The sequence below is a fragment of the Heterodontus francisci genome, chromosome 17 (genome assembly GCF_036365525.1).
Source record: "Heterodontus francisci isolate sHetFra1 chromosome 17, sHetFra1.hap1, whole genome shotgun sequence".
Taxonomy (NCBI): Eukaryota; Metazoa; Chordata; class Chondrichthyes; order Heterodontiformes; family Heterodontidae; genus Heterodontus; species Heterodontus francisci.
The window spans coordinates 65,193,839-65,320,494 of NC_090387.1; the positions used below are offsets into that span (position 1 = coordinate 65,193,839).

Consider the following 126,656-nt stretch of genomic DNA (forward strand, 5'->3'; position numbering starts at 1 on the left):
CACCAAACACCCACTTGCCACTGCTGACCCACCCATGTCAAAACTTTTAATTTCATGCTTTTTCTGAGCAGCAACCAACCCCGTTCCCATTGTTCTCATAATGAAGGATCTGCCTCCCATTATTCCCATACCAAGAAAATCTATCCAGTTCTCCCACAATCTATCAGCACCATTACACACCAAGGTTATTCTTCCAATGCTACCAGCATCCATTCTAGTGCTAACAAAGGTCCCCCCAACACCTTCCAGATCCTGGTATCCCTTTCCCAGTGCTCACAAATCTCGCATTTTCCATTCCGGTTTTCCCAGATCCTTGCACCAACACTCTGACAACCAACCTCTTCACTCCCCTTCAGGGTCCCCTTGTTAGTAATCCCAGATTTCAACATTGTACCTCAGCACCATCTTCCGAACACAACCACTACTTTGAAACCCATCCCACCATTGCCATAACCTAAAGCAGTCACTACATATCTTAGAACTTCTGCCCGATCCCACCCCACCCACTCAGTGCTTCAACACTGAAGGATCCACTTTTCCAAATATTATAGACTCCAACAACTCTACACTCTTGTCACACATTGATAGCCCCTTATTACTGCAATACCTCATTTCCCAGGTAGCTGGACCTATTATCTATCTGCAACCTGGAGTGTTTTCTCTTATATCATCTTCCATATCCTGGGCTTTAAAAAGGGTAAGATATAAATAAACGAACATTAACAATATACAATAATCAAGGTTTACAGTTTCCACATAAGCGTAATCATGAAACTCAATCTGAAAATCCCATAAAACTCCCATAATACTTTATTAAAAGGATAAGTTATCTTAATTCAATCCCCAGAAATTAGTCACTCAAATTGTATATTGGATAACACAGCATAGAATTACTTAGAGTTGTATAGAATTTACAGCACAAAAATAGGCCATTCAGCCAAACTGGTCTATGCCATGTTTATACTCCACATGAGCTATATGCTCTGATTCACTGTGCACAATAATAGATTGATAGATCGATAACGATAAAGGTACTAGCCAGCTTTGGGCTGCTCTGCGGATTTAGAATAATGACCATTGATTACTATCCCTTGTTTTCTACTAATGATGTAATTTAAAATTTGATTGATCACTTCTTCCTTTCTCCACAGAGTTATTCACAAGTCTCATACTCAGGGCACTTTGTCAAATAGCTCCTGAAACATCCAGCACACCGTCATCATACACGATGAGGCTCAGGTGTGAAGCACTGCATGGTTGAGTAGCCTATTAACACTTATTGTCAAGGCTCAGAGTTCAAAAATGCCTATTTCAACAATGTTTTGGAGCCATCATATTGCTTTTGGTGCCATGCCTGATGTGAATCAGAATCTTCAAAATGAGAAGGGGAGAAAAAATGAATGAACAAAATTATGGTTTTAGGCACAGACTAGGAATATAATACAATATAAATATAAATCGCACTGTATCTTACTGAATTCATGGGGATAAGGGAAAACCTTGTTTAGTAATTCAGCCATAGAATATTTTGTTTCTGCAGCTTTGCATCATAGATGGTTGGCATGTCAGCAATAATACAGTAGTTTCATGAAAAGATAATCATTATAGATGGTTGGCATGTCAACACCAAATTAATAGTTCAAGAAAATACGTTTCCTGACATTTTGTATAATTAAGCTTAAATGTATAGTGTACACTGAGTCCTTGAAGCAACAAATTATTTTGACCTTCTTCCCTAATTGACTGTAGATGGAAGACTCGAATTTGTAAATATAACAGAATAAAACTCAAGAATGAATGGCGATTTCCTGCTCTTATTTATTGCAAAAGACTAAACATGTTACCATTATAAACCAATATTAGGGTGTGCTCTAGTTGCTGATTTGCACAGGAAATGAAAGAAAGCAATCTTGCACTGCATTTGAGAGATAATGAAAGAGTAAATTTCCCTGATTTACCAAACTGTTTTTATAAAGAAAGTAAAACTAATGGAACCAAAGTCATTCAATTAAGTAAGCCATATCTTATTTGGACATCTGTCCATCATGTTTGATTTGGTCCAGGTTCATTGCAACGCACACTGCCCAGATCTAAAATTACTTGCTGTATTTGTAAGAGATCGTTCAACAAAAGCAGTGAAATCCATTTGCACCCAAACATGGACTGGTTTATACATTTTAGAAATGTATTTTTTTTCAGAGTGATTGTGTTGAATGTGTGTGGTTCAGGCTATAACATACTTTTGAGCATATAGTAACAGAGTCAAGCATATATTAGATACAGAATCATAGAATGATACAGCACAGAAGGAGGCCACTTGGTCAATCGTGCCTGTGTTGGCTCTTTGGTAGAGCTATTCAATTAGTCCCACTCCTCTCTTCTTCCCCCATAACCCTGAAAATTTTCCCACTTCAAGTATTTATCCAATTCCCTTTTGGAAGTTATTATTGAATCTGCTGAGAACACCCTTTCAAGCAGTACAATCCAGATAATTATTTAGCATGTACGCCATTTCCTTATTTTCATTGACAATATCACTGTTATCCATTTTTAAGGGCCCCACATTGCTCCTGATCAACCTCTTTTTCCTAATATAATGTTAAAATATTTTTATTCGATTTTGATATCCCTTGCAAATTTCTTGTCATACTTCCTTTTTGTAGCTTTGACTATCTGTTTTGTCACCCTTTGCTATTCTTTGTATCTTTATGTATAACATAAACTATACTTAGAATAAAGTTCCCCCCAATTCTACCCTAACAATGCATCTCAATCCTATGCTCAGATGAGCACCTCGTATTGGACCACTGCAATTTTTTTATTGCCCACATCAGCTCTGTTATGGGGTTTCTGAGTTTTGTGTTGCAGATTTGACCCAAACAGGAACACGGTTGAGACTGCCCAAGTTCATTTCACTTCAGATATTTATAGCCAACAGGATGAAGAGGCATTCCTCTCCTTTGTCCCGAATAGATTCAAATCCATTTCTGAAATGTATAAACCAGGCATCAGCAGGTTAAACAGAAAGAACATTGATAGATTAAGTGCTTAAGTGAATCAGATGTAGTTCAATGTAAGAGTGAGTTAGTACACTTTGGAAATAAGAATGGTTGGCATCCTTCCATCTGCGAAAGATGATGGACACACAGCGAACAATCCATTTAGGTGGGGTGTCTTCTTTTGGTGCACCTTTGCTGATGGCTGTGAAGGCCAATCCTTGAGAGGCAGGTTCTACCACAAGTGCTGCATGTGAAGCTGCCAACTAATGCTGTGAATTGTTGTTTTTGATGTTGGCGCCTGTTGCCAAGCTGTTGTAGCAACTGGTAGTCGTGGTAGTGCAAACCAGTCCATAGGATGTGTTGCCATCTTCCTCTTTCACCAACTAGTGACTCCCAGGTGTCAACATTTAGACCCATCATGTCATGCTTGCAAGCATCCTTGAAGTGGAGCTTTGGGCATCCCAATAGTCATCTAGCCCCGGCTACCTCACTATACAGAAGAAGGTCCTTGGGTATGTAACCATCTTCCATCCTGCGCACATGTACACCAGAGCCATCACTGATTAGTGCCAATAATAAAAATGGGAAGCTTGTCGTGGTAGATCATTTAAGGGTCTAGGTAATCAAGAATCAACTCATATGTTCAAAAGCAGTATATGGTGTAGAATATCAAAGCAAGGAATTACTACTGCAATCATACAAAGCAGTGCTCAGATTTCATTTGGACTATTGCATCCCCATTGCTGGGAATTTCCTCTTTGAATTCCAGATTGGCTAGGTTAGCTTCAGTGGAAAGTTGTAAAAATCCAGTCTCTAACAGAAATCTCCACCGATCTTCTGCTGAAGTTACTGACGCTGATCAGGAGAAACCCTGAGGAAATTCCACTGCCTATCTGATAAAGGATACAATTGCTTTGGAGAGAGTTCAATGATACATGTGGTAAAAGGACTGGGTAAACTCGAGTTATATTCCCTCCAGGTGAGGCAGTTAATGAAGAGATTTGACAGAATGACTGTCTTGTCTTGTAGAGGACTCCAGAACAGGATATATTCTATGAATATACGCTCCTGGGATGAATCTTAGTAAGATAAGGCATGAGCTGGCTGAAGTGAGGTGGGAAGAGAAGTTGGTAAATCAACAATGAAAAGTAGGTTGCAAAGGTGTAAAATACATACCATTAAAAAGGGAAAGTACATGACGTTTCAGGATGCCATGGAGAAATAAAGAAGTTAGAAATCAAAGTCGGGGAGTAAAGTACATGGGGCCTATAGGTGTGATAAAAAGAGAAAATATGAGGAAATAATAAAGTTAAGAAAGGGATGAGGAAAGAGGAAATTTAAGGCAGAAAGCAAGAAATCAGGGGGAAAACTCTCTGCTGGTTGGAGTCATACCTAGCACGACGGAAGATGGTTCTGGTTGTTGGAGGTCAATCATCAGAGCTCCAGGACATCACTGCAGGAATTCCTCAGGGTAATGACCTAGGCCCAACTACCTTCATCAATGACCTTCCTTCAGGTATAAGGTCAGAAGTGGGGATGTTTGCTGATGTTTGCACAATGTTCAGCACCATTCGTGACTCCTCTGATACTGAAGCAGTCCGTGTAGAAATGCAGCAAGACCTGGATTACTGTTATGATCCTGTAGTTTTTTTTTCTTTTCCAGCAAGTATGCGGTGTGCCTTTAAGGCTGTAAAAGAATACTGCTTTAAGGCAACAAGCTCTAGGTACTGTAAGCCAAATTGTATTCTGGTTACCCGGCAACGACCATACAAATCGAGAAGAGACGAGATACAAAGTTGCCAATTGTCTTTTCAAAAACTGGCTAACTGGTTTGTACAGATATAGACAGACTGCCAGCATATACTGAAGGAAATAAGAGCTCTCCGTCTGTCTGTTTAAACCCTATTTAGTATAGTCTCAGAATTCTGAAAAGTCAAGCCAGATTAATTTCTTAAAAGAAAATAACCAATTACTTTAACTACTGAACTGTAATTATTGAATTCATCGCTGAAAAAGAAGAGCGTCACTTCGACTGCTGAACTGGACTGTTGGGTTTCCTATGGTTGAGGAACTTGTTTTTTTCCCATCGGACAGCTGTGAGGACTTCAAGCAACCTTGGACAGTTCCACATTAGAAGATTCCACGTCAGCAGGAGTGTAAATCTGCATGGACTTTATTGTATTTACTATTTTTAAAATGTTGTTTATATCTTAATAGTGTTTAAGAATTTATTTTTTCCAATTAAACAGTTAATTTATCGATCTAAAGACACCTCATTCGGGGGTTAATCTATAGATGAATCAATTTGGCTGTGATTTTCTTTTGTCTGGAAAGTTTAAAGAGATATGTACTGTATGTGTGTAGACTAGAGTCCTGGTAGTAATAATTTTATATTTTTATATAAATACTGTATATTTTATAATAATTAATCACTCAGGACCTTCCTCATCTCTGCATCTCAGCTGCTCACTGGATAAACTTGCAGCAAGTATTTCAACCTGTAAAGCAGGAGTCTAGGTAATGTACAACGATATTTTCTGAGCCTTCGGGCAATTGCTGTGTTTATTTTAAGCAATGCAGATACTGGTACAGTGTGGCACAACCTGCCTGGGCACAACTCCATGGGTTTCTGTTTAACTCGTGACCAAACAATCACTGATTTTGTGGCTCCAATCTTCATCATTTTAAACAATCTTTCAAGTTCAATTACAGTTTTTGTTGCTTATCTGCACAAACTGAAAAAGTGAAAAATGGATTCAGAATCAGAAGGTAGGTAAAGTGAACATTCCGGTGGTCAGGTCGGGCTCAGGTCGGGCCGGGCTCTGGTCGGGTGGGACGCGGGTCGGGTCAGACACGGAAAAAAATGGAAGGACTCGGGCCGGGTCGGGCTCGGGTCCGATGTGGTTCTGTCGGGTTTGGGTCGGGTTTTTTTTCCAGACCCGAGCAGGCCTTTAAGGGACGGGACTGAATTGACAGTGCGTTTCTCCCACTGCAATCAGAATCATATATTTTGATTGGGGGTTTTGTCTTGAGCGGTTGGTCGTAACAGTTACCATTGGCCAGAAACTGAACTGGAGTAGCCATTTAAATACCATGGCTACAAGAGCAGGTCAGAAGCTAGGAATCCTGCGGCAAGTAACTCACCTCCTGACTCCCCAAAGCATGTCCACCATCTCCAAGGCACAAGTCAGGAGTGTGATGGAATACTGTAAGGGTTTTGTGTGTTAAGGTGGGGTGTTGATTAGCTTTTGACTCACAAGGTACAATCTCTGGCTTCTTAATCAAGATAGAGAGTTTATTAAGTACAGCAAGAATATACCAGCAATTCTTAAACAACAGCAGTAGTTATACAGCAGGATATAGGGTGTCCTCGGTCCTTGACTTCTGAGTTGCTGTGGCGTTGTCTTCTTTCTTGAGGTGTTCTGTTGACTGTGGTTTCTTCCTGAATCGGTGCACCCTGAGTTGTCCCAGCACCTGCCACTTACGGCCCACTCTGAGGATTCCTTCCTTCCATATTAGGTTACAGTCCACCTTAACCCTTGGATTGGTCAGGTATGACCTCACCTTCTGTACATTGTCCCTTTTTGATTAGTTTATAGTGTTCAGATTACAGCAAATATGACTCTACCCTCTGTACATTGACCCTGCAGACAGCTTGATGGCCCAAGTCATTGTTACACAAAGGGGAATGTTTGCTGTCCCCATCAATATTCTAGCACTAAAATGGTCTCTGAATATCTTTATTTGCATTATCATCCTTCGTGAGGCCTACATGTCTATCCCTTATTGTGACTGAGTCTGTCTTAGTTGAAATGCAGAATGGGCATTTGGTCTCACAGCAATGCTACTTCTGCTATTGTTGTTACAGTGAACACCTTCTCCCACCATCTCCCCACTACAGTATACCAATATACATTTCAAATTTAACAACAAGATTCTAATCTAATACATTGATATATATATATATATATAGATATACATACACAAAGTATAACTATTCCCGAGCATATCTGCAACATCACTTAAAATTATTTTAATTTAATACATAGCATCTCATGTGAGTTTTATCAGACCATAATTTATAGATTCATCCAACAGATAAAACATGGCAGAGGTTAACCCTTTAGTTCCTACAATACTCTCCACTTGCCTGGATGGGTGCAGCTCCAACAATACTCAAGAAGCTCGACACCATCCAGGACAAAGTAGCCTGCTTGATTGGCACCCCATCCACAAACATTCACTCTCACCACCACCAACGCACAGTGGCAGCAGTGTGTACCATCCACAAGATGCACTGCAGCAATGCACCAAGGCTCCTTCGACAGCACCTTCTAAACCCGTGACCTCTACCACATAGAAGGACATGGGCAGCAGATGCATGGGAACACCACCGGCTGCAAGTTCCCCTCCAAGCTACACACTATCCTGACTTGGATCTATATTGCCATTCCTTCACTGTCACTGGGTCAAAATCCTGGAACTCCCTTCCTAACAGCACTGTGGGTGTACCTACCCCACATGGACTACAGCGGTTCAAGAGGCAGCTCACCACCATCTTCTCAAGGCCAGTTAGATGCCCACATTCTATGAACTAATAAAAAAAGAGACTTAATATTACACAGATGGTTGTGCGGCTGTGGAATGCAATACTGAAGTTTGCAATGAAAGCGGAAATCTTTGTCAACATTAAACAGTGAATTAGAGAGGTGGAGGAAGGAAAGGTGGGATAAATGGATATGGCATGTGGGAGTAGGGCTGTGGCAATTATGGAGGATAAACACCAACATGGACTGGTTAGTCCAGAAGTCCGGCTTCCGTCTTGTAATTTCTAATTCCATGTAACTTATTGAAAGCTTGGGCATAGAGATCAACAAAAGCCCGTGAAATGTTCTGTTCTTGTATAGAAAAGTCTCAGAAATCTGTTGACTCTTTGCCTAAATTCCCAATTTGTGCTCTCGGCAGTTGCAGCTCTGTACTGAGAGGGCACATTTTGCAAAACATGCCCAGGGTATATGAACTTAAAATTAGAACTAAGCCAGTTAAAGACAAATCGTGGAAAAAATTCTTCACATACCAAGTTGTAACAATGTGGAATACATTTGTTTTTATGGCTACATGATGTCCAATGACGTGAGTGATATTTGCAAAAACCCAGGACTGACTCTTGCCTTTTAAAACTGGGTATGATTTAGGCACGTTCCAATTGCTTTTTATCATGCTCAGTGCAAGCTTTCGCTGCTATAGATAAGTAAACCCTTATTCCTAATGGACCAAAATGCGGCCTCATGCATGATATTATCTACGATAGTAGGCCACAGGATGAACAATTAATCTTTTTACTGTTAATAATTGCACTGGAAATAGTTATTGGATCTAAATTACAGTATATTTTTGACTTTACTGATTGATAGACGGCATGTTTCAAGCTGAAAACTATGAGTGAAAGGGCTGATTTCTAATGGAAGATCAGGGGCTGTGGAGCCTATGATTTCCTGACCAGTGGTTCTTATGGGAAGCACTTCACCCTTAGAGTCCTTGTAGCTAATTTAAAAATATAGCATATTACTGATGTACTGTGAAGTCAAGGCACAACGTATGTTAGGTAAGTTTGGTCTAGTAACTAATTTGTAGTTACTGTAATATCTACTTTCTGTCTTGTGCCATGCAATTTTATAGAATCATAGAATGATTACAGCACAGGAGGGGGCCATTCGTGTCCGGGAAGGCTCTCTGCAAGAGCAACTTACCTAGTCCCACTCCTCCACCTTCTCTTCGTAGCCCTGCAATTCCTTTTCTCTTCAGATAATTATCCAATTCTCTTTTGAAGGCCTCAATTGAATCTATCTCCACCACACTCTGAGGCAGTGCATTCCAGATTCTAACCACTCATTGCGTAAAAAGTTTTTCCTCATGTCACTTTTGATTCTTTTGCCATTCACCTTAAATTGCTGTCCTTTGATTCTCGACCCTTCCGCCATTGGGAAGAGTTTCTTCCTGTTTACTCTGTTCAGACCCCTTATGATTTTGAACACCTCTATCTCAAATCTCCTCTCAAACTTCTCTTCACTAAGGAGAACAGCCTCCGCTTGTCCAATCTATCCATGTAATTGAAGTCCCTCATTCCACGGACCATTCTCTTAAATCTTCTCTGCATCCTCTTTAATGACTTCTCATCCTTACTAAAGTGTGGTGCCCAGAATTGGACACCATACTCCAGTTAAAGCCGAACCAGTGCTTTTAAAAGTTTCCCATACCTTCCTTGCTTTTATTCTCTATGCCTCTATTTATAAAGCCCAGGATCCCATATGCTTTATTAACTGCTTTCTCAACCTTCCCTGTCACCTTCAATAATTTGTGCACATATACCCCCAGGTCCCTCTGCCACTGCACCTCCCTTAGAATGGTATCCTCTTTTTACGTTGCCTCTTCTCGTTCTTCCTACCAAAATGTATCGCTTCACAATTCTGTGCATTAAATTTCATCTGCCATGTGTCTGCCCAGCCTGCTTATGTCCTCTTGAAGTCTATTACTATCCTCTTCACAGTTCACATTACTTCTAAGTTTTATGTCATCCACAAATTTTGAAATTGTGCTCTGCACACCCAACTCTAAGTCATTAATATAGATCAAGAAAAGCTGTGGGGCCTCAACTTTTTACAATTTATATAAATGACTTAGATGAAGGGACCAAAGGTATGGTTGCTAAATTTGCTGATGACACAAAGATAGGTAGGAAAGTAACTTGTGAAGAGGTCATAAGGAGGCTACAAAGGGATATACATAGGTTAAGTGAGTGGGCAAAGTCCTGGCAAATGGAGTATAATATGGGAAAGTGTGAAATTGTCCACTTTGGCAGGAAGAATAAAAAAAAAGCATATTATCTAAATGGTGAGAAATTGCAGAGCTCTGAGATGCAGAGGGATCTGGGTGTCCTAGTACATGAATTGCAAAAAATTAGTATGCAGGTACAGCACATAATTAGGAAAGCTAATAGAATGTTATCATTTATCGTGAGGAGAATTGAATACAAAGGTAGGGAGGTTATGCTTCAGCTATACATGGCATTGGTGCGATCACGTCTGGAGTATTGTGTACAGTACTGGTCTCCTTATTTAACAAAGGATGTAAATGCATTGGAGGCAAGAACAGAGAAGGTTTACTAGACTAATACCTGGAATGGGTGAACTGTCTTACGAGGAATAATTGGTCACACTAGGCTTGTATCCACAGGAATTTAGAAGAGTAAGAGGCAACTTAGAGAGTCATAGAGAGATACAGCACTGAAACAGGCCCTTCAGCCCACCGAGTCCGTGCCGACCAACAACCACCCATTTATACTAATACTACATTAATCCCATATTCCCTTCCACATCCCAACCATTCTCCTACCACCTACCTACACTAGGGGCAATTTATAATGGCCAATTTACCTATCAACCTGAAAGTCTTTGGCTATGGGAGGAAACTGGAGCACCCAGCAGAAATCCACGCGGTCACAGGGAGAACTTGCAAACTCCACACAGGCAGTACCCAGAACTGAACCCGGGTCACTGGAGCTGTGAGGCTGCGGTGCTAACCACTGCACCACTGTGCCAGCCCAAACTTGTTTGAAACGTGTAAGATCCTGAGGGGTCTTGACAGGGTGGATGTGGAAAGGATGTTTCCCCTTGTGGGAGAATCTCAAACTAGGGGTCACTGTTTAAAAATAGGGGTCGCCCATTTAAGACAGAGATGAGGAGAAATCTTTTCTCTCAGAGGTTCGTGAGTCTTTGGAATTCTCTTCCTCAAAAGGCGGTGGAAGCAGAGTCTTTGAATATTTTTAAGGCAGAGGTAGATAGATTCTTGATAAGCAAGGGGGTGGAAGGTTATCGGGGGTAGGTGGCAATGTGGACTAATCAGTTCAGCCATGATCATATTGAATGGCTGAGCAGGCTCGAGGGGTCGAGTGACCTACTCCTGCTCTAAATTCGTATGTTTGTATGTAATACTGACCCTTGGGGAACCCCACTATATACCTTTCTCCAGTCCAAAAAATGACTGTTTACCAATACTATGTGTTTTCTGTCACTTAGCCAACTTCATATCCATGCTGCCACTGTGCCTTTTATTCCATGGGCTTTAACTTTGCTGACAAGCCTGTCTTGTGTCACTTTATCAAACGCCTTTTGGAAATCCATGTACACCACATCAACTGTATTAAACTTATCAGCCAAAAAGCTGACCTCACCAAAAAGCTCAATCAAGTTAGTTAAACATGATTTACCCTTAACAAATCCATGCTGGCTTTTCTTAAGTAATCCATATTTGTCCAAGTGACTGTTAATTTTGTCCTGAATTATTGTTTCTAAAAGCTTTTCCACTACTAAGGTTAAACTGACTGGTCTGTAGTTGCTGGGCTTATCCTGCACCCTTTTTTGATCAAGGGTGTTACATTTGCAATTCTCCAGTGCTCTGGCACCACAACTGTATCTAAGGAGGATTCAAAGATTATGGCCATTGCCTCTGCAATTTTCACACTTACTTCCCTGTCCTCGGATGCATTGGATCCGGTCCTGGTGACTTATCAACTTTAAGTACAGTTAGCCTTTCTAATACCTCCTCTTTATCAATTTTTAGCTGACCCATTTTGTTTGCTAAATACATGGGTGAGAGGGCAATTCAAATTTAAGTAAACAGACCAAACCTGCAGCCCCACAATAGGTTGAGTTATTTTAATGTGATTTTATAACATTAATGGCACCTGAGTGAGGAATTAGGAATCAAGTGTAAACTGAAAAGATGAAGCTCAAGTAATTATTTTCAATCATTTTACGTGAGGTGGGCTGCTCACCATTCTGCTCACAGGGAGTTCCCAATACCAGTTGTTTACTTCTAAGGGCTCAAACCAGTATTTTTTAATTGTCTAATGTCCAAGTATTGACTATCCTCCCTAGGTTGAATGGGGAGAGGAGATAAGTGTCATCTCTCAGGCATCAGGTTAGCTCCAAGATGACACGTCTGGCCATGTTGATCCTGTGTGGCAGACTTCATAATCTGATATCTACTTCAAAGGTGTACAGGTCTTCAGGGCACTGTTGATGGTGAACCAGACATTGATGGGATGCGTAGGGTAGCTATGACACTGGAGTCTAGGATTGTTTTCTCTTAATTGCAGGCAACTCTGCAAATCAATGTCCTAACAGGTAAAATTCTCCTAGCTGGTCAAGCAATGAACATTCACCAGTGTTTATGCTGATAAGCAGTGTCTTTAAACAGGCAATCTCAGGCAGTACCTTTAAGGCAGTGGTTCTCAAACCTTTTTGGTTGAATAACCCTTTTTCAAATGGAATAGTAATATGAAAGTGTTGCATGTATTGAGTGTTTTAATAATGCTTTTAGAAAACAGTTATTTATTTACAGTTGGGTGGGTGCACCTCCTTCTCACTGCAGTGTCTGTCTGTCCTTGGTGTGATGTTTGACAATGACACTTGCAAATCAAAAATGGCACCCTGGGAAAAGTTGTGTTTTGGTGCCATTTCTTTGAGTTTAAGTATCTAGTAGCATGGTAGATATGGCTCAGTTGGAGCACTCTTGCCTCTGAATTACAAGGCTCTGGACCTTGAGCACAAAAATCAAAGCTGACACTCCAGTGCAGCACTGAGGGAGTGCTACACTGTTGAAGGTACCATCTTTTGGATGAGACGTTAAACTGAGACCCCCATCTGCCTGCTTGGGTAGATGTAAAAGATCCTGTGGTGCTATTTTGAAGAAGAGCAATGGAGTTATCCCTGGAGTCCTGCTTACTATTTATCCCTCAATCAACATCACAAAAGCAGATTATCAGGTCAATATCACATTTCTGTTTGTGGGTGTGCAAATTGGCTGCTGCGTTTCCTATATCACAACAGTGACCGCACTTCATTTCATTGACTGCAAAGCACTTTGAGACGTCCGTTGGTTGTGAAAGGCACTATATAAATGCATAACCCTCTCTTGAACAAGGCTGAACTCACTTGGTGCTCACAACCAGCCTTGGTAATCCTGCATCTACTTGGCAATCTTCATGCCACTCTCAGCACTCATCTATGCTCGCTCCCCTTCAAGGTGAGACAGGTAATCCACTCTATGCTGCACATGTGGCGGCCACAGTCCGCTCCCGCCTCCTGGCTTGCACCAAACCTGCCTCCACCTACCGATCATTCAGTTACTATTGATCATGATGCCCCCTGACCACGGCACCCTGGGTGGTCACCCACATCTCCCACCCACAAGGCTGACCCTGCTTGGTAAGCACCTTCACATTATTTGGCTGACCTTCTGGCAAGTCTGCACTGAGAGCTGGTGAATGTGGTGAGAGGGATTTTTAAGAGTTAATTTCTATCTAAAGTCTAGTTTTTTCCTTCAATTTAGCAATTAACTAAAAATTGCTCCTTAAGTTAAGCGAAATTAAGTTTTATTCCGGCCTTATAACGGGAGTATACAAGCTCTCTGGGAGCAGCTGCAGCATGTTACTTAGGTAGTTGGCTTAAACTGGTTTTCAGAAGCTTGAATCAGTTGTTTTTCAGAAAGCATAAAAGCAGGGCTTCCTCAGTGCTGCTTTGTCTGCACAGAGTGTAAAGTGGGAGTTCAGTGAGTGAGGGAGTTCAGTGAGGAAGGTGCTCCTGTCTTTTTCTTCCTAGCTGTCTCTTACTTTGGTACAGGGGAAGAAGCTGATTGGTGACTAACTGCTAAGTTATTCTACTTATTGTAATTTTAATGAATAGTTTTTAAAGTTATGTTATGGCAGGTCCGCTAGGCCAAGTGGAATGTACATCCTGCGGTATGTGGGAAGTCATGTATGCACCATGTGTTCTAGAAAAACACATCTGCAGGAAGTGTCACCAGCTGCAGAAGATTGAGCTCTGGGTTTTGGAACATTAGCAGTGGCTGGAGTCACTGTTGTGCATCCGCAAGACTGAGGACTGCGTGGAGAACACGTTTAGGGAGGTGATCACACCACAGGTCAGGAGCATGCAGGCAGAGAGGGAATTGGTGACCATCAAGCAGTCTAAGAGAACCAGGCAGGCAGTGCAGGAGTCCCCTGAGTCTATCTTTCTTACTAATTGGTTTTCAATTTTGGATACTCATGAGGGCAATGGTTCCTCAGTGGAATGTAGCCACAGCAACGTCTGTGGCACCATGGGTGGCTCAGCTGCACAGAAGGGGAGGAAGAAGAGTGGAAGAGAAATGGTGATAGGGAACTCGATAGTCAGGGGATCAGACAGGCGTTTCTGCGGCAGTAAATATGACTCCAGGATGATGTGTTGCCTCCCTAGTGCCAGGGTCAAGGATATCATGGAGCGGCTGTGGGACATCCTTCTGAGGGATGGTGAACAGCCAGAGGTCCTGGTCCACATTGGTACAATGACATAGGTTGGAAGAGGGATGAGGTCCTGAAAGCAGATTTTAGGGAGTTAGGAAGGAAATTAAAAAGCAGGACCTCAATAGCAGTAGCCTCAGGATTACTCCAAGTGCCATGTGCAAGGGAGCATAGGGATAGGAGGATTGATCAATTGAACATGTGACTGGAGAATAGATGTAGGAGGGAGGGCATCAGATTTCTGTGGCATTGGGACTGGTTCTTGGGCAGGTGGGACCTGTACAAGATAGACGGGCTACACCTTAATAGGACCAGGACTAATATCCTCGCAGGGAGATTTGCTAGTGCGGTTGGGGAGGATTTAAACTAACATGTCGGGGGATGGGAACCTGAGGGGTAGCTCAAATTGGAAGGAAGTAAAGCTGGTAACAGGAAGAAGAAAAGTAGCAAGCAAAATTAGAAGGCAGGCGAAACAAAGGCTGGCATCAATGAGGCTTGGAATGCAGAATAATGTCAAAAAGACAAAGTTAAGGGCATTCTAACTGAATTCACACAGCATTCACAACAAGGTAGATGATTTAAAGGCACAAATAGAGGTAAATGATTTTGATCGAATTGCCGTTATGGAAATGTGGTTACAGGGTGACCAGGACTAGGAACTGAATATTCAAGGATATTTAATATTTAGGAAGGATAAGCAAAAAGGAAAAGGAGGTGGTGTTGCGCTGATGATAAGGGATGGAATCAGTACATTAGTAAGGGAGGATCTCCAGTCGGAAGAACAAAATGTGGAATCTGTTTGGGTGCAGCTAAGAAACAGCAAGAGGCAGCAAACATTGGCAGGAGTTGTTTATAGACCACCAAACAGTGTTGGTAGTGTGGAGCATGGTATTAATCAGAAGATTAGAGAAGCATGTAGCATGAGTAATACAATAATCTTGGGTGAATTCAATTTGCATATAGACTGGGTAAACCTAATGAGCACCAATGCTGTGGAGGATGAGTTTCTGGAGTGTGTTAGGGATGGTTTTCTAGAGCAGTATGTTGAGGAATCAACTAGAGAACAGGCTATTTTAGATCTAGTTTCATGTAATGAGAAAGGGCTAATTAATAATCTTGTTATAAAATAACCTTTAGAGATCAGTGACCAGAATATGATAGAATTTTACATTATGTTTGAAGGTGAGGTTCAATCTGAAGCCAGTGTATTAAATGTGAACAAAGGAAATTATGAATGTATGAGGGGTAAATTTGCTGAGGTGGATTGGGAAAAATACATGAAAAGGTATGACAATACATAAGCAATGGATAGTCATCAAAGAATTATTACATAGTTTACAGCAACTATACATGCCTTCAAGGCACAAAAACCCAAAAAGAAAAGTCAGTCAACAGTGGCTTACAAAGGAAGTTAAGGATTGTATAAGGTTAAGGATTGTATAAGTTGCCAGAAATAGTAGTAAACCTGAGGATTTGGAGAATTTTAAAATATAGAAAAGGAGGACCAAGAAACTGATAAAGAAAGGGAGAATAGAATATGAATGTAAACCAGCAAGAAACATAAAAACAGACTTTAAAAGCTTCTATCGGAAACTTTTGACTAAGTGTGGATTGTCACGGACCTGTAATTATTTTTTCTCCTCAGATTAAAAACAATGTGTGTGCCTTTAAGACTTTGTTAAAAACAGTGCACCTTTAAGGGAGAAAGTGTCTCCAGAAATTCCAGATAATGCATTTTTGTTACCCTGGGCAACAGCAGGAGAGAGAGGTCACATGGTGCAATGTGTCCTCTTGACTGTGTGGAACTGGCTGAAACCAGTTAGTTCTGAGAGACTTTCCAGCAAGGCGAACTGAAGAGAAAGAAGCTGTCTAATTCTCTCTCAGCAAAAATTCTACAATGAGCTACAAGCCAAGTTAATTCCATGAGTAAAGAAAAGCCTTTTCTTTCAAGAAATTGGTGTATTACTGTGCTCATCACTCAAAGGACTATTTAATGCTTGCTGCAGCCGAAGAGTTGAATGCTTATCTTCTGAATTACTATTTTCATCAAATCCGGATGAAGACTGCGAGTGACCTTTATTTCCACATTAGAAGACTGCATCCATCAGGAATGTAACCTACAAAAACTTACTTTATTTATTCTTAAGAGACAGCTAAATTTTTTTTAAAATCTCCACTTTTAAAACCCGTTAACTGTTTATTTTTCTTTGAGTGTATGTGTGACAATGGGGAGTTAGATTAAAAATAAGAAGTTATAAGGTCTTTAGACATAGTTTTATCTTAATAGTGTTTAAAAATTTGTTTTTTAATAATTAGTTAATTTGTTGTCTTAAGATACCTGGTTTGGTCTGTTTTATTCTGGGGGTTACTAAAGTGTTTAATTTGGCTGTTTTCCATTTGGGTGTGAAAGCTTAATAATATGCTCTGACCTAGGGAGAATGAGGAATTGAAGAAAATTAGTATTAGTAAGACGGTTGTATTGGAGAAATAAATGGGGCTGAAGGTGGATAAGTCCCCGGGACCTGATATTCTACATCCTAGAATGTGGAAAGAGGTAGCTTTGGAGATAGTGGATGCATTGGTGATCATCTTCCGAAATTCTATAGATTCTGGAATGGTTCCTGCAGATTGGAAGGTAGCAAATGTCACCCAATATTTAAAATGGGAGGGAGAGAGAAAACAGGGAACTACAGACTTGTCAGCCTTACATCAATAGTAGGGAAAATGCTAGAATCTGTTCTAAATCGTAAAACGTTTATGGCACAGAAAGAGGCCACTTGGCCCATTGTGTCTAAAGGATGTGATAAATGGACACTTGGATAATAATGATTTGACTGGGCATAGTCAACATGGATTTATGAATGGGAAATCATGTTTGACGAACCTGTTGGGTGTTTTTGAGCATGTTACTAACAGAATTGATAAAGGGGAGTTGGTGGATGTAGTATACTTGGATTTTGAGCAGGCTTTTGCTAAAGTCCCCCACAGGAGGTTGGTCAGCAAAATTAAAGCACATGGGATAGGAGGCAATATACTGGCATGGATTAAGGATTGGTTAACAGGCAGAAAATAGAGTAGGAATATACGAGTCATTCCCTCATTGGCAGGCTGTGACTATTAGCGTACTGCAGGGATCAATGCTTGGGCCCCAGCTGTTCACAATATATTTCAATGATTTGGATTTGGGGACCAAATGTAATATTTGTAAGTTCGCGGATGACACAAAACTAGGTGGGAATGTGTGTTGTGAGGAAGATGCAAAGCAGCTTCAAGGGGACTTGGACAGACTTAGTGAGTGAGCAAGAACGTGGCAGATTATTTTTCTTCATTCATGGGATGTGGGCATTGCTGGCTAGGACAGCATTTATTGCCGATCTCTAATTGTCCTTGGTGGTGGTGAGCAGCTGCCTTGAACCGCTGCAGTGCATGTGGAATAGGTGCACCCACAGTGCTGTTGGGGAATTCCAGGATTTTGACGCAGTGATAGTGAAGGAATAGCAATATAGTTCCAAGACAGGATGCTGTGTGGCTTGGAGGGGAACTTGCAGGTGGTGGTGTTCCCACCCATCTGCTGCCCTTGTCCTTCTAGGTGGTGGAGATCATGGGTTTGGAAGGTGCTGCCTAAGAAGCCTTGGTACATTGCTGCAGTGTATCTTGTAGATGGTACATACTGCTGCCACTGTGCGCCAGTGGTGGAGGGATTGAATGTTTGTAGATGGGGTGCCAATCAAGCAGGCTGCTTTGTCCTTGATGGTGTAGAGCTTCTTGAGTGTTGTTGGAGCTGCCACATCCAGGCAAATGAAGAGTATTCCATCACACTCCTGACTTGTGCCTTGTAGATGGTGGACAGGCAATGGGGAGCCAGGTGGTGAGTTACTCGCCGCAAAATTCCCAGCCTCTGATCTGCTCTCGTAAACACAGTATTTATGTTCGAAGTCTATCCCATTTAGCATGGTGGTAGTGCCACACAACACAATGGAGGGTATCCTCAATGAGAAGATGGGACTTCGTCTCCACAAGGACCATGCGGTGGTCACTCCTACCAACACTGTCATGGACAGATGCATCTGCGACAGGCAGATTGGTAAGGACAAGGTCAAGTATGTTTTTCTTTCTTGTTGGTTCCCTAGCCACCTGCCGCAGACCCAGCTAGCAGATATGTCCTTTAGGACTCAGCCAGCTATGTCAGTAATGGTGCTACCGAGCCACTCTTGGTGATGGACATTGAAGTCCCCCACCCAGAGTGCCTTCTGCACTCTTGCCACCCTCAGTGCTTCCTCCAAGTGGTGTTCAACATGGAGGAGTACTGACTCATCAACTGAGGGGGGGCGGGGGGCACGGTGTTACAACCGACCGCTCCTGTCAAAGCCCCCAATCAAAATATATGATTCTGATTGTGGTGGGACCAACGCACTGTTAATTCAATCCTGTCATTCCACAGATCGGCTAACATATCATTTAAAACTTTCCAAATTAAAGAAAGACCAAGCCAAATTGTATCATCTATTAACCCCTGAGTGAGGCTAACCAAACCAGGTGTCTTTAAATCAACAAATTAACTCTTTAATTAAAAGAACTAAATTCTTAAACACTATGAAGATATAAACAACATTTAAAATAGAAAAAAATTAGAGTCCTTGCAAATTTACAGTCCAAGGTTGCTTGAAGTCCTCATAGTCATCCGATGTGGGCAAAAAGGTTCTTCCACAGTAGAGCAATCCGTAGTCTAACTTCAGTAGGTGATGCTTTCCTTTTACAGTGAATTTCAACAATTAACAACTTGCAAACACTTTCAATGGAATCAATCTGACTTTAGAATTTTTTAAGGGATAAAAGATTGTCACAGTCTAACTTCCCTTTCTTTAATTTAAATTGCCAGGGATCTCTGTCCTGATGTTATTAGAATTTTGAGAGATAATAATAATCAGACTAAAATCCTCTTCCTTCAGTTTAAATGGTAGAGAGCTCTTTTTCAGGTGTGCTCATCACAGCTGTGTCCTCTGTGACTTCTGTCTGTGCGTTCAAACTGTCTTACTAACTGCCAGTTCAAACTGAATTGTCATAAATGTATCGCATCAGGCTCACTCCCAGTGGCTGTTTCCATGGTAACGAGAATTCACCCTTTGAGTTGCAGTCTCCAAATGGCTGTTTCTAAGGCAACAAAAATGCACCTTCCTATAACTCCTAAGGCTTGCCGGCTCTTAAAGCAATACTGATCCCTTGCAAGCCTTAAAGGCAAACTGCATATTCCAAAAAAAAAACTACAGGACCATGACAGGCAGTATGTGGTAATCAGCATGAGCTTTCCATGCCCATGTTTGACCTGATGCTGTGAGACTTCATGGGGTCCAGAGTCGATGTTGAGGACTCCCAGGGCAAACCCCTCCCGACTGTATACCACTGTGCTGCCACCGCTGCTGGGTCTGTCCTGCTGGTGCGACAGGACATACCTGGGCATGGTGATGGCGGTGTCTGGGACATTGTCTGTAAAATATGATTCTGTCAGTATGATTATGTCAGGCTGCTGCTTGACTAGTCTGTGGGACAGCTCTCCCAACTTTGGCACAAGCCCTCAGATGTTAGTAAGGAGGACTTTGCAGAGTCGACAGGGCTGGGTTTGCCGTTGTCATTTTTAGTGCCTAGGTTGATGCCAGGTGGTCCGTCCATTTCATTCTTTATTGCCTTTGTAGTGGTTTGATACAACTGAGTGGCTTGTTAGGCCATCTCAGAAGGTATTAAGAGTCAACCACATTGCTGTGGGTCTGGTGTCACATGTAGAACAGATCAGGTATGGACAGCAAATTTCCTTCCATAAGGACATTAGTGAACCAGATGGAATATAACGAGGAAAGATGTGAAGTTATCTACTTCAGTAGGAGGAATAGATGTGCAGAGTATTTCTTAAATGGTGAGAGATTAGAAAGTGTAGATGTACAAAGTGACCTGGGTGTCCTTGTCAATAAGTCACTAAAAGCTAACATGCAGGTGCAGCAAGCAATTAAGAAGGCTAATGGTATGTTAGCCTTTATCGCAAGAGGATTTGAGCACAAGAGTAGTGAAGACTTACTTCAATTGTATAGAACCTTGGTTAGACCGCAACTGGAGTACTATGTACGGTTTTGGTCCCCTTATCTTAGGAAAGATATTATTGCCATAGGTTCACCAGACTTGTTCCTAGGATGGCAGGACTGTCCTATGGAGAGATTGGGGAAACTGGGGCTGTATTCTCTGGAGTTTCAAAGAATGAGAGATGATCTCATTGAAACCTACAAAATACTTAAAGGGATAGACATGGTAGATGCAGGTAAGATGCTTCCCCTGGTTGGGGAGTCTAGAACCAGGGGACACAATTTCAAAATAAGGGGGAAGTCACTTAGGTCCAAGATGAGGAGAAATTTCTTTACTCAGAGGGTTGTGAATCTTTGGAATTCTCTACCCCAGAGGGCTGTGGAAGCTCAGTCATTGAGTATGCTTAAATCAGAGATTGACAGATTTCTCAATACCAATGACATAAAAGAATATGGGGATAGTGTGGGAAAAAGGCATTGAAGGGGATGACCAGCTATGATTGTATGGATGGTGGAGCAGGCTCGAAGGGCTGAATGGCCTACTCCTGCTCCTATGTTCCTAAAGTCTCTGCGGACTCCAGTTTGAGAACCACTGCTCTAAGGTTACTTGGAGGTACTTAAACCTTGACTGTCATCAACCAATGCCTAAATTCTCTGGGTATAGACAAATGGGGCATATCTCTCCACAGAGAAATTGTGTCCCATGCCAGATAAACAAAATCAGTAGATGAATTCCTCAGTTATTTAGGTATATTAGATTCAGTTTGTGACTCAGACTAGAGGGGACCTTGTTTCAAAGTATATAGGTTTCCTATACATGTTAAAGGAACTACAACACGACATACATTAGTTAAAATACAAAGGTTATTTTCATCAAACAGTAAATGAGTTGTTGATATACAACCTGACTAAAACTACAAGGTTACAAGTCACAGGGGACTTTCTTCGAGAGTGTCCAATTCCACTCTGAGGGAAATCTAACACCTGATTTCCAAGTCCTGGCTTAATTACATGAACACACACCCTTGAAATGGCTTCCCATAAATAATGTTCTTTACGTCTTCCCTAGCAACCATCTGTTCTATTACTCCATCCAAGATAACACAGATGGTGCCTAACCTCCCAGTCCTCCCTAAAACCATTGCATATAAAAGCAAGAATGCTTCCTTTCCTTGGAACATTCCAAGGACCTGCTCGACTGGATAAAATTTCAATCTTTGGCCATATAATTAAACTACAATGTTTTCATAGAAAGACTTTTTTCCCAAGAGAAGCTTTAATCTTTAAACTAGAAGATTTATTCTAAAGTAGAATTTTTCTTCATGTATGAAAGCCTGCAAAAGCACTTTGCTTACATATTTGGAGAGCATTGTGATGAATTTCTGTGCCTGTCAGATGTTCAACTGACCGAAAACCTGATAAAGGGTCCTATCTAAAAAGATTGTAGTATTGTTCTCTTTCAGACACTAACTGATCTGCTCTTTGTTACCAGCATTTTCTGGTTTCAAGTTGATTTGCTGGATGCCAGGATGTAAGCGATTGGAGGATTGATTTTGTCCCCCATGGTATTTCTATTGCAAAAACTGAAAAACAATATGAATACACTATTAATAATAATAGAAGTAGGTTTCTTGACAATTTTCCATTAAGAAGTTGCCATTTAGCCTAATGAGAGGAAAACCCCAGGCTTATTTATTTGTACAAAGCAAAATACTGTGGATGCTGGAAATCTGAAGTAAAAATAGAAAATGCTGGAAAAATATTCAGCAGTTTCTGGCAGCATCTATGGAGAGAGAAACAGTTAACATTTCAGGCTGATGACCTTTTGTTCTGATGTAAGGTCATTGACTTGAAATGTTCACTCTGTTTCTGTCTCCATAGACACTGCCAGATCTTGAGTATTTCCAGCATTCTCTGTCTTTATTCCATTTATTTGACAATGGTTAGTCTGTAGATGGCAGTAAAATATCACAGTATTTGTAAGGAGAGAGAACAAAATCACAATCCTGTGTTGTCTAGAAAGCAAGAAATCATTCATAAATACAAAGGGGGAAATAAAATGGATAAATGCTGTATGTAAAATTACTACTTCAAACTCATTTTATGGACAGACGCCAACAATCTCAGTTCTTTTTTTGGGTGGCCTTCTTTGTTTTAAATGGCTGAAGCAGCTGGTGTCATCCTTTCTTAGTATAGACCTCGTTGCTTGTGTATTCTTGTTGATTTTGAGGTAGATATCCTGCTGAATTTCACAGCAGTTTATCTGGGAGGTGAAATTGGTGAGTTCAGCACCAGCCAACACTTGGAGGGCCTAATACCATTAGGATATTATGTCCAATGTATTAAAAGATATCAATCTGGGGTACAGGAGGAAAAGCTCTGTTGATTATTGATCAGCGTACAAACAGGCCAGCAGCAAAGGGCAGACATTGAAGTTCAGACTCAAAAGCACATGGGCACAAGTTGATGAACAATCAGCTAAAATCAAGGGATGGGGTTGGGGAGGGGCTCCAGTTCTTTTTTTAATGGGGTTGTGGGTGGGAAAGAGGAGAAAGCTCTAATGGGTCTAGAACTAGAGCCTGTTGAAGGGGTAATAAATGGGCACACCTTCTATCAGAGGATGCATTAAGAGCTGTGTGTGAGATTCATACTGGAGGAAAGAAAATAGCTCTGATAAACTGTTCTCAATGTGAAAGATTTTATTAGGAGGAATCATTAAAATTCATGTCAACTTTACTTTTCATCCTCAATTTGACATTCTGATGTGTCACCCAGTGACTATGAAGGAATCGTACATTGTTAGATGTTGACTATGTGGGGAAAAATACAGTTCCAGTGCTATTTATTATTTTATGGTTTCTGCTTTTTAACCATTTCCTTTTCTCCACCTAAGCACATCACATAGAATGGTTACAACACAGAAGGAGGCCATTTGGCCTGTCATTCTGTGCCAGCTCTCTGCAAGAGCAGCTCAGCTAGTCCCACTCCCGTCCTTTCCCCATAGACCTACACATTTTTTCCCTTTGGGTGCTTATCCAATTCCCTTTTGAAAGCCACGATTAAATCTGCCTCCATCACACTCTCAGCCAGTGCATTTCTGGGTAAAAAAAGTTTTCCCCTCTTGTTGGTTTTTTGCCAATCACTTTAAATCTATGACTTCTTGTTCTTGATCCCTCTACCAATGGGAACTGTTTACCTCCATCAAATCTCCTCTCAACCCTCTCTTCTCTATGGAGAACAACCTCAACTTCTCCAATCTATCCATGTAACTGAAGTCCCTCATTCCTGGAACCATTCTCGTAAATCTTTTCTATCTAAAGCCTTCACATCCTTCCTAAAGTGTTGTGCATGGGATTGGATGCAATACACCAGTTGAGACTGAGCCAGTGTTTTATAAAGGTTCATCATAACTTCCTTGCTTTTGTACTCTCAGCCTCTATATATAAAGGCAGGGATCCTATATGCGTTTTTAACCACTTTCTTAACCCGCCTTGCCACCTTCAACAAATAACCCCAGGTGTTTCTGTTCTTGCACTCCCTTTAGAATTGTATCCTTTATTTTATATTGCCTTTCCTCATTCTTCCTATCAAAATGTATCGCTTCACACTTCTCTATTAAATCACATCTGCCATGTGTCCACCCATGGCGAGAAACTATTAAATGTTGGAGTTCAGAGGGTATCCTTTTGCAAAATCATAAAGTTAGCATGCAGGTGCAATTAAGAATTCAAATGCTATGTTGGCTTTCAATGCAGGGATTGGCGTACAATGTTTTTCTTTTCCTCTGTGTGTTTGTGTAGAACCAGCTTTCTGGCCATTTTCATGAATCATATTTGAAATCTAAAACTCCAATAAAGAACTGTACTGTTTGGCAAGCTTGTGGGAGTGGTTTAGGGAATAGGATTGACTGGCAGGAGTTTCAAGCCAGGCTAACCTGACTAAGGTGCATTCACATGCAAAGGGACATTTCACACTGACAGGCTGGGTGAAAGGGAACCCAGGCCGATTGACATCATCACCATCTAACATGATTACTGGGAACAATACCCTGAGAATTAACTCAATAAAGCACAGACAAGACTCAGTCCCAACCGAAACTGGTGGAAGGCAGGAGATGACCGGGCCATTGTCTTCCAGGAGATAAGTCAGTTAAGCAAGATCGGTTTGAGATTGAAACCCATTCCCCGCTAATGGGGCCGTCAACTCAGGAAACGACAGACATTCAGTAATCAGCACTCATTGTCTCTCCAAGTGCCAGGCCTGGGAGCGGGAAAACAAAATCACAAAGATTTCAAAGGTTGAGTCACTCCATCTCACGGTGGGGGAAGGGGGGGTGGTCCACACAGATCACCTGAGTCAATACATCGATCAGTATTGACTGGAGAAAAGGTTTTGGATATATATGGAGCCGGTGCTGGCTCTTCTCCTCCTCGGCATCAATCTACAGCGAGTCTCTCGAGTGGGGCTTGGCTCGATTCAGTGGAACACTGCCAGAAGCTGAGCACTGCTCTTCATCCCTCATCAATGGACCTTGACTCAAACTGGAACTTGGATACTGCGTCGGCAGTACAGAACCAGGAGCGAGACGTACAGGAAGAAGCTGCAAGTAAGAAAACAGGCAATCGGGGTGAGCATATTGCCTGCACCTACACTTCCACAAAATCACTTAACTGTGTGAGGGGGTGATTGTAAGTCCCGACCAAACCTTAGAGAGGTTTAGTGCTGGGGGTCCTGTGTTAGTTTATTTCACAGGAGCGCTCTTTTATTAGGCCATGGTAATTTAGCACAGTTAGGCTTGTTGGACAAGCCAGGGTTGTACTATTTTGTAGTTTACGAGTGTTATTGTTAATCTTATTAAACACAATACGGTTGAGCCCAAAAGACATGGGTCCGAGTCTGATGTGTCCATATAATCCCTATCGTCCAGAACTTGCAGTAAGAGGTGTGTTTTCAGTATGCCGGAGAAAACCACTTACATTTGTGTGTTTTTTTCATCCTTCACATTATTTTGTCCTTTTATAAATCTTGTTCATCTGTCATAACTTCCCCTTCTGAGGAAGTGTTTATACCTAAAATGCTGACTTTTGTTCTTTCTACAGATGCTGCCTGACCTGAGTATTTCCAGCATTTTCTGTTTTAGTTTCAGATTTCCAGCATAGTCAATTATTTTGTTTTTATTGAAACAGCTTCATTTGATTCAAAGGGTTTGCTTGTCTTTTCAAAACCAAAATCGCCCATTATTGTGTTAAATTCTCAGAGTTGTAAGACGATGTCCCCTTTTAAAGGAAAAGTTTGCATTCGCACCACCAAAGAGAAATTAAATGGACGAGCATAAGATTTGTTATAAAAATAGACTGACTACAGTAGAAATTGAGACCCACTTCCTGCTCCCTTGACCCTATTTCTGCTAAACTGCTGACCACCCAACTTCCCCTCCTGGTCCCCATGTTAGCTGATATTGTTAACTGTTATAGAGTCATAGAGTGATAGAGTTACTTATAGCACAGAAGGAGGCCATTCAGTCCATCAAGTCCATGCTGGCTCTCTATGGAGCTATCCAGTCGCTTTCAATCCCTGTAGCCCTGCAGGTTTATTTTCCCCAAGTGGCCATCCAACTTCCTTTTGCAGTCATTGAAATTACTCCTTTGGTTCTCTACCCTTCTGCCATTGGGAACAGTTTCTCCCTATCTACTCTGTCCAGACCCCTCATGATTTGTCCATTGTCCATATTTGTCCAGGATTTTGAACATCTCTATCAAATCTCCTCTTAATCTTTTCTCCAAGGAAAACAGTCCAGCCTCTCCAATCTATTCATGTAACTGAGTTCCTCATCCCTAGAACCATTCTTTTAAATATTTTCTGTACTCTCTCTCTAATGCCTTCACATCTAAAATTCTCTAGATTCTAGAATTCGCCCAGTGGGTCAGAAGTTAGCCAATGTAACACTGCAATTCAAGAAAGGAGGAACAGAGAAAACACTATAATACAGGCCAGTTAGTCTGACATCAGTCATCGGGAAATGTTATCATCTATTATGAAGGAAGTCTTAAATAATGCACGGAAAATTATAGTGTGATCAGGCAAAGTCAACATGATTTTGTGAAAGGGACAAATTTATTAGAGTTTCTGAGGATGTAACTAGTAGAGCAGATAAAGGGGAACCAGTAGATGTAGTATACACTTGGATTTCCAAGAGGCATGTGATAAGGTGCCACACTAACGCTTGATGCACAAGATAAGGGCTCAAGAATTGGGGGTAATATATTGGCATGGATACAGAATTGGTTAATGGACGGGGTGCAGAGAGTAGGGATAAATGGGGCATTTTCAAGTTGGCAGGCTGTAACTAGTGGAGTGCTGCAAGGATCAGTGCTGGGGCCTCAGCTATTTACAATCTACATTAATGACTTAGATGAAGAGACTGAGAGTAATGTATCTAAGTTTTCTGATGATACAAAGGTAGGTGGGAATGTAAGCTGTGAGGAGGACACAGAGAGGCTGCAAAGAGATATGGACAGGCTAAGTGAGTGGACAACAGGGTGGCAGATGGAGTATAGTGGGGGGAAGTGTGAGATTATTCACTTTGGCCGTAAGAATAGAAAAGCAGAATATTTTTTAAAAGGCGTGAAACTTGTAAATGTTGGTCTTCAGAGGGACAAGCAACACAGAAAGTTAGCATGTAGGTACAATGAGCAATTAGGAAGGCAAATTACACATTGGCCTTTATTGCAAGGGGATTGGAGTACAAGAATAAGGAAGTCTTACTACAGTCTGGGTTTCTCCCTGTGCCACGGGCTAGTGAGTATAGGAATAGGAGGTTACAGCAGATGAATGCATGGCTGAAGAGATGATGCAGGGGGGAGGGCTTTAGTTTCCTGGATCTCTGGGCCTGTTTCTGGCGAAGGTGGGATCTGTACAATTTGGACGGGTTGCACCTGAACCGGAACGGGACCAACATCCTTGCTGGGAGGTTTGCTAGTGCTGTTGGGGGGAGGTTTAAACTAATTTGGCAGGGGGATGGGATACAGAGTGCAGGTACAGTACGGGGTGATGTACAATCAAATATAGAAGAGAAGCTAAGTCAGTCTGGAGGGCAGAGTAAATATAGACCTGTTAGGGCTCAAGCAAATAATGCAAGGCTGGATTGTATCTATTTTAATGCAAGGAGTCTTACTAGTAAGGCAGATGAATTGAGGGCATTGATTAACACATGGGAGTATGATATTATTGCTATCACCGAGACATGGGTGAGGGAAGGACAGGACTGGCAGCTCAGTATCCCAGGGTATAGAATCTTCAGACGTGATAGAGGAGGTGGCAATGCACTGTTGATTAAGGAGTCAATTACTGCAGTAAGGAGGGATGTTATCTTAGAAGGTTCCTCTAATGAGGCCATATGGGTAGAACTTTAAAATAAAAAGGGGGCAATCACTTGGCTGGGAGCATACTACAGGCCTCCAAACAGTCAGGGAGAGATAGAGGAGCAGATATGTAGGCAAATCTCAGAGAGGTGCAAAGATAATAGGGTAATAATAGTAGGGGATTTCAACTTCCACTATATTAGAGGGGATAGTATTAGCGCAAAAAGCTTAAAGGGGGTGGAATTCTTCAAGTGCATTCAGGAGAGCTTTTTGAGCCAGTACGTAGAGTCCTACAAGAGCAGGAGCGGTACTGGACTTAATCCTAGGGAATGAAGCCGGACAAGTGGTAGAAGTGGCAGTGGGGGAGCATTTCAGAGATAGTGACCATAACTCTGTAAGGTTTAAGGTTGTTATGGAAAAGTACATAGAGGGACCGGAAATAAGAGTACTGAAATGGGGGAAGGCAGATTTCAATATGATAAAACAGGATCTGACCAAAGTAGACTGGGAGCAGCTTCTTGTAGAAGAGTCTATATCAGACCAGTGGGAGTCATTCAGGTCCAACATGTTCCCATAAAGGTGAAGAGTAGGACCAATAAATCAAGGGAACCCTGGACATCAAGGGATATAGAGGATTGGATAAGGAAAAAAAGGAGGCTTATGGCAGATTCAGAGCGCTGAAAACAGCAGAGGCACTAGGGCAGTATAGAAAGTGTCGGGGAGTACTTAAAAAAGTAATTAGGAGAGCGAAGAGGGAGCATGAAAAAACACTGGCAGACAAGATAAAGGAAAATCCCAAGGCATTTTATAAGTATATTAAGGGCAAGAGGATAACCAGGGAAAGAGCGAGGACCATCAGGGATCAAAGAGGCAATCTGTGTGTGGAGATGGAGGACATAGGTGAGGTTTTGAATGATTACTTTTCATCTGTGTTCACTATGGAGAGGGACAATGTAGGTGTAGTGATTAGGGAGGGGGATTGTGATATACCTGAACAAATTAGCATTGAAAAGGAGGACATATTAATTGTTTTAGCGGGCTTAAAGGTGGATAAATCCCAGGCCCAGATGAGATGTATCCCAGGCTGCTATGTGAGGCAAGGGAGGAGATAACAAGGGCCCTGACACAAATTTTTAAATCCTCTCTGGCCACAGGACTGGAGGACAGTGAATGGGGTACCATTATTCAAGAAGGGTAGCAGGGATAAACCAGGAAATTATAGGCCTGTGAGTCTAACGTCAGTGGTAGGGAAATTATTGGAAAAAATTCTGAGACAGGATTAATCTCCACTTGGGGAGGCAGGGATTAATCAGGGATAGTCAGCATGGCTTTGTCAGGGGGAGATCGTGTCTAACAAATTTGATTGAATTTTTTGAGGAGGTGACTAGATGAGTAGATGAGGGTAAAGCAGTTAATGTAGTCTACATGGACTTCAGCAAGGTTTTTGATAAGGTCCCACATGGGAGATTGATTAAGAAGGTAAGAACCCATGGGATCCAGGGTAATTTGGCCAATTGGATCCAAAATTGGCTCAGTGGAAGGAGGCAGAGGGTGATGGTGGAGGGTTGTTTTTGTAAGTGGAGGTCTGTGACCAGTGGTGTACCGCAGAGATTGGTGCTGGGACCCTTGCTGTTTGTAGTGTACATTAATGATTTAGACGTGACTATAGGAGGTATGATCAGTAAGTTCGCAGATGACATGAAAATTGGTGGTGTCGTAAATAGTGGAGGAAAGCCTTAGATTGCAGGACGATATAGTTGGGCTGGTGAGATGAGTGGAGCAGTGGCAAATGGAATTTAATCCTGAGAAGTGTGAGGTGATGCACTTTGGGAGGACTAATAAGGCAAGGGAATATAAAATGGATAGTAGGACCCTAGGGAGTACAGAGGGTCCGAGGGACCTTGGTGTACTTGTTCATAGATCACTGAAGGGAGCAGCACAGGTAGACAAGGTGGTTAGGAAGGCACATTTGCCTTTATTAGTTGAGGCATTGAATATAAGCGTAGGGAGGTTATGTTAGAGCTGTATAAAACACTGGATAGGCTGGAGTACTGTGTACAGTTCTGGTCACCACACCATAGGAAGAATGTCATTCCACTGGAGAGGGTGTAGAGGGTATTCACCAGGATATTGCCTGGGCTGGAGCATTTCAGCTATGAAGAGAGACTGGATAGGATAGGGTTGTTTTCCTTGGAGCAGAGAAGGCTGAGGGGATACCTGATTGAGGTATACAAGATTATGAGGGGCATTGATAGGATAGATAGGAAGAAACTTTTTCCCTTAGCGGAGTGGTCAATAACCAGGGGGCATAGATTTAAGGTAAGGAGCGGAGGTTTAGAGGGGATTTGAGAAGAATTTTTTTCACCCAGAGGGTGGTTGGAACCTGGAACACTGCCTGAAGGGGTGGTAGAGGCAGGAACCCTCACAACATTTCAGAAGTATTTAGATGAGCATTGATTTTAAACAGTTCTTTGTGAAGAAAGAACTTGTTTTAAAAAACAATTGGAATTTGGCTGGAGAGAGACATTAGCATATCCACATACAGTACTTCAAAGAAGAAAGGGGTTATTCCCTGCTCCAATTTAATCCACAATGGATTTTTGATTACCAGACGTTGAAGGTGGAAAGGCTAGCCTTCTAGATTAACTGCTAAAATAGCCAAATACACAAACAGACTTGGTCTGACCGGTTTGATCTCATGACTGGCTGACTGTTGGAGTTGTTTGAATTTTGAACTTGCCACGGAGTGTTTGAAACTCAAAAAGCTGTTAGTTCCTGGACTGAGAACTCCTCTGTCTGCTCTCATCTAGCTCTCACCAGCTTCAGAAACCATTGAAGACATATGAACACCAAGAGAGTAAAGTCTCCTACAGTGAACAAGGTTTAAGAAGAATACTGGGCCCCAACGAAAAGTAAGAGCTGTCTACAATCAAGCACTCTACGGCAAGCTGGAAACGCAGAAACAGTAACAAGAAACCCCCTTTAGAGACTGCCTCAAACCTCTCCATTTTATTTTTCTTCCCTTTTCTGTCCCTATTTGCATGTGTGTATCACGTGTGCATGCTAGTGTCGGCTAGGCGTTAACCGTATTAGAGTTTAAGTTCAAGGTTTAATAAATTTCACTTTTCTTCTTTAAACATAAAGAAAACCTGGTGTGCTCATTTCTTTGCCTCATAATTAGAAAGTTGTGAACAAGGATGCACAATAGGGGAGCTCAAAACAGTGTGTTTAAAATTAAACCCTGTTTCAATAAGACCAGGTGAAGACAGTAAATAACCCCTAGACACCTTTCTCACCTGGTCGTAACAGATGAGGAGAGATGCCTACACTCAAAGGGTTATGAATCTTTGGAATTATCTACCCCTGCATTGTGGATGCTTCATCATTGAATATATTTAAGGCTAAGATAGACAGATTTTTGATCTCTAAGGGAGACTGGGCAGGAAAGTAGTTGAGTCTGAGGATCAGCAATAATCGTACAGGCTCGAGGGTGTATGGACTACTCCTGCTCCTATTTCGTATGTTCTTATCCTTTCTGAAGGGCGATGCCCAGAATTGAACACAATACTCCAGTTGCCCCACCACCGGTGACCATGCCTTCAGGTTTAAACTAGCTTGTCAGGAGGATGGGAACCTGAGGGGTAGCTCAAATTGGAGTAAAGCTGGTAACCGACGGTAGCAAAGTAGCAAGTGACATTAGAAGGCAGGCGAAATAAAGGTGAGCATCAACTGGGCTCAGAAAACAGAATAACGTCAAGAAGACAGGGTTAAGGGCACTCTACCTGAATGCACACATCATTCACAACAAGGTAGACGATTTATAGAGGTAAATGGGTATGATCTAATTACCATTAAGGATACAGGGTGACCAAGACTGGGAACTGAATATTCAAGGATACTCGGCATTTAGGAAGGACAGGCAAAAAGGAAAAGGAGGTGGTGATGCATTGAGAATAAGGGATAGGATCAGTACATTAGTAAGGTAGAATCTCAGATCGGAAGAACAAAATGTGGAATCTGTTTGTGTGGAGCTAAGAAACAGCAAGGGGCAGCAAACATTGGTAGGACAAAATAACAGCAAAATACTGCAGAAGTTGGAAATCTGAAATAAAAACAAAAAGTGCTGGAAATACTCAGCAGGTCTGGCAGCATCTGTGGAGAAAGAAGCAAAGTTAACATTTCAGGTCTGTGATCTTTCATCAGTTCTGAAATGTAAACATTGGCAGCAGTTGTTTATAGGCCACCTAACAGTAGTGGTAATGTGGGACATGATATTAATCAGGAGCATGTAGCATGGGTAATACAGTAATTATGGGTGACTTCAATCTACATAAAGACTGGGTGAACCTAATGAGCACCAATGCTTTGGTGGATAAGTTTCTGGAGTGTTAGGGGTGGTTTTCTAGAGCAGTATGTTGAGGAATCGACTAGAGAACAGGCTGTTTTATATCTAGTATTATGTACTGAGAACGGGCTAATTAATAATTTTGTCGTAAAAGAACCTTTAGGGATGAGTGACCATAATATGATAGAATTTTACATTATGTTTGAAAGTGAGGTAGTTCAATCTGAAGCCAGGGTGTTAAATTTGAACAAAGGAAATTATGAATGTATGAGGGGCAAATTGGCTGAGGTGGATTGGGAAAATACATTAAACAGTATGACAGTACATAGGCAATGGATAGTCTTCAAAGAATTATTATATAGTTTACAGCAACTATACATTCCTTCAAGGCACAAAACCCCAAAAGTAAAGGCAGTTAACCATGGATAACAAGGTAAGTTAAGGATTGTATAAGATTAAAAGAAAAGGCCGATAAAGTGGTCAGAAATAATAGAAAACCTGAGGATTGGAACGATTTTAGAAGGAGCAGCAAAGGAGAATGAAGAAACTGATAAAGGGAGAATCGAATATGAATGTAAGCTAGCAAAAAACATAAAAACGGACTGTAAAAGCTTCTATAGGTATGTAAAAAGGAAACATTTGGCTCAGACAAATGTGGGTCCATTACAGGCAGAGTCAGGAGAATTTATAATGGGGAATAGAGAAATGGCAGAGAAGCTAAATGATTTCTTTGTGCCCGTCTTCATTGAGGAAGATACAAGAAATCTCCTAGAATTAGAGATCCAAGGGATTAGGGGGCATAAGGAATTGAAGGAAATTAGTATTAGTAAGAAGATTGTATTGGAGAAATTGATGGGGCTGAAGATGGATAAATTCCTGGGACCTGATATTCTACATTCCAAGGTGTCAGAAGAGGTAGCTATGAAGATAGTGGATGCATTGGTGATCATCTTCCAAAATTCTATAGATTCTGGAATGGCTCCTGTAGATTGGAAGGTCACAAATGTCACCTCACTATTTAAGAAGGGAGGGAGAGAAAACAGGGAATTACAGACTTGTTAGCCTTACATGAGTCATTGGGAAAATGCTAGAATTTATTCTAAAGGATGTGATAAATGGACACTTGGAGAATAATGATCTGATTGGGCACAGTCAACATGGATTTATGAATGGCAATTCATGTTTGACGAACCTGTTGGAGTTTTTGAGCATGTTACTAACAGAATTGATAAAGGAGAGTTGATGAAGTGGTATACTTGGATTTTCAGAAGGCTTTTGATAAAGTCCTCCACAGGAGTTTGGTTAGCAAAATTAAAGCACATGGGATAGGAGGTAATATACTGGCATGGATTATGAATCACAGAAAACCAGTATGCAGGTGCAGCAGGTAATAAGGAAGGCAAATTGAATTTTGGCATTTATTGCTAAAGGAAGAGAGTATAAAAGTAGGGAAGTGTTGCTGCAACTGTACAAGGTATTGGTGAGACCCCACCAGGAGTATTGTGTACAGTTTTGGTCCCCTTACTTGAGGAGGGATGTAGTTGCATTGGAGGCAGTTCAGAGGAGGTTCACTAGATTGATTCCAGAGATGAGGGTTTGTCTTATGAAGAGAGATTGAGCAGTTTAGGCATTTACTCTCTAGAGTTTAGAAAAATGAGAGGAGATCTAATTGAGATATATAAGCTGATTAAGGGGATTGACAAAGTAGATGTAGAGAGGATGTTTCCTCTGGTGGGGCAATCTAGAATGATAGGTCATAGTTTTAGGATAAGGGGTAGCAGATTTAAAACAGAGATGAGGAGAAATTTCTTCTCTGAAAGGGTCGTGAGTCTGTGGAATTCACTACCCCAGAGTGTGGTGAATGCCGGGACATTGAGTAAATTTAAGGAGGAGATAGACAGATTTTTAATTAGTAATGGGTTGAAGGGTGATGGAGAACGGGCAGGAAAGTGGAGTTGAGGCCAAGATGAGATCAGCCATGATCGTATTGAATGGCGGAGCAGGCTCAAGGGGCTGAATTGCCTACTCCTGCTCCAGCAAATGAAGTGAAAGAATTTGAGAGCCAGATTCTGCATGTTGATGAGGTATACTGTTTTGTACAAACTGCAATGTTTCGTTGGATCACACACAGGGGGCAACAGTTCAGCGCCACTTAGAGTCCGAAAGCCAATCGCAGCAGAAAGAGCATCCGACACTGCACTGCTGGAAAACGAACATGCAAACAAAAAGCAACAATTTCATCTCTTTTTAAGATGTCGACAGAGAGCTCAGAAAATCATCAGTTGGTTACAATAATGGAACTTGTGGATGCTTTTGCAAGCACCAATATACCATTGGAAAAACTTGATTACCCAAAGCTGCGGGCATTCATTCAACATAATGTGCAAAATGGTGGCTGCTTGCCAAGTGCAAATAAACTACAACAGGACTACCTAGTGAGAGCTTTTGCTACACATTGTAAGGACAATTCCAACAAACTCTATGGACAAGGAGAGAGCTGTGTCTAAACACGGGCAGGTGTTCACAGCGCTGAGACAGGTAATGAAGAAAGGAACAGTTGCAGGTTGCTTCATTGTCACATTCAACCACTGACTTCAGTAAGTAAAGAATGTGACCTGTTTTTGGTCAGCTTTTTACAATAGTTTTTGTGTATACAATAAATGCCATTTGAAGCCAGAAGCCTCCTTTGTTTTTTCTGTTTTAAAAAGGTGATTTTCATGAACAAAAAAGCTGTGGTTACATTGCTTGGTGTTGTCTATAGGCCACCAGCTACTAGGAAGGACGTGGAGGAACAAATTTGCAAGGAAGTTATAGAGAGGTGTAAAAATGATAAGGTAGTTATAATGGGGGACTTTAATTATCCATAGACTGGGATAATAGTAGTGTAAAGGGCAGTGAGGGGCGAGTTCTTACAGTGTGTTCAGGAAAATTTTATACAACAGTATGTTGCTTGTCCAATGAGAAAGGAGGCAGTGCTAGACCTGGTTCTTGATAATGAGGTGGGCCAAGTGGATCAAGTGTCAGTAGGAGATCATTTAGGGGATAGTGATCATTGTACCATAGGCTTAGGCTCACTATGGAAAAGGACAAAGCGCAATCCAGGGTAAGAATAATTTACTGGGGGAAGGCCAACTTCAATGGGGTAAGAATGGAGCTGGGGTAAATAAATTGGAGTCAAAACCTGGTAGGAAAACTGGTAGATGAACAATAGGCTGCCTTCAAAGAAGAGATAGTTTGGGCACAGTCAAGGTATGTTCCCTCGAAGGGGAAAATTACGGCAAACAAACCCAGATCTCCCTAGATGACAAAAGAGGTAGAGATTAAGATAAAGAAGAAAAAGTGTGCTTATGACAGATGTCAGGTAGAAAAAACTACTGAGAACCAAGCTGAAGTGAAAAAGCAAATAAGAGAAGCAAAGAGAGAGCATGAAAAGGGACTGGCAGCTAACATTAAAGGAAATTCCAAAAGTTTTCTATGAGCGTATAAATAGTGAATGGGTGGTAAAGGAGGAGTGGGGCCGATTAGAGACCAGAAAGGGAATTTCCACATGGAGGCAGAGGGCATAGCTGAGGCATTAAATGAATACTCTGCATCTGTCTTTACCAAGGAAGAAGATGCAACCCAGGCAAAGAGGAGGTAAGTCAGACACTTGAGGGGTTTAACATTGATTAAAGAGGAAGTAGATAGACTGTCTGAACTTAAACTGGATAAAGACCCAGGACCAGATGAGATGCATCCAAGGATACTGAGGGAAGTGAAGGTGGAAATCGCAGAAGCACTGGCCATAATTTTGCAGTCTTCCCTAGACTTGGGGGTGGTGCCAGAGGACTGGAGAATTGCAAATGTTATGCCCTTGTTCAAAAATGGGTGGAAAGATAAGCCCAGCAACTACAGGCCAATCAGTTTAACTTAGATGGTGGGGAAACTTCCAGAAAAAATAATTTGGGACAAAATCAATAGTCACATGGCAAATGCAAGTTAATTAAGGAAAGCCAGCATGAATATCTTAAGGGAAAATCATGTTTAACTAACTTGCTGGAGTTTTTTGAGAAGGGAGCAGAGAGGTTTGATGAGACCAATGCTGTTGATGTAGTTTACATGGACTTTCAAAAGGCGTTTGATGCAGTGCCACACAACAGACTTGTGAGTAAACCTGCAGCTCATGAAATAAAAGGGACGGTAGCAACATGGATACAAAATTGGCTGAGTGACAGGAAACAAAGAGTAGTGGTTAATAGATGTTTTTCAGGCTGGAGGAAGGTTTGTATTCGAGTTCCCCAGGGATCAGTGTTGGGACCCTTGCTTTTTCTGATATATATATTAATGACCTAGACCTTGGTGTACAGGGCACAATTTCAAAGTTTGCAGATGATACAAAACTTGGAAGCATTGTGAACTCTGAGGAGAATAGTGAAGAACTTCAAAAGGACATAGACAAGTTGGTGGAATGGGCAGACAGGTGGCAGATGAAGTTCAATGCAGAGAAATGTGAAATGATTCATTTTGGTAGGAAGAACATGCAGAGACAATATAGAATAAAGGGTACAATTCTAAAGGAGGTGCAGGAGCAGAGGGACCTAGGTGTATATGTTCATAAGTCATTGAAGGTGGCAGGACAGTTTGAGAGAAAGGTTAATAAAGCATACAGTATCCTGCATTTTATTATTAAGGGCATAGAGTACAAGAGCAAGGAAGTTATGTTATGGGCAGGACCGGGACCAATTTCTTCGTTGGGGGGAGTGGGGAGTGGGGGGTGGAGCGGGTGGTGGTGGTGTTTGCTAGTGCTGTCAGGGAGGGTTTAAACCAGAATGGCAGGGGGATGGGAATCTGAGCAGGGAGACAGAGGAGGGGGAAGCAAGGATAGAAATGAAAGACAGAAACGTAAGAAGCAAAAGTGGAAGGCAGAGAAAACGGGTGAGAAACAAATGGGGCCACAGTGCACAATAAAGCTAAAATGACTAATAATGTTAAAAAGACAAGACTGAAGGCATTGTGTCTTAATGCGTGGAGCATTCGCAATAAGGTAGATGAATTAACAGCACAAATAGATATAAACAGTTATGATATAGTTGTGATTACGGAGACATGGCTGCAGGATGACCAAGGATGGGAACTGAACATCCAGGGATATTCAATATTTAGGAAGGACAGGCAAAAAGGGAAAGGAGGTGGGGTAGTGTTGTTAGTGAAGGAGGAAATCAATGCAATAATGAGGAAAGATATTGGCTCGGAAAATCATGATGTGGAATCTGTATAGGTGGAGCTAAGGAACACTAAGGGGCAGAAAACATTGGTGGGGGTTGACTATAGGCCCCCAAACAGTCATGAAGATGCAAGGGATGGCATTAAACAGAAGATCAGAGACGCATTCAATAAGGGTACAACTGTAATCATGGGTGATTTTAATCTACATATAGATTAGTCAAACCAAATTAGCAATAATACTATGGAGAAGGATTTCCTGGAGTGTGTACATGATGGTTTTTTAGGCCAATACGTTGAGGAACCAACTGGAGAACAGGCTATCCTAGACTGGGTATTGTGCAATGAGAAAGTATTAATTTACAATCTTCTTGTGCAGGATCCCTTGGGGAGGTGCAACCATAACATGATAGAATTCTTCATTAAGATGGAGAGTGAAGTAGTTGAACCTGAAACTAGGGTCCTGAATCTAAATAAAAGAAACTATGAAGGTATGAGGCGTGAATTGGCAATGGTAGATTGGGGAACTTTACTCAAAGGGTTGATTGTGGATAGGCAATGGATAATATTTAAAGAACGTGCGCATGAATTACAACAATTATTCATTCCTGTCTGGCGCAAAAATAAAACCGGAAAGGTGGCTCAATTGTAGCTTACAAAAGAAATCAGGGATAGTATTAGATCCAATGAGGAGGCATATAAAATTGCCAGAAAAAGCAGCAAGTCTGAGGATTGGGAACAGTTTAGAATTCAGTAAAGGAGGTTGATTAAGCAGGGGAAAATAGAGTACGAGAGTAAACTTAAATTCGCAATAAGGTAGATGAATTAACAGCACAAATAGATATAAACAGTTATGATATAGTTGTGATTACGGAGGCATGGATGCAGGGTGACCAAGGATGGGATCTGAACATCCAGGGATATTTAATATTTAGGAAGGACAGGCAAAAAGGGAAAGGAGGTGGGGTAGCATTGTTAGTGAAGGGAACATAAAAACTGACTGTAAAATCTTCTATAAATATGTGAAGAGAAAAAGATTAGTGAAGACAAATGTAGGTCCCTTACAGTCAGAAACGGGGGAAATTATAATGGTGAACAAAGAAATGGCAGAACAATTAAACACATACTTTGGTTCTGTCTTCACAAAGGAGGACACAAATAACTTCCCAGAAATGTTAGGGAACCAAACGTCTAATGAAAGGGAGGAATTGAAGGAAATCAGTATTAGTAAAAAAAAAAGTGCTAGGGATATTAATGGGATTAAAGGCTGACAAATCCCCAGGGCCTGATGATCTACATCCCAGAGTACTAAAGGAAGTGGCCCTGGAAATACTGGATACATTGGTGGTCATCTTCCAAAATTCTATAGACTCTGGAGCAGTTCCTACAGATAGGAGGGTGACAAATGTAACTCCACTATTTAAAAAAGGAGGGAGAGAAAAAACAGGTTATTACAGACCAGTTAGCCGTAAATCAGTAGTGGGGAAAATGCTAGAGTCTATTATAAAGGATGTGATAGCAGAACACCTGGAAAGCATAAACGGGATTGGACAATGTCAGCATGGGTTTACGAAAGGGAAATCATGCTTAACATTGGAGTTTTTTGAGCATGTAATTAGTAGGATAGATAAGGGGGAACCAGTGGATGTGGTCTATTTGGGTTTTCAGAAGGCTTTTAATAGGGTCCCACATAAGAGGTTAGTGTGAAAAATTAAAGCACACGGGATTGGGGATAATATATTGGCATGGATTGAGAATTGGTTGACAGAGAGGAAACAGAGAGTAGGAATAAACAAGTCTTTTTCCGGTGGGCAGGCAGTGACTCGTGGGGTACTGTAGGGATCAGTGCTTGGGCCCCAGCTAGTCATAATATATATTCATGACTTGGGTGAGGGAACTAACTGTAACATTTCCAAGTTTGCAGATGACACAAAGCCGGGGGTAAGTGAGCTGTGATTTGGACAAGTTGGGTGAGTGGGCAAATGCATGGCAGATGCAGTATAACATGGATAAATGTGAGGTTATCCACTTTGGTTGTAAAAATAGAAAGGTAGATTATTATCTGAATGTTGATAAATTGGGAAAGGGGGAGGAGCAACGAGATCAGTGTCCTTGCACACCAGTTGCTGAAAGCAAGCGTTCAGGTGCAGCAAGCAGTTAGGAAGGCGAATGGTATGTTGGCCTTCATTGCAAGAGGATTTGAGTACAGGAGCAAGGATGTCTTAGTGCAGTTACACAGGGCCTTGGTGAGACCACATCTGGAGTATTGTGTTCAGTTTTGGTCTCCTTATCTGAGGAAGGATGTTCATGCCATGGAGGGAGTGCAAAGAAGATTTACTAGGCTGATTCCTGGGATGGCAGGATTGACGTACGAGGAGAGAATGGGTCGACTAGGCCTATATTCACTAGGGTTTAGAAGATTGAGAGGGGATCTCATAGAAACCTTTAAAATTCTAACAAGACTAGACAGGTTAGATGCAGGAAGAATGTTCCCAATGGCTGGGGAGTCCAGAACCAGGGGTCACAGTCTCAGGATACGGGGTATGCCATTTAGAACCGAGATGAGGAGAAATTTCTTCGCTCAGAGGGTGATGAACCTGTGGAATTCTCTACCGCAGAAGGTAGTGGAGGCCAAGTCATTAAATATATTCAAGAAGGAGACAGATATATTTCTTAATGCCAAAGGGATCAAGGGATAAAGGGAAAAAGCAGGAACAGGGTACTGAATTAGATGATCAGCCATGATCTTTTTTGAATGGCGGAGAAGGCTTAAAGGGCTGAATGGCCTACTCCTGCTCTTATTTTCTATGTTTCTATGTCAACTTGTATAAGACACTAGTTCGCACTCAGCTGGAGTATTGCATCCAGTTCTGGGACCCGCATTTCAGGAAAGATGTGAGGGCATTGGAGAGAGTACAGAAAAGATTCACGAGAATGGTTCCAGGGATGAGGAACTTCAGGTATGAAGGCAGATTGGAGAAGCTAGAGCTGTTTTCCTCGGAGGAGGAGGCTGAGAGGTGATTTGATAGAGGTATTCAAATTCATGAGGGGTCTGGACAGAGTAGATAGAGAGAAACTGTTCCCATTTGTGAAAGGATCGAGAACGAGAAGGCACAGATTTAGAGTATTTGGTAAGAGAAGCAAAAGTGACATGAGGAAAAATGTTTTCACGCAGCGAGTGGTTAAGGTCTGGAATGTGCTGTCTGAGAACGCAGTGGAGGCAGGTTCAATTGAAGCATTCAAAAGGGAATTAGACAGTTACATGAAAAGGAAGAATGGGCAGGTTTATGGGGAGAAGGCAGTAAAGGCCGGCTACCCGACCCGAACCCGACGACGTGTCAGGGTCGGGGTCAAGTTGCACTTCCGGGTCCGGCATTCGGGCTCGGGTCAGACACGCTCTATCACAGGTAAGTGGCTCCAATGCTAATTTAATTTTTGGACTAGAAAGATGGTTTTGGTACAGTTATTTTAAGCTTGTGCAGATCAGCAACAAAGTGAAAAACATAAGGTAAGTTAACTGATTGTCGGGTCGGATTGGGTCTGGCGCGGGAAAAAATGGAAGGACTCGGGCTGGTTCCGGTTTGGGTCGGATGTTGTTCTGTCGGGCACGGATCGGGTTTTTTTTGGCCGACCCGAGCAGGCCTTTAGAAGGCAGGGGAATGGAACGGATGCAGTTGCTGTTTCGGAGAGCCAATGCAGACAGGATGGGCTGAATAGCCTCCTTCTGTGCTGTAACAATTTTGTGATTTTATGAAATGTTGCAGTACAGTGAAATTTACGACTTAAATGTGAATTGTAAAATTAACGATTCTTAAATTGCTGTCACTGTGAAATTTGTAAAATTTGACTTTGTGCGCATGCTCACTATCTGCCGGCTGTTCAAGTGTTGTGCCACGCATGCTCAATGGTGTCTGGGGAAACCGGAGGCAGCAGGGCGCGACATTGCGCATGCGCAGTATCTGCGGGCCCACTCGCTGAGGCAGTGGGGCGTGACATTGCGCATGCTCGCTGTGGTGCGGATCAGCTGACTTGTCAGCTGGTGCTGCAGTGGCCGGGTTTTCTTAATGCTTGATACGGTTGTTAGCGTTGGCGATATGGGTTCTTTTAACGAACTCTACTTCAATGTGGACAACGGCTACCTGGAGGGGTTAGTGAGAGGTTTCAAAGCCGGCATCCTGTCGCAGGGCGACTACCTGAATTTGGTGCAGTGCGAGACCCTGGAAGGTGAGTCAGTCCGGGCCTCAGGCCTGCAGCCCGCACCCCGCTCCCGACCCATCTCAGCCGCGGCCCTTTCCTCTGGAGCGCTCAGAATCAGAGAACGGTTATAGCGCACAAGGAGGCGGTACGGCCCGTCGTGTCTGCACTGGCTCTCCGAATGAGTAATTCACCTAATGAATTACCCCGCCTTCGTCACGTAATCCTGCACATTTTTCCTTCTCATAACAGACTGATTTCCTTTTGAATGTCTCAATTGAACCTGCCTCCACACACAGTCCATTCTGGATCCTAACCATTCACTGTGAAGACGTTTTTTCCTCATGTTGCTTTTGCTTGCTTTAAATATGTGCCCTTTCGTTCTTGATCCTTTCAGGAGTGGGAACCGTTTGACCCAATCTACTCTGTCCAGACCTTTCATGATTTTGAACACTTCTATCAAATCTCTTCTGAGCCTTCTCTTCTCTGAGGAAAACAGTCCCAACTTCTCCAATCTGTCTTTATACTTGAAGTTCCTCATTCCTGGAACCATTTTTGTGAATCTTTTCTGTACTCTTGCCAATGCTTTCACATCTTTCCTAAAGTGCAGTGCCCAGAACAGGCATAATACTCCAGCTGAGGCCAAACTAGTGTCTTATGCAAGTTTGACATAATCTCCTCACTCTTGTACTATATGCCCCTATCAATAGGGAGGCGGTGGGTTACTGATAATGTCACTAGATCAGTGATGTACTGGGGACCTGGGTGCAAATCCCACCACAGCAGACAATGGAATTTGAATTCAATTAATAAACCTGGATTTAAAAAGCTAGTCTAATAATGACCATGAAACCATTGTCAACTGTTGTAAAAACCCATCTGGTTCACTAATGCCTTTTAGGGAAGGAAATCTGCCAGCCTCACCTGGTCTGAGTGACATGTGACTCCAGACCAACAGCAATATGGTTGATTCTTAAATGCTCTCTGAAATGGCCTAGCAAGCCATACAGTTGTGTCAAAACTAAGAAAAGGAATTAAACTGGACGGACCACCTGGCATTGACCGAGGCACCGGAAACGACAACGGCAAACCCAGCCCCATCGACCCTGCAAACATCTGGGGGTCTGTGCCAAAATTGGGAGAGCTGCCCCACAGACTAGTCAAGCAACAGCCTGACATAGTCATGCTCTCAGAATTATACCTTATAGACCATGCAGCAGACACCGCTGTCACCATTCCACCAGCAGGACAGGTGCACTAGAGGTGGTGGCACAGTAATATACAGTCAGGAGGGAGTTATCCTGGGAGTCCCCAACATTGACTCTGGACCCCATGAATTCTCATGGCATCTGGGCAAACATAGGCAAGGAAACCTTCTGATGATTACCACCTACCACCCCTCCTCGGCTTCTCCATGTTGAACACCAATTGGAAGAAGCACTGATGCTAGTAAGGGCACAAAATGTACTCTGGGTGAGGGACTTCAATGGCTCGGTAGCACCCCTACTCACCGAGCTGGCCGAGTCTTAAAGGACTGGGTGTGCAGCAGGTGGTGAGGGAACCAACAAGAGGGAAAAACCTACTTGACCTCGCCCTCAGCAATCTACCTGTCGCAGGTGCATCTGTCCATGACTGTATTGGTAGGAGTGATCACTGCACAGTTCTTGTGGAGACTGAGTCCCATCTTCACATTGAGGATACCCACCATTGTGTTGTGTGGCACTACCACCGTGCTAAATGGGATAGATTTCAAACAGATCTAGCAACTCAAAATTGGCAATCCGTGAGGTGCTGTGGGCCATCGGCGGCAGCAGAATTATACAACCACAATCTGTAACCTCATGGCCCAGCATATTCCCCACTCTGCTATTACCATCAAGCTGGGGGAACCAACCCTGGTTCAATGAAGAATGCAGGAGGGCATGCCAGGAGCAGCACCAGACATAACTAAAAATGAGGTGTCAGCCTGATGAAGCTACAACAAAGGACTGCTTGCATGCCAAACAGCGAAAGAAACATAGAAAATAGGAGCAGGAGTAGGCTATTCGAGCCTGCTGTGCCATTCATTATGATCATTGCTGATCATCCAACTCAGTAACCTGTTCCCGCTTTCGCCCCATATCCTTTGATGCCTTTAAACCCAAGAGCTATATCTATAGAAAGCAACATGCAATAGATAGAGCTAAGCGATCCCACAACCATCGGATCAGATCTAAGCTCTGAAGTCCTGCCACATCTAGTTGTGAATGGTGATGGAAAATTGAAAACTGACAGGAGAAGGCTGCACAAATATCCCCATCCTCTACGATGGGGGAGCCAGCAGATCAGTGCAAAAGACAAGGCTGAAGCATTTACCTCCATCTTCAGCCAGAAGTGCCGAGTGGGTGATTAATCTTGGCCTCTTCCTGAGGTCCCCAGCATCACGGATGCCAGACGTTAGCCTGTCTAATTCACTCCACATGATATCAAGAAACGGTTGAAGGCACTGGACACTGCAAAGGCTACAGACCCTGACAACATTCCAGCAATAGTATTGATGACTTGTGCTCTGTAAAACCATAGAAGAAGGACAGCACAGAAGGGAGGCCATTGTGTCCATGCCAGCTGAACAAACTAGCTGTCCAAACTATTCCCACCTTCCAGCACCTGGTCTATAGCCATGCAGGTTACAGCACCTCAGGTGCATGTCCAGGTACCTTTTAGAAGAATTGAGGGTCTCTGCCTCCAACACCATTCCTGACCGTGAATTCCAGACACTCACCACCCTCTGGGTGAAAAAGTTTCCCCTCATGTCCCCTCTAATCCTTCCACCAATCACCTTAAATCTGTCCCCTGATAACTGACCTCCTCGCCAGGGGAAACCGGTCCTTCCTGTCCACTCTATCTAGGCCGCTCCTAATTTTGTACACCTCAATCAAGTCATCCCTCAACCTCAGTTCCAGGGAAAAGAACCCTCACCTATCCACCTTTCCTCATAACTGCAACCTTCAAGCCCTGGCAACATTCTTGTAAATCTCCTCTGTACTCTCTCCAGGACAATTATGTCCTTTTGTAATGTGGTGACCAGAACTGCACGCAGTATTCCAGCTGTGGCCTAACCAGTGTTCTGTACAGTTCCAGCATCGCATCCCTGCTTTTATATTCTATACCTCGGCCACTAAAGGAAAGCAATTATATGCCGCCTTCACTCTATCTACCTGTCCTGCCACTTTCAGGGGCCTGTGGACATGCACTTACTACTTCTACCGTACGCAATATCCTTCTTTTTATTGTGTATTCCCTCGCTTTATTTGCCCTCCCCAAATGTAATACCTCACACTTCTCTGGATTGAATTCCATTTGCCACTTTTCCGCCCATTCAACCAAGCCATTGATATCATTTTGGAGTCCAGGGCTTTCCTCCTCGCTATTAACTACACGGCTAATTTTTGTGTCATCAGCAAATTTCCTAATCCTGCTTCCCACATTTAAGTCCAAATCATTAATACATATCACAACCAGCAAGGGACTCAACACTGAGCCCTGTGGAACGCCACTGGAAACCGCTTTCCGTTTGCAAAAACATCTGTCAACTACTACGCTTTGTTTCCTATCACTGAGCCAATTCTGGATCCAACCTGCACATTACCCTGTATCCCACGGACTTTCATTTTACTGACCAGTCTGCCATGCGGGACCTTGTCAGATGCCTTACTAAAATCCATGTAAACCACATCCACTGCAGTACCCTCATCAATCCTCCTTTACTTCCTCAAAAAATTCAATCAAGTTAGTAAGACATAACCTTCCCCTAACAAATCCATGCTGACTATCCATGATTAATCTGTGCCTTTCTAAGTGACACAATCTATTCTGAGGGATAGGATAAACTAACAATTTACCCACCACCGAGGTCAGACTGACTGGCCTATCATTACCCTTTTTAAACAATGATGCAACGTTCACAGACCTCCAATCATCTGGTACCTCACCTGTATCTAGTGAGGGTTTGAAGATGATCCTCAGCACATCCGCTATTTCTTCCCTGGCTTCCTTTAACAACCTGGGATGCAATCCATCCAGTCCTGCCGATTAATCCACTTTCAGGAATGTCAGACCGTCAAGCACCTTCCTCTCATTATGCTTATCGTATCTAATATTTCACAATCCTCCCCTTTAACTACAATGTCTGCAACAATCCTCTCCTTTGTGAAGACAGAGACAACAAACTCATTAAGAACCCTGCCCACATCTTCATCCACGCATAAATTCCCTTGTACATCTGATAGTCCCTACCCTTTCCTTAGTTATCCTTTTTCTCTTAATGTACTGATAAAACAATTTCGGGTTTTCCTTGATTTTACCTGCCAATAATTTTTCATGTCCTCTCTTTGCTTTTCTAATTTCCTTTTTTACTTCACCCTTGCACTTCCTATACTCTAAGCTTTCTAAAGTTTTAAGATTTTTGTGATAGTCATAAGCTTTCTTTTTTGCTTTAACTTACCCTGTAAGCTTTTAGATAACCAAGTTGCTCTAGATTTGGCAGTACCACCCTTAATCTTTGTGGAGACATGCCTCCGCTGTGCCCGTAGTATCTTGCTCTTGAATGCCTCTCACTGGTTTGCCACTGATTTTCCTTCAAGTAGCGATATTCAGTCCACTTTCTCCAGGTTACCTCAGTTTCATAAAAATTTGCCTTCCAATTTAGAACCTTTACTCCTGTATTATCTTTGTCCTTTTCCATGATTATGCTATTATGGTCACTATCTCCAAAATGATCCCCCACTGTTACTACATCCACTTGCCCAGCTTCATTACTGAAGACTCAATCTGGAATTGTGTCCCCTCTCGTTGGGCTTATTACATGCTGGCTAAAAAAGTTCTTTTGAACACAGTTCAAGAAATTTGTGCCCTCTGTGCCCTTCGCACTGTTGTATCCCAGTTGATATTGGGGTAGTTGAAATTCCCAACTGTTATTGCCCTAATGTTTTTGCACTCAGAAATCTGCCTACATATTTGTTCTTCTATCTCCCTTGCTATTTGGGGGTCTGCAGTACACTCCCAGTAATGTGGCTGCCCCCCTTTTTATTTCTGAGCTCCACCCATATGGCCTTGTTTGATTCATTTAGCATATCATCCCTCCTCAAAGTTGTTATTGATTTCTTAACTAATTAATGCTACACCCCCCTCCTTTTTTAATCTCTCTCTCTCTCTCTCTCTCTCTCTCTATCATGCCTGAAAACACTATTTCTAGGGATGTTGAGCTGCCATTCTTGCCCCTCTTTAAGCCAACTTTCTGTTATAGCAATGATATTGTGTTGCCATGTATCGATCTATGCCTTCAACACATCAGCTTTATTTACTATACTCCTTGCATTTAAATAGATACCCTTTAACACTGCCAAATTCCTGTGTTGCACACTCTTTAACCTTTTGCTTCCTCTGCCTTTCAGAGTCACTCGCTAATTTTGTTAATTTTCTGCCTCCTGTTCCCCACCTTGAAACTGTCCTAAGAAAGTGCTTAGGTTCTCATCCCACTGTCAATTTAGTTTAAACCATCCCCAACAGCACTAGCAAGCCTTCCTGCAAAGATATTTGTCCCAGTCCTGTTCAGGTGCAGTCCATCCAGCTTGTACAGGTCCCACCTTCCCCAGAACCGGTCCCAATGCCCCAGAAATCTGAAGCCCTGCCTCGTGCACCATTTCTCCAGCCACGCATTCATCTGGTTTATTTTCCTATTACTATACTCACTAGCACATGGTCTTGGGAGTAATCTGGAGATTACTACCCTTGTGGTCCCGCTTGCTAATCTTTTTCCTAACTCCCTAAACTCAGCCTGCAGGACCCTATCCCTCATTCTTGCTATATTGTTGGTACCAAAGTGGACCATGATCTCTGGCTGTGCACCCTCGTCCTCCTGAAAGCTCTGTAGCTGCTCAGTGAAATGCATGACCCTTGCACTAGGGAGGCAACATACCATACTGGAATCACACTTGCAACCACAGAAAACGCCTATTTGTTCCTCTAACCATAGAATCCTCTACCACTATTGCTCTCTTGTCCTTTTCACTCTCTCCCTGCACAGCTGAGTCACCCATGGTGTTCCGGTCCAGAACCAGCTGCACCCCTAGCCAAGCTGTCCAGTACAGCTACAACACTGGCATCTGCCCAGCAATGTGGAAAATTGCCCATGTGTGTCCTGTGCACCAAAAGCAGGACAAATCCAATCTGGCCAACTACTGCCCTATCAGTCTACTCTCGATCATCAGCAAAGTGATGGAGGGGGGCATCGACAGTTCTATCAAGCGGCACTTGCTCAGCAATAACCTGCTCGCTGATGCTCAGTTAGGTTCTGCCAGGGCCACTCAGCTCCTGACCTCATTATAGTCTTGGTCCAAACATGGACAAAAGAGCTGAACTCTAGAGGTGTGAATGACTGCCCTTGACATGAATGCAGTATTTGACAGTGTGGCATTAAGGAGCCCTAGCAAAACTGGAGTTAATGGAAATTGGGAAAAACTCTCCACCGGTTGGGGTCATACCTAGCACAAAGGAAGATGGTTGTGGTTGTTGGAAGTCGATCATCTCAGTCCCAGGACATCACTGCAGGAGTTCCTAATGGTAGTGTCCTAGGCCCAGCCATCTTCAGCTGCTTCATCAATGACCTTCCCTCCATCATAAGGTCAGAAGTGGGGATGTTTGCTGATGACTGCAGAATGTTCACCGTTCACGACTCCAGATGCTGAAACAACCCATGTCCATATGCAGCGAGTTCTGGACAACATCCAGGCTTGGGCTGATGAGTGGCAAGTAACATTCGAGCCACACAAGTGCCAGGCAATGACCATCTCCAATAAGAGAGAATCTGAGAGAATTTAATTATCTCCCCTTGACGTTAAAGGCCTGCTCGGGACTGCAAAAAAAAAAACCCCACCCAAGCCCAACAGAACCACATCCAACCCTGCCCGAGTCCTTCCCTTTTTTCCCACACCCGACCAGCAGTTAACTTACCTTCCGTTTTTCACTTTGTTGCTGATATGCACAAGCTTAAAAAAACTGTAACAAAACCACCTCACTAGTATAAAAATTAAATTAACAGTGGAGCCACTTACCTGTGGTAGAGCGTGTCCGGCCCGACCCGATCCGAGCCCAAATGCTGGACCAGGAAGTGCAACCCGACCCGACATATTGTCGGGTCCCGTCGGGTAGCAGGCATTTACTTGACGTTCAATGGCATTACCATCGCTGAATCCCCCACTATCAACATCCTGTGGGGGTTGCCATTGACCAGAAACTGAACTGGACCAGACACATAAATACTGTGGCTACAAGAGCAGGTCAAAGGTTGGGAATTCTGTGACGAGTGACTCACCTCTTGTCTCCCCAATGCCTGTCCACCATCTAGGACGCACAAGTCAGGAATGTGATGGAATACTGTCCACTTGCCTGGATGGGTGCAGATCCAACAGCACTCAAGAAGCTCGACGCCATCCAGGACAAAGCAGCCCGCCTGATTAGCACTCCATCCACAACCCTCAACATTCACTCCCTCCACCATAGATGCACAGTGGTAGCAGTGTAGCATGTACAAGATGCACTGTAGCAACTCACCAAGGCTCCTTCAACAGCAGCTTCCAAACCCGCGACCTTAACCACCTTGAAGGGCAAAGGCAGCCGATCATGGGAACACTTCCACCTGCAAGTTCCCCTCCAAGCCACGCATCATCCTGACTTGGAACTATATCGCTGATCCTTCACTGTTGCTGGTCAAAATCCTGGAACTCCCTTCCTAACAGCACTGTTGGTGTACGTACACCCCAAGGGCTGCAGTGGTTGAAGAAGGCCGCTCACCACCTTCTCGAGGGCTATTAGGGATGGGCAATAAATGCTGGCCCAGCCAGCGACGCCTACATCCCATGATAAATATTTTTAAAAAGTCCAGGGTACTGTATGCTTTATTCATCACTCTCTCAATCTGTCTTGCCACCTTCAATGACTTATGCACATAAACCCCCAGGTCCCTCTGCTCCTTCATCCCCTTTAATGTTGTACCCTTTGTTCTATTGTCTCTCCATGTTCTTCTTACCAAAATGAATGACTTCACATTTCTCCACATTGAACTTCATCTGCCACTTGTCTGCCCATTCCACCAACTTGTCTGTCCTTTTGAAGTTCGACACTATCCTGCTCCATTTTACAATTGTTCCAAGTTTCGTATCATCCACGAGTTTTGAAATTGCACCCTGTACACCAAGGTCTAGGCCATTAATATAGATCAGGAAGAGCAAGGGTCCCAACATCGATCCCTGGGGAACTCCACTACAAACCTCCTTCTAGCCCGAAGAACAACATGGAGTTGGGGGAGGGGGTGGTGGGGGGCTGCGGTGGTGGGGAAATTGCAAGGAATTGTTCTTTTCCACGTGTGGAACTTTTGAGGTGATAGACTGAGCCAGGCCGCTGGGTGAGGCCTCCCTGCTCGTCTGTTGCTGTAACCGGGAATATTGTTTGGAGGGTGTTGAAGGAGGAAAGGCTTTTACATTTAATTTCTGTTTTGACATTTGGCTCTTGTACTCAGCTCAAAGTTCAGTAATCTGGGGTGTACTTAGAATCAGGATAGCTACAACACAAAAGGAGGCCATTTGGCTCGTTAAGCCCGCGTCACCACTCTGCGAGAGCAATTTAGCTCGACCTATGTCTTGGTCCCTTCCCTGTAGCCCTGCAAATTATTTTTTCCTTCAATTATTTATTCAATTCCTTTTTGAAAGCCAAGATTGAATCTGCCTCCATCACACACACAGGCAGTGCATTCCAGATCATAGCCACTCGCTGTTTTTAAAAAAATGTTCCTGCACATGTCGCTGTTGCTTCTTAAATCAGTGTCCTCTGGTTCTCAACCCTTCTTCCAATGGGAACAGTTTCCCCTATCTACTCTGTCCAGACCTGTCATGACTCTGAACATTTCTATTAAATCTCCTCTCAACCTTTTAGGAGAACAACCCCAGTTTCTCCTACCTATCCATGTAACTGAAAATCGTTATCCCTAGCACCATTCTCGCAAATGATTTCTGCACCGTCTCAAACCTTCACATACTTCCCAGAACTGGATACAATACTTCACTTGAAGCCGAATCAGTGTTTTATAAAGGTTCATAATGCCTTCCTTGCTTTTATTCTTTATGCCTCTATTTGTAAGCCTCAGGATCATATGACTTTTTAACTGTTTTCTCAACCTGCCCTGCCATCTTCCAAGATTTCATATACCCCAAGTCTGTCTGTTCCTGCATCCGCTTGAGGATTGTACCCTTTTTTATATTGCCTCTCCTCGTTCTTCCTACCAAAATAAATCACTTCGCACTTGTGTTAAATTTCATCTGTCACATGTCTGTCAATTCCACCAGCCTTTCTATGTCCTCTTAAAGTCTATCACTATCCTCCTCAAAGTTCACTATGCTTCCAAGTTCTGTCTTCTGCGAATTTTGTAATTGTGTTCAGTATATCCAAGGCTAAGTCACTAATGTTGATCAAGAAAAGCAGTAATCCTTGTACGAGTCCCTGGGGAACCCCACTGTATACCTTCTTCCAGTCTGAAATACAACCATTCACTGCTGCTGTTTCCTGTCACTCAGCCAACTTCGCATCCATGCTGCCACTCCTTTTTATTCAAGGGGTTTCAACTTTGCTGGCAAGCCTATTACGTTGCACTTTATCAAATGCCTTTTGGGAGTCCATATACACCACATCAACCACATTATCCTCATCAACCCTCTCTTGCCTTGTCAAAAAACACAATTGAGTTAGTTAAACACCATGCTGGCTTTCCTTAATCTACATTTGTCCTGGATTATTAGTTCTATGAGCTTTCCCACCACTGACGTTAAACTGGCCTGCAGTTGCTCAGTTTATCCTTACACCCTTTTTTGAACAAGGGTTTAGCAGTCTCCAGTCCTCTGGCACCACTCCTGTATCTAAGGAAGATTCGGACCGGTACCTCCACAATTTCCACCTTTACCTCCCTCAGCATCCTCAGATGCATCCCATCTGGCCTTTGTTACGACCCGGTGAGGAAGGTGTCTAGGGGCCTCTCTCAGCCTTCACCTGGTCTTACAGTAACAGGGTCTTATCACCTTCCCACCCTTTGTCCTTTTTGGGATTTGTGGGGGTGATTATGAAAGGTTCTCCCCTGGGAAGCCAACTTATAAATTAAAGCAAACTCATCAGCCAAAATGGCTGCTTGCCTGACTCACTGAACCTGCTGCTCCTCTACATGGGTCTTTATGAATAATGGGAGAAAGTGGTTAAATTCCTCTAACAGAATTACTTCTCTCAGATTCTCATAGCCGAGCTGTACTTTAAGAGCCCTCAGCCACTGGTCAAAAGCTTACTTCTTTCAAATTCCAGATAAGTTTGATTAGCTTGCTTCTTGAGGGTTCTAAACTTTTGACAATAGGCTTCGGGTACTAATTCATTTGCCTTGAGGATAGTATTTTTGGTCAGTTCATAATTTGATGAACTCTGATTTGGCAACAGGGAATAAACCTCATGGGCTTTTCTGGTTAGCTTGCTTTGCAGTAAAAGAGGCCAGATCTCAGCTGGCCATTTTAGCTGCCTTGCCAGTTTCTCAAAGGACACAAAAAATGTTTCTACATCTTCCTCATTGAATTTTGGAATTAATTGAGCTAGTTTCAGCAATTCTGTACCCAGCCCTGAATTGCGGTCCTCCATATTGGCCATGCTTTCACCAGGGTTACTCTTTCGCCCCCTAGTTAACTCAAGCTGCTTCAGCTCTCATTCTTCACATTCTTTCCAGAATATTCTTTCTCTCTCTCCTGCCTTTCATTTTCTTCACGTTACTCACTGCAGCAACAGCTAAAAACCAATGTGCCTCATTCTTGGCAGGTGGAGGCCTGCATGACACCCTGGTGACTTTAAGTACAGCCAACCTTTCTAGTACTTCTGCTTTATCAGTTTTTAATCCATCTAGTACCTCAACTGCTTCATCTTTCATTGAGTTTGGTCGCGTCCTCTTCCGTAACGAAGACAAATGCAAAATGTTAATTTTTTACCTCACTCATGTCCTCTGCTTCCACATGTATGTCTCCTTTTTGATTCCTAATTGGCCCACTCTTCCTCTTCTACCCTTTTACTATTTATGTGCATATAGAAGACTTTTGGATTCCCTTTTGTGTTAGCTACCAATCTCCTCTTGTGCTCTCTTTGCCCCTTTATTCCTTTTCCACTTCCCCTTTGAACCTCCTGTATTCAGCTTGATTCTCACTTGTATTAACAACCTGACATTTGTCATATGCCCCCTTTTTCTGCTTCTTCATACCCTTTCGCTCCATCATCCAGGGAGTTTTGGCTTTAGTTGCCTGACCTTTTTCCCTCGTGGGAATGTATCTCGACTAACTGAGCTTTTCCCTCCTGAAAGGCAGCCCATTGTTCTGTAACAGTTTTGCTTGCCGATCTTTGATTCCAATTTGTGCAGCACGGATCTGTTCATAACCCACTGAAATTGACCCTCCTCCAGTCAAGTATTTTTAGTCTAGATTGCTTCTTCTGCACAGCTAATCCAAACATTATGATACTATGATCACTGTTCCCTTACTGACAGTTAATCCACTTGACCCACCTCGTTCCCCAGAACTAGATCCACCATTGCCTCCTTTCTCATTGGGCTGGAAATGTTACAGCTGAACACAATTCTCCTAAATGTACTTCAGAAACTCTTCTCTCCTCCCAAAACCACCCCCCCCCCCCCCCCACCCCCCAACCACCTGCCCTTTGCACTATTACAATCCCTGTGTATATTAGAAAAATTGAAGCACCCCACTATCCGTACTCTAGAGTTCTTGCAGCTCTGATTTTTTTGTTCCCTGTGCAAATTTGCTCCTCTATACCTTTCCCACTAATTGGTGGCATATGGAATGCATCTAATAGCGTAATGCAACCTTGACTGTTTTTTTAACTGTAACCAAATGGATTTTGTTCTTGACCGCTCCAGGTCTCTGCCTCCCTCTCTCTCTCTCTCTCTCCCAAGTGAAACTGCCTGAGAATTCATAATTATTTCTTATTTATTTTTTATTTAGAGATACATTTTCTTGTCCCAAACTTTGTTTCAGAATACAGTGCTCTTTTAACAGAGTACTGGAAATTAAAGTTTAATCAAAACGCTTCTTTGTTGGGCTATGTAACATGAATGTTATCTCCTGATCATCAGCGGCAGCAGTTTCTTTTCCACTTTCTTTGTAGAGAACAATATTGAGAAATCAGAATACTGTATCAGTTTTACAAAAGTGACTTGTGGAATTGAGGATGGGTCAATTAAAGGGTTTGACCTCTGAGCTAGTGTTGAGATTAATCTCTCAACCCTAAGTTGCCTGATACAGTAAAAGTACTTGCTTTTTACTCATTTTTTTTCACAAACATTCATAATGTACTTAAGTTTTACTTTGTCATTATACCATTCTTTAACAATGTAGCAAATTCATTTGTTCTCACTTCCACTTTCTGAATATCTCAACTGATGTTGAAATTGAAAATCGTTAGCTACATAGTAATCGCATGTTGTCTGACCAAATACATAAATTGTGCTTAATCAGTTATTTGATTTGTCTTGCTATAAGGCAAAAAATGGCATCCAAAGCTCCAGTGAATACAATTCTATATAAATAGCAGATGCCTACAAAATGTCATTCATTTTTCATAGTGCAGTAACTTATCGTGTGTGTATATTGAGGTATTTGTATCTTGGGGTCGTCCATCGCTGCTCTGGTGGACGGGCTGCCCGAACACAGCCATGTGGTCTTCCTGTCCTCCGATACCGATGCTGGCAGCAGTATCACAGGACATGTGCGATGCCAATATCATCACCCTCTATAAGAACAAGGGTGACTACGGTAACTGCAACAACTACCTGCTCAGCATAGTGGGGAAAGTCTTCGCTCAAGTCGCTTTAAACAGGCTCCAGAAGCTGGCTGAGTGTGTCTACCCTGAGGCATAATGTGGCTTTCGAGCACAGAGATCCACCATTGACATGCTGTTCTCCCTTCGTCAGATACAGGAGAAATGCTGCGAACAACAGATGCCCCTCTACGTTGCTTTCATTGATCTCACCAAAGCCTTTGACCTCGTCAGCAGACATGGTCTCTTCAAACTACTAGAAAAGATCGGATGTCCACCAAAGCAACTAAGTATCATCACCTCATTCCATGACAATATGAAAGGCACAATTCAGCATAGCGGCGCCTCATCAGACCCCTTTCCTATCCTGAGTGGCGTGAAACAGGGCTGTGTTCTCGCACCTACAGTGTATGGGATCATCTTCTCCCTGCTGCTCTCACGTGCGTTCAAGTCTTCAGAAGAAGGAATTTTCCTCCACACAAGATCAGGTGGCAGGTTGTTCAACCTTGCCTGTCTCAGAGCGAAGGCCAAAGTACGGAAAGTCCTCATGGAACTCCTCTTTGCTGATGATGCTGTATTAACATCTCACACTGAAAAGTGTCTGCAGAGACTCATCGACAGGTTTGCGGCTGCCTGCAACGAATTTGGCCTAACCATCAGCCTCAAGAAAACGAACATCATGGGACAGGATGTCAGAAGTGCTCCATCCATCACTCCCGGCGACTACGCTTTGGAAGTGGTTCAGGAGTTCACCTATCTAGGCTCAACTATCACCAATAACCCGTCTCTCGATGCAGTAATCAACAAGCGCGTGGGAAAGGCTTCCACTGTTATGTCCAGACTGGCCAAGAGAGTGTGGGAAAATGGCGCACTGACACGGAAAGCAAAAGTCCGAATGTATCAAGCCTGTGTCCTCAGTACCTTGCTCTATGGCAGCGAGGCCTGGGCAAACATATGTCAGCCAAGAGCGATGTCTCAATTCATTCCATCTTCGCTGCCTGCGGAGAATCCTTGGCATCAGGTGGCAAGACCGTATCTCCAACACAGAAGTCCTCGAGGCGGCCAAAATCCCGAGCATATACACCCTACTGACTCAGCGGCGCTTGAGATGGCTTGGCCATGTGAGCCGCATGGAAGATGGCAGGGTCCCCAAGGACACATTGTACAGCGAGCTCGCCACTGGTATCAGACCCACCGGCCGTCCATGTCTCTGCTTTAACGACGTCTGCAAACGCAACATGAAGTCCTGTGACATTGATCACAAGTCATGGGAGTCAGTTGCCAGCGATCGCCAGAGCTGGCGGGCAGCCATAAAGGTGGGGCTAAAGTGTGGCAAGTCGAAGAGACTTAGCAGTTGGCAGGAAAAAAGACAGAAGCGCAAGGGGAGAGCCAACTGTGTAACAGCCCCGACAACCAATTTTACCTGTAGCACCTGTGGAAGAGTCTGTCACTCTAGAATTGGCCTTTATAGTCACTCAAGGCGCTGCTTCACAATCCACTGACCACCTCCAGGCGCTTACCCATTGTCTCTCGAGACAAGGAGGCCAAAGAAGAAGAAGGTATTGAGGTATAGAATATGCTGTGGAATAGAAAAGGAACACTTTTGAGTTAAATCATGACAGAACAAGGGAGATGGTACAAACAGATAAACAGATAAAAGGTTAAGTTCAGGGCAGTGTGATTAATAGGCAGCACTGTGTTATAGTCAAAAATTCTGGAGTCTTTCAGGACAGTTAATTGCTGTGGTAGGATGTGTTGGTGGAAGGATAAGCAGAATGGCCTCCATCTGTACTGTGGTGTCCAGGATTTATTTGAATCAAATGAAGTTATGCAACAGGAACTGTATTCCATTTATCCCAGCATGCTGTAGTTGCAGGATGTGTTGATGAATACCTACATGTTTGATCTCAGGAAATTTTGAGCAGAGTTCAGAATTTTCCCACCTTTTTGTTTACTGTAACAGTAACTATTTCATGTAGTAGAATACTGAGGATGCATCAGGTAACTTACTAACAAAAGAACAGAATGAGGTGTCAGGTCCATCTCAGTGGTGATGGAGCTGATTTGGGCATATCGTTATAAAAGGGGCACACTATTAAGTGTGCCAAATAATCCTCTGACCCTTTGTTTCAGAACAGGCAGTAGGTTGAAAGAAGTTCACATGCAGTGTGTTTAGATAGATGTTTTCTTTTTTAAAAAAAGTCAGTAGGGTTTCCCTACTGAAACAAACAATGTAAGTAGGATGCATTGGTCCATATAGGTTTGAGTAGAAAGTCCAAATTACAATATTAGTAAAATGATCAAAAATAGTAGAAAAGTAAATTGTAGCAAGTCAATTTGTGGCAGCAACTTTTTGCATATCTTTGCATTTGTGATTATAGTAGATATTACAAAACTGAAATAACCAAAGTCTGTTGCACTGACTAGTGATACTGCATTGAATATTTGACATATACGTGCACAGTTCCAGCAGACAGGGTTTCTAGGAAAATCCATGGGAGCTGCTGTTGCTACAAACCATAAAGTTAAACATTATGGTTCATTTGCAAAGTATATTTGCTGGGGAATAGACTATTTGCCATTTCCTGGTATCCAATGTCAGCCTGTTCCACTCCCAGGTTGTTGGTGGGGGGGTTAAGGTAGAGGTGGTAAAAAGCAGAAAGCACCTGGCTCAGTGGGAAGTAGTCCTGATTCATATCTCCTGTACTTGGAATATAACGTTCATACTAGTACATGGGATGAATCCATGTTCTGGATGAAATATGATGTAAATACTGTACCCAGTGAGTAATAGGTGGCATTTTGTTTATGCAGCAGATGTGGACCAAGGTTAATAAGTTCAAAAATTGAAGGCAGTCCTGGCAAATATTTTTCCCTTTAATCAACATTGCAAAAACAAATTATTTGATGATTATCAGGTTTCTGTTTGTGGGAGTTTGCTGTGTGCAAATTGGCTGCTGTGTTTCCTCCATTACAACAGTGATGATGCTTCAAATATTTCATTGGATGTAAAGCACTTTGGAACGTCCTTTGCTTGTGAAGCACAGTATAAATGTCTTTTTTTTTCTTTTGAGTAGGTGGGAGTGCCAAGGGAGTAGTTGCTGTCTCATTGTGTTTTCTGTAGGGCAAGGATGATCAAGGAATGGTTGGCTGTTTTAAATATTCTGTGTTCTGGCACACCTATATGAGAAAAAGGTTCTTTTTAAATCAAAACATTGTGGACTGAACAACACAAACTGTGGTATATTATGTAATTTGAATGTTTAACTCCAAGAGTGTGGTAAATCCCTGGTAGTGGCTGAACGTAACTTTAACATTGTCTAGATTCTTAGGTTTAGAATCTAATCAATCTGCATAAAGGTGCAAATTGTGTGCCAAATTTTCAATTTTTTTCTGTCAGAACAAATAGAGAATTACAATTAATTCCTTTGCATTTTGTTTTTGCAATCGTACATGTGGAGTTTGGTTGAACATGGAATGCTGAGAATCTAATCCTGGAAACTGGTTTGGAGGAGTTACTGATTAATTCCACATGAGGAGGTTGAATTAATATGCCTGCAGTTGAAGTCAAAATGCTGATGGCTTAATTATACTGATAACTCAATCTTGCTGGTAGGTTTCTTAAATAGTGATGTCTCATGGAAGTGATCAATAAATGTCGAGCAATTTTTGTGTGATAGATTAATTGCTGAAAAGTAAAGGAATAATTGAAGATTTTAGGAACTGGTCATCAACAGAAATTGAGTAGAATGAATAAGGGGGTGCCTTTTATATGTATTAGCTTGTCGCTCTTACTAGGTTTAATCAGTGTATGGAAGAGCATTAAATAATTTTTGTTTGTATGAATGGTCTGTTCAGGTGACTTTGATCAGAAACCCAAAAATAAAACAAATCTCAAGTTGTGTGCTTCAGCTTATATTGCTACTTTAATATACAAATAGAATTATTTTATTTTTTGTAAATTCTGCAATTTGTGTTGGACTTTTGAGCAACTGATAACAAGTGAATGTTTCACACTTCAGTAACCAGGACATTTTTACATATTGGTGAGGGTCAGTATGGCAGGAGATATTGGGAGCTAAGATTAAACGAGCAGCATGTGCCGTAAGAGATTATTTTTAAATGTACGCTTCTGTGATAGATTGAAGCGATACCCGGTTGCCGAAAGGAACCAAGGAGGACGTGGGTTTATTTTTTGTATAATAGGTCCATGGATGTCTAGGAAAGCCTATCTTTGAATAGTATTACATGCATTATGCATATGGGGTGGTAGGGACTCCCTGAAGAGCCATTTTCTTTCTGTAATCATCAGAAATATATACCATGCTTTTGCTTTGCTGGTAAAATGACAGATATCTGTTCTATACTCAACTGTACAGTGAAAAATGTAAGTGTTGAAAGACTAAGAATTATATCATAAATCAAAGCTGTGTGCTTCCATTTTGGTCTGCCGGTTGTATAAATGATATTGCCAATGATTTATGATTCCTATTAACAACATGCGTCTGGTTCGGGACGGGCTGAGTCTGGGTCATGGTCGGGTCACGCCAGACACATGGTTGCTGTGCCGGTAAGTGCTAAAAATAAAAAACTTAGCTGAGCTGGGAGTCCGGGACGAAACTGAGTCTGCGAAGTGAGCAAGTGATGTCACTATGACGTCATCACGCATGCGCTGCAGCTTCATGGAGCTTCAGTCGGAAGGTAGGTAACGGGATGGTCAGGCTCGGGTCGGGCTTGGGGCGAAATTGGAGGGACTCAGGCCGGGTCGGGTTCTTTTTCCTGACCTGAGTACGCCTTTAATTCCTATAGTGAATTGATTTAATTGTAAAGCTGAAAAATGATTGCGCCATATACCCCTATCTGTTTTTACATAATAGCACTTAGTGATTTGATTCGAATGCTCCGAGCTATGTTTAATTCTCTGGCAGCTGGATCTAATAGAAGCTATGAACGAGTATGCATCCATAATGGGTTTGAACTGTTTCAGATATGTTGAATTTTGTTTTTTAACATAAGCATTTAATGTATAACAGTGGTAAATATGTATTGAGTTAATTATGGCATATGATGGAGATTTGAATGGGAGCAGATGGCCATGGATAGAGTTGAACAGCAAGGGAGCTTCCAGCCCAGGAGCCATCTTGCCTAAAACACTAAACCCTGTCACCAGGTTTCATGGAGGCACCCAAGATCGCGTCGTTGGCACCAGCTAGACCTCGTCACAAGGCGAGCCTCCTTAAACAGTGTTCAAATCACACGCAGCTTCCACAGTGCGGACTGCGACACCGACCACTCCCTGGTGTGCAGCAAGGTTAGACTCAGACCAAAGAAGTTGCATCATTCCAAGCAGAAGGGCCACTCGCACATCAACACGAGCAGAATTTCTCATCCACAGCTGTTACAAAAATTTCTAAATTCACTTGTAACAGCCCTTCAAAACACTCCCACAGGGGATGCTGAGACCAAGTGGGCCCACATCAGAGACGCCATCCATTAGTCAGCTTTGACCACCTACGGCAAACGTGCGAAGAGGAATGCAGACTGGTTTCAATCTCATATTGAAGAGCTGGAACCTGTCATAGCCGCTAAGCGCATTGTACTGTTGAACTACAAGAAAGCCCCCAGCGAGTTAACATCCGTAGCACTTAAAGCAGCCAGAAGCACTGCACAAAGAACAGCCAGGCGCTGCGCAAACGACTACTGGCAACACCTATGCAGTCATATTCAGCTGGCCTCAGACACCGGAAACATCAGAGGAATGTATGATGGCATTAAGAGAGCTTTTGGGCCAATCATCAAGAAGATAGCCTCCCCCTCAAATCTAAATCGGGGGACACAATCACTGACCAATGCAAGCAAATGGACTGCTGGGTTGAGCACTACCTAGAACTGTACTCCAGGGAGAATGTTGTCACTGAGACTGCCCTCAATGCAGCCCAGCCTCTACCAGTCATGGATGAGCTGGACGTACAGCCAACAAAATCGGAACTCAGTGATGCCATTGATTCTCTAGCCAGCGGAAAAGCCCCTGGGAAGGACAGCATTAACCCTGAAGTAATCAAGAGTGCCAAGCCTGCTATACTCTCAGCACTACATGAACTGCTTTGCCTGTGCTGGGACGAGGGAGCAGTACCAGAGGACATGCGCGATGCCGATATCACCACCCTCTATAAAAACAAAGGTGACCGCGGTGACTGCAACAACTACCGTGGAATTTCCCTGCTCAGCATAGTGGGGAAAGTCTTTGCTCGAGTCGCTTTAAACAGGCTCCAGAAGCTGGCCGAGCGCGTCTACCCTGAGGCACAGTGTGGCTTTCGTGCAGAGAGATCGACCATTGACATGCTGTTCTCCCTTCGTCAGATACAGGAGAAATGCCGTGAACAACAGATGCCCCTCTACGTTGCTTTCATTGATCTCACCAAAGCCTTTGACCTCATCAGCAGATGTGGTCTCTTCAGACTACTAGAAAAGATTGGATGTCCACCAAAGCGACTAGGTATCATCACCTCATTCCATGACGATATGAAAGCACAATTCAGACCCCTCATCAGATCTTTCCTATCCTGACTGGCGTGAAACAGGGCTTTGTTCTCACACCCACACTTTTTGGGATTTTCTTCTCCCTGCTGCTCTCGCATGCGTTCAAGTCTTCAGAAGAAGGAATTTTCCTCCACACAAGATTAGGGGGCAGGTTGTTCAACCTTGCCCGTCTCAGAGCGAAGTCCAAAGTACGAAAAGTCCTCATCAGGGAACTCCTCTTTGCTGACGATGCTACTTTAACATCTCACACTGAAGAGCGTCTGCAGAGTCTCATCGACAGGTTTGCGGCTGCCTGCAACGAATTTGGCCGAACCATCAGCCTCAAGAAAACTAACATCGTGGGATAGGACGTCAGAAATGCTCCATCCATCAATATTGGTGACCATGCTCTGGAAGTGGTTCAGGAGTTCACCTACCTAGGCTCAACTATCACCAGTAACCTGTCTCTAGATGCAGAAATCAACAAGCGCATGGGAAAGGCTTCCACTGCTATGTCCAGACTGGCCAAGAGAGTGTGGGAAAATGGCACACTGACACGGAACGCAAAAGTCCGAGTGCATCAAGCCTCTGTCCTCAATACCTTGCTCTATGGCAGCGAGGCCTGGACAACGTATGTCAGCCAAGAGCGACGTCTCAATTCATTCCATCTCCGCTGCCTCCGGAGAATACTTGGCATCAGGTGGCAGGACCGTATCTCCAACACAGAAGTCCTCAAGGCAGCCAACATCCCCAGCTTATACACACTACTGAGTCAGCGGCGCTTGAGATGGCTTGGCCATGTGAGCCGCATGGAAGATGGCAGGATCCCCAAAGACACATTGTACAGCGAGCTCGCCACTGGTATCAGACCCACCGGCCGTCCATGTCTCCGCTTTAAAGACGTCTGCAAACGTGACACGAAGTCCTGTGACATTGATCACAAGTCGTGGGAGTAAGTTGCCAGCGTTCGCCCGAACTGGCGGGCAGCCATAAAGGCGGGGCTGAAGTGTGGCGAGTCGAAGAGACTTAGCAGTTGGCAGGAAAAAAGACAGAAGCACAAGGGGAGAGCCAACTGTGTAACAGCCCCGACAAACAAATTTTTCTGCAGCACCTGTGGAAGAGCCTGTCACTTTAGAATTGGCCTTTATAGCCACTCCAGGCGCTGCTTCACAAACCACTGACCACCTCCAGGCGCTTACCCATTGTCTCCCGAGATAAGGAGGCCAAAGAAAAGGAGAAAGATGGAGTTTTACTGGTTATTTTGTAATCTTGACCAATGAGCATCCTATATGATTACATTCAAGTGTCTTGAAGTGTTTTGGTAAACCAAAAGAATAGAGCTTACATGAATGGTACTTCACACGTGTGGTTGCTCTATGTCGCTATCTAGAACAGAAACTGGAGTTGGGGCCTGTAGATGTTGTCATGGCAAACACTAGCATTTCAGTAATCTGCAGCTGGCCACATGGAAAGAAACAAAATGCAGATTGGTTGATCATTTTTCCTGACATCTCCTTTTGGTCTGCAAGCATGATCCTGACCTGCCTATGGGTTGCCACATCAACTGTGTTTTCCCAATTCTCACTTGTATTCTGTTGTATTGCTCCATCTGAGCTAAACACAAACTTCAGGAGCAGTGTCTCCTTGAGTTCTCCCTTTCTCCTCATTGCCTTTTGCTGGCTTCTTCCGTCCCACTGCATGCTCCATTCATCCAGGAGTAATTACATTCAGCTAATTTAATTCCACTTCATTGCCTGACTGAGATCTTTGTACATCAAGCAGTTTTAATTTCTTTCCAGCCTTTTAAAATATATTTGCAGACTACTAATCCTTTAAGCACCTCCATATTCATGACCATTGACCACTGCTTTATTTGCACTGAGTTCTAAAAAGTGGTGTTGACCCAAACCATTTTTTCAAGTGCTGACTAATCTGGATATTTCTAGTGTTTTCTGATTCCTAGATTTTTTCTTTTTCTGTGTTATGTACTGTATAATGTGTGGGAGTAACATTAAGACATGGACAACAAAAGAAGTAAGGGCCAACATAACGTTAAAAGAAAAAGCATACAAGAATGCAAAAAATAGCGCAGATCCTGCTGAATGGGGGCGATGTAAAGAATACCAAAGGATGACAAAACAGATAGTTCTTTTTCTTTTTGGGCCTCCTTATCTCGAGAGACAATGGATACGCGCCTGGAGGTGGTCAGTGGTTTGTGAAGCAGCGCCTGGAGTGGCTATAAAGGCCAATTCTGGAGTGACAGGCTCTTCCACAGGTGCTGCAGAGAAATTTGTTTGTTGGGGCACAGTTGGCTCTCCCCTTGCGCCTCTGTCTTTTTTCCTGCCAACTACTAAGTCTCTTCGACTCGCCACAATTTAGCCCTGTCTTTATGGCTGCCCGCCAGCTCTGGCGAATGCTGGCAACTGACTCCCACGACTTGTGATCAATGTCACACGATTTCATGTCGCGTTTGCAGACGTCTTTATAACGGAGACATGGACGGCCGGTGGGTCTGATACCAGTGGCGAGCTCGCTGTACAATGTGTCTTTGGGGATCCTGCCATCTTCCATGCGGCTCACATGGCCAAGCCATCTCAAGCGCCGCTGACTCAGTAGTGTGTATAAGCTGGGGGTGTTGGCCGCTTCAAGGACTTCTGTGTTGGAGATATAGTCCTGCCACCTGATGCCAAGTATTCTCCGAAGGCAGCGAAGATGGAATGAATTGAGACGTCGCTCTTGGCTGGCATACGTTGTCCAGGCCTCGCTGCCGTAGAGCAAGGTACTGAGGACACAGGCCTGATACACTCGGACTTTTGTGTTCCGTGTCAGTGCGCCATTTTCCCACACTCTCTTGGCCAGTCTGGACATAGCAGTGGAAGCCTTACCCATGCGCTTGTTGATTTCTGCATCTAGAGACAGGTTACTGGTGATAGTTGAGCCTAGGTAGGTGAACTCTTGAACCACTTCCAGAGCGTGGTCGCCAATATTGATGGATGGAGCATTTCTGACATCCTGCCCCATGATGTTCGTTTTCTTGAGGCTGATGGTTAGGCCAAATTCATTGCAGGCAGACGCAAACCTGTCGATGAGACTCTGCAGGCATTCTTCAGTGTGAGATGTTAAAGCAGCATCGTCAGCAAAGAGGAGTTCTCTGATGAGGACTTTCCGTACTTTGGACTTCGCTCTTAGACGGGCAAGGTTGAACAACCTGCCCCCTGATCTTGTGTGGAGGAAAATTCCTTCTTCAGAGGATTTGAACGCATGTGAAAGCAGCAGGGAGAAGAAAATCCCAAAAAGTGTGGGTGCGAGAACACAGCCCTGTTTCACACCACTCAGGATAGGAAAGGGCTGGACAAAACAGATAGTAACAGCTACAAAAAGGGAGAATGAAAAGCTTGCAAGGGACATCAGAATCAAAACAAACATTGTCAATTATATTAGGAAAAAAAGTGGTCAGAAGCAATGTGGGTCTCTTGTAAACTGGTAATAGTGATAATTATAAATAGAAATAAGGAAATTGTGGATATGATCAGTCATTACAGCACAGCAGGAGGCCACACGACTCTCTGCAGAGCAATCCAGTAAGTCGCATTCCTCTGCTCTGTCCCTGTAGCCCTGCAAGGTTATTTCCCTCAAGTGCCCATCCAATTTCCTTTTGAAATCATTCAATTGTCTCTGCTTCCGCCACTCTAGTAGGCAGAGTTTTCTAGGTCATTACCACTTGTGTTTTTAAAAAAGCAGTTCTTCCTCACATCCTCCTGCAATTCTTGCTCAAAACCTTAAATCTCTGTCCCCTAGTCCTTGTACCATCAGCTAATGGAAACAGGTTTTCTTTGTCTACCTGATCTAAACCTGTCACAATTTTGTACACCTGTACCAAATCTCCCCTCAATCTCCTTTGCTCCAAGGAGAACAAACCCAGCTTCTCCAACCTGACCTTGTAGCTAAAATCCTACATGCCTGGAGCCATTCTGTATAACTACTGTTAGGGGGCCTATACACTTCTCCCAGCAGCATTTTTGGACCCTAATCTCCACCTTGATCTTCTGATCCAAGATCCATTCTCACTCCTGTCCTTAGGTCATCCTTTACTTTGAGGGCTACTGTTCCTTTTGCATTCTGTCTGTCTTTTCGAAATGTGTACCCTGGAATATTTATTTCCCAACCTTGGTCACCTTGTAACCATGTCTCTGTAATGGCAATTAAATCTAAACCATTATCTCTTTGTGCCACTAGTTCATCTATCTTATTGCAAATGTTTCCTGCATTCAGATAAGAGACTTTAATTTTATTTATTTTTTTACTATTTGCAAGGACATTATTTGCTGATGCACTATTACTGTTAAATACTCTGTCCCTTCCTGTCCCACTCTGCTTGTCTTTACCCAAATTGCTACACTGCTCTATTGCCTCAACTTTTGTCTTTAGATATCTAAATCTCGCTTCATTTGACCCTCTCCCTTCCTCTTTTTAGTTTAAACCCTATCCACAGCCCTAGTTATATAATTCGCCAGGTTTTAAGTGGAGCCCATCCCAATGGAACGCTCCATCTTTCCCCATTCATGGTGCCAGTGTAACATGAATTGAAACCTCTTCTTCCAACATCACTCTTTGAGCCACACATTTAATTCTCTAATCTGCTTGACCCTATGCCAGTGGAATAATAGGCAGGCACTCTAATTGGCAGGATGTGACTAGTGGCATCCAACCAGTCTCGGGACCTCAGCTATTCACTGTATTTATTAAGATCTTAGATGACAGGATAGTGTGAGGTCATCCACTTTGGACCTAAAAAGGACAGATCAGAGCAATGCTCCTGCTTAGCTGAGCAGCCGCATAGTAGCCTGATGGGTACTATGCAGGTCTTGTTCTGAGAGAAATAACACGTAAAGGGGCGTGAAAAACAACTAAGTTTTAAGGGGACATTGGATCAGAGTACCTTTTAAATGGTGGAAACATAGAAGCAGTGACAGTCCAAAGAGACTTGGGTGTCTATGTGCATAGCTCATTAAAATGTCATGGACACATACAAAACTAATCAATAAGGATAATGGAATGCTGGCCTTTATACCTAGAGGACTAGAGTACAAGGGGTTAGAAGTCATGCTTCAGCTATACAAAGCCCTGGTTAGATGACACCTGGAGTACAATGTTCAGTTCTAGGCACCACACCTTAGGGAGCATTACTTGGCCTTGGAGGGAGTGTAGGGTAGATTTACTATAATAATACCTGGACTCCAAGGGTTAAGCTACAAAAAGAATACACACACAGTTGTTTTCCCTGGAATTTAGAAGGTTTAAGGGGTGATTTGATTGAAGTTTTTAATATTAAGGGGAACAGATAGGATTGATAGAAACTCCTTCCTCTAGTTGAGGAATCTAAGACTATGGGACATAGTATAAAAATTGGAGGCAGGCCTTTCAGGAGTGAAGATGGGAAACCCCAAAGGTGGTGGAAGTTTGGAGCTCTCTTCCACAAATGTCAGTTGATGCTAGATCAGTTCATTTGAAATCTGAGTCAGATTCCTTTTAATCAAAAGTATTAAGGGATATGGGACAAAGTCAGGTAAATGAATTTGGATCACAAATCAGCCATGATCTCATGGAATGGCTGGCAGAACCAGCTCGAGGGGCTCAATTGCCCACTCATGTTCCTGTGTTTCTAAGACTTTCAGGTATATTCATCTGATTCAACTGATTGTCAGTTTCAGAGTCTCAAATCTGAGTGGGAAGGCATAGCTTTAGATCCTGTACCTAGTGTGTAGGGTGCTGGATTGCGGGGGGGGGGGGGGGGGTGGTGGTGGTGGGGGTGCATTATATGTGGATTATAAACACCAGCACAGACTAGTTGGGCTGAATGTGCAGTTTTGGTGCTGTGTATTCTATGTAATTCACATTTAGTTTAGTAGTACAGAACTTGAGTATTGCTGAAAATAGAGACGTTGTTGAAGCTTTTCATCTTGCACTCATCAGGACAATCACAAGAATAACCAATGTAAGGGAAAACAACTTATCCTGCATAAGAAAAGAGAGCTGGTTGGTTGGCAAGTGAACTCTGGTAGAGGCATTGCCATGGCGAATGCAGCAACTTACGGTGACTGACAGTTAACTGCCAAGCTTTGTTTAAAATTTAAACCAGGCAGCTTGACTCTGGTCAAGACATTGCCCTGAGGAATGAACTAGCGAATGGCTGTCACTTATTTTGTTCAGCTGAAACAGGCGCAATGTTTGTACATATTCTTTCTGTCTGCAAAGAACAGGGCCTTGTGTGTTAATATATGTAGCTCGAGCATGGGCCTTTCCAAAAGTCAGCTGACTGCCTGTCTGAAAGCCAACAGCTTTCCAAATGCCGCTGCTTGTCCCAAAGCCGACTGACTGTCAGCAAACACAGATCAGAAAGCACCTCTTGCCCTTCTCCCAACGACATCTGTCTCCATAGCCTGTGGTACATGTGGGATGTCCCAGATTGCAATTTAAGCTAATTACATCCAACTTAAAATCTTCAGGGAAATTATATGAATAATTTAAACCCTTGATGGCAGTAGCTGCAGGCACACCATCTCCACACTTCCCACTATGATCTTATTAAATAACCATGGGCTATCTTTTCACTTGTAACCACCCCAGGTTTGTTTGCCAGCTTCTCAAGCCAGGTGTTTTCATTTTTCTTGCATTCAAAAAAATACAATTTCCAAATTAAAAGTTACCTCTAGAAAATTAATACAAAGCATGAACCAGGTTGTCATTACACACTATAGCTGCCGCATTTGTGTGAAATGGTTTTGCTGCTGTTATGACAGAAATGCAGTCTGAATCCAGAGTGGATCCTGAGCTGACACACCTTCGTTTTGGATTTACTTTGGACTATAGCACCTGATTTATGTTGCGGTTTAACATCTAGGTGAAGATGAAGCAGCTTCATACCAACATTAAATTTGTAGTGTAAATGCACTGTTCTTAATTTCATCTCTTGGTTCAAGTTACTAATAAACTATTTTGTGAGCTATGCCATTTGAGCTCCTTGATACAATTATCTTGGAATAAATCCCAGCTGTTCATAATTGTATAGGCATACAATGCTTTCTCAGATGTTAAAATGTATTCAAATTTGAGTGCTTTTTGTTAGTACAGCATTGCATTGGGGAGGTTGCCAGTAGCTAAAGTGGACAGCAGTGCTCCTGAAAGATGTGTTAAGCAAAACCAGCTTTGTGTTCACTTAAATTACGATTGAGTCTTTATGATGGCTGAATGTTTGATTATAATACCTTGCATTTAGTAAGTGTCTTTAATGTAATTAAAAAAGAACGCTGAGCCAAAGATATTTTAAAATGTGACCAAAAGCTTGGTCAAAACTGGGCTTAAAGGTGGTGAGGAAGGTGGGGAGGCAGAGGTGTTTGAGTGGAATGTGAGGTCTTGGTGGTTGAAGGCATGCCTGCCGATGGTGGGATGAAGTTTGGAAGAAGTGGGGAATGTACAAGAAGTCAAAGTCCAAGGAGCTTAATAGTTTTTGGAGGTGGAAGGCTTGTCGGACTGTGAAAGTTACTGGGGTGTGGAGGTAAAATTGGTGGCAAGGGTATAGAGTTTGTGGTAGAGGCCCACAACATTGATTTTTGGTTTTCACAATAGAAACTGGAGGAAATTATAGTCCATTCAAGACTGGATGGCAGAGAAGTGGTTTGATGCAACAGGCCAATGCATAGATCGAGAGGGATGTAGGAGAGAGAGCTGGTGTCATCAGTTATGAATGGAAGCTGACCTCATGTCTATGGAGGGGACCATTGCTAGATCACTGAGGGATAGCGGAGACGAGTAGAAAAGCCAGTGCTGGAGATGCTGTAGTTATGATTGGCGCAGTAATGTTGAAGGCAGATAGTGTGGTCAACCATATCGGAGGCCAGAGGGATAACACACCATGGTCACAGTCAAGAGTATGTTTGTGACTGTAAAGTTGGAATATATTTTTTAACTAGTGATTGGTACGGATACTTGGTCAAAATCACCTGAGCACTAGCAAAACTTAAGTTTGGCAGAATAGGATTGGCAGACTGATATGTTTCTCCTCATAGAACACTGGTATCCGTTTGCTTGCAGTTTAAAAAGTTGTACGTTTCCTTTCTACAGAAGACAACCTCTACTGTTTGGTAACATTTATACAACAATTTTTTTTTGTTCAGATGGCATACTATAGGGATATCATGGAAACAGTTGGACCTGTTTGAGCACTGGTGATTAGTTATACTAGTGTTTATGACATGAGACGTTGCCCAGTTTTGGCTGAAGAGAGGCACAGCATTTACCATAGGGAGCAAAATGACTTTAGTGTTGCCTAGAGTATCTAATGGGCACAAACAAACCTAGTTTACTAAGTACATCAGAAACGAGTTATGTATCTCACAAATGTAATAATTTTCTCACTTTTATTTAAGCCCTGCAGCGGAGGTTAAATTGTATTTGATAAGGTTATTAATTGTGTCATTTTATGCTAACTTTCCCCCTCTCCAGGCTCCATTGACCTTCAAGCCAAGAACAAGTTGAGCTTGACATATGTTGAACTTTTTGACCTTTTTCACAAGATATGGAACAAGATGTTGAGTGTATGTTGCCTAATTCAACAAATGCGGTTGTACAGAAATAAAAATCACTTTTTCGGTTTCTTAAGAATTCATAACATTAGTTTCCTGTGGGGTCCAAATATATATTGCTGCTAACTAAGAAATTATAGGTGCAACATTCTGGAAATCTAAGTGACATTTGACTTTTATTGCTGAATACTTTTGTTCATTTAGTAAACCTTTGGAATTCCTCTTCAAAATATTTATTCTGAAGTGCTAGCAGTCAGTTTTCATTCCCATTTGCAGTCACTGTTTTCAACATGTTCTTCATTTTGATTTGCAAACTAAATTATTCAGTTCAGAGAGGTTTCAGATAAAACAGAATTGGCTTCCTAACTACGTTCTGTTTGAATTTCCTCGAGTCTGAGGTCATGTAGTAAATACTGAGGTTTTTTCCTTGTTGCTCTGCCAGGTGCTCTGGTTATAGTTGAGCCCCACAGATCTGGGACTGTAGTAACTGCTACGTGCTTCTGGCAGCAATTGATGTAGGCCTTCAACCAAGTAACTATTCGAAAGGCTCTGTGAGCTTGAAAGCTTGTCATTTCATTGGAAGAACAATGCTGGGAAATAAGCTCTGGATTGTGGCTCTCAAAATTTTTTGGTGAAGGGCTTAGTAATCATGGAGCCCCCCCCCTCAGCTAAAGTGCTGCACGTAAGCGTGCACAAAAGCAGAGTACCAGTTTGAAGAATAGTTCACTGATGTAGACAGTGAGACCGACCAGGCAAATCAGAGTTAAAGTATAAGTGTCACTCCACTAATATTCTAAGGAAGGATATACTTGTCATGGAGTGCAACGAAGGTTCACTCAATTGATTCTTGGGATGAGAGGGTTGTCCTTTGTTAGGTTGAGTCAAATGGGCCGATACTCTCTGCAGTTTAGAAAAATGAGATGATTTAATTGAAACACAAGATTTTGAGCAGGCTTGATGGGATAAATGTTGAGAGGTTGTTTCCCTGGCTGAAGACTCTAGAACTGGTGAATGTGATCTCAAGAAAAAGGGCTGATCATTTAAAACCAAGATGGAGAAATTTCTTCACTCAGGTGGGTTGAGAGTCATTAGAATTCTCTACCTCAGAGCTATGGATGCTAAGTCGTTTAGTATATTCAAAGCTGAGATTTTTTTGGACATTAGGATTCAAGGGAGATGGGGAATGGGCAGGAAGGTGGAGTTGAGGTCAAAGATTAGCCATGATCTTATTGAATGACGAAGCAGGCTGATCGAGCAGTATGCCCTGCTCCAATTTCTTATGCCAATAGAACTACTTTTAATATGGTTAAAGATTGTCTGTATGCCATTAACAGGTAATCAGGTAATAGATCACATCCAATACAAACAGCTATTGGTTAAACCAGTATAAGCACAATCTCATCCTATTTGGCTGTTTACAGAATCACAGAATTGTTGAAAGGCTCAAAGCAAATTATTTCAATTTTAAAACCTAGCTTTCCATAATCTTGCAAGTATCCTTCCCTCCAATTCTGTTAGGATTCTATTAGATCTCACTTGGATGTGACATTCTTGGATTTTCAACCTATGGAACCCAGCCCAGTTTCTGCAGTATTATTTATCATTCAAGAAATTCACATTATTACATCAAAGGGGAAGATTTATTAAGTCAAACAGACAGCTTTTACACGATTACAAGAAGGGAGTACAGCATAGATTTACCTGAATGATACCATGTCGCCAAGGGTTTTTTTTTATTCATTTGTTGCCCATCCCTATTTGCCCTTGAGCTGAATGGCTTTTTAGGGCATTTAAGAGTCACATGTAGGCCAGACGGCAAATTTCCTTCCCTGAAGGACATTAGTGAACCAGATGGGTTTTTACAACAATTGACAATGGTTTCATGGTCATCATTAGACTAGCTTTTAATTCCAGATTTATTAATTGAGATTTATTAATCTGCCATGGTGAGAATTGAACCCATGGCTCTGGATTACAAGTCCATTGACATTACCACTATGCCACCGCCTCCCCATAAATTACCAAACAAAATTGCATATACTAGGGATGTATTCCCTGGAATTTATAAGGTTAAAAGGTGATTTGATCCAAGTTTCGAAGATATTCAGTGTTAAGCAGGGTGGGTTGGGAGAAACAATTTCCGCTAGTTGGGGAATCAAGACTAGGGGGGCATAGTCCAAAAATTAGAGCCGATCGTTTCAGGAGTGAAATTGGGGAAACCCTTCTTCACACAAAGGGTAGTGTAAGTTTGGAACTCACTTCTGCAAATGGCAATTAATTCGAGCACAATTGTTAATTTTAAAACTGAGATTGATAGAGTTCTGTTAGCCAGAGGTATGGGGCAAAGTCAGGTATTTGGAGTTAGGTCACAGATCAGCCATGATCTCATTGAATGGCAGAACAGACTTGAGGGGCTAAATGGCCTAATCCTATTCCTACATTACTAAACCACACGAGATTAATATAAACAGAAAATGTTGGAAATACTCAGCAGGCCAGGCAGCATTACAATGGCACTTGCTCACTGCATGAGTCCAAACTGAACGCACCCTAGTATCACAGCAGAAGCTGGCCTCCTCCCCCACTGAAAGTAAATACAAGACTCATTGCTGAAAACTGTGGCAGCTGAGTGGCGAGTGTTTGGGAGTTTCAGGGGTAGACACCTTTGCTTGCTAGCTATGCAGAACTACCTACCATTAATTTATACAAAGTGGATTCCTTGTCTTTTTTTTTCTTTTTCCCCCTTGTGTATTTTTCTGTTTTGCTTGCTAGAGAAATTATTTCACGGGCCTCCTAGAAAGTCTCTATGGACCCCAGTTTGAGAACCACCGCTCTAGATAGTAAAGAAGAGAGAAGTAGGGGTGCAGATACACATGCTTCACTAAGGAAGTGAAATTAGAGAAGACAATTTTTTAAAAAATGTGAGTTTTATATAATAGAGCTGAATACAACAACACTGAGATGAAGAATTTGTGGAAGATATTGGTTAGGATACATTTAGGATAGTATTGTGAGCATTTAGGGAATCCCATTTCAACTATGGAAAAAGTACAGGCAACATCTGTGGAATAATGCCAGGAATGAGGTCATTCATTGTGAAGAAATGTTCATAGAATTTGAGAAACTTTCCACAGAACCAGAGAAGTTTGTGGAGGATCTAAGAGGCTTTCAAAGTTATCCTTGCAAAAGCATCAGAAATGAGGAAATATTCCGGCTGGTGAATCAGTTATGAGCAACATAAAATCAGGCTTATCAGAATAAAGGGGATTGTGGAAGAAACGTTTGCCACAGATGGTTACTAAAACATGATGTGCTTACACGTGTGGTTTTTGAGAAAGGCCATTACATTTAAAACTAAAGTAAGTATTTGCAAAGTAATGTAATGATACAGAAAAATTGGATTAGAATATGTAGCTCCAGATGTAAAGCTACCACACCAGTGCGCTGCATGTTAGTTTTCTGTGTTGTAATGCATCTCGACTGTTTTTCCTAATCTCATTTCATGTATCTTGCAATCTGTTAAAATTAACTTGTTTTTCAGGACAGTCCTGACGATTAGAAAGCTCCTGATCCCGGTCCAATAAGACTAGCATGTGCAGTGCTATCCAAATGCAAGAGTTATGAAGAACTTGAATTTTCAGCACGGACTTTTCTACAATTATTGCCTTCATGTTTTCTGCTACGTCAGATTCTTGGTCCTAACAGATCATCTTTGGGGTCAGCTAGAGTAATCCACTAAACTTTATAAATTTGTTGCTATTCAAAAAACCATGAGGTTCACAATGTGCAAAAGCTGGTACACTGAACTTGTGTAGATGAGAAATTTAAGCCACTGGGGGTGGCAGTGGAGCATAAGTAGACAGATAACTTAAGTAGAAGATTGAGCACTGTTGTCTAGTTCCCTATTGCATTTGATGGGAGACTGGCCAGAGCAATGCAAATAAAGTACTGTAAACTTCCATATTATAGTATAGAATGGTTACAGCACAGGAGGCAGCCATTCAGCCCATTGTGTCCATGTCAGCTCTCTGCAGGAGCAGTTTAGTTAATCCCTTTCTCCGCAGTCCTGCAAATCTTTCCTCTTCAGGAACTTATCCAATTTACTTTTAAAAGCCACAATTGAATCTGCCTTCACCACACTCTGGCAGTGTGTTCCAGATGCTAATCACTTGCTGTGTTTTTTAAAAAAAAAAAAACGTTTTTCCTCATGTCATTGGCTCTTTTGCCATTCACCTTAAATTTGCCATTGGGAACAATTTCTCTCTATTCTGTCTAGACCCCTCATGATTTTGAACACATCTACCAAATCTCCTCTCAGCCTTCTCTTTAAGGAGAACAACCCAAGCTTCTATCCACATAACTGAAGACCTTCATCCCTGGAACCATTCTCCTAAATCTTCTTTGCACCTTCTCTAAAGCCTTCGTCCTTCCTAAAGTGTGATGCTCCACAATTGGACACAATACTTTAGTTGAGGTTTGAACCTGTGTTTTATAAAGGTTCATCATAACTTCCTTGCTTTTGTACTCTATGCCTCTATTTATAAAGCCCAGGATCTGGTAACCCCTTCCTCAATCTGTTCTGCCACTTTCAGCGATTTGTGCACATATACCCCCAGGACTGTTGTAGCTGCACTTCTTCACAGTTGTGTCCTTTTTTTATATTGCCTCTCCTCGTTCTTCCTACCAAAATGCATCACTTCACACTTCTCTGTATTAAATTTCATTGCCATGTGTCCGCCCATTCCACCAGCCTGTGTCCTTTTGAAGTCTGTGAGGATCCTCCTTGCAGTTCATAAATACCTCAAAGTTTTGTGCTATCTGCAGATTTTGAAACTATGCCCTCTACACCCAAGTTTGTCATTAATATGTATCAAGAAAAGCAGTGGTCCTAGTACCGATCCTTGGGGAACCCCACTATATACCTTCCTCCTTTCCAAAAGAACAACCGTTCACCACTACTTTTTGTTTCCTGTCACTCAACTAACTTCTTATCCATGCTGCTGCTGTCCCTTTTATTCATGGGTTTCAAGTTTGCTGGTAATCCTTTTATGTGGCACTTTTATCAAACGGCTTTTGAAAGTTCATGTACACTACATCAGCTGCATTACCCTCATCAACCCTCAGTTACTTCATCAAAAAACTCAGGTTAGTTAAACACTATTTGCCTTTAACAAATCCATGCTGGCTTTCCTTAACTAACCCACACTTGTCCAAGTGACTGTTAATTTTGGCCCAAATTATAATTTCTAAATGCTTTCCCACCACAGAGGTTAAACTGATTGACCTGTAGTTGGTGGGTTTATCTTTACACCCTTTCTTGAACAAGAGTGAAACATTTGCAATTCTCCAGTCCTCTAGCACTGTCCCTGTATCTAGGAAGATTGGAAAATTATGGCCAGTGCCTCTGCAATTTCCACCCTTACTTTCCTCAGTATCCTCAGATGCATCCAATCTGGTCCTGGTGGCTTATCAACTTTAAGTGCAGCAATCTTTCTTAACCCTCCTCTTTAGCCCAGTGGTGCAGCGGTTAGCACCACAGCCTCACAGCTCCAGCGACCCGGGTTCAGTTCTGGGTACTGCCTGTGTGGAGTTTGCAAGTTCTCCCTCTGACCGCGTGGGCTTCCGCCGGGTGCTCCGGTTTCCTCCCACCGTCAAAGACTTGCAGGTTGATAGGTAAATTGGCATTGTAAATTTCCCCTAGTGTGGGTAGGTGGTAGGAGAATGGTGGGGATATGTTAGGGAATATGGGATTAACGTAGGATTAGTATAAATGGGTGGTTGATGGTTGGCACAGACTCGGTGGGCCGAAGGGCCTGTTTCAGTGCTGTATCTCTATGACTCTGACTCATCCAGCATTTCAACCACTCACCTTTCGCAATGACTTTGGCAGCAGCATCTATCTTGTTAGACATGCAAAGTTCTCATTTAGTATCTCATGCTCTCTGCCTCCCTCTTTTTGATCCATAATCGGCCCTACCCCTCCTGTTACTACCCTATTACTATTTATATTTAATATTTGTAGGCCTGTTTCCTGAGTTGGAAAATGGAAGAATCCTGTTATATGCAGTCCACCCTGTGGGTGAGTGTATATGGCATTACACATACTTCACTACAGCATTAGTTCTCAGACTTTTTTGTCCGTGAACCACTTGGGTGGGACAAAAGACCCTGTGGACCAACTACCGGTCCCACCCCACCTGTTTTCGCTTGTCACTGCAAAAGAAAAACTCATCAGAATTAGTGGGAAGGATGGTACTGCTTTTGATACACCAATGAGGTGATGTCTGGTTCCAAGCTGGGCAGCTTCAGTCCCATGTTGGGCTGCACGTTCAGTCGGTTCCTTAGTTTTCAGCCCCGCAAGTATTGAAAATGTAATCTCGCAGTTCTAAAATGTAACAATAACACAAATTTTACTTACAAAACTACGTTGTTGCTTACGCTTATGGTCGTATCGTGCATGCAGGAGATAGTCTGGTTCTGTGTAGTCATGCAAGTGGTGGGGATGAGAATTCTGGTTTGTTCTCTCGTCTGGCCTCGTCTATGGTGTTGCGCATCAGTGATTAGCATTTTGGACCACCAGAGGACACTTGCGGATCACCAGTGGTCTGGGGACCACACTTTGAGAACCACTGAACTACAGCAGTCTGAAAATTGAAATCTTATCTGTTTCTCTTCTGGGTATGAAGGGGGAGATCAGTATTCATCATTAACTTGCTCCTACTTGGAAGTTTACTGCGATTGTTTCTGGATGTAGTTTTCATTCTTCCAGGTTTGGTTGCTGATTTAAAATATTGAATGGTGGTGAAAGCATTTTGAGGAATTTTTTCAATGAAAGTTTGTCAGCACAAGTTTTCCCAAGTTTGTACCATGCATCCATACTCTTATGGTTCATCAAAAAAACAACATGCAATTTAGTTCTGCTGGTTTATAATGTTAAATCCAATCACACTGCCTAATGGCCTGCTTGTTGGGGTGACTGTTCAGTTGCCCAGTTGCTGTAGAGTATTTGTTTAAGTTCTGGGAAGGAGCACTGTATTCACATTGGAAGTAATATCTCACTTGTGCTTATTTCAAAGTGTCATTGGAATTCTATGGAGAGGTTTCCAGTAATTATAAATTGCAAATACAATATCCCTCCTCCAGAGGGCAAGAGTGCTACAGTTCAGTACAACTAAAGTCAAATACAAATGGGTGCTGATCTATAAAGTATATTCCATGCATTTAAGACCAACTGTTTGTATACCAGTGCTTACTACCAGCATACCAAATATGTACTGTTGCATTAATATTAATTCTCCTAGCATCAGCCATGGCTCAGTGGTAGCACTCTCACCTCTGGCTTGAGAGTTCAAGTTTCATTCCAGAGACTTGAGCACAAAATCTATGCTCACGCTCCAGTGCAATAATGAGGGAGTGGTGGGCTGTTGGTGGTACCATCTTTCAGATGAGACTTTGAACCAAGGTCCTATTTCAAGTGGATGTAAAAGATCCGATGGCATCATTTCAAAGAAGTGCAAGGGAGTTCTCTCTAATGTCCCAGCCAATATCCATCCCTCAACCACCATTAAATGAAAACAAATTATCTAGTCATTATCGCATTGCTATTTATGGGACCTTGTAAATTGGATGCTGATTTTCCTACATTTCAACAGTGACTACACTTCAAAAGTACTTAAATGACTTTAATAGCTTTGGGGCATCCTGAAGATGTGAAAGATGCTATAATTAAATGCAAATTTTTTCCCTCCCTTTCTAGTTTGCCTTGCAACAAAATCATAAATGAATAATTTCAGTCATTTGGTTGCCTCAATTTTCTGAAAAAAATCAGTAGTAACCTTCAAAATGCATCACATCTGCTTGTATAAGAAGAAAGAACTAGGAGCAGGAGTAGGCCGTCCGGCCCCTCGAGCCCGCTCCGCCATTCAATAAGATCATGGCTGATCTTTTCGTGGACTCAGATCCACTTACCCGCTCTCTCACCGTATCCCTTATTTCCTTTATTCAAAAAGATATCTACCTTAGCTTTAAAAACGTTTACTGAAGTAGCGTCAACTACTTCACTGGGCAAGGAATTCCATAGATTAACAATCCTCTGGGTAAAGAAGTTCCTTCTCAATTCAGTCCTAAATCTGCTCCCTCTAATCTTGAGGCTATGCCCTCTTGTCCTAGCTTCACCTGCCAGTGGAAACATCCTCTCTACTTGTATCTTATCTATTCCCTTCATAATTTTATATGTTTCTATAAGATCCCCCCTCATTCTTCTGAATTCCAATGAATATAATCCCAATCTACTCAGTCTCTCTTCATAAGCCAACCCCCTCAACTCCGGAATCAACCTAGTGAACCTCCTCTGCACCCCCTCCAGTGCCAGTACATCCTTTCTCAAGTAAGGAGACCAAAACTGCACACAGTACTCCAGGTGCGGCCTCACCAGTTACCTTATACAGCTGCAACATAACCTCTCTGCTTTTAAACTCAATCCCTTTAGCAAGGAAGGACAAAATTCCATTTGCCTTCCTAATTACTTGCTGTACCTGCAGACCAAACCTTCTGCGATTCATGCACAAGGACACCCAGGTCCCTCTGCATAGCAGCATGCTGCCACTTTTTACCATTCAAGTAATAATCCTTTTTATTGTTACTGCTACCGAAATGAATGACTTCACATTTATTAACATTGTATTCCATCTGCCAGACCTTTGCCCACTCACTCAATGTATCTATGTTCCTCTGCAAAGTTTCACAGTCATCTGCACACTTTGCTCTGCCACTCATCTTAGTGTCATCTGCAAACTTTGACACCCTACACGTGGTCCCCAACTCCAAATCATCTATATAAATTGTAAATAATTGCGGTCCCAACACCGATCCCTGAGGCACACCACTAGTGACTGATTGCCAGCCAGAATAGCACTCATTTATCCCCACTCTCTGCTTCCTGTTAGTCAACCAATCCTCTATCCATGCTAATACTTTACCCTTAACGCCATGCATCCTTATCTTTTGCAGCAGCCTCTTGTGCGGCACCTTGTCGAAGGCCTTTTGGAAATCCAGGTACACCACATCCACTGGGTCCCCATTGTCCACCTTGCTCGTAATGTCTTCATAGAATTCCAAAAGATTTGTCAAGCATGACCTGCCCTTCATGAACCCATGCTGCGTCTGCCCAACGGAACAATTTCTATCGAGATGCCCTGCTATTTCTTCCTTGATAATAGACTCAAGCATCTTCCCCACTACAGAGGTTAAGCTAACCCGGTCTATAATTCCCCATCTTTTGTCTACCTCCCTTTTTAAACAGTGGCGTCACATCTGCTGTTTTCCAATCTGCTGGGACTACCTCAGAGTCCAGCGAATTTTGGAAAATTACCGCCAGTGCACCTGCTATTTCTCCCGCCATCTCTTTTAGTACCCTGGGATGCATTCCATCAGGGCCAGGAGACTTATCAATCCTTAGCTCCATTAGCTTGCCCAGCACTACCTCTTCCGTAATAATGATTGTTTCCAGGTCCTCACCTACGTTCGTCTCTTTGTCAATTACTGGCATGTTATTAGTGTCCTCCACTGTGAAGACCGATACAAAATACCTGTTCAATGCCTCGGCCATTTCATCATGTCCCATAACTAAATTCCCCTTCTCATCCTCTAAAGGACCAACGTTTATTTTAGCCACTCTTTTTCGTTTTATATATTTATAGAAACTTTTGCTATCTGTCTTTATATTCTGTGCTAGTTTTTTCTCATGTTCTATCTTACTTTTCTTTATAGCTCTTTTTGTGGCTTTCTGTTGACCCTTAAAGTTTTCCCAATCTTCTAATTTCATGCTGTTTTTGGCCACTTTGTATGCCTTCTCTTTCAATTTGATAGCCTCCCTTATTTCCTTAGACACCCATGGCAGATTACCCCTTTTCTTCCAGTCCTTCCTTTTCACTGGAATATACTTTTGCTGAGCACTTTGAAAAATTGCTTTGAAAGTCCTCCACTGCTCGTCAACTGTCCCACCATAAAATCTTTGTTTCCAGTCTACTTTAGCCAAGTCCTCCCTCATTCTATTGTAGTCCCCCTTGTTCAAGCGCAGGACCCTGGTATTGGATTTTATCTTCACACTCTCCATCTGTATTCTAAATTCAACCATACTGTGATCACTCCTTCCAAGAGGATCCCTAACTATGAGGTCATTAATTATTCCTGTCTCATTACACAGGACTAGATCTAGGATAGCTTGCTCCCTCGTCGGTTCCATTACATACTGTTCAAGAAAACTATCACGGATACACTCAACGAACTCCTCCTCAAGGCTACCCTGACTGAGCTGGTTCGCCAATCTACATGTAGATTAAAATTCCCCATGATAATTGCCGTACCATTTTTACAGGCATTTGTTATTTCTTTGTTTATTGCCCGCCCCAATGTGATATTATTTGGTGGCCTATAGACTACACCTGTCAGTGACTTTTTCTTCTTCGAGTTTCTAATTTCCACCCAAATGGATTCAACCTCATTCTCCATAGAACCTATATCATCTCTCAGCACCGCCCTGATGTCATCCTTGAAAATCAGAGCTACACCACCTCCCTTACCTTCCTGTCTGTCTTTTCGAATAGTCTGGTACCCCTGGATATTTAACTCCCAGTCGTGACCAACCTGTAACCATGTCTCCGTAATGGCTACCAAATCATATTCATTCACGATGATTTGTGCTGTTAACTCATCAACCTTGTTACGAATGCTACGAGCATTCAGGTAAAGTGCCTTTATGCTAGCTTTCTTGCCCTTATGATTTCCAACATCTCTAATAATATCTCCTGAGTTATCCTTCCTTTCTGCTTCTTTCATAGTCTGCCTTGAACTTAAACCCTCCTGCACACATGTTAGCCTGCTGCCTACCTTTTTATTTATCATACTCCCTGTCGTTTTCCCTTTCCCTTCCCCCCCGACTCACTAGTTTAAAGTCCTAGAGACCACCCTATTTATCCTTTTCGCTAGAACACTGGTTCCAGATCGGTTCAGGTGGAGACGTCCCATCGGTACAGATCCCCCCGGTTCCAAAACTGATGCCAATGCCCCATGAAATGGAACCCCTCTTTCCCACACCACTCCCTTAACCACATGTTTACTTCCTTTTAAATACTTTACTTGTATTTTGCTAATCGTGCCATGGTCCAGTATCCCTGCTGTAAAACCCTTTTTATGTACATATGCCACCACTGGGTTCAACTTGCCCTTTTTACAGTTCTATAAACATCTGTACACCAAATTATAAATGGCGATGACAAGGCAGCGACCCAATCTGTTCTATCAGCATTAGCTGTTTGATGCATCACTTCCAGTTTGATGTCAAGTTCGGTTGATTGAATTACAGCTGCTTTGTAATGTTTTGGCTATTATCATTAATTAGAATTTTTTGGATAACACTCCCTTCAGTTTTGAACTTGTTCTGTGGGGCTTTGTCTTTAAAGGTTGGTACAGTTTAGTCCTTGGCAGCTAGTTGCAATAAAAATAATATAGTACCTTACTATTTGACCATGGCTGAAATGCACAACAACAAAATTTTCCCATTAGATTTCTAAGTTTAATTTCTTGCTACTGTAACCCAGAAAAAATGGTTTTAGACCAGTATGCTAAGTCTGATTTACTACCAGTACATTATACTTTGGGAGACTTGGTGCTGAATGCCTTAATAGAAGGTTGCTCCTCAGTACTTAAACGATTGAAAGCCAGTCATATTTCAGTTGGATTGCCAGCTGCTATAAAATAGAGAATTGTTGCACTTTAAATGTGATTCTTATTTTTTTTATATTGGGAGTTATAAAACCAGGATTTTGCTCGTTATCATTTATGATTAGTTCTATTGGACTGATTTTCCAGGGAAATAACAGAATTAAACTCTGCAGCACTTGCACAAGTGTTAAGAACACACTGTTCTCGACGTTTAATATTCTGTCAAAATACGTGTTAGAACCAAGCTGGATGCCTCTGAAGGAAAGGTATGCATTTCTAATGAAAATGTTATCCAGATGTTCTGAAAGCTATTCTGTAAATTCCCTTCCTAAAAGTTTTTTAAAAACGTTCTTATGCCTTGGAACATGTCATCTCTAGAATCTAAGGGTCAGTTGTAAAATTATAATGCAAGACTAATGAAAACCTCATTTTATTCATATAAATTTTGTACATGATTAACAGCTCTTGGACACGAAGATAAATTGACTTGAGCTTGAAGGCTTTGCATTTTGTTAATTGTGTTTCAACATGGTACTGCTACAAGCTTCAGGGAAACTCTAGAGGTTGATTGGGGTGAAGGAAGAGTCCCTGGTGCTCTAGTCAGGGATAGCTGAAGTTAGGGATGAAGTTACGAATGTTTAGGGATTTAAAAATTGTAAAATTCCAAAGTGGATTCTAGTTCCAGAGCACACTTTAAAGAAAACACACACTGGCATTTTTAGTATTTCTCCTAGTATGCATTGCATCTTTCCATGTTTATTTGTGCAGTCGCTATAATATTGAATGAGGCTTTGAAGATCAGTTTTTATAATTCCTTTAGTAATTTATGTTTATTTGGGAGATGTCAAGTTTCATAGCTGTATGAGCAAGTGTAAAACAACAATAACTTGCATGTATGTAGCACATTTTGATGCAGAAAACATCCCAAGGTACTTCATTGAGATGTAATCAGACAAAATGGTATTCTTGCTCACTCAACTCCCATTCAGGTTAAGTTCATATGAATTGATCTTGTGATTTGTCTCATGGATTGAGCAACACTGCACCTTTTGTAGGGGGATCTTTGAGTGTATTGCTGGTATAAGGAGCAGTTATGATTCCAGACTCCTGGAATCCGATTTATTTATTTTATTTAGAGATACAGCACTGAAACAGGCCCTTCGGCCCACCGAGTCTGTGCTGACCAACAACCACCCATTTACACTAATCCTACATTAATCCCATATTCCCTACCACATCCCCACCATGCTCCTCCCACCTACCTACACTAGGGGAAATTTACAATGGCCAATTTACCTATCAACCTGCAAGTCTTTGGCTGTGGGAGGAAACTGGAGCACCCGGCGGAAACCCACGTGGTCACAGGGAGAACTTGCAAACTCCACACAGACAGTACCCAGAACTGAACCCGCGTTGCTGGAGCTGTGAGGCTGCAGTGCTAACCATTGCACCACTGTGCTGCCCCCAGAAGAAGTTAACATTTAGTGCAAGTCTGCATGCTGCTGCTGTGCCTGTGTTTGATACTGTGGGATTGGTGTATATAGCAGCAGTGCTTAGTTAAAATATGGAGGGGAAAAAAGCCAGGAACTGGAGAGAGAAACGAGACCCCTTTGAAGTTTCCAGTGGTCCAGGCTAACAGTTGCAGCAGGACTGATTTCTTCACACGAAGCTTAGTCCAGTGATGTATACAACTCACATTACACGATGGACCAAGTGGCCTCTTTCTGTGCCATAAACTTTCTATGATTCATAGCATTTCCCAGTCTTAATGCAGCAATTTCCCCTTTTACAGGATTCATGGTGGTAGTAATGTAGAAATGGTCAAGATTTGTTCTTGGTATTGTGCAACTCCTTAGAATCTTGTACAATTTTTATTAACATAGTTTGTAGGTTGCTAGTTTCTGGCTGCGGGGACTCAGGGTTGTACTGTTTAGGTTCTAGTAAGCTGGTAATAAGATAAAAGCAAAATAGTTCTCTGGTCAACTTAGAAGTTTATTCAATGGAAACTAGCCGTCATTGTTAAAAGCATAACATATTCCATTTGTGCAGCCTTTTGTGAATAGTACTTTTGTTAAAGTTTAGTGAATATGGAAATGAAGTAAAAGTGAGGGGAAAACAGAAGAGGTAGGGGGAAAGCAATCGAAACATTACAAATGAAAGTCGTGAGAAGCATCACTGGAAAACTGCAGCCATGTTCTTATTGTGGGATCCTCAGCAATACTTCCCTGTGGAATTCCCCTGCTGTGCTCTTTAATCACAACCCTCACTATTGTCAGCAATTACTTAAATTATAATTTACCCATCTCCCCTTGTCCTGCATTTGTAAGTTAACTGAATATATTCTATATTGCCATATTGATTCTGATTGGCACACCTTCATCACTCTAGAAATGGTCCTCTTTCAAGGCTAAAGAGTGAGTTTTAGGAACCTTTCTTTATAACACTCCTCTGCTCTGCATCAGCTTTGTGGACCTTCTCTGTAAAGCTTGATTGCTTTCCTGTGACTCTAACTAAAACTTTTATGAAAATGAAACATGACCTGCAGACGATGTGTAATTAGGATGTCATTTGCTGCATTGTATGTACTGGAAAATGAATTCCTTGAAATTAACCATAAGGCTGTGTATGAGCTTTTTTTAAAAAAAAAATCCAGTGGAACTAAAATACTGGTGACAGTTAGTTGCAGTCCTGATTAATGTTTGCAAATATGTTCTCTATTATGTCATCAACCTTGGTTTGAAATTGGTACTTGCATTTTATAAAGCTTGCCATCAGTACTGCTTAACATCTTTTTAACCTCAGTGGGGTTACTGACTTGAAGGCATTACTGATGCTCTTTCCTGTGAGGAAGTTAAAGGACTTATATTGTTGAAATTCATTGGGTGAATGATTAGTTCTGTACTACAGCTCAAATGTGTTTTTTTTCTCCCTCAAAGCATCCCCTGACTTTATGGGAAAACTGCATTTTGTATGACTTCCAGTCATCAGTAATGAACAGCATATTTCTCTATGTTCAAAGTTATGTTCTAGCTGAATGAGTTACAATAAAAGTCAAAGGCTACCAAAGCCACACAAAGCACATTTTTTCAATCTAAACATTTTTTTGTGTTTTTTTTCTTTTGGGAATCCTAACTATAGCAAAGTGCTTAAATAAAGTCCCAGAAGAGAAGTTGTAACTGTTGCAACTAAGTCACATATGAAAGAAAAACAATTAGCCATTTCTGGCAGAGCACTTTATATTAACAGAGTTCCAGTTGCATTTCCAAATTTGATTTCCAGGTGCTCTCGTTTCTTTAAACTTAGTACGAGCGACACACTCTACTGTCTAATCTTAACTCAATAGAGGTTCCCTTATAATCTATGCTAAGTTCAGTATTACACCTGAGTGTAGAGATGCCTACTGCATCAGTTAGGATATTGGTGTTGAACTGTCTCCAGCTATTGCAGCATTAAAATTCTTTTTATTGTCTACATTCACCAGTTTTTCAGCTACCCTAAACCCTGAAGGCTTTAAATATAGATTCTGGAGAGATTGTGTTGTGGCTGCCTGCTATATCTTGCAATCTTCAGTTGAAAATTCATAAATTTCCTTTGCATGTTACACACACGATGCAGATCAGATGACAATGTGTTGGGCTTTCCCATAAAACTCCACTGTTTGCTGAGCTTGTAGAGCTGTCAAGTGGATCAATGAACAGTCCACCATGGTTAGAAGTATGTATTCTAGAGTTTTTATGGAGTCAGAGACATTTTGGCACAGAAAGAAGCCATTAGGCCTACTGAGTCCATGTCAGCTCTATAAAGCAGTCTTGTCAGTCCCATTCCCCTGCTCTATCCCCATAGCCGTGCAAGTTTATTTTCCTCAATTGCCCATCCAATTTCCTTTTGAAATCATTATCTCTGCTTCTACCACCCTTGTAGGCAGCAGGTTCCAGGTCATTACCACTTGCTACATAAAAAAAAATTCTTCCTCATGCCCCCTGCATCTCTTGCCCAAAACCTTTAAATCTGTCCACTGGTCCTTGTACCATCAGCTAATGGGAACAGCTTTTCTTTGTCTACCTTATCTGAACCTGTCATAATCTTGTACACCTCTATCACATCACCCCTCAATCTCCTTTACTCCAAGGAGAACAACCCCAGCTTCTCCAAATTAACCTTGTACATAAAATCCCTCATCCCTGCAACCGTTCTGGTAAATCTCTTCTGCACACTCTCAAGGGCCCTCACCTCCTTCCTAAAGGGGTGACCAAACCTGTACGCAATACTCTAGTTGTGGCCTAACCAGAGCTTTATCAGCATAACTTTCCCTGCTTTGTATTTAATGCCTCTATTTATGAAGCCCAAGATGTAATGCTTTGCTAACTACTCTATGTTCTGCCATCTTCAAAGATCTGTGCACATGCACCCTGAAGTCCCTCTGTCCCTGCACACTCTTTAGAACTGTGCCATTGAGTCTATATTGCCTCTCCCTATCCTTCTACCAAAATGCATCACCTCACAGTTCTCTGTATTAAATTCTGTTAGCCTATCTATGTCCTGTTGCAGTTGATTTGTATCATCCTCACTATTTGCCACTTCTGCAAGTTTGGTGGTATAGTAAAATTTTGAAATTTTACTCTGTATTCCAATATCCAAGTCATTGTTTTTCAGATATATAAAAATGTCATTTACCACAACGCTGTTTTCTGTCCTTAAGCCAATTTTTTTATCCAAGGTGATACTAACCCCCCTATTCCATAAGCTTCAGTTTTGTTAACCAGCCTTTTCTGTGATACTTTATCAAATGCTTTCTTAAAATCCATAGAGACAACATCTATTGCATTCCCTTCATGAACCTTCTCTATTCCTTCATCAAAAAATTCAATTCGATTAGTCAAACACTATCTGCCTTTTATAAATCTACGCTGGCTATCCTTAATTAACTCAAACCTCTGCAAGTGTCTGTTGGGTTTTTTTATTCCATGTTTATCATTTCTAAAATCTTACCCACCACTAAATAAACTGACAGGCCTGTAGTTACTCGGAGTGTTCTTGCACCCTTTCTTGAGTAAAGGTGTCACATTTACCACTTGCCAATCCTCTGGCACCTCCCCATTATCTAGGAAAGATTGGAATATTATGGCAAGCCCTTCTTCTGTCTTCACCGCAACTTCCTTTCACAGCCTGAGATGCAAACCATCAGGACCAGGTGATTTATCCAATCTCAGCATCACCAGCCTTTCCAATATATCCTGCCTATCAGTTTCCATCCCATCTACCTCTACATCTCCACTTCTACCGATATTTTGTCAACATCCTCTTCCATATTAAACACCTACACAAAGTACTTGTGGTCTAGTCTTGCCCTGCGCCTCTAACCATATATATCACCACCGTTATTTCCTAATAGGACCCATTCCACCTCTTACTACCCGCTTACTATATATACATGCTAGTAGAAGATTTTTGGATTGCCTTTTATGTTTACTGCCATTCTATTCTCATATTCTCTCTTTACTAGCCTTATTTTCCTCTCCTCTTCCCCCTTAACTTATTGTATTTGACCTGGTTCTTGCTTGAAGAACTCACCTGACCTGCATCATACACCCTTTTTTTTTTGGTTTCTTCATATTTTCTACCTCCCTTGTTATCCCTCTTTCAGTGTAGAAGTCCTACTTTTGATTGTTCCTTGCTCTTCTGCATCGCTAGTCTAAACCTTATATGATCACTCTTACCGAAGTGCTCCCCCACAGACACTTGGTTCACTTGGCCCACCTCATTCCCCAGCACCAGATCCGGTAGTGTCTCCTTCCTGTTTGGACCGAGAACATACTGGTAAAGAAAGTTCTCCTGAATACATTTTAGAAATTCCTCCCACTCCTTTCCCTTTACCCTAATACTATCCAATTCAATATTTGCTCCTCTATCTATCTCTATCTCCCCCTCGCACCCTCCCCATTCTAACCACATGTATTCTGTTCTTGCCTCCTCAAGGACATCTTCTTTCCAACTCTACAATGTCTTTCCTAATCAGTACTGCCACCCCACTTCCCTTTTTTCCTTCCCTATCTTTTCTGAATTCCTTATATCCTTGAATATTAAGCACCCAGTTCTCACCATTTTTAAGCCATGTTTTCATTATTACCACTACATCATATTCCCACAAGGCTATTGGTGCTTGCAGCACTCCAACCTTATTCACCACGTTCTGTATGTTTACATACATGCACTCTAAACCTGTCTTGACATTCCTCGTAGTCCTCCTTCGTCTTTTCCTATCTAATATGGTACTACTTCTTTCTCTACTACTATCCAACACTCGCTTTATGCAATAAAAACAAGAAACGCTGGAAATACTCAGCAGGTCTGGCAGCATCTGTGGAGAGAGAAGCAGAGTTAACATTTCAGGTCAGTGACCCTTCAGAACTGGCAAATATAAGAAATGTAAAAGATTTTACGCAAGTAAAGCAGGGGTGGGGCAAGAGATAACAAAAGAGAAGGTGTTGTTAGGAAAAGGTCACAGAATAGCTGACCAGAAGGTCATGGAGCAAAGGCAAACAGTATGTTAATGATGTGCTGAAAGACAAAGCATTAGTACAGGTAGGGTGTTAATGGACTGAAAACTGAACAGCCCCAAGCACAAACATGAAAAAACAGTGGGTAGGCACAGTAGAAACAAACTGAACAAACTAAAATAAAATAAACCCAAAAAATGAAAAAAGGAAAAATAACAAAATAAAAGTAAAATGGGGGAGGCTGTCATGCTCTGAAATTATTGAACTCCGTGTTCAGTACGGCAGGCTGTGGCGTGCTACAGCTTTTTCCTCTTTTCTACTTCTGTATGCTGGTGCCCATCCCCCTGCCAATTTTGTTTAAATCCTCCCCAACTACTTTAGTGAATCACCAGGGAAGCAACACCATGCAAGACTCACAATGACAGGTACAATTTAACTAACTATGGAATCTCCTATAACAACTGCATTTCTACTCTTTGCTGTTCCCTCCTGTGCAGTCCCTTGCCCATTAGTGCCATGGTCTGAACTGCACTCCTTCAAGGTGTCATTACTGCCAGTAGTCTCCAGTGCCGAGTCCTGGTTTGAGAGTGGCACATACCCCAAAGACTCCTGCACTTCTGCCTTTTCATACACTTCCGGATGGCCACCCATCTACTATCCTGAACTCGTTCTTCTTGTGGGGTGGCCACCTCTTGGAACATATCCAGGAAACTTTCATCTCTCATGCTGCGCAGCGACTCCAGCTGCCGTTCCAGCTTGGAAATCTTGATCTCAAACTGTAGCAGCTGGAGACTCTTCCCACACATGTGGTTCCGCCAAGACACATGACGTATCCTGAAGTTCCCACATTATGCAGGAAGAGCAAACAAGTCCCAGATGCCCATTCATGATCTGAAAAAAAAATTATTCCCTCTTATAATCTTGTTAGTGTTGTTTAAACTATTAATTTTAATTAATGTCTCTATATGTGCTGTGTGCTAATACTCTTATTAATTCACTTACTGTTGTGCTTACCCTGTTTGTTTTAATTTCCCTACCCCTAGTTTGAATGAATGTCCATGTTTAGAGAGAGACAAATACTTACCAACCAATCAATTACCTGCTTTCCTGTGATGTCTCAGTTTGATTCTTTTCTCTTTTTCGTCCGAAAGTAGTCGATCTGTTCTGAACCCCCTTGTGCTTTTATCCTCCCTGCCAGTATCACTGTGCTTTCACTCTCGGGCCTGCTGTGCCGCTGTTTTTTTATCCTCCTCACTGGTGTCGCTGTGCTCTGTGCTACGTTCAAATGACTGGGTTTAATGCATTTATGTGGGCCTCTATCCTCTGTCTCCCATGATGAAATCTTCTAAGCAATTTGTGGAGATGCAAAAGTTTTTGGTCACTTTTTAGACTTTGCTGAGTTTGGCTCAATTAGTAGCACTCTTAACTGAGTCCATTGGTTGTCATTTTTATCCCTGCCATGGACTTGACCAAGAGTTCAGTAGCATACTTGGGGAGTACAGCTTTGTTGGAGGTTTTGTCTTTCAATTAGATGTTAATTAGACTCCATCTGCCAACAGAAGTGTACAAAAAGGTTCGTATAGCACCTGTTGAAGAGCAAAGAATTCTGTGATTTTGGTAAGCATTTATCCCTCCATCACGACCACCAAAAACAGATTAACTGGTCATTTCTTGTATTTTTGTACTGCCTTGCTGTATACAAATGAGCTTCTGCACCTGCCTATTTACCTGAGTAATCCATTGGCTGTAAGCATTTTGAATGTTATGATGACTTGATGAGTAAGGTTGCTTTTTTCCCTCTTTCTTCGTTTCACTCCAACCCCGCTGGAGCTTCTCCTCCCTTCCCCCCCCCCCCCCCCCCCCCCCCCCCCAGGCTTTCTTCCTTCCTTCCTCCCCCTGCAGCACTCTCTTCCACCCTCTCTTTCCCTGTCCCTACTTAATTTCCTCTGTCTTACTACTTGCTCCTTTTTGTTTTTTTTATATCTTTATGCCCCTTAACTGAGTATCCACATCTCTGCAGATATTGAAATTGCTTTCACAGTTTTTTTTTTTAAAAAGAAAGACTTGCAACAAAGGTACTGAGTGGCACAGTGGATTAGAGTTATACCCTTTCAGTTCCCTTCTTTGGGTCTAAATCCAGTTCACGATTGCTGGATTGAAAATTTGTACTGGTTAACGATCTATATGAAATATAGATTGCTATATGTGTACCATCTACAAGATGCATTGAAGAAACTCCAGAACTTGGGATCTCTATCACCTAGAAGGACAAGGACAAGTCAGATGGGAACGTCACCACCTCCAAGTCATACACCATCCTGACTTGGAGATATATAGTCGTCCTTTCATTATCCGTTTCAAACTCCTTGAACTCCCTACCAAACAGCACTGTGGAAGTAGTTTTACCACATGAGATTGCAACAGTTTAAGAAGGTGACTCTTCACCTTCTCAAGGGCATGTGTGGATGAGCAAAAATTGCTGACCTTTTCAGTGATGCTCACATCCTGAGAATGAATAATGGGCTTGGCAATGTAGCCTGAAACTTACTACGTGTGGTCCAGCTGAGAAAAACTCCCCTTAATTTGATGTATATTGGCAATCTTGGAGATGGTAAGTTGGCATGGTTAACATGGTGTCATGCAGGCCCCCACCTGCGAAGAATGAGGCACATATTTCGCCACATGAACATTAAACTTAAAATTGCTGCTGGGAAGAAAAGAGGGTCTGTCACAAGGAATTGCCAGGCCGCCTGCCGCAAAGACCTTTTTTGCATATTAGCAGACAGTGTTGGAACAAAGGAACCAGTCTGTGCTTCCCCAATACACACACAACCTGGTCGGACCAGTTTAGTCACATGACTAACTGGCGGTTGGAGTTTTTTGAATTTGAACTTGCCGCAGAGTTTTAAAACTGAAAAAGCACTTTGCTCCTGGACTGAACATCTCTCTCCTGTCTGCTGTCGTCTCTTTCTCACCGAACTGAAGATCCATTGAAGACACATGAACCCCAAGAGAGAAAGGTCTCCTACATTGAAAAAGGTTTAAGAAGAATACTGGGCCCCAACGAAAAAGACTACTTACAAAAGGACTACAGTGAGCTTGAAAAACAGTAAGAAGAAACTCTTCTGATATTGCCTCAAACCTCTATTTTTTTCTTCTCTTTTCTGTCTCTATTTGCATGTGCCCATCGCGTATGCAAGCTAATGTGGCACAGCGTGTATCTGTAGATGTTAACCGTCTTAGAGTTTAAGTTTTAATAAATTTCACTTTTCTTTAAACCTAAGAAGGCCTGTTTGTGTTCATTTCTTTGCCTTATAATTGGAAAGCAGTGAACAAGGATTCACCAAAGAGGGAGTTCAAAACAGTGTGTTTGAAATTTATACCCTGTTACAATAAGGCCATGTGAAGGCTGAAAGACGCCCCTAGATACCTTTCTCACCTGGTCGTAATAATATGTTCTAAAGTTGGATTTAAGACATCTAGCAAAAGTGGGGATACTTGTAATATTGTGGATCTGGGGATACTTGCTGACACTGGGTGCCAGAAATGGGACAGCATTCAGTTTCCCAGTGTTAACGTGTCTCAGTTTGATTGTCAAAAAAAAGGAAAAGATAGGCCTATTTGAGTTGACCTGTGCCATAAAACTGCATTCAGCAGAGGAGATGGACTGCAGGGAAGAAATGTAGAAAGGTGTGCTCTAACTTCTTGGCCAGAAATTTATTTTCAGTTCTTTGTCATTGGTCATTATCTTTGTTTTGATGGGGTGGAGAAGCTTGTGTCTTATGGAATATCTGGCAGTTCATTATCCTTACATCTTAAGTTGTATCTTGCAGATCTAAAGCTTCATCTCCAGAGCACAGACTATGGCAATTTCTTGGCAAATGAGGCCTCCCCACTCACTGTGTCAGTGATCGATGACAAATTGAAGGAGAAGATGGTGGTTGAATTCAGGCATATGAGGAACCACGCATATGAGCCACTGGCCAGCTTTCTTGATTTCATCACGTGAGTAAAAAGTTGTATAAGTGGGGGAAAAATAGTACTGGAAAGCAAATCTACCTTGTTTTTCAGAATAGTATTTGTATCATACTATGCCTTGGCCAGCATTCCTCCCTCTACCAATAACACTAAAAACAGAATAACTTCATATTCAACTCATTTGCTGTTTGGGATCATACATAGTTGGCTCTTGTTTACCAGAATAACGGTAGCGAACATTTCAAAAGTAATTAATTGGACGTGAAGTTCTTTGGAACAGCCTGGGAATGTCACGAAATGCTATGGAAATGCAAGATTTTTTTTTAGGTGTTTTAGGTCCCAGAAGTTCCTGTCACTTTTTAATGATGCTGATCTGAAAATACTAATGAGTGTAAAATGTTCCCAAAATTCTACCACCCACTCCAAAAGTAAAATTTGGTATTTGACAATCTGAGCTTACAATTCTGCTGGTCATATTCTAACTCAAACAGGTATTGCAAATTGAAATGCCAGTCAGCAAATAAATATTTTTTGAATCCTAAGTAAGAATACATTTTCAAAGCAGATAATATGCTTTAAGAAAGATATTTGCCAAAAGTACTCTTTCAGAACTGTCGAATACAACTACTTCATATCGAGGCTGTAATATTGAATGGTCATAATTTAATTGGTTGATAGCTAATGACATTTCTATTAAAACATTGTACTGCTCTGGGGATGTGTGCTTAAAAAAAAAAGGCTTTGTGCAAGAAGCACTTGTTACAGTGTGCCAAACCTGATTAACTGAAATGGAGAAACATGCTTTCAAAAAAGGCAATAGTCGTAACCACTGCATGTAACTCCATAAATACTGTCCAGTATAAATGGTACTGATGAAAGCAGATTTTCACCATTGCACACTTTTAGCAACATTTACAGGACAACAGGTTGCCTGAAATATTGTGATACTGTATACTTATATACGGACTGCCTCCAGTGACCCCTTTCACCCCTGCTTTCACCTCCGAAGTTTCCTCCAACTTTATGTCCCAGTTAAACTTTTTGCTCTTCCAAGTTAGTCATTTTCCATGCCTTTCAGTTGTTGCACTCTGGCATAGTCTTCAACCATCGTACTCTTGCATTCTGGAATTTCCTTTAAGAATGATCCGCCTTGTTACATCGCTTCTCCATTTTCAAGAACTTCAAAATCTACCTCTTTGACATGACATGATCTTAACTTGCTTCTCCCTTTCCCCACCCCCCAGTCACATGTTTGATGTCCTACTATGCCAAGTCCTCTCCCCTGCCTGGTGAAGTGCTTTGGGATATTTTGCTATGTTAAAGGCAAATTACCTTAAGTGCAAGTTACTGCATTTTAATTTTACAACAGTGTGATGGCATGCTTTTATAAAAAAAAAAAAATATATATATATAACTGGGGCTTAAAACAGAGTGCCAACTCCCTGTATAAGCTATTAACATAGTTTTATTTATACAGGTACAGCTACATGATAGACAATGTAATTCTCCTGATTACTGGAACGTTACACCAGCGATCCATTTCTGAATTAGTTCCAAAGTGCCATCCGTTAGGCAGCTTTGAGCAGATGGAGGCAGTGAATATCGCCCAGACACCAGCAGAACTTTACAATGCCATCTTGGTTGACACCCCTTTAGGTAAGCTACGGGCCCGAACCACTAAAGAATTTGTCAAAATAAGAGAAGTTCAGCATTTGATTAGATTCTTGTATAAAACTATGATGGAACATGGGTGGAAGCATCCTTTGTCACTGAAATTCTGCTCATAATCCAGTCTTTTTTTTCCTTTAACTCTGGCAGTGTTTCAAGTTCTTCCTTATAAATTGGAATTTAGTATTAGATTTTGCAAGATTTATTCTTTACATAAATGTGAGTGGTCCAAATTGTGAAAGATTGGGGGTTAGGAAGAGCTGATGGTTACAGACCAAAGTAGGATGATTGCTCATAAGGAATTGCTGTGCACGTGAAAGCCAACCAAGCTGAGATAACCTGAAAGTTACAGAAATGAGAGCAGGGTATGGTTAAGATGTCAGCCTATGTGCAATCTATTTTATGCCGTTCTGTTGAATGGGAAGGGTGAGTTTGTTTTCTTTGTGATGGCTTACTCAGTTGTTTAATAAGTACTGCTGTATTGCTGATTCTATATTGTTGATTCTATAAGTGAGTTGAATAGCAGTCTTCCCTGGGACTAGTCTGTCAACAGCTAGGATATACGATAGCATTTATAATTAGGAAAGTGACCTGTTCTGCATGTGTGGGGTGTTAATGGATTATTATGCAGACCAGGTAGAACAATTAACCTATAAAAAGTAAACTTAAGGGGCAAGTGTACAGATGAATAGTGCAGATTGGAGTTGCAGCCAAGCACTGCATTTGAATTGAAACTCTTCACTTTTGACTTACATCATACCAGTGCATTGCCTCCAGGAAACTGAGGATCTGGAGTGCTGTACAAAGAAGCTATGTAAATTACAGTGCTTTAAAAGCTGGCATGCAGTTTTATCCTTGGCCCTCAATAAAATTAGGATTATTATTTAGGTGTATAAAGGTTAGATATTTTTAAAATCAATAACATCAATCTTACAGCAAAATCAAAATCTGTTTTCCATAGTTTGAGTTTAGAGAGCATTGAACAGTAATTAATAAGAAAGTGAGGGCATTTAAGAATCCTACTTGTATAAAACAGAATATGTTAAAATACTATATATGCAAGATCTTGGACAAGGATCTTGTCCTCCTTGAACCTCAACTTCTCATCCATTACAAGATGAATCTAATCATCCAGAAGACAACTAAAGAGATTCTGATATTCTAATCTATGCTTCTTGTAGTGTGAGGCATTGTCCTAGGACCAGAGTCTTACAGGAACAACACTTTTGAGTTTACATAGTTTTCTAAGGGGGAAAAAAAGCAAATTATCAGAGGGCTTCTGTTAGAATTTAGAGGTTGTTGATGCTAAAGGTGCACATAAATTGAAAGAAAAGGTGTACAATGCTGCAAAGATTAGTGGTAGGCCAGAAGATTTGGAAAATTTCAGAAACCAACAGAGGATGACTTTAAAAAATAGAGGGAGAAATTGGAGTGTGAGTGAAAACTAGCAAGATATATAAAAACAGACAGTAAAAGCTTCTACAGCTATATAAAAAAAAAAGCTAAAATGAGCATTGGTCCCTTAGAGAGTGAGTCTGAGGAATAATTAATAGGAATTGAGGAAATGGCAGAGGCTTTGAAGTATTTTGTTTGTCTTCACAGTAAAAAAACACAAAAAGCATCCCATGGATATTAGAAAATCAGGAGGCAAAAGGAGGAACTTAAAACAATCACTAGAGAAAAATTAATGGGAGTACTAAAGGCTGCCGAATCCCCTGGACATGATGGCCTGCATCTGAGGGTCTTAAAGGAAGTGGCTGCAAAAATAGTGGATGCATTGGTTGTAATCTTCCAAAATTCCCTGGATTGGAAAACTGCAAATCTAACACCTCTGTTCAAGAAAGGAGGGAGACAGAAAGCAGGAAAGTCTAGGCCAATTAGCCTAACGTCTGTCGTTGGGGAAAATGTTAGAATCCATTATTTAAAAAGTAGTAGCAGGACATCTAGAAAATCACAACACAATCAGGCAGAGTCAACATGGTCTTGTGAAAGGGAAATAGTTTTTGACAAATTTATTAGAATTCTTTGAGGCTGCATCAAGGGGAACCAGCAGATGTAGTGTATTTTGATTTCCAAAAGGTATTTGATAAGCTGCCATGTAAAAGGTTACCACACAAGATAAGAGCTCATGTTGGGGGTGATATACTAGCATGAATAGTGAACTGGCTAACGGGAAACAGGGAGTCAGAATCAGTGGGTCATTTTCAGGATGGCAATCTAACTAGTGGAGTGCCACAGGGATCAGTGCTGGGGCCTCAACTATTTATGATCTATATTAATGATTTGGATGAAGGAACCGACTATTGTAGCCAAATTTTCTGGCGATACGAAGATCGTGAGGAAGATACAAAGAGTTTGCAAAGGAATATAGATAGGTTGAGGGAGTGGGCAAAACTTTGGCAGATGGAGTATAATGTGGGAAAATGTGAGGTTGTCCACGTTGGCAGAAAGAATAGAAAAGCAGAATATTATTTAAATGGAGCAAGGCTGTAGAATGCTGCAGTACAAAGGGACCTGAGTGTCCTTGAACATGAATCACAAAAAGTCAGCATGCAGGTATCGCAAGTAATTAGGAAGGCAAATGGAATGTTGGTCCTTATTACAAGGGGGATGGAGTATAAAAGTAGGGAAGTCTTGCTACAGCTGTACAGAGCATTGGCAAGACCACACCTAGAGTACTGCGTACAGTTTTTCTCACCTTGTTTAAGGAGGGAAAAACTTGCATTGGAAGCAGTTCAGAGAAGGTTCACTAGGCTGATTTCTGGGATGAGGGGTTTGTCATATGAGGAAAGGTTGAGCAGGTTGGGGTTTAGAGATTGAGGGGTGATCTTATTGAAACCAATAAGATTCTGAGAGGGCTTGATGGTAGAGAGGATGGTTTCCCTCGTGAGGGAATCTGGAACTAGAACTAGGGGACACTGTTCCATATTAAGGGGTCTCCCATTTAAGATGGATATGATGAATGTCTTCTCTGTGTATTGTTAGTGTTTGGAATTCTCTTCCCCGTTGAGCAGTGGAGGCTGGGTCATTGAATATATTCAAGGCTGTTATTTTTGATCTACAAGGGAGTCTAGCGTTAGGGGGGGCAGGCAGGAAAGTGGCATTAAGGCCACAATCAGATCAGCCATGATCTTATTGAATGGCGGAGCAGGCTGAAGAGGCCAAATGGTCTACTCCTCCTATTTCTTCTTGTATTTTTATAACTGCAGGTTTAACAGTTAAATGATATTTCCACTTTGTGCAAATGCTGAAGTGACAGTGTAAATCCAGATTAACCACCTGAAGGGGTCATACCACACCACTACAATTTCGATTGCATTGAGAATAAAACTAGTTTGTAAACGTTTGGGTCCCCTGGACAATTTAGAAAGCTACCTGACTTTTTAATTTAAAGTTTAAAAGACCCGTGATTCTCTCATTGAATAGCTTTTTGGGTGATACCTGCAGTTGTCAATATCCAGGCACCTACAGAGCTAATAGAAGCAGTTAGTGTTCCAACCAGGCATGACCCAGAGTTTAAAAGGGTTCTAATTTTTAAAATACATTTTTTGCTGCAGTATTCTAGAGATCTGGGTGCAGAGTAAAAATGGTTCTGTGCTTTTTGAAATATAATGATTGATATACAGCTGCAAATTATTCCTTCAGGTTTTTATTTTAGTCAATGCACTTTGTTTGAGATTTTCAACTTTTTTAGAATTTGAGGTGGAGTGCAATGAGATTTTTGTCTTCATTTCAGCTGCGTTTTTCCAGGATTGTATATCTGAACAGGACCTTGATGAAATGAACATTGAAATTATTCGTAATACACTGTACAAGGTAACTGCAAAGTAACTTGCACTTCAGAAACTTTAAATGAACTTCTAAGCTGAACAAAGTAAAAGTTGTTGGTGCTAAGAAATGAAACACATTTTCATCTTGGATGCCCATTTACACGTAGTGGATGCTAACAAAGCCAGATTTGAAATAAATGCAGTAATAATACAATATCTGGCTTCTTGGAACACCATTAGGTGTTGCATTTCCCAAAACCACCAAACCTTACAGGTTCTGCGATCATATCAAATTTTGGGCAGTTTAGTGTATGGTCATGTAGCAACTGAAAGGTCAAGGCTGATCAAATTCATTTCAGAGCAGCTATTGGCTACTGCAGTTTGGGCTTCATAGGCAATACCCTGTACTCCACTACCTGGATGAAATGTATGTGAATGCATTAATCTCAGTTTTGAACCTGAGTCTGTTGGTATATATTGCCCATCTGAAATTTATGAAAGCTTTGTTTTGATTAGTCATGTGCATAATTTTATCAGTTAGTGCTGAGTCTTAACATGACCTCTACTGTAATAGAATAAGTTAAAGTTCTAACTTGCCAAAGCTCACTGTAAACACTTAAGTATGGATACGTGAGCAAGGTGACAAAGGGTTGTTGGTGCACATGGAACAGTGTTTCCGTATGAATCAGCACTTTTGAGTGAAGAGGAGAAAATTCTAGTGGACCTTGTTGCAAGTTGGAACAAATTTTTAACTCACTAAATCTATTGCAATTTGATTGAGATTTGCTAGGCTGCTGCAATATGACTTCGGAAGTTTATTGCTATGTAATTGACTTGACTGCTTTTCTTACCCCTTCACCACCAAAACCCTAAGGCATATCTCGAATCATTTTATAAGTTCTGCAAGACATTGGGAGGTACAACTGCTGATGCAATGTGTCCCATTTTGGAGGTGAGAATTGTAAGCTACAATGTTCAGCGTTCTGAAACATTTTATTAATTTTAACTTAAACTTAGTATATTAAGTTCAAAGATTAAAAGCCTACCCTGATTATTTTTTGACAGCTAATACAAACCCTGTATATTGACTCATGTTTCCAAAGGTCTGATCAAAATGTGCAATGCAATTGTAATTTCTGATTTTGAAGTTTTGGGGTTTTTTATATTTAGGAAACTGTGAATTTTTTTTCAGAATAATCAGAGTAAGGCTTAGAATTTACATCAGAGGTTATGTTAGCGTCCAAACGGCTGAAATGCCTTATTGTAGCAGCATAACTAGTTTACAGGGGAGGAATGTTTACATTAGTTTAGCTACAGTTGTGATCTTACTGGCTTAGTAATGAGTGGTTTGACATGTACATAGACACAGAAGCTTCCATTGTGGCTGGCCATTAACTTAGTTACTTTTTTAAAAAATTCTTTCTGCAAAGTTAAATTGAATATCTGTTATCTCCCAAACTTTGACCAACCTGCTATTTAGAATTCTAGACACTTGGACCTCATGTAAAAGTGGAATATTTAATGAATTTATTACAACATTTGTGACTTATAAAAGGATCTAGCCCATCTTCAACTTTCTTGAAATAGATTTAGCTTCTCTTTTACTCATAACTTTTACAAAAGACTGTAAAATGCAATGATGATGCAATAGTTCCACACCAAGTGTAAGCTGCAGCTAGAAACTAATCTCTTGTGAAAAATAGAAGTGATGCTGAATCTCCGTGGAGAGCTTCAGATGCAGTCTAGCACAGTTATATTTGTTGGGGTTGAGAGGGAAGAGATCAGATTTCAAGTAACAATTAAACAGCATCTGTATGGATCACTAACTCATTTCGAAAAGCAGGAGAAGCAACATTATCTGGGGTGCAGAGGATTTAAAATTGAAATACAAAGTAATCATAGTCCTGATTCATCTTGATTTAAGGTGTAGTTAAATAGACAAAAATTGTCTTTGGATCAAAATATCTCAACATCCATTAAATATGTCAAATATTTTTTAAGCATTTTGTATTTGCTGAAAGACCGAGAAATCACATGTTTAACTTTGCAATTGGGGAATCTGGATCAATTACCACAGTGCTGGAACCCTAATTAACTTAGGTATATTCATATGTACTGCAGATATTGTGCAGCATGGTATGTAGAAGAAACGCTAACCTATTGGAGGAATGAATACTGGAATAATTTTTTTTCATAACATTTAGTTTGAAGCAGACAGGCGAGCTTTCATCATCACCATAAACTCTTTTGGGACAGAACTGTCTAAAGAAGACCGAGCAAAACTGTTCCCCCATTGTGGAAAACTCTACCCAGAAGGACTTGCTCAGTTAGCTAGAGCAGATGACTATGAACAGGTGAAGACTGTAGCAGACTATTATCCAGTAAGTAGTGCTCATTTATGGGTTGTAGAATTCGAGTAATTCCTACTTGCTAAAATATTAACTATTTAGTTTCTTCCATTGGATTAACTGGAGATTGAGATACATATTTGGCACCTGTTCCATGAAATAGCTTGCTCTTATTTCTACTTTCTACATACGAATCATTTTCATGCTTTGATATATTCTCTGAAGCAAGCACCATGTCTACTTTTGTTTCAAAACACAAGTAATTTAATTACAAATAACTAATGTTAAAACTTTTCTTTAACTTACTTCAAGCTGAATAAACCTCAGACTCCTAGATTGAGAGGACTAGCTTAGAGGTAGAATAAAATGCATATTCTATAAATTCTTGCATTTTATTTATTTCAAGCACATTTTATAACTCCAAATGCAATAGCAATTTCACTATGTACATCAAATGTGATTGAGTTGAGTGCCAGATTCCTACTACACTATTTTTATCCCTCAGGAATACAAGCTACTGTTTGAAGGAGCTGGCAGCAATCCTGGAGACAAAACGCTTGAGGATAGATTTTTTGAACATGAGGTACTTTATTTTAGTCATACTGCTAGATTCAAAACTTGAGTAAGCATGAGGTGTTGTATTATATTTCTTTCCCGGTAATAGATGTGTGTGGGAAATGCCGCAACATTCCTGGGACATCTCAGGGTATTATACTTCACATTTGTTTTTAAAACTTTTGGCACAATATTAAACAATTAAAGGTTGCACCAATCAGTTTAAATTCTTTTCGTAATAAACATCGAGTGACATACCACTCAGCAGTGCATTGTTAGATGAATTGTGGGTTTATACCTTTATGAACAGGTAGGTTGACAACCACTTGATAAAGTAAGAGATCTTCCCAGATAACCTGTGACGATCTCATTACCCAAGTTGCTCTACACTCTTTGTAGTGTAGCACTGTGGAGGAACCAGTAAAAAGATGTGAAGTAACCTGGGGATTATAGGATTTTTCCTGTCTCTGTTATTGAGGAACTCTCAAGAAAAGAACCTTCAGTAGCCATTCATAAAATTGAGTCAGGTGCTTCTAAAGTAGTAGACCATAAACTGTGGTGGAGCATGTCCTCTAATTCTGTTCATAATGAAGATTGGGTTCCCTGATCAAGGCTGGGGTTTTACCTGGGGACCACCTCCTGCTTAGTGCTCATCCAAATCTCTACATTAAGTTTGTGTCAGTGTCTTTATACATTTGTTGAAAACTTAGAGTCTTGTGAATTTGCACTGGTATAAAGCAACTTCTGTGTGTATGCAGTTTCATATACTAAAATTTAAGTTGGTTTGTTGCATTTTGATACAATACAAAGATTGTTAATCACACCATCCTGTAGATTTTTAATGACTTGTAAACCTGGAGGTGACACTGAGTACTTATGAGAGTGACTCCTGTAGAGTCTGTGTATTCAAGGAGCAATGTCAGGCCATTTGCAACCAAAGCTAGTCAGCACAGAGGATGGAGATGGGAAAAGTACTTTATATTCTTTATTCATCAGCTGTTCATTATCTGGAATTTAGAAAATGATGCAGATATTCCCATGTGACTACAGAATTTAAGAATTCTACAAGGCTGACGTTCACTTTTTAACTTTGGATTGTTTTGCAGGTTAAACTGAACAAGTTGGCATTCCTGAACCAGTTCCACTTTGGTGTTTTCTATGCATATGTGAAACTTAAAGAACAGGAATGCAGGAACATTGTGTGGATTGCAGAGTGTATTGCACAGAGGCACAGGGCCAAGATTGATAATTATATTCCAATCTTCTAAATTCCAGCTTTGCGCCCCCCCCCCCCCCAATACATGAAATACTAATGGCATTCATCTCTGTACTGTTTCTAGTTAAGAATGTTTTCATTTGTAAAGTGTACATTGAATTTTCTGGGTGTATTTCACATATTTCAAATTTTTTAAAAAGGCTTTGCTGACATTTTAACTTGTAACCTGCTTCTCCTCGCAATAAGGCTAAGACAATGAAACTAACTCCAAATCATAATTGCCCACTTTATAATCTGTGAAGCATTAGCAAATTGATTTGCTATATTCATGAACATTGCTATTACCTTTGTTTAATTGTAATGCATTTTTAAAATTTTCCAAAAATTGTCTGGAAAATTTGATTTGACCTTGAAGATTTTGGCAATATTACAATTCTCTTGGAGTGCTTTAACATCTTTATTGGAGTAAACTTTGCGTGTCTTAATTGCAATGCAAAATCAAGGTGAGCAGATGGATCAGAAAGTCAGCATTACATCTTCAAATATTTGAATGTCTTTATATAATTTCCTGTGATCAATGGTAGTTGTTTCTTTTGTAAATGCAATGTTTTATTTTCAGAAAATGCTCCACAAACAGCATTCAATAGCTGAAAATTGTTTATGTTGAAGTGAATGATGTAATTATTCTGTCACAATTGTTCCTGGAGCATTCACTTCTGCATGAGGTACTTGAGTATTACTCCAGCATTCACCATAAACTTGTTTACGTTCAGAGAAAAATTTACTGGCTGGACCTATGTTCACAAAAGCAGTTTTGCTTGTTTGTCATGCTGAAGCATAAAATGGGAATTTTGAAAATAAATGGTAGATCCTTGAGTATGAACCGAAAAGTTAAAGTATTTCGATGTGCAATTTGGTAATTCATGTGCAGTGTGTAGAAAGCTCTTGAGTTTTGTGTAATAATTAGGATGTGATTCTGATTAATTCTTAATCTGAAATTTCAAAAAATGATCCTGTGACTTGTTGACTGCTGTACATTGTATTTGTGATCAAGTCCTTTAATAAAGTGATGGCTGCTTCCTTGCAGATATATCCAATTAAAATCAAATTTTAAAATGTGAAACCAATTTAGAACCAGGTGTCCAATATGCAGTGTAAGTAATCTTTAAAATTATCCATTGTACAGTTCAAGACATTTAGTTTTAGTATCCTTATTTTCCATTGTTCATTTCTGTTCATCCTAAATAGAATTCTTCAAAGACAGGTTAATAAATCTTTATGAACTATTATAGATGGTCTGGGCTTGCATTTATTTCAGCAACAGTTTCAAATGCTTCCATTAAACTTTTGCAATCATGGGGTTTATGTAGATCAGCTTGTAATACGTCAAAAAATATTTTCCCTTCATTTTATAAATAGAGCTGCACAGTATTCATGCCGTTTATTCCCTTTGGGAATTAAAGTGGTTCTTTGATGCTTCATTTTCCATAAATCTTAATGCAAGAGTCTCCATGTTTTTTTTTTTTGCCTAGCACACCTGTTTGTAAAATTCTTTCGAAATGCAAGTTCTGGAAAACAAGCCTTTTGGCTCTTTCCATTGATTTATTTTAGTGGGCTTGTAACTTGACTGAAGTGGGCAAAGTACAACCCAACTTTCACACTAATGCAGTGTCATTCCTTTAGATTAAAGAAAAACACTCTCAATTCCATCATTCCCCCCCGGCCCTATTTCACTTTGTGAATGATTTGGCATTGAATTAAATATTCCAACTTACACTTCCTGATTCAGACTGCACATGTCTTAAGAATTCTTCAATCTTCTTGGTTAAGGAGATACACAATTGCTTGAAAAACCTTTGCTTAAAACCTATTACATTTCTAACCTTTGCCAGTTCTGATGAAAGGTCACTGACCTAAAACATTAACTTTGCTTCTCTCTCCACAGGTGCTGCCAGACCTGCTGAGTATTTTCCAGCACTTTCTGTTTTTATTACACAATTGCTTGCCCTATTCAAAGGCCCCAGATCCCCTTTAAAGTGGGGTGCTGCACTGAAGTGGAGTTAACATTAAATAAAATAGGAGTAGGCCATATGACCTCTCGGGCCTGTTCCTCCAGCCAATAAAATCATGGCTGATCTTTGACCTCAACTCCACTTTCCCACTTGATTCCCCTAGAATCTAAAAATCTCATCAATCTCTGCCTTTAATTTACTCAACAACTAAGCATCCACAGGCCTCTTGGGTAGAGAATTGCAATGAAATGGCTATTCATTTATCCTGAGACCATGCCCCCTAGTTCTAGACTCTAACCAGGGGAAACAACATCTCCCTTGTCAATATCCCTCAAAATCTTATGTTTCAATGTGATCCATTCTTCTAAATTCCAGTCAGTGCAGGCCCATTCTATTCAATCACTCATGGGGCAACAGTCATCCCAGGAATCGAGCTAGTGAACCTTCATTGTACCCCCTTTAAGGCAAGAAGTATATCCTTCCTTGGGTATGGAGACTAAAACTGTACACCGCACTCCAGGTATAGTCTCACTAAAATCCTGTGCAATTGCAGCAAGGCTTCCTTACTCTTGTACTACAAGCCCTTTGGCTGCCATACAATTTGCCTTCCTAATTGCTTGCAGTACCTGCATGTTAACTCTTGTGTGAGGACACCCAGATCCCTATGACCATTTAATAGCTTCTTGCCACTGAAAGATTTTTTTTTCTGTTCCTACCAAAATGAATAACCTCACATTTCCCCACATTATGCTCCATCTGCCACCTTCTTGCTCACTTAACTGCTACGGCCAGGTGAGAAGTGGTAGAATGGCTCCCCTATTTTTCCACCTCGGTTGACCGCAGCAGGTGTTTTTAAAAGAATTTGTTGGTCAATTTAATGAGTTGTCTAACTGTTCAAGTGCTGTGATTATAAAAAGGCACACAGATGGGTTTTATTGTAGTTTAAAAGAAAAGGAAATTGTGTTTATTGTTCTGAATGCCCAATAAATAAAAAATAAACGCTCCAACTTTCTCACATGCACCCAAGAGATTCACAAACACTGAGAAGTAGTTTACAATGAGGGAGCATCAGTTAAAGTGTTAGTGTCCAAAAGAAAGTCGATCATAAACAGGTCCTCTGGGTTGATGTGTTGGATGGTTTCCGGCTGTGTTCGGTGATTTTTCTTGTATTCTGCGCAGAGATGATTTAAAGGATGATCTCTCTATTCGTTTGATGTCAGTTGTTTGATTTATGTTGTTGAAGGTGCTGCCTGTGGTGTTTGGCTGATCATATACTGGCAGGGTATACACCTGCAGAACGGCAGGAGAGAGAAAGGGACCACGAGTTCTCCTTGCTCAGTCTGTGACTCTGGTTCACGGGAGAAGCAGTCTTTTTTAACACAAAGGGTTAGCTTGCTACCACTTAACCTCTTCACAATCTAGCCAGTTACCAAATATGGTCACAGCACGCTGGGAAGTCCTCATTCCAGTTCCATTACCTGAAGTGATGAGTTTAGCTGATTGGTCTACACCTACCTGAATAAACAGTTTGTGTTTGCAAATAGTTCAGATAATGGACTATTCACACTCCCTTAAGCTGATTGTTCTGGCAGTTCACTTACAGATGTTATGAGTGCTTCCTTTTTTAATTTTGAAGATGTGTGGCTTAAGACTAAAAAGGAGTCTATGGATGTTTTTTTGCCAGGGTTACTGAGAGGTCTGGACTGTAAAACAGTTACTGGAAGGCACCTGTTTTTAAATATTTACCCAGCAGGGATTGTTTTTGACCTGGGGAAAGATGTTTACAGAGAAGTGACAGGTCCAGATTTGTAAGGGTCAGGAGGCTTGTCTCTTGTGACATTGTTTATGGTTTTGCTTTGGACAGTGAATTGGGATATGGACAATGGTTGGAAAAGACAGTTGAGAAAACTTGCCAAGGAAGCAAAACCCCAACTCAGTCTGTTCCAGCAGTTTGAAAATGTCTGCTGGTTTTCCATTTCTCGGGAAGCTGAGAAGCAAGTGTAAGAAGCAGACTGAAACTTTTGCTGCATTTCTGCTGTAAGGCCTGTCTGAAACCTCTGTTGCTGCATTTCCTGGGATACTTGTCCAAACTGATCTTCAATGTTGCCTGAAAAGAACTGTTCTAGGGAGATCCCAGTGACAGTCGTCTATATGCATTTGGGACTTCAAACCAAAACAAAGGACGTCTTTCCATATCTTCTCTTTCTTCAAGAATTAGCAGGTTCTTAGCCCAAGTGGTTTTTGTTTTTTCTTTTTGTAATAGAGCAAATGTCTTTCCAGTCAGGGGCCGGCTTTTCTTCCCGGCAACAATTTTAAACTTTAATGTCCATGTGGTGAAATATCTGAGCCCCATTCTTGGCAGGTGGGGGCCTGCATGACAGTGGCAGACTTTAATCTTCATTCAGGCTAGGTAAATCAAATCAACACAAGCGCTTTGGAGGACGAGTTTATGGAATACTTTCGAGGCAGCTCCTAGAACAATGCATTGTGTAACTGATCAGGGAAGAGGTTATTTTCAATTTTGTTTTGTGAAATGAGATAGGGCTAATTAATCGAATAGCAAGGGATCCTCTGGGAAAGAGTGATTATAATGATAGAATTTCAGAGTTTGTGGGTGATATACATAGTCTGAAATTAGTGTATTGAATTTAAATAAAGCCAATTGCATAAGTACGAGAGGTGAATTGACTAAGGTAGATTGGGAAATTAGATTAAAAGGTATGATGGTAGATGAGCAATGGTGAACATTTAAAGAAATATTTCATAATTCTCAGATACTTTCCATTGAGAAATAAAAACTCCATGGGAAGAAAGATCCATCCATGGCTAACTAAAGAGGTTAAGGATAGTAATAGATTGAAAGAAGCTTACAATATTGCCATGATTAGTAAGCCTGAGGAGTGGGAGTTTTATAGAAACCAGCAAAGGATGCCCAAAAAAATTAGAGGGAGAAAATAGAATGAGAGTAAACTGGCCAGAAATATAGAGAGATTCTAAGAGCTTCCACAAGTATGCAAAAAGAGAATAGCAAAAGTAAACCTAGGTCTCTTAGAGGCCGAGACTGGAGAAATTATAATTAAGAATAAGGTGAATGGCAGAAATGTTACATATTGTGTCTGTCTTCACAAAAAGCATAACCAGAAAAAGTGGGGAACCAAGGGTCAATGAGAGTGAGGATCAAAGCAATTATTAAAGAAAAAGTATTAGAGAAGTTAATGGGTCTGAAAGCCCACAAGTCCCTTGGACCTGACAGCCTACATCCTCGGGTTCTAAAATAGGTGACTACAGAGTCAGTGCACATGCTGGTTGCAATTTTCCAAAATTCCTTAGATTCTGAAATGGTCCCAGTGGGTTGGAGGGTAGCAAATGCAGCATTGCTATTCAAGAAAGGAGGGCGAGAGAAAACAAGAAACATAGAAAATAGGAGCAGGAGTAGGCCCTTCGGGCCTGCTCCGCCATTCATTATGATCATGGCTGATCATTCAACTCAGTAACTTGCTTTTGCCCCATACCCTTAGAACGGCAGGCTGGTTAGCCTGATATCAGTTACTGGGAAAATGCTGGAATGCACTATTAAGGAAGTCAATAATGCACTTACAAAGACATTTGCATAGTAACAGACAGTGCTTGGAAAGGACAAAGGGGCCACTCCCTGTTCCAATTTAATCTACAATGGATTTTTGATTACCAAAATTTGAAGGTGGAGAGGCTAGCACTCCACGTTAACTGCTAAGATGGCCGAATACAAAACAGCAGTGGTCAGACCAGTTTAGTCACATGACTAACTGGCTGTTGGAGTTTTTTGCACTTGAACTTGCCACAGAGAATTTGAACTCAGAAAGCTATCTGCTTCTGGACTGAAAAGACCTCTCTCTTCTGTCTGCTCTCATCTCACTCTCACCAGCTTCATAAACCATTGAAGACACATGAACTCCAAGAGAGAAAAGTCTCCTACAGTGAACAAGGTTTAAGGAGAATACTGATCCCCAACAAAAAGCAAGAATTACCTACAGGCAAGAACTACCTACAAAAGGACTACAATGAGCTCGAAGCACAGTAACACGAAACTCTTCAGACATTGCCTCAAACCTCTCTACTTTATTTTTCTTCTCTTTTCTGTCCCTATTTGCGTATCGCATTTGCATGCTAGCGTGGGGTACGGTGTGTATCCGTAGGTGTTAACCGAATTAGTGTTTAAGTTTTAATAAATTTCACTTTTCTTCTTTAAACCTAAGAAGGCCTGTTTGTGCTCATTTCTTTGCCTTATAATTGGAAAGCGGTGAACAAGGATTCACCAAGGGGGAGCTCAAAACACAGTGTGTTTAAAAATTAAATGCTGCTATAATAAGACCAGGTGAAGGCTGAAAGAGAGCCCTAGACACCTTTCTCACCTGGTCGTAACACCCACGTACGTGTATTGCATTGCCTTTGTTGCAATTTCCTCTTATTTCTTGATTAAAAGCTCTGTCCAACATAATAGTTACTGTCCAGAGGCCTGTAAACTACTCCCACCATTGTTTTCTGATCTTTATTTCTTATCTTCACCCATACTGATTCTAATTCCTGCTCTTCTGAGCTAAGATTCTTCTTCACTGTCCTTATGTCATCCTTCATTATCAGGCGACCCCTCCCTCCTTTTCCATTTTGTCTGTCATTTTGAAACATTAGGTACCCTGGTCCAAACCTGGTCACCATGCATCCACATCTCTGTAATGGCCTTTAGATCAAACCCATTTATGCCACTAACTTGTCTATCTTGTTATGAATGCTTTTATCATTCAGATAAGTGCCTTTAATTTTAAATTTTTACATTTTTCCCCTGCTTACAGGTGGAAGTGGACTTGTGTTTCCTTTAAAGGACACTTGAGGAGGGCAACAGAAAACCACCTCATGTACCTTTTTCCCTTGTCATTTTGCTCATTTCTCATGGAAGTTAAAAAATCAGAGGCTCATACGAGCATCTGAAGAGGAACGCACAGGTCTGTGAGGCATGGAGAAATGAGCAGAGGACCTGCCCTTGGGAAGATCACCACTACTACCCCTGATTTGACCTTATTCACTGCAGTATTACTGTTAAACTTTTTTGTCCCTCCTGTCACACTCTGGATCCTCCCCCTCCCACTCCAGGTTCTTTTCCAGCCAAGTGGGGATAGGAACATAGGAGCAGGAGTAGGCCACTCAGCCCATCGAGCCTGCCTCACCATTCAATATGATCATGGCTCATCATCCACTTCAATGCCTTTTTCCCACACTATCCCCATATCTCCTACGTCATTTGTATTTAGAAATTTGTCAATCTCTGCCTTAAACATACTCAATGACTGAGCTTCCACAACCCTCTGGGGTAGAGAATTCCAAAGATTCACAATCCTTTGAAGAAATTTCTCCTCATCTCAGTCTTAAATGGCCTGCCCCTTATTCTGAGACTGTGTCCCCTGGTTCGAGACTCACCAGCCAAAGGAAACATCCTATCCACATCTACCCTGTCAAGCCCTGTAAGAATTTTATAAGTTTCAATGAGATCATTCTTCTAGACTCTAGAGAATACAGGCCCAGTTTCTGCAATCTCTCCTTATAAGACAATCCTGCCATCCCAAGGATTAATCTGGTGAACCTCCATTGCACTCCCCCTATGGCAAGTATATCCTTCCTTAGATAAGGAGACTAAGACTGTACACAATACTCCAGATGGGTCTCACCAAGTCTTTATACAATTGCAGTAAGACATCTTTACTCCTGTACTCAAATCCTCTTGCAATGAAGGCCAACATAACATTTGCCTTCCTAATTGCTTGCTGCACCTGCATACTAGCTTTTAATGACTCATGAACAAGGACACCCAGGTCCCTTTTTTTTTAATATTCATTCATGGGATGTGGGCGACGCTGGCCAGGCCAGCATTTATTGTCCATCCCTAATTGCCTTTGAGAAGGTGGTGGTGAGCTGCCTTCTTGAACCGCTGCATTCCATTTGGGGAAGGTATACCCACGGTGCTGTTAGGAAGGGAGTTCCAGGATTTTGACCCAGCGACAGTGAAGGAACGGCGATATAGTTCCAAGTCAGGATGGTGTGTGACTTGGAGGGGAACTTGCAGGTGGTGGTGTTCCCATGTATTTGCTGCCCTTGTCCTTCTAGTTGGTAGAGGTCGCGGGTTTGGAAGGTGCTGTCTAAGGAGCCTTGGTGCATTGCTGCAGTGCATCTTGTAGATGGTACACACTACTGCCACTGTGCGTCAGTGCTGGAGTGAGTGAATGTTTGTAGATGGGGTGCCAATCAAGTGGGCTGCTTTGTTCTGGATGGTGTTGAGCTTCTAGAGTGTTGTTGAAGCTGCACCCATCCAGGTAAGTGGAGAGTATTCCATCACACTCCTGACTTGTGCCTTGTAGATGGTGGACAGGCTTTGGACATCAACACTTCCCAACCTCTCACCATTTAAGAAATACTCTGCCTTTCTGCTTTTTCTACCAAAGTGGATCACGTCACACTTATTCACGTTATATTCCATCTGTAATGTTCTTTCCCATTCGCTTAGCCTGTCCAAATCCCTTGAAGCCTCCTTGCATCCTCCTCACAACTTACATTCCCACCTAGTTTTGTGTCATCAGCAAATTTAGAAATATTACATTTGGTCCCCATATCCAAATCATTTATATAGATTGTGAACAGCTATGGCCCAAGCACAGATCCTTGCAGTCCACACTAGTAACAGCCTGACAACCTGAGAATGACCCATTTATTGCTCTAATTTTGTTTACTAACCTCTTGTGTGGGACCTTATCAAAAGCCTTCTGAAAATCCACATCCACTGGTTCTCCTTTATCTATGCTACAAGTAACATCCTCAAAAAACTCCAAGAGGTTTGCCAAACATGATTTCCCTTTCATAAATCCACGTGGACTCTGCCCAATCATATCATTATTTTCCAAGTGTCCTGTTATCTCATCCTTTATAATAGATTCTAACATTTTACCTACTACAGATGTCAAACTAACCGGTCTATAGTTCTCCTTTTTCTCTCCCACTCCCTTCTTAAATAATGGGGTTACTTTCTTGCTACTTTCCAATCTGCAGAAACCTTTCCAGAACCTATAGTATTTTGAAAGACACCACCAATGCATCCACTATCTCTAAAACCACCCCCTTCAATACTCTGGGATGTAACTCATCTGGTCCAGGGATTTATCAACTTTCAATCCAATTATTTTTTTCAAGTACTACCTCTTTGTTGATTCTAATTTCTTTCAGTTCCTCATTTTTGCAAGTGCATTGGTTCCCTACTATTTCTGGGAGATTTTCTGTGTCTTCCTTTATGAAGGCAGACACAAAGTAATTGTTTAGTCTCTCTGCCATTTCCTCTTTCTCCCCAAACTCTACTGTCTTCACCTGCAATGGACCCATATTCGTCCTTGCTAATCTTTGCCTTTTCACATACCAAAGAAGCTTTTACAGTCCGCCTTTATGTTTCTAGCTAGCTTGCTTTCATAATCTCTTTTCCCTTTCTTTATCAGTTTCTTGGTCCTCCTTTGTTGGATTCTAAATAGCTCCCAATCCTCAGGCTTACCACTTTTTCTGGTGACTTTATAAGCCACTTCCTTTGACCTAATGCAATCTTTAACTGCTTTTGTTAGCCACGATTGATTTACCTTTCCTGTTGGGTTTTTGTGTCTTAGAGGAACGTACATTTGTTGTAAACCGTGTAATACTTCTTTAAATACTAGCCATTAGCTGTCTACCTTCAAATCTTTTAATGTATTTTCCCAATCCACCATAGCCAACTTGCCTCCATACCTTCATAGTTTCCTTTGTTCAGATTTAAGACCCTATAAACTTACTAGTTTAAGACTATAATCTATTTCAAACTTAATGTAAAATTCTATCATATTGTGTTCACTATTTCCTAATGGCTCCTTTACAGCAAGGTTATTAATTTGTCCTTTCTCATTATATAATACTAAATCTAAAATAGTCCGATCCCTAGTTGGTTCTTCAACATACTGCTCCAAAAACCCATCTCGTACACACTCCAGGAATTCATCCTCCATGGCATTAGTGCTAATTAGGTTTACCCAGTCTACTGTATTGCCCATGCTGCATGCAGCTCTAATTTCCTGATTTATACCGTGCCCAACATTACCACTACAGTTTGGTGACATATAAACAACTCCCACCAATGTTTGCTACCCCTTGTTGTTTCTCATTTCCACCCAAACTAATTCTACATCGTGCTCCTGTGATCTAAGATCCTCTCTCACTATTGTACTGATCTCATCCCTTATTGACAGCACTACTCCACCTCCTTTTCCCCTCCACCTATCCTTCCTAAATGATGAATATCCCTGAATATTCAGTTCCCAGTCCTGGTCACCCTCTAACCACGTCTCTGTAATGGCAATTAAATCATACTCATTTATCTCTTCAAATCATCTACTTTGTTGTGAATGCTGTGTGCATTCTGATAGAGAGCTCTTAACTTTGTCTTAACATTATTCTTCATTCCAATCCTGTTTGACATTGCCTTTATCTCGTTTGCCTTCTAATTTCGCTGATTACTTTTCTACTTCCCTCCAATCTGAGCTCCCTTTTAGATTCCTAACTCCCTGCCAATTTAGTTTAAACCCTCTCCAACAGCACTAGCAAATCTTGCTGCGAAGGTGCAACCCATCCATCTTGTACAGGTCCCAACTACCCCAGAACAGGTCCCAATTCCTCAGAAATCTGATGCCCTCCCTCCTGCACCAATTCTCCAGCTACATGTTCAATTGCTCAATATTCCTGTTCCTATGCTCACTAGCACATGGCACTGGGAGTAATCCTGATATTACTGCGTTTGAGGTCCTGCTTTTTAATTTCTTTCCTAACTCCCTAAATTCTGCTTTCAGGACCTTATCCCTCTTCATACCTATTTCGTTGGTACCAATATGGACCATGACCTATAGCTGTTCACCCTCTCCCAGAAGAATGCCCTGCAGCCGGTCCATGACATCTTTGACCCTGACACCAGGAAGGCAGCATACGATCCTGGTGTCACATTAGCACCCCAGAAACACCTGTCTGTCCCTCTAACTAATGAATCCCCTATCAATATTGCCCTTCTACTCTTCTTCCTCCCCTCCTGTGCTGCTGAGCCACCCGTGGTGCCACGGACTTGGCTCTGGCTGCATTTGTCTAAGGAACCATTGCCCTCACCAGTATCCAAAATGGAAAACAGGTTAGTAAGTGGGATCGACTCAGGGGACTCCTGCACTACCTGCCTGGTTCTCTTAGACTGCCTGGTGGTCACCCATTCCCTCTCCGCCTGCACACTCTTAATCTGCAGTGTTACCACCTCCCTAAAAGTGCTATCCACATAGTCCTCTGTTTCGCAGATGCACCACAGTGTCTCCAGCTGCCACTCGAGTTCTGAAACCTGGAGCTCAAGCTTCTGCAGCTGGTGATGCTTCCTGTAGATGCGTTTGTCAAAGATACATGGTGTGTCCACGAGTTCCCACGTACCACAGGAGGCACGTTCCACTCGGCCAAGCTGCCCTGCCATACCTTAACTTTTTCTTTGGCCTCCTTGTCTCGAGAGACAATGGGTAAGCGCCTGGAGGTGGTCAGTGGTGTGTGGAGCATCGCCTGGAATGGCTATAAAGGCCAATTCTAGAGTGACAGGCTCTTCCACAGGTGCTGCAGAAAATTTTGTTTGTTGGGGCTGTTACACAGTTGGCTCTCTCCTTGCGCCTCTGTCTTTTTTCCTGCCAACTGCTAAGTCTCTTTGACTCGCCACACTTTAGCCCCGCCTTTATGGCTGCCCGCCAGCTCTGGCGAATGCTGGCAACTGACTCCCATGACTTGTGATCAATGTCACAGGACTTCATGTTGCGTTTGCACTTTAAAGCGGAGACATGGACGGCCGGTGGGTCTGATACCAGTGGCGAGCTTGCTGTACAATGTGTCTTTGGGGATCCTGCCATCTTCCATGCGGCTCAAACTAATTATTATTAGTATAATAAGTAGAATAACACTCAGCACTGTGGGTGGACCTACCTCACATGGAGTGCAGCGGTTCAAGAAGACAGCTTACCACCACCTTCTCAAGGGCAATTAGGGATGGGCAATAAATGCAGACCTAGCCAGCGATGCCCACATCCCATGAATGAATAAAAAAAAACTTACCACTTAATCACCAATCAGCTTCTTCCCCTGTATTGAAGTAAGAACCAAATATTGGAGGCTGAAAAGGCAGAAAAAGAAAAGAGACAAAGGAGCTCCTCCTTTCCCTCGTCACTGAACTCCTTCACATCGAATGAAAATACTGTGACAATCAATCCTTTATTTTACCAAAACAATATCAAGGCCTCGTAAATCTTTTTGGTATGCCCACAGTACTACAATTGGAACTCTTCCTTTTCTTGTTGCTCAACTGATTTTGATCTGCAATGAATCATTTTTTAAAAAATCTTCATATAAACACCACCCCGTAGTGATCTCTTACAGATATGAGCTGATTAATATGAACATGGAGGATTGATTAGCCGAGTCACTGTACATGTTAAAGTGTCTTTAAGTAATCAGTAGTTCTCTCTCTGTGAACTACACCTGATATGTTGTGGAATTTGTGTATCCAAAATGCCATGTCTGCTCAAACCCTCTGAGACACAGGAAATACTTTGTTTGGATATTTGTTCTCAGTATCTGGAGGCAGGAGATCTGTTTTACCACCATGCATTCCACCAGCATCCCAGACACATATGATTACCAGTAATCGTTAAAATAGTCGCTAGTAATTGTTCAAGCATTTGCCCTGATCATAGACATCTTGGATGCATGCATACATCAAAACATTTACAGGATGGGCCCCATTATGAGTTCTTGTAACAGCCAGAGGGGGTTCTTGCCCTATTGTGTAAGTGTCAGCCTGAGTCAGGGACCCTTAGCATGAGGGGTGATATCATATCTGATAGGGTAGAAGCTGAGAGATTGTTCCCACTGGTCAGGGAATCTAGAACACGGGGACACAGTCTCAGGATAAGAGGTCAATCATTCAGGACTGAGATGAGGAGAAATTGCTTCACTCAAAGGTTTATGAATCTTTGGAATTCTCTACCCCAGAGGGTTGTGGATGCTTTAGCATTGAATACATTTAAGGCTGGGATAGATAGATTTTTGGTCTCGCAGGGAATCAAAGGATATGGTGAGCGAGCAGGAAAGTGGAATTGAAGCCCAGGATCAGCCATTATCGTATTGAATGGTGGAGCAGGTTTGATGGGCCATTCACAGAGCCGATCATACAGGGGGGAGACCAATCGTTGATCGCCACAAGGTCTGAGCATGAGGAAAGCCGTGCACGGAAGTGGATAAAAAGGCCTAATCCCTTTGTTTCATTGCTGTGCAGTCAGACCATTGGTTATCGCATCAAGCAATAATTCCCCGCCACCACCCCCCCCTCCCCACCCCAGGCATCTGATCAGCACATGGAGCGGTAATTGGAAGAAAGACTAAAGGGCCTGAGCTGGATTGGATAAGAGAAAAGCTTGTAGAATCAGACTAGGCAAGTGGGTGAGAAAACCTTTCAGTCTCCGTGGTTTGATCAGTAGATACAGAGTTGGGTGAGAGAGTGAGACCAGTTTTCTGTGGTTGAGTTACAATAAGGATACAGGCTGGACAAAGAGGTCAGTTTAGTGGAGCAATAATAAAGACACAGACTCGGTGAGCCAGATCAGTCTATATCATTGATATATTCTGGGCAGTGATATTCACCTGTTCATTGGCTATCTGTGCTTTTTTAAATTCATTGTGGGGTGTGGGCATCGCTGCCGCGGCCACCATTTTTTGCCCATCCCTAATTGCCCTTGAGAAGGTGGTGGTGAGCTGCCTTTTTGAACTGCGACAGTCCTTTGGGTGTAGGTACACCCAAAGTGCTGTTAGGGAGTTCCAGGCTCTTGACCCAGTGACAGTGAAGGAACGGAGATATATTTCCAAATCAGGATGGTGTGTGGCATGGAGGGGAAATTACTGGTGTTCCCATACATCTGCTGCCCTTATCCTTCTAGGTAGAAGAGGTCTTGGGTTTGGAAGATGCTGTCGAAAGAGCCTTGGTGAGTCGCTGCAGTGCATTTTGTAGATGGTACACACTGCTGCAACTGTGGTGGAAGGAGTGAATGTTGAAGGTGCTGAATGGGGTGCCAATCACGTGGGCTGTTTTGTCCTGCATGGTAGTCATAGAGTCATAGAGTCTATTCTAATCCCATTTTCTTGAGTGTTATTGGAGCTGCACCCATCCAAGCCAGTGTAGAGTATTCCATCACACACCTGACATGTGCCTTGTAGATGGTGGACAGGAAATGGGGAGACAGGAGGTTTGTCGCTCGCCACCAAATTCACAGCCTCTGACCTGCTCTTGTAGCCACAGCATTTATGTGGCTGGTCCAGTTCAGTTTCTGGTCAATGGTGACCCCCAGGATGTTGATAGTGCGGGATTCAGAACGTCAAAGGGAGATAGTTAGATGCTCTCTTGTTGGAGATGGTCATTGCCTGGCACTTGTGTGCTACTTACAGCCCTAGCCTGGATGTTGTCCACGTCTTGCTGCATATGGACAAGGGCTGCTTCAGTATCTGAGGAGTCGCGAATGGTACTGAACATTGTGCAATCATCAGCGAACATTCCCACTGCTGACCTTATGACGAAGGGAAGGTCATTGATGAAACAGCTGAAGATGGTTGGGCCTAGAACACCACCCTGAGGAACTCCTGCAGTGATGTCCTGGGACTGAGATGATTGACCTCCAACAACCACTACCATCTTCCTTTGTGCTAGGTATGACTCCAACCAGGGGAGAGTTTTCCCCCTGATGCCCATTGACTTCAGTTTTGCTAGGGCTCCTTGATGCCATACTCGGTCAAATGCTGCCTTCATGTCAAGGGCAGTCACTCTCCCCTCACCTCTGGAGTTCAGCTCTTTTATCCATGTTTGGACCAAGGCTGTAATGAGGTCAGGAGTTGAGTGGCCCTGGTAGAACCCAAACTGAGCATCAGTGAGCAGTTAATAAAAACAGAATGTGCTGGAAATACTCAGCAGGTCTATTCTGATGAAAGATCACCCACCTGAAATGTTAACTCTGCTTCTCTCTCCACAGACGCTGCCAGACCTGCTGAGTATTTCCAGCACTTTCTGTTTTTATTTCAGATTTCCAGCATCCGCAGTATTTTGCTTTTATGTCAGTGAGCAGGTTATTGCTGAGTAAGTGCCACTTGATAGCACTGTCGACAACCCCTTCCAACGCTTTGCTGATGATTGGGAGTAGATTAATGGAGCGGTAATTGACCAGGTTGGATTTGTCCTGCTTTTTGTGGGCAGGACATACCTGGGCAATTTTCCACATTGTCAGGTAGAAGCCATTGGAACAGTTTGGCTAGGGGCACAGCTAGTTCTGGAGCACAAGTCTTCAGTACTACTGCCAGAATGTTGTCAGGGCCCATAGCCTTTACAGTATCCAGTGCCTTCAGCCATTTCTTGATATCACGTGGAGTGAATCAGATTGGCTGAAGACTGGCATCTGTGATGCTGGGGACCTCAGGAGGAGGCCGAGATGGATCATCCACTCGACACTTATGGCTGAAGATAGATGCAAATGCTTCAGCCTTGTCTTTTGCACTGACTTTCTAGGCTCCCCCTTCATTGAGGATGGGGATGGTTATAGAGCCTCCATTCATAACTGGATGTGGCAGAACTGCAGAGCTTAGATCAGATCCGTTGGTTACCGATCACTTATCTCTGTCCATTGCATGCTGCTTCCGCTATTTGGCATGCCAGTAGTCCTGTGTTGTAGCTTCACCAGGCTGACACCTCATTTTGAGGTATGCCTGGTGCTGCTCCTGGCATGCCCTCCTACACTCTTCATTGGTCCCCCAGCTTGATGGTAATGGTAGAGTGGGGGATATGTCGGGCCATGAGATTACAGATTGTGGTTGAATATAGTTCTGCTGTTGCTGATGGCCCACAGCGCCTCATGGATGCCCAGTTTTGAGTTGCTGTATCTGTTTGAAATCTACCCCATTTAGCACAGTGGTAGTGCCACACAACATAATGGTGGGTACCCTCAATGTGAAGATGGGATTTCGTCCCCACAAGGACTGTGTGGTGGTCACTCATACCAATACTGTCAGGGACAGATGCATCTGTGACAGATAGATTGGTGAGGATGAGGTCAAGTAGGTTTTTCCCACTTAGAGCAGAGAAGGCTGAGGGGGGACCTGATTGAGGTATACAAAATTATGAGGGCATTGATAGGATAGATAGGAAGAAACTTTTTCCCTTAGCCGAGGGATCAATAACCAGGGGGCATAGATTTAAGGTAATGGGCCAGAGGTTTAGAGGGGATTGGAGGAAAACTTTTTCACCCAGAGGGTGGTTGGAATCTGGAACACACTACCTGAAGGGATGGTAGAGGCAGGAACCCTCACAACATTTAAGAAGTACTTAGATGAGCACTTGAAACGCCATAGCATACAAGGCTATGGGCCAAGTGCTGGAAAATGGGATTAGAATAGATAGGTGCTTGATGGCCAGCACAAACATGATGGGCCGAAGGGCCTATTTCTGTGCTGTATAACTGTATGACTGTATGACTCTTTTATTTGTTGGCTCCCTCACCACCTGCCGCAGACCCAGTCTAGCAGTTATGTCCTTTAGAATGCGCCATCTTGGTCAGTAGTGGTGCTCCCAAGCCACTCTTGGAGATGGACATTGAAGTCCCCACCCAGAGTACATTCTGTGCCCTTGCTACCCTCAGTGGTTCTTTCAATTGGTGTTCAACATGGAGAAGCACTGACTCATCAGCTGAGGTGGGGGGGTGGGGGCGGCGATAGGTGGTAATCAGCAGGAGTTTTCCATGTCTATGTTTGACCTGCTGCCATGAGACTTCATGGGTTCAATGTTGAGGACTCACAGGGAAACCATCTCCTGACTTTATACAACTGTGTGGCATCTCTGGTGGATCCGTCTTGCCGATGGGACATGACATACCCGGGGATGGTGATGTCTTGACTATTCTTATCCTTGTAGTTTTGGAGCGTAGTTCAATAAAGTTAGTCCAAGTCTTTTGTAATACTATAGCTTTTGTCAGTGTTGGCATTTATTCTATTCAAGTCCGAATCTGAGTAACAGTTAAACATATTACAACCCTGCTGGTTCAGGCTGCATATGTGTGAACCCTCAGAGGTGGCTTGAGCTTGTCTGCACTCTCTGTGGGATCAGTCTACTGAACCTTTCCTAGCTCACAGTGCGCCAGACTACAAGCTTCCTCTGGTTGATTGTGATGTGTTTTGTGGGGAGACCCCAGCTCTCTGGCAGCTCAGTACCACAGGGGAGCAGGAGCCTCCTCATCCCTGTATATAGCCACTGTCTCAGGTGCACTGTGGATAAAGCTTGCTGTGCTAGTGCTGCTGATATTTTGGTCTGGCTTGGCTCCACTGCCTTTGCCTGAATCCTATTAACCACTCAAGCTCCTCCTCCTGTTCCTTCTCCTCGTTCACCAAAACATCCCCAACATTCAAATCATTCCCCAGCAGAACCTTGAATGGAATCTACATAGGGACCCCTAATGCTTTCCTCAGCATGACTAATAGTATTCTATCCAGTGGTGCCCTCTCAGTACTGATTGATCTACATTGTTTTCTCCATTTTCTCTGCCTAGTGCCATTGCTGTTTGCCCTTTTCCTCCACCCCTTCTCTGCTTGGTGTTCTCGCTTTACAATCTAATAATTTCAGCACTGCTATCTGGTACATCAGTGCCTGTGCTTTTTCTGTAGCAGCTAAATAAGCCCATTTTATCTCTCTGGTCATATTTTTCCAAGACCTTCTGGATATTTTAACTACTGTTGTGTGTTATTACTCCACTTGCTTTAAATTTAGCTTATTGACCTGTGAGTTCTGTTTCACTTATGCTTTCTTACTGTGAGTATCTTTGGCTTCCATGTTTTAGACTACTCCCATAGGTGAGCAGTAACTCAATATTGTGGCTAAAGTGCTGCTTGTTATTTTATCCTGTTTGAAGAACATTATGCAGGACATTGTAATTTAACCCTTTTACATTTAATACAGCAATTATGGTTGTGTTTAAACCAGTAAGTTTGCAGCGTTCTTTTTGTCACATACAATATCTTCATCTATAGGACAACATAGGGGGAGGTGGCGATGTAGTGGTAATGTCATTGAACTAGTAATCCAGAGGTTCACCATGGCAGCTGATGGAATTCAAATTCAATTAATTATTTTTAAAATATGGATTTGAAAGCTAGTCTCAGTAATGGTGCCATGAAAGTATCACCGATTGTTGTAAAAAACCATCTGGTTCACTAATGTTCTTTAGGGAAGGAAATCTGCTTTCCTTACCTGGTCTGGCCTACATGTGACTCCAGTCCCACAGCAATGTGATTGACTCTGAACTTCCCTCTGAAATGGCCCAGCAAGCCATTCAGTTGTCAAGGGTCATTGGGGATGGGCGACAAATCCTGGCGTTACCGCAACCCCCACATCCCATGAAGGAATAAAAGCATTTTTAAACTGCACAACATCAAAATAGCCAAGTTGGAAAGAGAGGAAGAAAATTTAGCCAAAGATATACAATACTTTCACTCACCCAACAGGGGCTTCAGAACCATCTAAACAGCTAGTGGTACATAAGCACCTTGATTGCAAGTTCTTTCTCTTGAACAATCAAGTGAGGCTGGCTGAGCAACACAAAGGGGTAGATTTTCAACTGACTGCCCGGGTATAAAGCTGGCATTGAGGATTGGCTGTCGTTCATTTCTGCTGATTTCAGAGTTTCTATAACAGGCGGTTACTCTGTAACACCAGTTGTAAATCACACTGAGCTTGTACAGGGGAATTAGTTCCTGAAGCTTTGGTTTATGACCTTGCCCACTCACTCCACAGCGTATCTCTCCACAGATGCAGCCAGACCTGATGAGTATTTCCAGCACTTTCAGTTTTTATTTCAGTTGTACTGATTGCAGTATATCGAGTTTAAAGATCCTAGTCTCTTACTGAAGTTCAAAGAGAATTTAGAGTGTGCATCAGATTCATGTGGTTGGAATGCTTGCTTTGGATGGAGCCCCAGCAGAGATGGAGCTGTTTGACCTTCAACACTGTTTTGCTCCTGAAGTTTTGAAGCTACAGTTCTGAGGAAAAGAACAATGGAATTGTGGAAATTATTCTGCAGCAGTTTAACAATTTTCACAAAGCAGCCAAAAAGATTACTTACACGTTCGGCTTCTCTCATCTGTGGGAGGGTTCATTCTCAACAATGGATGTTTTTTTCGTTCATTCAGGGGATGTGGGCATCGCAGGCTAGACCAGCATTTATTGCCTATCCCTAATTGTCCTTGAGAAGGTGGCGGTGAGCTGCCTCCTTGAACTGCTTTAGTCCATGTGGTGTCGGTACATCCACCGTGCTGTTAGGACGGGAGTTCCAGGATTTTGACTCAGCTACAGTGAAGGAACGGCGATATAGTTCCAAGTCAGGATGGTGTGTGACTTGGAGGGGAACTTGCAGGTGGTGGTGTTTCCATGCATTTTCTGCCCTTGTCCTTCTAGGTGGTAGAGGTCGCCGGTTTGGAAGCTGCTGTCTGAGGAGTCTTGGTGCATCGCTGCAGTGCATCTTGTAGACAGAACACACTGCTGCCACTGTGCGTCGGTGGTGGAGGGAGTGAATGTTTGTGAATGGGGTGCCAATCAAGTGGGCTGCTTTGTCTTGGATGGTGTCGAGCTTCTTGAGTGTTGTTGGAGCTGCACCCAGCCAGGCAAGTGGAGAGTATTCCATCACACTCCTGACTTGTACTTTGTAGATGGTGGACAGGTGAGCTACTCGCCGCAGGATTCCTAGCCTCTGACCTGCTCTTGTAGCCACGGTATTTATATGGCTACTCCAGTTCAGTTTCTCGTCAATGGTGACCCTCAGGATGTTGATAGTGGGGGATTCAGAGATGGTAATTCCATTGAATGTCAAGGGGAGATGGTTAGATTCTCTCTTGTTGGAGATGGTCATTGCCTGGCACCTGTGTGGCGCGAATGTTACTTGCCACTTATCAGCCCAAGCCTGAATATTGTCCAGGTCTTGCTGCATTTCTACACAGACTGCTTCAGTATCTGAGGAGTCGCAAATGGTGCTGAACATTGTGCAATCATCAACGAACATCTCCAGTTCTGACCTTATGATTGAAGGAAGGTCATTGATGAAGCAGCTGAAGGTGGTTGGGCCTAGGACACTACCGTGAGAAACTCCTGCAGTGATATCCTGGAGCTGAGATGATTGACCTCCAAAAACCACAACCATCTTCCTTTGCGTTAGGTATGACTCCAGCCAGTGGAGAGCTTTCCCCCTGATTTCCATTGACTTCAGTTTTGCTAAGGCTCCTTGAGGCCATACTCGGTCAAATGCTGCCTTCATGTCAAGGGCAGTCACTCTCACCTCACCTCTTGAGTTTAGCTCTTTTGTCCATGTTTGAACCAAGACTGTAATGAGGTCAGGAGCTGAGTGGCCCTGGCGGAACTCAAACAGATCAGCCCTGAGCAGATTATTGCTGTGCAAATGCCACTTGATAGCACTGTCAATGACATCTTTCATCACTTTGCTGATGATTGAGAGTAGACTAATGGGGCAGTAATTGGCCGGGTTGGACTTGTCCTGCTTTTTGTGTACAGAACATACCTGGGCAATTTTCCACATTGCTGGGTCGATGCCAGTGTTGTAGCTGTACTGGAACAGCTTGGCTAGGGGCGCGGCAAGTAATGGAGCACGGGTCTTCAGCCAGAATGTTGTCAGGGCCCGTAGCTTTTGCAGTATCCAGTGCCTTCAGTCATTTCTTGATATCACGTGGAGTGAATTGAATTGGCTGAAGTCTGGCATCTGTGATGCTGGGGACCTCAGGAGGAGGCCGAGATGGATCATCCACTCGGCACTTCTGGCTTCAGCCTTATCTTTCACACTGATGTGCTGGGCTCCCCCATCATTGAGGATGGGGATATTTGTGGAGCCACCTCCTCCAGCTGGTTGTTTAATTGTCCACCACCATCCATGACTGGATGTGGCAGGACTGCAGAGCTTAGATCTGATCTGTTGGTTATGGGATCACTTAGCTCTGTCTATCACATGCCGCTTAAACAGTTTGGCACGCAAGTAGTCCTGTGCTGTAGCTTCACCAGGTTGACACATCATTTTGAGGTATGCCTGGTGCTGCTCCTGGCATGCCCTCCTGCACTCTTCATTGAACCAGGTTTGGTCTCCTAGCTTTATGCTAATGGTAGACTGGGGGATATGCCTGGCCATGAGGTTACAGATTGAGTAAAATTCTACTGCTGCTGATGGCCCACAGCGTCTCATGGATGCCTAGTTTTGCATTGCTAGATCTGTGCACCACAGTAGATTAGCAGAGGATCCTGCGGCCTGCAGTATCAGGTTTACAATGAAACTGGAGATGCCTTTTTTGTTCGAGCAAATGTTGGTACAAAATTTATAAAAGTAATTAATGCTAAATAGAAACAGTGCAAAATATAATAAGTTGTGGGGATAGGGTTTTTATTGGTATTTCTTGCAGGTGTGCATGGCACTTATGCAGTCAAGAGTCAGTGTTGTAGATTTGTCTTTGTGTATAGCCATTGAACTTGGAATTGTGATATTCATAAAAATTAATGTATATGCAATAGCTCCGGGGCAGGATCTGAAAATTCCCTTTGGCACTGTGGACTTAATTTTGGTCCTTATCATGCTCTCCGCAACTACTAGAATCATTCTTGACTCATCGGACTTTCTTCTGGTTATTTGTGGCCGCACCCTGTTACACCACAATTGGTCCAGTTATAGTGAAATTCCTGTGCGAGTGGAGAGACCTGTGGAAGCAGTATTTTGCCCTTCATTTCTAACTTTAAATTTGAGAAAAGATCCAAGATCAGCTGTTTGCTTACATAGAAAGGTTAGAAATGAAAAGTAAAATATAATCCCATTTGGATAGCAGTTAGCAGGGTTCCACACATGTACACACATAAGTAACTCTGAACAGTTTTTACTGCCCATTCCAAAACCAGTGCAAAGCTGGTAGCATAACTCAGCACTGCTAGTTATCCTTCAGTCTAGGCAGAGACCAGCCTCAAATAAATATCTATAGTATAATCATCCCCTAATGTACAGACAAGTCTTTTTTTTAGCGTGAAATCCTTTCCTGCCTGAGGTTACTGGGATTAAAATAAAGAACAAACTGTTTTTCTGCAGCAACTGTGTCAACTAAAAGCCTTTGCTTATTCTGTCATCATTATCAGCTTAACTGTAAATGTGGAAAGAATCTAACTCTTAAGGCATGACAATAGTCCAAAGTGCACAGAATCCATTCATTTTTTGAACACAGATCAGAACAGATTCCAATTTAAGTGATAACATGTTCAATAAAATTTAATGTTTATACAACTCAACATGCCTCACAGTAAGCTTCTAGTGGTGTATGCAAGTTCTGTATTGATAGCTTCACTACTGTGTTGGAATATGGATTCCATTTTGTTTGGCAGTGAATTTGAGGTTTTTTCAGGGGGGGGTGGGGTGTGGTGGGGGGGGGGTGGATTTTGCCTTCCAATGCAAAACATTTGCTTATTCGTGAAGATCAAGCTGACTTGATTCATGAGTTACAGATGTGTATTAGACTGTTGGGGAATATGGACGGCGCAGTGGTCTGTTGGTTTCTTTGCTGATGTGCGCTTACCACAAGACCGCCATGAGTTAGTAACTACAGTAAATTGTGGGGAATAAAAAAAGCCTATTCTGCTACAAGGTCATTAGATACTTTTCCCATCCCCTCATCCAAAACACCAGTTGAACATTAAAAACAACACTAGTTACCTTTCTGTGAAGCAACGTGTTCATTAATAGACACAGAGAAAAGTTTTGGCTGAAATACCAACCTTCTGTGCATAAAGCGTGAGGTCCATTTGGCAAAGAAATCATATGTTAAATTAATCAGATGGTTCAATTTAATTCATTTTAGATTATCAATGCATTCAGACTTCAACCTGTTTCAAAATCTATACTATAGTCCTGGAAACAGAAACCACTGGGAACCAGCACCACAATTTACAAGATGAGGAAAGCTATGATCGATGAACTTGTCATTCAAAGAAATATTTAACTAATCATCTAATGCATAAGCCCTTTGATCAAGAAAGTGATGTAAAGAAGCTGAGGTAATGTATAACTTCAAAGCTGCACTGCTTTACATGGTATTTGACAAAATCTTGCTACAGTCTTCAGTTGGTGCGCAATTATCAGTTAGTGTTAACACCAGAAACTCCATTTTATTTGGCAATTAATAAAGATTTTTCAAAATCCGGTGAGCAAGGCAATGGAAATCAACTAGTTGGAATCAATAACATTTACATTTACTCCGCCAAATTAAGTAAACGACTAAATGGAAAATGCCTCGTGATGGATTTGGAATTGAGGGAGCAGAATTCTTGAGGTGCATTCAGGAGAACATTTTTTGCCCAGTATGTAGCAAGTCCAACAAGAGAGGGTACAGTTTTAGACTTAAGTTTTAGGAAATGAAGCTGGGCAGGTGGAAGGAGTGGCAGTGGAAGAGCATTTTGGTGGTAATGATCATAATTCAGTCATAATTAACATAATTATGGAAAATGACAAGGATAGAACAGCAGTTAGAGTTCTCAATTGGGGCAAGATCAATTTTACTAAGCTGAGGAGTGATTTAGTGAAAGTGGACTGGAAACAGCTACTTGACGGTAAATCAGTGTCAAAGCAGTGGGAGGCATTCAAAGGGGAGATTCAAGGGGTTCAGAGTAAACATGTTCCCACAAAGAAAAGGGATGGCCAAATCGAGAGTCCCATGGATGTCAAGGAGTTTACATGGCAAGAAAAGGCAGAAAAGGAAAGCTTATTCCAACACTGAGAACTCAATACTACAGAAAGCCGAGAGGAGTATAGAAAGTGGAGGGGTGAAATCAAAAAGGAAATTAAGAAAGCTAAGAGGGGCATAAAGGAATATTAGCAAGCAAAATCAAGGTGAACCCAAAGATGTTTTATCAATACATTAAGAGTAAGAGGATATCTAAGGAAAGAGTAGGCCCATAAAAGACCAAAAAGGGAACCTATGTGTAGATCTTGATATTGTTCTTAATGAATACTTAGCGTCTGTCTTCACAAAAGAGGGGGCGATGTAATAGTTAAGGAAGAGGGGTGTGAAGTATTGGATGTGATAAATATAGGGAGAGAGGAAGTATTAATGGGATTAGCATCCTTGAAAGTTGAAAGATCACCAGGGCCGGATGAAATGTACCCCAGGCTGTTCAAAGAAGCAAGAGACGAAATAGCGGATGGTCTGACCATCATTTTCCAGTCCTCACTGGATACCGGTGTGGTGCTGGAGGATTGGAGGACTGCTCACGTTATACCTCTGTTTAAAAAAGGAACAAGGGATAGACTGAATAATTACAGTCTAACCTCAGTAGTGGGTAAATTATTAGAATCTATTCTGAGAGACAGGATAAACTGTCACTTAGAAGGGCACAGATTAATCAAGAATAGTCAGCATGGATTTGGTAAGGGAAGAGCTTGTCTAACCAACTTGATCGAGTTTTTTTTGAAGAAGTAACAAGGAAGATAGATGAGGGTAGTGCAATTGATGTGGTCTACATGGATTTTAGCAAGGCTTTTGACAAGGTCCCACATGACAGACTGGTTAAAAAAATAAAATCCCATGGGATCCAGGGAAATGTAGCAAAGTGGATACAAAATTGGCTCAGTGGCAGGAAACAAGAGGAAATCGTTGATGGGTGTTTTAGTGACTGGAGGGCTGTTTCCAGTGACGTTCCTCAGAGCTCAGTACTGGGTACCCTGCTTTTTGTGGTATATATTAATGATTTGGATGTAAATGTAGAAGCCATGATCAAGAAGTTTACAGACAACACAAAGATTGGCTGTGTGGTAGATAGCAAGGAGGATAGCTATAGGCTGCAGGAAGATATTGATGGACTGGTCAGGTAGGCAGAAAAGTGGCAAATGGAATTCAACCCAGAGAAGTGTGAGGTGATGCATTTGGGAAGGTCAAACAAGGCCAAGGAATACACGATTAATGGGAGAATACTGAGAGGTGTAGAGGAAGTGAGGGACCTTGAAGTGAATGTCCAAAGATCCGTGAAGATAGCAGGACAGGTTGATAATGTGGTTACAAAGGCATATGGAATCCTTTCCTTTATCAGCAGAGGTATGGAATATAAGAGGAGGGAGGTTATGCTGGAACTGTATAAATCATTGGTTAGGCCACAACTTCAGTACTGTGTGCAGTTCTGGTCACCTCATTACAGAAAGGATGTAATTGCACCAGGGAGGGTACAAAGGAGATTTACAAGGATGTTGCCAGGACTGGA

The 126,656-nt window shown here is 42.0% G+C and overlaps 1 protein-coding gene across 1 annotated transcript; it reads left to right on the forward strand.

Moving 5' to 3' along the window:
• The first annotated feature begins 41,317 nt into the window (after positions 1 to 41,317).
• Positions 41,318 to 102,532, forward strand: atp6v0d1 (ATPase H+ transporting V0 subunit d1). Its single transcript, XM_068049549.1, has 8 exons — positions 41,318 to 41,540; positions 91,542 to 91,713; positions 93,164 to 93,342; positions 97,091 to 97,170; positions 97,999 to 98,076; positions 99,329 to 99,505; positions 99,978 to 100,055; positions 101,134 to 102,532. The coding sequence occupies exons 1-8, from the start codon at positions 41,381 to 41,383 to the stop codon at positions 101,293 to 101,295; spliced, it is 1,086 nt and encodes a 361-aa protein (XP_067905650.1). The 5' UTR covers positions 41,318 to 41,380; the 3' UTR covers positions 101,296 to 102,532.
• The last annotated feature ends 24,124 nt before the right edge of the window (positions 102,533 to 126,656 follow it).

Coding starts and splice junctions, on each gene's coding strand:
- atp6v0d1 (XM_068049549.1), top strand. CDS start 41,381: ATGCTTGATACGGTTGTTAGCGTTGGCGATATGGGTTCTTTTAACGAA. Junction 93,343..97,090: donor CTTGGTTGACACCCCTTTAG/GTAAGCTACGGG, acceptor TCTTCATTTCAG/CTGCGTTTTTCCAGGATTGT. Junction 99,506..99,977: donor CTGTAGCAGACTATTATCCA/GTAAGTAGTGCT, acceptor TTTATCCCTCAG/GAATACAAGCTACTGTTTGA.